We start from the raw sequence: 129534 nt of genomic DNA, 5'->3' as shown, positions 1-129534 counted from the left end.
GAATAAAAAGTATGTATGTATTAGTTTAGTTTATTGGCCATTTGTAGTTTGAAAACCACATTAGAAAACAGGGCCAGATTGTTCTTGGCCCTCAGGCTTCCTGGTGAATTGCCCCACATTATCCTGAGACGCTTAAAATCCTCCACCATTATAACCTCCATATCATAACATAAGAGATGGATGTGGTAAGAATGTTTTTAGTTTTCTTAAATTGACTGTGTGCAGCGCTTTGAGAACAGTCTTGTTTACAAAATGTGCTCTATAAATAAAGATGGATGGAATGTTTCTGGCTCTACTGTCTCCATCTGCGAATGGGAGCGCGTCAGTCCTGGACCATCTACAGCCTGTTTGTGTTCTGTTCGTGGGAGTAAGATCTCTCCTTCACTGTGGTTCTACTTGAAGTTTCTACTTTTTCTAGTTTTTGTGTGATTAGAAAGAGGGTCTAAGGACAGGGGATGCTGGGACATTTATCCATTTGTTTATTTCCCGTGAACGTTGGTTAATCTAATTTACTATAAGAATAATTTTGTTAAGTCCTGCGTGACAACCGCTGCTGTGATATTGGGCTTTACAAAAATAATGGATGGAATGGAATGTCCTGAGGCTGAATTAAAGTGTGATTGCACTTTAGAGAAGATCAGCTAAAAGCAACTTTTTTGAATGATTCACAGTACTGACCATGTGGCCCTTTCTGAAAACAGTTTGGACACTCGTGATATAGATACATTCTCTCTCCCCTCCACTTTACTGCACACCCAATGGCCCCCGCCCCCTTCCTTCACCAACATATGATACACCTTTATTAACACATCTACTGTACATATCTCCCTTCATTACCCCTCTGCCTGTTGTGTTAGGTTTTCGCACAGCACAGCACGCATTTGTCTCACTATTTATCATTTCTAAAGCACCATCATTATTCTGCCGGTAGAACACAAGGTTTACCATGAACAGTTGCTCCATCGTTGGGACTCACAAACCCGTCCCCTTTGATCTTGATTCTTCTCACGATGCCCCCGTCGTCAGTCAGCAACTCGCCCTCAAAGTTCAGCAGCTCCATCTGTCAAAACGTATTACAATTGAGTGCGATCAGTACAAATTGAAATGAGCAACCCAGCTGTTGTACGAATGACCACACAATGATAAATAAAACGCAATATTTTCCAACATTTCCACAGTCAATCAACTCACAAAGTTTACCTAGAACGCCCTCAAGGCATTCTGAAAACAACTCAATCGTTCCGTGCGATTAAACAATTATTACAATTCAATTGGGCAGACGTTTTATGTGCTTTTTACGGCCCACTACAAATGCCATCATTAGAAAGAGAACATCTTGTAACAACACGGGACAAGTATTCAATTTCTCTATTAAGGAATACTGGGATGAATCATAACAGACAAGATTGAGATTATGACTCAGAGCAGTGTAACACGCACCTACAACAACAAAGGAGTTACAAAGAAGAGTACAGAGAAGAAGTGCATTCATCCATCTTCTTCTGCTTATCCCTCACATAGAATAAGTAATATAGTGTATATATAAGTATTATGTTAAAGTGCATATGACTGGGTTTCTTTCTTGTACTCTTTTCAATACAATATAAAGTAATTAATACTTTGTTTGGTGGGATAGAAGGCCCACCTGTAGTAAATATGGGTCATAGTTTTACATCAGTCAAAACTAGTTAAAATTCGTGGGCAAATCTTGATATAATTGTTCTAACTATTATGTTCTCATGAAATGTGTAGTTGAAACTGTTTATGCATTTTAAGATTTCAGAAATTGGAAGCTGGCCAATTTGACTGAAAAGCGTGAACGTTGATATTAGGGCTCCGCATTATTTATACACAGAAGAATATAGACTATAGAATATAAACGGATACGCATACTAATTAAATTTGAACACTGCAAAAATATATATATATACATTCAAATTACTTTCATCTTAATTTCGGGAGTTTTAACTACCAGTAGTTTACCTGTTTCCGAGTGTTACTTACTTTGATAGACAGATTTTTTTGCCAGTGGTATAAGAAAGGTTTCTGCCACCCATTGACATTTTTTGTTCTCAATTCAAGCAAAATCGTACTGTAAAAACCTCAAACTACTCAAATCCAATAAAAATCAGAATTCAAGTCATTTTAACCAAAGCTACATAATTACTTAATCTATATAATATATCACATATATTATGTATATTTTATACATGAAGCACTGGTGGGTTTATATTGTAAACCCACCAGTGCTTCATGTAAAACCAAATGAAAGGAACACAGTATTCAAAGTCAGCAATGCATGGGAATATTGTAGCTACCTCAAAGATGATTGTGGAGTTGGGAGGGATTTTGTCTGGATTTCCAGCACATCCATAACCGTATTCAGGCTTACACAACAACATGGACACCTCTCCTCGCTGCATAGATAAGACTCCTATGTCCCACGCCTTGAGCACTTGGCCTGAGGGAGAAAAACAATAGCAAAGACATTATTAAGTCTCGCTGCTGTACCTTTACAGCATCGGCGAGACTTAAAATGATTCAGGCTTACCGGTAGTAACTTAACTAATACTCTAACCCTAATTCCTAACCATAACCTTAATTAAAGTCTTGGCTTGGTCTACGCTTGAATCATGTTTAATAAACTATATGTTCATTAGGAATTAGGTCTTTGTTCATGTTTTGTTGAGGCAAATTAAGGTGAAGTTATCATAAAGTGGTACAAAATGTTCATTATGAATTATGTCTTTGTTCATGCTTTGTAGTTACCATAAAGTGGTAGCCAACCTTTCACTGGTATGTGCTCACTGCTGACTTCACAAAATAAAGTTACATAGAGTCCTGTAGATAAAGGCTAAAGCTAAACAGGCAAAGGAATGCTGTTGGGAGGAGACGCAATGCTTTTACATGCAAGTAGACTTTATAAATCACACTACGAAGACGCAAAAGCAAGACTATGAATAATCTGCAGAACAGCCACATACCTTTTCCCACGTTGAAGCTAAAAGACTCTTTGCGCTCTCGGCTGCTGTCAAACGTTTCCCCGGAGAGAAACTTCCCTGTATAATGTACAGTTACTTTGTCTCCGATCATAGGCCGGTCACCATTCTGTCCCTGGCGCATCACAACCTGAAAACACAACAACAAAAACACATTACAAACAAATAAATTCATTCACATTTAGGGTGCATTCACAGAAATCTCTGTTTTTGTTCTGGTCTAGTCTTAGTTAAGGTCTTAGGAATGGGTAATATGGCAGTATATGGCAAAAGAACATAAACAATACAGGTACAATTTAACACACAAACGCAAACACAAACACATACACACACATATTCAGACATGCTGCCTAAGTCTAAAGTCTGCTCCAAACCATATTCTTTTACTGCCAGAGAATACAGTGTAGACCTCGCAATTAAAATACAAGAGTATCATCAGATTAGAAATTGTTACATTAGGGAACTGCACACAAGTTATTTGAAATGTCAATGCAAACGTATTTAATAAACAAGCGAAATAAACGAAATCCCTGTGAGTACAATTTTAACTGCACTACTATTCTTTAATAGTATTACTACTCTAGTACTAACCCTAACCCATGTATTACACACACAAAAAACCTTACAACAAAGTTTTCCTTCAAAACAACCAAAATTATACTCAATATATAACTATGTAACTAGTAATTCAAGTTATACTTACTACACAAGTAAAACTATCTTGTAAAAGTATGTTTGCAGATATATTTACCTTGATAACTCCTTGGTCTTTCTTCGGTGTTATATCAACGCCTTTTGAGACAAACGTTGCCGGTACAGCCTGACTGTCCAATGGCAAATCCTGGTCAGTAGTCATCTTCTCCGACCACTTTACGACTGAAAAAAAAAGAGAAGAAAATGCACAAACCGTTTCAAACTTTCAATGTATGGTAAAGCAATATTGTATAATCACATTTGTGGAGGTGGTCAAAAAAGTCACGATCTACTAAACAGAAAAAAAGAAAACGATTTTCATAACAGGTTTATGTAAGATTCTATTCAGGGAGACCTACTAAATCAACAGTTTCTCAGGAACTGTGACCCCACAGCAAAACGAAAAAAACATTTCTGTTTTTTGAAATACCCTAGTTCTAAATCTGATGTAAAACTCCACACCACTAAAAAAGTGGGTCACTTGATTCTATTGTTCCACGCACCACATCAAAACTGAGACTAAACCTGAAAGTTAATCTGGACTAGATTGGGATTAAACAAGGACCAGAACAGGACCAGAACAGGACCAGAACATGACCAGTACATGGCCAGAACATGACCAGTACATGACCAGTACATGGCCAGAACATAACCAGTACATGACCAGTACATGACCAGTACATGACCAGTACATGGCCAGAACATGACCAGTACATGGCCAGAACATGACCAGTACATGACCAGTACATGGCCAGAACATGACCAGTACATGGCCAGAACATGACCAGCACATGACCAGTACATGACCAGCACATGACCAGTACATGACCAGTACATGACCAGAACAGGACCAGTACATGACCAGTACATGGCCAGAACATGACCAGTACATGGCCAGAACATGACCAGTACATGGCCAGAACATGACCAGTAAATGACCAGTAAATGGCCAGAACATGACCAGTACATGGCCAGAACAGGACCAGTACATGACCAGTACATGACCAGTACATGACCAGTACATGACCAGAACAGGACCAGTACATGGCCAGTACATGACCAGTACATGACCAGTACATGACCAGAACAGGACCAGTACATGGCCAGAACAGGACCAGTACATGACCAGTACATAAGATAAGATAAGATATGATAAGATATTCCTTTATTGTCCCACATGGGGAAATTTCATTGGTGCAACGCAGGTAGATACAGAGGTAGATCCAGAAGAACAGATCACTTATAGGAAGTCTGAAAAACACTTTCAGTAGAAGATCTCCTATAAATAAATAAAAACTCCCATAGACAAATAAATAAATAAATACATAAATACCATTGCATGTGATCACGACAGTAATTGCACATGAATATGTGTCACGACAGCACATAGATTGCACATGAATTTCACATGAATTGCACATGAATTCCAACAGCAATTGCACATATGACAGAGTTGCACATCAGTATTAGGTTAGGTCAGTATTGCGAGTGTTCAGTACTAACAGTTTTTGTTATAAAGTCTGACAGCAGCAGGAAGGAAAGACCTACGGAACCTTTCCTTCGCACATCGAGGGTGGATCAGTCTCTCACTGAAGCTGCTCTCCAGAGCGGACAGAGTGTCCTGCAGGGGGTGACACTCATGGTCCAGCATAGATGTGAATCTAGCCAGGACCCTCCTGTCCCCCACCTCCTGCACCGAGTCCAGAGCACAGCCCAGGACGGAGCTGGACTTCTTGATGACTCTGTCCAGCCTCTTCCTCTCCCTCTCTGTGATGCTGCTGCTCCAGCAGGCCACACCGTACAGGAGGGCTGATGCCACCACAGAGTCGTAGAAGGTCTTCAGGAGTGGCCCTGTCACTCCAAAAGACCTGAGTCTCCTCAGGAGGTAGAGCCGACTCTGGCTCTTCCTGTACAGTGCGTCTGTGTTATGAGTCCAGTCCAGTTTGTGGTTCAGATGAACACCCAGGTACTTTTATGAGTCCACTCTCTCAATGTCCCGTCCCTGGATGTTCACTGGTGAGGGGGCAGTGGGGTGGCGTCTGCGGAAATCCACCACCATCTCCTTGGTCTTCCCCGCGTTGATGAGGAGGTGGTTCCGCTGACACCAGTCCACAAAGTCCTGCGCCAGTCCTCTGTATTCCGCGTCATCGTCGTCTGTGATGAGTCCGATGATGGCAGAGTCGTCAGAGAACTTCTGCAGGACACAGCTGTCCGTGTCATGTCTGAAGTCTGCAGTGTAAAGGGTGAAGAGAAAAGGCGCGAGGACAGTGCCCTGGGGCGCCCCCACACTGCAGGTCCGAGTGTCAGACACACAGTTCCGGGCTCTCACAAACTGGGGTCGGTCTGTGAGGTAGTCCAGGATCCACTCTGCCAGGTCATAGTCCACACCAGCCGTCTCCAGCTTGTCCCTCAGGAGCAGCGGCTGGATGGTGTTGAAGGCACTGGAGAGATCGAAGAACAGGATCCTCACAGAGCTGCCAGGCTTTTCCAGGTGAGAGAGAGAGCGGTGCAGCAGGGAGATGACGGCGTCCTCCACTCCGATGCCAGACCGATATGCAAACTGCAGCGGGTCCATGGCTGAGCTCACGGTGGAGCGGAGGTGGTCCAGGACTAGCCGCTCCAGTGTCTTCATCAGGTGGGACGTGAGAGCCACTGGCCTGAAGCTGTTGAGGTCTTTGGGGCGCGGTGTCTTAGGCACAGGTACCAGACAGGAGGTCTTCCAGACCTGTGGTACCACCCTCAGCTTCAGGCTCATGTTGAAGACATGCTCCATAACTCCACACAGTTCATCTGCGCAGGACTTAAGGAGCCTGGGGCTGATGCCATCAGGTCCTGCTGCCTTCCTCACTTTAATCCTCTTCAGCTCACTCCTCACCTGTGCTGCTGTGACAGTCAGTGGTTGGCAGGGGGACCATGTGCTGGGGGGATGGGTGAGTCCAGGCGAAGTGGGGAGCTGATGGTCCGGGGCAGATAAGCGAAGAGGAACAGATGCAGGGCATTGTCCAGCTGTGGAAGAGGGAGCATGCAGCTGTGCAGGGGGAGGGGCGGGTGACCGATCAAACCTCAAGAAGTGAGCATTTAAATCATTCACCCACTGTAGATCCCCCTCTGTCTGGGCAGGGGGGATTTTGAAGCCTGAGATGGTTTTCAGGCTCCTCCACACTCCCTGAATGTTCTTTTGCTGCAGCTGCTCCTCCATCCTCCTCTTGTAGCTGGCCTCAGCCTGCCTGATCTTCCTCCTCAGCTCCTTCTGCACAGTCCTCAGCTCCTCCTTGTTCCCTGACCTGAAGGCTCTCTTCTTCTCCTTCAGCAGAGCCTTCAGTTCACGGTTAATCCATGGCTTGTTGTTTGGAAAACACCGCACCGTCCGGGAGGGAACAATGTTCTCAAAACAGAAGTTGATGTAGTCCGTGATGCACTCTGTGATGGTGTTGATGTCCTCCCCATGTGGGTCATAAAGCTCAGTCCAGACAGTGGTGCTGAAGCAGTCCCTCAGAGCCTCCTCGCTCTCAGCAGACCACATCCTCACCTCACGGGACACCACAGGCTGCCTGCGCACGATGGGTTCATACACAGGCCTCAGATGTACAAGGTTGTGGTCCGAGCTGCCCAGGGGAGGGAGGGGGGAAGAGGAATAAGCCTCCTTGGTGTTGGCAAAAAACAAGTCCAATGTTCTATTCTCTCTGGTGGGGCAGGTAACATACTGGGTGTATGTTGGTAGGACAGAAGAGGGAGAAGCGTGGTTAAAGTCACCAGAGATGAGGAAGAGAGCCTGTGGATGCTGTGTTTGCAGCCTACAAGTGCAGGAGAGCAGTGCTTCACAAGCATTTTCAGCATTGGCAGACGGGGTCACATAGACTGCGATTAAAATCACATGTGAGAACTCCCGGGGCAGATAGTATGGCCTCATGCCAATAGCCAATAGTTCAATATCCTTGTTACATAGCTGCTCCCTCACTGTGCAGTGTTCGGGTTTGGACCAGCTCGTGTTCACATACACCGCCAGACCGCCTCCTCTTTTCTTCCCGGATTCTCTAGTTCTGTCCGCCCGCAGCAGATGAAAATTGTCCAAACCTACAATAGAGTCTGGCATTTCTGCTGTTAACCAGGTCTCTGTGAAAATCAAGATGCTGCTGTCCCTATAAATCCTCTGGGACCGCATGAGGCTCGCTATTTCCGTCATTTTATTTTGAAGGGACCTCACGTTACCCATGACTACGGCGGGAACCGACTTCCTGTTTTCTCCTCTCTTCTCTCGGAGTTTACGTCCAGCCCGTCTGCTTCGTTGCGTTTTCCTTAGGATATCCGCCGGGATAACGTGACGATCTCCGGGTAAGACGACAGTTCTCCGCAGTTTCATGAGTTCCTCCTTTGTGTAAACGCGGTACGGCACCGGGCGGGGGGCGGGGGACTCAGAGCCAAGACACATCGCAACATGACCAGAACAGGACCAGAACAGGACCAGTACATGGCCAAACCAAAATCACATTAGGACAAAAATGAGCAAAATTTAGGACCAAATAAAAAAGGGTTATTTAGGGACATTGATACTCTCTTCTATCTCTCTAAAGTAAAAGACATACATACATGACCAGTACATGACCAGTACATGACCAGAACAGGACCAGAACAGGACCAGAACAGGACCAGAACAGACAGGACCAGAACAGACAGGACCAGAACAGGACCAGAACAGGACCAGAACAGGACCAGAACAGACAGGACCAGAACAGGACCAGAACAGGACCAGAACAGGACCACACTTTGGCGTTAAGGTGCAACATACAACAATGAATTACAATAATAGCAACAAATTATCCAAAATATGGCATGACAGTCTGAAGTTACAGGTAAGATCTGAGGAAAGGTTACCACTCCCAGTAAGAATATGTTTGAATTTTTCAAGGATTTTTTAAATGCATTTGAATAAACGCAAGACAGATCATTAATGATATTCTAGGGATCATTCCGGGCAAAACAAAACAAGCAGGTGGCACACCCCATCAGAAAAGTTACATTTAATAAACTACATGGATGTGCATGTTTACATTGCTGCATCTGTAAATCGTCAATATGTGGATTACGTAACATAGTGTTCAAATGTTCTGAAATAAATAACATTTAGTAATAACGGAAAAAAAACTTGTTAGCCCTTGTATCTTTGAACGACTGCCCCGTCTCTGAAACCATGTTTGTCTCAAAATGAACCATCAACCACTTGAAAAGTTTTTGCATCAAGCTTCCACTTCCGCACTAGATTTAAGAACGAAAACCAGCCGTGTTTTCCTGGACTACAAAACTGTAACAACCGCCAACCGTTGCCTCACTTATCACAGAAGCGGTCGTCGACGGCGCTGCTCTCTTCGCCACATTCTCTGACGTGCACTGGCATACTAGAGCTGCCAGCAAATTTAGTCAGCCCTTTACTGTTGACGTTGTGTGAGGACAATGCAGAAGTGAGTTTGCTATGTTAAGCATGCTGGCAAACACTTTTACAAGATTATTATCACATGCAGCTGAGACGGTAATTCCTGCTGGCAAAGATTCAACCACAGCAGCTGAATTATGCGTGGCTGTGATGTTGAAAGGATTGTTGACACTTACAACTAGTTTGTTACATGATAAATCATATTATGAACAAACCGAAATCGAAATTTTAATGGTTGGAAATACAAAATCGCAAAGACTGCAATTAGAAATGTAGAAATGATAATTGTAACATGACTTCCTAGCTACAAAACTTCGTCTACACTTCTGAAATGTATTCTTGTATTAGTTTTGCTGTTCACGTTTCAGTCTTTACTCACGTTGATGCTCCAGGATGTGTTTAAAATGTCAACTTTAAACAGAATGACACAATTGAAACATAAATCTAATCGCAAATTGTAAAGCTCATCAGAAAAATCGCAATTAGATTAGTCAGTCCTGGCATCAACGCAAATCTCTTTAAATGGCATCAAAACCACATCCAAATTAGGACTAAACCAAGACTAAAACCTGGACTAGATCAGGACTAAACAAGGACCAGACCAGGACCAAAACAATCAAGACAAAGGTTGCGTTCGCACTTGCACAAAATCCACATAAAAACTGGGACTAAACCAGGAGGACTAGAATCAAGTCTACATCAGAAGTAGAAGAACAAGTACAAGTTTGAACACACCCTGAAATTTGCTCAATTTAGGACAAAATAAAATCTTTGCAATCATCTCCTAAAGTAAATTAAAAAGGTTTCAAAATAGCTGATACGCAAGAAATAATGATATACTTATTTATGCAGCTCAAAATCACTACATTCAATAGTATTTTAGGATACTGTTTTCAGACGCAAATAGAAGATTAAAGCCGCGGTAGCGGCGATGATGGCTCTCGCCTCCTGCACGACCGCCTTCCCGCGCGACCGCCTTCCCGCCCGTCCATGTTTTCTGCTGCGTTTTGCGGCATACCAAACGAAGCTCAGTAATTCACCGTTGATGATTGCGTAGTTTGCGATTCAAATATTAGTTTGTTCTGACAAATTGCAAGATTGTGCTGAACGCAGACCTGAGCAGGGAGAAAGAGAGAGCCTCAGTGACCCGTGACTTTTCATTGATGTTCAGGGGGTCAAAAATACCCGAGTTGTGGCAGAAAGAATAAAGTCTAAAGAATAAGGGAGTGTCTGCAGAGCCGCGGCGCGCGGCCGAAACTACCATGTTATTTTTGTGCCGGCCGCGCGCCGCGGCTCCTGAAACTGCGCCGCTATTTGACCACGTTTTAGCGCCGTTTTAGCGCCGTTTTAGACCGCGCCGGGTTAAGGTTAAGGTTAAGGTTAGGGTTAGGGTTAGGGTTAAGGTTAGGGTAAAGGTTAGGGTTAGGGTTAGGGTTAGCTATGAGGCTATAAGGGAAATGCCGCGGTCCTTGAAACTGCGCGGCTATTTGACCGTGCCAGCCAAAGAATAAAGCCTAAAGAATAAAGTCTAAAGAATAAAGCCTAAAGAATAATAATTCTAATGCTAATGCTAAGACTGTGGCACGAGAGGAAATGTCCCATCAAAGTAAAAGAGGAAGAGGAAGTGAAGGCATTCATTGCGCCTCTGCTGGCCAATAGTGAAAATACACAATATTTGTAATGCACTTTTTTCATGGCGTCTCGAGGAGAATATAACCCATGAGTTTCAAACAAATCAGACAATGTTGAGTTTTTCCCACAATGGGTAGGGGGCGCTATAGAGTCATTTTGTTACATGGGTATTATTTATTTCCAATCAGATCATAAAAACGCATTAGTGAGTGAAATATGAGCTCCGTAGATCAATTCCATTAGGCGTGACTTGTCCTTGAAAAAATAGGGAATTAAGCCTTTTTTGAGGGCGTGTTACGGAATGTCAACATTTTTTTGAATATTTATTAAATTTCAATGTCTTTAGATGCAAAAAGTGTTGTTTTGAGCTCGATCGGACGAAAAACTTAGGACAAGTACGAGTTTGAAAAAAAAAAGTCAAGCGTGGCAGTGCGACTTTGATTCGACATGGCTGACTTCCTGTTTATCATAGAGCGATGCTGCCAGGTGTGTTTTACTCCTGAAAGGTCAGAGGTCAAAGGTAGCTCTATCACTGTCCCAAGTCTCATGTGCCTAGGCCAAAGATTAAGAGTTTCATGTTTTTTCTTTTTTTGAACTAGTCGGCACATTTTATTTGAGTTCGAGCCGAGCCGATCGCGTCTATGTCCCATGTGTGACATTCATCAATGTTCAGGGGGTCAAAAATGCCCGAGTTGTGGCAAAATGACCATGCAAGAAGAATAATAAGAACAAGAACAAAGACTTGTTCCATTCCATGGAATGGAACGAGCCAATAATAATAAGAATAAGATCCATGGCAAGAACAAAGACTCAAGCCAAAAATATTCCCTTAGTACTGTGGCCTATTTAGTCTATCGTTCATGTTTGATGTTGATGGGGTAAAGCAGAGTACCAGGGGAAAACTCTACGAAGAAATGACTTGTCTGTCCCGAGAATCATTCCCAAGGCTCTCCGCCGCCGCGTCTTACAATGAGGAACATTAACGTCAATATACGATACACTGCGTAAATAATAACATAACAACATTTAACATTTGCGTTTATTTCTTGTTTTAGCCATAAACCAAGTCTTCGCTACATCACGGCAAAGCAAGGCCTGTCCCGATAATTTTTTTACTAAATTGTTGTATAAGCAACTTTGGGACTTAATATGTATTGAGTCTGTGGATATATCTGCGTTTCGGTTTTTTACAGTACAATAACATTTGAGCTGAAGAGCGTTAGGTGACAATTATAGACACTAAATAAGTGTTTCAATCTGCCATTTATTTATTGCAGTTCATGTTTTTAAACAATATTGTACATTTGGGAAAGGATTTTCTAGGATTCTCCTTCTTCACAGACAGTAGCATAAAGTAGTTTCAATATCGTTTATTGTCAGATTTTCTGTAGCAATATATCGCCTTCAAAATGTGTTTTTGTCACAGGTCTATGTATAGCCTATGTTTTCTTAAGTATTTGATTTATAGTATTTGTTAAGGAGAAAGAAGAGAGTACAGCAGTAACGTGAGTAGTCCCAGGTCTTGCAGCGTACGGATGACGACTGGAGACTTTATTCAAGGACAAAATGTCCAAAAGAAAAAGCACCTTTCTTTTGATTCCCCTCAGACACTCTTTTCAATCAACAAATACAATTCAAGGAGGTCTGAAGTGTTACTCAACACTTCCCTTCCTTTAAATCATCACCCGCACGTCAGAGGTTCCGAGAATAAAAAGCCACGGTGAGGAAATACGTTGATGTCATTTTCATATTGGTAAAATGAATAAACTATGTTCCTATCTTGTTCAGGTTAATAGGTTGAGTGAATACACCTGATACGTCCACAAGTTGTTCCCGCTTCAGTTTGAGTCACTCTGTCTGATCAACTGTTCCCAGTCTAAGCTTAGCAACAAAGACACAAAACAAAATGTCCATGTCTCCTTTGCTGTGGGGGCCACCTCTGCCTCAGTTCATCCTGTAGATTACTCCCTCTTTCAATGCTTTTTTCAGATGTAACGTGTGTCACCGTGTACCTAAACATCACTGGACACAATGTTCCCGCATGTCATGGTTTCCAGCTGGCAAGGACTAATTATATCAATATGGGGACATTTTATATACAGCTAGTCATTCAGGATTCTGTATGCTGTGAATGCTTACTTGAACAAAATACATGTTCTTATAAAAGGCATATAAGGAACTAAGGACAAGAAAATAAGATTGTGCCAACAAACAATTTGCGTCTTTTTCCTCTTTTCTTTCAGATTTTGCCTTCAGGGAGCACATTTTCTTTCTCCTACTGAGCAGTGATTGACAATTTGGCAAATTAATTTGGTTATGTACATAACATAATACAATCCTCTCCTTTCACAGGCTTAGAAGAATAACGCTGACTTTTTGTTCTAGTGGTTTTAATAACTGTATCTTGGATTTGCATTTGCATATAATTCTCTTATTCAGGTTTTGGTTTGGTAAAAAACCATAAGATTAAAGATGAAAAGAAAATTATTTATGGCAAATTAACTCTCACATATACATTTCTATTATAAATCTAGACTTGACTTAATTTAGCAATAATTCATCAACTCAATTAATGCTTTAGAGTCGAACAAAGAGTGGAGCATATAACAACCTTCAGTTAAAAGCGGATTTTAAAAGTTTCTATCCCAAATTGAACTTCAACGTTTTTGTTTGGTTCTGTTTGTGTACACAATGAACACTTGTTCTAAGAAAAAGGTGTAAAACTGTTTGTGCCACAGATAAGCCTACATGCAGCTAAACTGATACCATTTTGAGGAATGCAAGAACACAATGAGCTGAAGACCATGGCTGCTCCGGCACACGGTGTATCAGTACATTCTGTCTCCCAGCCGCAGCTGATTCATGGACATGCACATGTGAGGCAGAACAGCACTCTGACATAACTAGCATTTACAGACTGTGATGTTTCACTGTCTGCAGGGTTGACAAATCTTATGTTGTTTTAGACTTAGGGACTTAAGTGTAACACTAAACTTGGCTCTGGAACATCAGACTTCTCCCAGATTGTTAGTAAGTTATTAAGGTTGACAGTAAAAACAATATTGACAATTGTTTTATCTTTCTTTGTTGCCAGCTCAAGATGAATCTTCCCTGGGACTTTCTGAACCCATATTCAATATCAAAGTGGCATTTCCTCCTCTTTACCATGAGCTTTGTGTACAACTGTCCATATAATTCAAGCCATATAATGATATTGTGCGTGTATATGTTTATCTCAGAAGTCACCACCAGTAAACCGTGGAGCAGCATTAACCCAGTTTTAAAACCTGGTTACGCGTGTATTCTTCATTTCTGAAGCCTGCACATAAGACTGGAGGGACTTACTCACCATGATCATTGTAGTTTAAATGAAAAACTCACACAAACAGAACACACATGTTTGTTATCAAGCTGTATTTAACTCTACAGTGGCTGCTGGCAACAGATGAAACGTAAAATGTCCCTGCACGTGCAGCACATCCTGCTCTATAGCACATCACAAAGAAATCGGCAAAGACAGAAAAAAGCTAAATTAAGACATTCAAGTTGCTTTTTCGATCTTCTAAGTTGAGTCTTTCAGTTTATGTTTACATTTTATTTCTCACAGAAGCGTAACGTTAAAGAGACAATTAACGCAGGTGTACTCTAAATAAAACATGAACAGACTAATTCAACACGCGTGTAAAATAAAATGAAAAACACAACTTACATTTTGCTTTATTCTCAGCACCCAACGGTCCGGTGGACGTCTACGGAACCGGCTTCTTGTGTGCCCGTGACGCGCGCGTGTCCTCACTGAAATCCAGGGTACTAAATGTTCCGCACATGTGCCGCGCTGCTCTTGTAAACCAACCCCCGCTTCCTTTACGCCGTATCCCACCGTAGCCTTGATCCGTGTGTGCGTAAGCAGCAGTGCGCCAGATGGAGCGCGTGTGCGGGGGGAACGCGCCGGTGTACTGACCACATAGAGCTCCCCGTTTATAATGCCACCGCTATAGTAGAGCCGCGGATCCACACGGGAGGGACGCGCGGGGGGAGGAGAGCGGACTTGTGGGAGGGTGTTTAGAATCAAATTAAGGGCAGGTCTTGGAAAACAGCCACTAAAGTAACACAATGTTCCGGCTGTACTGTAGCTGTGCCGCCGCGCGCGCTGATGAGAACACTCTGTACCAACACACACTCAGCCTGACCCTGTAACCCGTTCCGTGCCAGACCGGGCCCGGGAACAGTGTGTACCGCGCGCAGGCTGTCCTTTTCCGACCAGCTGACTACTACACGTATCACCAAGAACACCCGTGTATGTGCGCGCGGTGCTTTTAGTGCGAGGGAGCGCGCGCGGGGGGAAGACACGGGACGCATTCGGACGCATACGGGACGCTCCTTTGTACGCGGACCAGGACGCACCGAGATACGTGCAGTTATGGCGCAATTATAAAGGAGTATGGATAATAAAAGAAAACATAGCCTCAGATCTAACATCGCCTTCGCAGCCTTTACCCGGGACGTTATGTAGTTTCAGGTAGGGATTTCGACATTTGACTTTACTGACTTCATTTGTTACTTAGACAGGAGTTTATGTCATCTGATTTATAAGAAATGTTGCTGTTTATTAATTCTTATAGTTTATGGGCAAAATGCAGTTGAATGTGTCATTTGTGTTCATTTATAATCACTTTCAGATTCTGTAATGTGCAGATTTCAAAACTGCTTATACGGTATTTTCATGGGAAATATCCAAATCTAAATGTTGGGTCTGGTGATACTCAGTAATGTACAGCAATAGTAGCCTGACAATAAATGATTATCTTATCTTATCTTAATATATAATATCAATTTTACCTACACAAAATTAGGCCTGGCCTGTAGGATGTTGTGATGTCACCTGAAACACAGCAACGTTGGCTAAACAAGTAATTCATTATAGTCTGAGTAAAATATGAAGTCAGTTTGATATTACATTTTGTATTGAGTGCATTGAAAACAAGTCTGACCTCATACATTTTCTCATGTTTAAAATAGTTGGACCTAAATCAAGCTTTTTACAAGAAAGTATGTCCAGTTAAAAAAAAAAAATCTTTATCCTGAACTGAAAATGCATGTGTCTGACATAACACACTTCCTAGGGTGGTAATAATCACAGCTGTAATTACTGTCTTCACATTCTACTTTAGATTCTACTTCTAGTTTCTTTTGAACTGGAGACAGAGTGAAATATATTTGTGATGTGTTCAAACACATGTCACTTTGCATGTGAAAAAGAAACACTGATGCCAAGTGTCTGGTATGCAATAAAACATGCTACAATCGACCTGACTATTACTGACTGGATATTGTATGTTATCTTAGCATTGCAAGCATTTTTTGTTGGACTTTTTCTTTACTCAAGTTTTTAATTCTGCAAATGTATTGACATTTTCCAATTTTGCTGGTGCAGAATGTCCTTGTCTCTTATTGCAATAAAGAGTTTTTCAAAGTCCATTTATGTTTTGCTTCTTTAATATATTTGCTTTCTGATCTTAATCTTCTAACATAATCTAACATATAGCTTGTGATCATATCACCTTCACTCTGTATTGATACAAATGTTGAAGCATATTGTTTATATGCTGATTATCCATCAATTCATTACCAAACCTTTTAAGGATGAATACTCTTCATAAGATTGGTCAATTATTGTATTGATAGACTACAATGGTTACAGTTGCCCTGTGCTTTACCACTTCCATGTTCCTTTCAAACCTGTGGACAATGTTTGGCCCCACACTAATGGCAGACAGCCAGCAGCGAGCAAAAGGGAACACAATGATCTAGTTAATAATAAAGGTGACATAGTGCGAGTGAACCTGACTCTGCATGCCTGCGGGGATGCAGTAAAAACAATATTATGTTCAGAAGATTAAGAAAAGCAAGTCTTGCTCATTTGTAACAGGTGCTGTTATGATACAAAAAAAAAAAAAAATGTGTTTTGGTTTTCAAATTAAATTTTTATTTCACTGATCACCTTCGCCATCTCTAAAGTGCAATAATAGTCTTATGTACAATATAAAAGGCTACTTTCAACAGAGAATCATACAATTTATATCCTACTTCTGAAAAAGATCTCGATTGTTCACATCAATACGTGCTGAAAAAATGGGCACATACTTTGACAACTGTATTTGGAATTGTAGCTTTATGTCAGCAAGGACAAAGCCTTTTTCAAGTGTTTCAAGTGTTGAGATTTACGTCCAGACACCGCCCTCCACAGTCTATAGCAACCATAAACAACAAAGTAATTTAAGTACCTTCTGAGAACAGTATGCATTCTGTGACCACACTAGAGACGGGTTTATTTTCACATGCTCGCCTGCGGTGTCCTTGTACAAGAAATTAAAATGATTGTAAGAAGTGTCTCTATACTTAGGTGATATGAAATGAGGACTGTCCTTTTTTAGAGATCAGTCGATGTATACAAGGTATTTGTATTATTCAAATGTATAAACACCGATAGACTTACCATTCCAGTTTGTTACGTATCCAGATAATGTGTGTTGCTGAAAAAAGCAAAAGAAACTATTTGATTTTAATTCAAATGTTTCATGGTATGCAGAGGCCCACTTGTTTTTGTATACGGTCACGATATAAAAAATGCAATGGGAAGCATAATGTGAATATGTGCCTGAATGCAAATTACATGCTGCAAAAAAACAGACTTATAATCATGGGCAATGATGTCATTAGGGATTATCTTTATCTCACCTCACTTAAGATGTTTCAAACTCACTTTTCAGTTTTGTACATTTATTTTATGCATAAAAGTTGAGCAATTTGTATAATACTTACTATAACACATACCCGTCTAGATAGATTACACGCTGAACAAATCCAGGCTTGTGGGGGACAATTGCGTCAAGAGTGTCCTCAGTTCACCTCTCTTGAAAGTGTTTGATATTCAGTTCATGTTCATTTTTGCATACAGGAACCAAACTATTTGTTCAGTCCACATTTGGAACACTTTGGAGCACCAAATATGTGCATTCACATTTTAATGTACAGGATTGTGTTGTTCTTTTAAAGTCAACAAAGTAACATTTAAAGAGACCTTGATTCATAAATGTTTTATGTAGTTGTGCTAAATATTGCGGCAAACAGTTTATATTATTATTATTATTACTAGTCTAAAGAAACTGTATACCATAATTTAAGAGGCATGCTTTATAATATAATATTATTTTTGTATTTATTTGTTGTTTATTTGAATATGGACATATACAAAAATATTGACTAACTGTAGCACTCCTGATGCATCATCATAGTGCTTATAGCCAGAGTTCATTCGCAGCACTTTTCCCTAGAAGGGCTTTTCACACACAAAAAACAGGACACATAGATATGTACAACATGAAAATATACATTAGAAACATTATACATCATTATCCATCCATCCATCCATTTTCTACCGCTTGGTCCCTTTCGGGGTCGCGGGTGACTGGAGCCTATCCCAGTGACTTCGGGCCTTAGGCGGGGACATCATTATGTGAAATCCAATTTATTGTACACAAAATAAAACATATTTTGCATTTTTGAAGACACTAAAATTACTTTGATAAGAAGGAAAATTTCTGTGCTGCCCGGTGGTCAACAATTTACTGCATGTCCTCGCTTCTCTCATCCCCATTTCAAAACTGTCCTCTCCTGTCTAATAAAGCCCCACGGGCAAAAAACAATAGAGAAAAGTAAAATTTCTAGCAGGTCTGTGTAATGTCAAACGTTTTAGCATGTTTAATTTGCCTTTTACAAATTGTGAATAGAATAGAATAGAATCAAAAATAGAACAACTTGAGTGTCTGTCATACACAATGAATCTTGTCTTTAGCTTGCTCATTCATACTTCCCATAATAAATACACACATCATTATCACTTGCTCTGTCGACAACATGCATACTGTTTGGGGGCCGTTGATATTCAATAAACTGTTTTGTGCTGAGCTCAGTCTGGCAAGCTGAGCCCTGGCTGTGTGAATGAGTGTCAGTGTGTAACCAGCAGCACGTGGGTCAGGTTCACTCAGGGATACAGCAGCCTGCGTCGTCATCAGGAAGTCAAACAGAACAGAATGTGCTGTACTAATCTGATTGAAAAACACACTGCCCTCAACTGTGAGTGCGAGAGAGGAAATAGATGCTTCAGATCAGCGGTTAAAATGAGGATCTCCTGACAGCAGACAGAGAAAGAGAGAGAGTGAAACAATATTTAGTGCTTTTATGAGATAGCATGTACCAGTGGTTATGAAACCGGTGAGGAGAGAGGGGGGTTGGGTGTGAAAACATGGCGACCAAAATGAGACAGAGCACCACTCTTTGTTTGTGTCCTAGGTCCAAAGCAGTACATTTCCCAGGGATCCCTTGTAGCCTTGAACTCTAATACATTTTCCTACATACTTTTTTGTTGTTTTTTGTATTCTGATAATGATAGTCAGGAATGTGAAATGTCCATAAAATGAATCACAAAAGTGCAAAAATACATACTTAGTTGAAAGTTTACACTTTTTTCCATTTTTATTTTTAATCAGCTACTTCAAAACAACATTCACAATATTATATAAATTTAAAATATAAGTCATAATTTAAAATGTATCACTTCTTCAGAGCTAGGAGGTACTCGCCAAAGTGTGAGGCAAAGACAAAAAAGGTTAGGAAAATTAAAAAAAAATGGTTGTATGAACTATTAATAACTATGACTTTAGTTACACAAAAGTCAAAGTAACAGTTATTAAAAAACAATACAGTTTAATCATTGGTTATGCATTAAAATGGGCCTTTCATGAGAAATTTGGAAGTGTGATAAAATGCAATGGAAAATACCATTAAAAGGATTAAAATATCATGTATTATCCCTAAAGTAGGATAAACTATTTTCTAAATTAATAGTTAAATCGTTAAAAACAGCAATATTTGTAGAATGAACACCTGAGTATATCTAATGAGCCACAGAGGTTATTTATTCAACCCTCAAATTGTATTGTCTTGATTATCATTATTTGCCACAACATTCTACATATAATACCCCATAATGAAGCTGGTTTGTATTCTTTGCAAATTTATTGAAAAAAAAAGAAAAGCAGCTTTTGCTCCATACTTTGTTGATGCACCTTTGGCACTAATTTCAGCCGCAAGTATTGTTGAGTATAATGTTACAAGCTTGGCACAGCCATTCTTCTTTGCAGAACCTTTCAAGTTCACTGCCAGTTTCAGATCTGTCCAGCGATGTTCAATTGGGTTAAAGTCTGGGCTCTGGCTCGGCCACTCAAGGACATTCACAGAGTTGTCTTGAAGCCACTCCTTTGTTCTCCTGGCTGTTTGCTCAGGGTCGTTGTCTTGTGGGAAGATGAACCTTGGCCTCATTCTGAGGTCCAGAGTGCTTTGGAGCAGGTTTGCATCAAGGATTTCTCTGTACAATGCTGCATTCAGGTTTCCGTTGATCCTGTCTAGTATCCCAGCTCCTGCCATTGAAAACCATCCCCAGAGCATGATGCTGCCCCCAGCATGTTTCACTGTAGTGATGGTACTGGCCAAGTGAAGAGCAGTGCCTGGTTTCCTCCAGGCATCACGGTTGTTATTCAAGCCAAAGAGTTCAATCTTTGTTTCATCAGACCAGAGATTTTTGTTTCTCATGGTCTGTTATTGTTGTTGTGTTACTTTAATGTCAATCATCCTGGTGCAATATTTTCTGTCCATATAACAGCTGTAAATAAGAGTAATATTTTTATTAAGAGTATAAGAGTATTTACTTATAAGCGTTTTTCTTTCTTCTTTTTTTATTATTTACTTCTGTGCCTAATCTGTTTCTGTACCTAATCTGTGTTACTGGAATTCCCCAATTGTGGGCCAAATAAAGCTTATCTTATCTTATCTTTTAATGGCAGTTGGCAGCCAACCGAAAAGGTGCATTTACCGCCACCTACTGTAGTTGTACGTCTTCAAAGTATTTGTTTTATACTATACCGTAAAAAAAAAAAAAAAAAAAAAGAAGGGAAAGAGAGAAAGAGTAAGAGGAAGACAGAGGAAGAAAGCTGTAATTTTGTTGTAATATAATACAATTTGAGCTGTAGAGGGTTGAATTAGTAACTTCTAAGCATTCTACGATTGACTTATAGCAGTTTTTAACTGTGTGTGTGTGTGTGTGTGTGTGTGTGTGTGTGTGTGCGTGTGTGTGTGTGTGTGTGTGTGTGTGTGTGCGTGTGTGTGTGTGTGTGCGTGTGTGTGTGTGTGTGCGTGTGTGTGTGTGTGTGTGTGTGTGTGTGTGCGTGTGTGCGTGCGGGTGTGTGTGTGTGTGTGCAAAAAAAAGAAGAAAAAAAAAAACATGTCAGTAGAGAAAATATTCTGCAACATTTAAACCAGTGCAGTGTTTTTAAGGTGAATGTTCATTATTCAATATTCCCTGACAAATACAAAATACAAATAGAGTTCCATGCATTGTTAGAATTAGAAATGCAAACCCTTTAATCAATACAAGTTTTACAATATTTCACAGATATTAGATTTTGCTGCTGTTACAATTCCAAGATGCCTGCCACAATTGCCAAAGCAACTTTATAATATTATCTGACTGTTGGCGGCGTTAATGTGCTAGTCCTCCTCCCGTACAGTAGGTGGCGCAATAACTGAGAAATGCCTCAAACAGTTCTCAGCCCCCTCACCGTGACGCAAAGTGTGCTAGCTCCCTATGCTAACACCTGAGGGACATCTACGCGCGCTCTGCTGTAAAATCTGCTGTCTACAAAGAAGGTATGCGTTTTAAGACTGAATAAAATGTTTAAAACGTATTGTGCGCCGTGCTTGTATGCGCTCATGGCATTCTTGGTAAATAAGACCTCAGGAAAATTATTTAGAACACGTCTTTAGCTGGCCTCGCTCGAAGCACGGTGTTGTAGCTGATTGTATTTTTCCTCGTTTCCAAATATCTTAACTCAACACAAAGTTACTTAAATTAAAATGTTACGTTTACATCGAACTCGTAGACACTTTTACATGTATATTTTAACATTTTATATAGAATAGAAATCCGTGTTCAGTTAAATGAGAAATGTGTTTATTGTTGATTATTTGGGGGTCGCGTAATGATTTCAGAGGGTCCTCAAATGATATGGGGGGTAAGAAAAAGTGTATGCAATGGCTTTATAACTCAGACTTAACACTAATGCTCTTCCTCTTTGTTGGCCTACCAAATTAATTACCCTGGCTTAATGTCCCGAAAATGTAAATAAAACACAAACGTATTGATATTTTTGATCATTTTGTCGTCTATTTTTTGTGTTTGGGGGTCGTGACTGAAAAAGGTTGAGAACTACTGCATTAGTCAATGAGTTACAACGTTAATTCTGTGTTTTTTTTTTTATTTGACCTTAAACTAACAATTTGAGATTTGGTGACTGTTCATGTTAACCCTGTTCATCTTGTTAACCCTGTTCATCATGTTAACCCTGTTCATCATGTTAACCCTGTTCTGTTTTGCATTGATTTAGGAAACGACTGTTTGCTTCTTAACAAGAATTATTTGAACCTCAAAATGGCAGGTAAGATGAATTTTATTTGTATGATTTTTTTACTGACAAGTTGGTGATTTTATTTTTTGGATTCCAGCTTCCCCTGTTAATATGTAATGAATCATGGTAAAGGCTGTAATGACAAAATATTGTTTGTTTTTTTGTCTGTAGATCCTGCTCTCCACAGAGACTGCCCCCTTGATTGCAAAGTATATGTTGGAAATTTGGGAAACAATGGAAACAAAACCGAACTTGAGAGGTTGTTTGGATACTATGGTCCTCTGAGAAGTGTGTGGGTCGCCAGGAACCCACCCGGCTTTGCTTTTGTAGAGTTTGAAGATCCCAGAGATGCAACTGATGCTGTGAGGGAACTGGATGGGAGGTAATTTGTCTAAAATAGCATTTTACGCATATGTTTAAGGTTTTCTTTAGAGATGAGGGTTGTGTTATCACACCTAACTAACAACATTCAATCTTTGCGTAACTCTTAACAAATTGACTTTTTAAAATGGTAAAATACTGAAGTTGACGTTCACTCAATAGTACTACAGTGAGAAAGACGTACTTGCCAGTAAAAGCCCAGCCTTTCTTTACTTTTAATACTGTTTTGGCAATAGTTTTTCATGCTTCCAACATGGTGGATTTTGACTGTTTGTTTTTTGACATTCATTAATTCCTGAGCTGTATTTTGCCTTTATTGGCCATTAACATGATATTACACATGCAGGACCATGTGTGGCTGCCGTGTGCGTGTAGAGTTGTCCACTGGAGAGAAACGTTCAAGGAGTCGTGCCCCACCTCCATCCTGGGGTAGACGGCCTCGGGATGACGTAAGGAGGCGGAGTCCTCCAGTCAGGCGCCGGTATGTATTTCTGTATATCGCCTTCTTAAAGTCACTGTGATTTATAATGATCTATAAATCTCTTTAAACTTATACCCTACTGACAGTGAGTGACGTGACAGGGGTGACGTGATGTATTGGTAACTTGTCACTCGATTTGTTTTTAAATCTATTATCAAATCCTGGGGGGAAAAAATATTTCAATATTTTTGTAGATGCTTCCTGTAGTTGTACATATTGCTACAGAGTTCAGTTGGCATTATATTAATAAAGTGAACCCCGTTGCAGAGTCACCACGCTTCTCACCATCTGAGTCAATCAACTAGCCCTCTTTCAGCATCATTGACGCTGCGCAGCGAGCCCTCTCAGCTTGGCTGGTGTTGTCACATGTCCAAGGCGCCAGCCGTCAGGTTCCTCCAACTAATGGTTCCTGAGCATGCAGCTCCTCCCCAGCATCCTCCTCTTCTCAACTTTTATTCAGTCGCCAGTGGTCCACTTGACACTGTCAGCCAATCAGCGTCTTTACTTATCTAATCTCCAAACAGCTTCAGTATCAACGGGAACAGCCCTTGGCTTACATCCCTCCCCAAAAACAACACTCAACAAACCACCAAGCAACTTCATTTCAGCATTTGCATCATGTGGCAAATCCTCTCCCTCTCCATCAGTCTGGCTTCTTTCCGTCATTTCTTTCTTGTCCAAACCCCCCAAATAGTAAGTTACTTTTATCCTGCTTTTTGTAGTTTGTCCTTGACATAGCATCCAATGCTGCCTTGTAACTGTATCTCAGCAGTTATTGGCCAGTATTCCAACAAAATTATTATGGTGCTGCAGAAATCTAAAATTACAACCAAAACTGTTTTACAGTTAAAGTTCAATACACATTAGTCATCAGTAATCAAAGAGAAACAAAATGCACAAGAGGCAATAGTCATAATGTATTTTTTTGCAGCTCTAAACCTGACCTTTTTTAATATTATGATTATAGTCCTGAATGTGGCTGTAAAGTTGGTGTTCTGATCCCCATTAAAATGTTGGGGCTCATACAAACTGATAATACTTTATGACCCACCTGTAGCCACAGTTCTACATCTAACCAAATCCCTTTGCCGGCAGATTACAGTTGCTTATAATATTGTAACTTTTTTTTCCCCACCATTTTTCCATCACATCTTAGATCACCGAGAAAGAGGAGCGGCAGTCGCAGCCGTAGTCGGTAAGTTCGATTTAAGTTCGTACACGTCCTCCTTGTCCCTTTAATGTTACAATATGGTTTGTTTTCTACCAGTTCTGGGTCAAGGGAAAAGCGCAGATATCGTTCTCTCTCCAGGGAAAAGCCCCGCAAGCGCTCAAGGTCTCTCTCTAGGTCCAGGAGGTATTGAATGTTTTTACTGTTACTATTGCAAATGACCTTGGTCTTTTTAAGATGTGGGTGAATTTGTATTATCTGCCTGTTCCACATGTAGAGTCAAGTTTTAACTGTTTCATTTGTGTTTCATTTACAGTCGTTCCAGGTCTTTTGAGAGGAAATGAAGACATGACCTATCTGCCGGATTGTGCTATGTTGGTATTTTAATTTTCTTCCCAAATATTTCTTGTTTTAAAATGAAAACACAAAGTCAAATATAACATGATCTTGACTTAAGCTAACAAACAAAACTTAATTGGATATGCAGAAATTGGATGTCAGACACTGCATGTTGTGATCCAGATACAATGTTACATTTTTAAATGTTCAATAAAGCTTTTGTATTGTTTTTTTTTTTTGTTTTTTTTTTTTTGAACTTTTCTTTTAATTTTTTATGTTCACTCCTGTTACAGGTTTTTAGTTTGGATGGAAATGTCTAGATTAAACATTCTGTATATTACTGGTCTGTTTACAGGTTTCTCAGAAAAAGAAAAAAAAATACTTTTATCAACTTTATGTACGTTTTCAAAATGATAAGTGATTGAAGAATCAATGCCCATGTTGCCACTTTGTCAATAAATGGCTTTCAAATGTGATTTGTGCTTCTTTGCTGAAAGCTTAACTGCCACTCGTTCACACAAATGAGTATTTAGTCTGTGAAAATGCATTGCTCTAATTCAGTCTATTTTGCGATCCTTGGAGGTGCTTCACAATTTAGGTGTATGTGTAAATTTATACACGACACATGATAAGCACGTTTTTGTTGCTACAGCTGCCCTGAGACAGCCTGGCAGTGGACAACCAATATATATTGATCTAATTCACTGGCTCTCATTTCCCACCAAGTAATACTTGGTTAAACAATCACCAGGGCTAATCCAATCCTGAAGGATGGGATTAAAATACAAACTGTTAAATGCATTACTAAAAGATGCCTGATGTCTTGATTTAAAAGTCGTGAGTGAGAAACACCGATCTAGTTAATGTTTATCTAATAAAGGTGTGAGGTTTTATAAAATTAACATTCTAGTAGTACATGATCCAACAATAAAGTTTCAACGACTTGCAGTGTCAGTCAAAATTAAGAATGTTTTTATGCTGGTATATCTGAAATATATTTTTTTAAATCACTTTAATTTGAGTATGTATTACTTTGAACTGCGTGTGTGAATTTGAGGAAGTGCGGCCCCTGTTCCACTTGCTGCTGCGTAACTCAAACCGGAAGCTGCGTGTGTTGCAGAACTTCACTTCAGTCTCACGTGTCAGTTTAAAGTGACATTACGAACCAGCGGCAGCAGCAACAGCAGCCGCCGCCTGAGCACAGAGGTAAGCGAACATTGTGTTCTCTGTAAATGCCACTGAAAATGTTCGCTGTAGGAGCAAGTGGGTTGGCCTGCTGTGCAAAAGTACCACTTAAAGTGTTTTTTGGGGGCAACGTATTGTACTTGCACACTTTAAAAACTGCCGTCCTGCCATGTAAATGAGTTTAACAAGTTCATAAAGTCTGGTTCACGCATTAACCTGCAACATTACAGTACTAAAGAGTTTTATGGTCCAGAAGCTGATGAGAAAAGTACATAACATTGGACCCTTAAGCAACTATTCTGCATTAGCTATAGTATAAGTAAAGAAAGGAAGTGGAATTTATATTTAGGCATAGGCCTATAGATGCTACCATAACATAACTTGTACCATAATGTAGACTATGATAATTAATAGTCTACATTATTTGTTTCTATAAAAATATTCAGAAATTACAAAGACAAAAAGAGAAAGTATATATTTTTACTTTTTATTTAAAGTTAATGTAGTTTGCGAGTGAGAATCAATTTACTAACCTTAGACTACTATAAAACAAAACATTGATACATGCATTCAACGTATTGATCTTGTTCTGTTCTACAGAAACAATGCTCTTTCTTTTTTTGAAATTGTCAAGACATAAAATAGTTAACCACCTCAAGCTGCTGTTACATAACTGAATGTAAACTTACTGACAATGCATGGCTAAATGTATTTTGCTCTAGGGGGAAGACTGGAGAAGTTATGTCTGCCTCAAAGAAAAAGCGTGTGGGCTCTCAACGCCGTTCTCTAAATCCAAATTCACAAGAATCTCTAGAAACCAGTGACACTGCAAAAAGTCCACCAGTTCCTCAAGGTAGACAAAGAGCAGATGCAATGGTGGATTTAACTCTTAATAGTGCACAACCTGAAATACCTGTGAGGACGAAGTTGAGCTCGAAACGGGGAAATAAAGAGAGACTGCATTTTAAGGATGTTACTACCGAGTCAAGCCACAAACCATTAGAGGACGTGGAGGACACTACATATTCTCAAACTCCAGACACTTTAGGTATTCAAAATGAAAGCCTTGATGAGTCACTTGAAAGAGATTCTTCTCCAGGGAGTGGTTCGGCTGATTTTGATTTGTCCTTGAATGAGCCTTCAAATGTCAGTACATCAACAATAACTGAAGCCACCTCATCTATGCCTCAAACAAGTGATATCCTGGACACTGACATGGAAACCAGATCAGATATGCTTTTGACTGATGACCCAAATAAAAAATACATACCTACAATTGTCAGTACTCAAGAGGGTGTGTCAGTAGAAAAGAACCTGGCAAAGCAAATGTCAGACATACCTGAAGACACTCTCCCTGCAGGTGTGACTGGGCAAAGCACATGCCCTGACCTATTAACAGAGCAAGAAGATGTCAACATCGCGGGTTCACATGACAGCAACAATAAAGTGAATGCAGGAAGAGACGAGGCAGGGCACATTGAAAAAACAGTTTATCAACAGAGTGATGAGAGTTCACTGCCAACGCCAAAACTAAGAAAACTTGGCTCTAGTCGTAGGAAAAAGGACATAAATATCACAGGATTACAACATCAAGGTCATGAGATGGTTAAGGAAAGTAATGCAATTGATGTATTAGAAAAAACTGATCCTACAATTGTACAAAATACTCCACCAGACGACACCTACAGCAAACTGGAACTGAATCAGATTGATAACAATGACTTATTTGTTGCTCGAAATCTACTAGAGAAAAATATTGAGGAACCACAAGTTGGACAGTTGTTAGCTGATTTTAAAGACCAGGAAGGTGAAGAGACAAAACCCAATGATTGTGAAGAGGGTATTGGCTCGCAAGAACTTTCCGAACTGTCATCTACAGCAAAAATACTAAAGAGTTGCGACAGCGCTGCACCGGAAGTTTTGGAGGAAATGGGTGAGCCAGCTGAAAACATCACAATTGAAGACTTTCTTGCAACAGAAGAAGAGAAAGAAAGAGTTGAAAACAAGTTTAAAGACGAGACCTCAGTTAGCAGCTGTGTGTCGAGTGGAATACCGTCTAGTACAGAATATATAATGACAAAAGATGACATGGTTTCTGATTTTGGTGAACCCGTGTTTGGAGCACAAATCGGAACGCAGTCATCAACAGAAGAGCTCCTCAGTTTGAATCGTGATTTGCTAAATGTTTCCGCTATTCCTAAACCAGAGGATACAAATGAGCCGTATGCAGCACAGATGGAAGATGAGAGTCAAGTAACCTCATCTGTGAGCGTCACTGATGGAGACAAAGATCACAGCGCTGTGGACCCAAAAAACATGGACTTCTTTTCAGCATGTAAAAATGTAGATCCAGTAGAGCAACAGGATTCACTTATTACTTTTGCAGATGAAGTAGGCGCTGTACATGGTAAAAAGGGTGAAAAACAAGAGGAAGATGTAAAACTCGGTGATGAATCTCAAATCCTAAATAAAGATGACACAATTGCGCCTCCAGATACCAGCCTGGAGGATGTTCGTGACGAGTCGGATAAACATATCACACCAGAGGAATTTTTGAACAGAGAAACCATAGCAGCAGTGGTTCAAGAGGCAACTTTGAAAAGTGACACTTATCCAAAAGAAAATGTCAACGCTGACCTTTTTGACACAAATGACGGAAACAAAGAAATAGGCGAGACGATTGAAAGCAGTGGTTCTGAACTGAACTCAAAAGATGAAGCCGTTACTGAACCTATTGGTGAACAACCTGGAGTACACGCAACTGCAACAGAGCTGCACAACAAAGAATATAATGTACCAAATGTTACCACGCGACCAGAGATTGATGTTTCACAGGCGGACGACGTGTATCAAATGGTTTCCTCATCCGTGAATGTGGCACATGAGGGTGTTGATGACAATTCCGCAGGTCTTAGAGTGCAAGTGGAAAGTACAGACCGACTGATTTCTAGTGCAAAAAACAGTGAAGAGAATGAAAGAGATGAGTCAGGAAGTGCTAACAATGTTGTGCTTATAGAGAAACAGCCAGAACAGAAGATAGGTTTTACATTAAGCACTGATCCTGAAGAGATGATCAAACCTGCTGATGAACAGATAACTGATCTGCAAAGTGACAATTCTTCCGAACCTCAAGAGCCCCAAATCCAACAGACAGACAACACAAATGCCTCTCCCGATTCTCCCCGCCCAGAAGTTACTCCCGATGTACAAAACGTGACCACTGCACACTCACAGTTCATAGAGGGAAATAGAAGGAAACTGGGCTCTAGTCGGAGGATCAAGGGGAGGAGGCAAGCTAATGATGAGGCAGAGCCAGAGGAGAAATCTGAGGAAAGTGTAACACCTGTTATAGTCATTCAAGAAACTCAAATTGAACCTGTACATCACGATCAAGGCCAAATAAGTGCCACGGACAATGAAGAGCGTGAAGACAAAGTGGACAAAGACTTATCACAACTAGTGTATGTTGAACCCCGGGACAGAGTTGAAGAAACTCATAATGAAGCTATCTTGTCTTCTGAAGATCTTCTGCAAGGGAATAAAAAAATAAAAGACGAGGTTCCACAAGAACAACCCAGCCCAGCCTCAAAAGATGGACAGAGTGAGGATAATAAGCCAAAAGAATATGTTGAGGAGGAAAAGCTTACAGTGCCAAATGGGGAAATAGTTCAGATACAAGAAAAGGAAGATATTTCTGACCAATATTCTGTCCTAACTGCACACGCTGATAACATGAATGTGCCCCTGGCAGAACCAGAGCAAAGACCAGATAATATTAAATCAAAGCAAGAGGAGATGGATATGACACCAAAGGAAAAGATCGAAATAACACAAGTTGAACCTGTGATTGAGAAACACAGCCCAGAACTGACCATAGACAATGATATAGTTGTTGAACATGGTGTGACTAATGAATATTTAAAACCAACCCAAGTGACAGCATTGTTTGAGGACGAGCAAACTGTAGAGGATAACACATCTAAAAATGGAAACATCGTAACCAATATTAATGACAATGTAATGGAGAGCGTGGTTTCAGAACCGTCTAAAGTAGATTCCTTATTCAGACAGGAGTCACTCACCGCACTACAAAATACTGAACAAAGTGAGGGAATTCATGCATTAAACGAGCCAATAAATGTTCATCAGTTAACTTATATATCAGACAACGAGGCACATGAAGAAATGGATAACTCTTTTTTGCAACAAGCAGAGCAGCCAGTTCAAGGGGAAACTATTGGAGCGCCGTCTACAGCTGCACCATTAGTTGATGTGACGGAGGTTAATGCACCTAATGCTGACCATGACCATGTTCCGAGAAGAAAACTGGGTTCAAGTCGACGAACGAAAGCAAGAAAACCAGAACCCAATGAAAGCGAAGTTACTGGTAAGGTCACAGAGTTCGTGCAGTCAACGCCAACAGAAGATCTACCACAACAAGAGCGAAATAATCCTAACTTTGCATCGGAAGTTGCAGACAAACTAAAAAGTGAAAACGACACAAAACATCAAGATGCCAAAGAGAAGACTGTCAACTCTGAATTCCAAGAAAAGTCACTCACAGAAGAAACCCAAAAAGAAGCCACAGCAGGGCAGGCGGACAGTTTTCCAGTAAAAGATCTAAAAGAGAACGTAGTTGCAGATATTTTCGCGAAACAAGAGCAAGTTGGAATTGCCGCTGTTAGTAGTGTTGAACAGCCAAATGCAGAGAAAGATGAAAAGGAAGAGGTTTTGCAAACAGAAGAAGCTGCACTAATAGAGGGCATGACGACAGGGGCAAATCTTCAACCTGATACCAGTGAGGCGATTCCACCATCAAGTCCAGGCAGAAGGAGGAAAATGGGCTCCACTCGCAAGAATTTAACACCTAAAAAAGAAAGTCCACCAGAGGAATCTGTCACTCTGATGAATGTGGGAAAAGAGGTAGCTTCGAGTATCTCTAATGAAAATAAGGAAAGTGAAACACATGATGGCCTCCTTGCACATGCGGCATCTGTGCATCAACAACCACCAGATGAGGAAACCCCTAATAGCCAACAAGACGATCAGGAAAAGTTAAGATCCGTCCCAGTGTCAGAGGTGTCGTCACATCCTCGTCCTGATGTGATGACTGAGGAAGCAGCTATAGCGAGGAGGAGAAAAATGGGGTCACATAGAAAGCCCCACACAGACCAAAGCATCAAACAGGGACAGGACAGTGATGAGAACCTACTTCATCCAATGGAAGAGCGAAGAGCAGAGTCTCCAAAATTGGGCCAAAAATCACAGGTAAGATTTTATTTATATATTTTTTAACTATACCAATGTTAAAGGTGCGCTATGCTACTTTTCTGGTATAGAGTTCCCCACTTATCTTAGTGGTTTGCTTGGAATGTTCCACAGTATGCCACCGGGCCTGTTGGAAGTTCATGTTTTCAAGTTTTATTTTAGCAATACAAACACCTTGTAATTAAATAAAGTCAAGATAGACATGTTTAAGCTCATAGTTTGGAACATTATTGGCAAACTTTGTGGAGACAATCCGGTGGCGGACCCTTCCACCAGAAATGTTACAGACTGCGGCATTAATTTAAATGTTTCTTACATTTTAGCCATAGTTTTGCATTAATCTCTATTAGAACGTAATATTGTGTCATCTGCAAATTGCAAGCCACCATTTTGTTTCAAGAACTGGTGATGCAACACAAAGAGGAAGATGTGGTTGACATTGCATGTTCTGGCCTACATATTTGCAAACCATTTGTTGATATTATAATCAAACATTACAGGTCTAACTCACCTCGATGTTCCCACCTTTGTTATTGTCTTCACAGGTTAATGAAAGGGACAACAAAGCTTTAACTACAGCCTCTGCTTTCAATATCAAAGGGGACTCCAGGCCTGTGGGGTGAGTCTTAACAAAGTCATCTGTACCACCTGAAAATGTATTTTACATTCACTGTGTTGCTTGTTTGTGTATTTAGAATAAATGAGCCACAAAGCCTTGATCATGTGTTTCATCACAACTGCATATAAATATATTTTTTGTTATAGTCAGAAAATGCCACAACAAATGCCTCAACCTTCTACAACTGTGCGGCGGGCTCAGCAGAGTAATATCAGGCTTGCTGCAGGTAAATGAGATCTCTATCATATTTTTGAGTGTGTTAAAGCTGCTTTTATGCGTTGTTAATAATGTCCTGATAAATCACATCTGACACATCCACAAGTACTGAGTATTCAGTGGTTTATTTTTGTCTATTTGTTAAACTTTTCTAATGTATGAATACTCCAAGAATTGCCCGTTTACAATCTGTCGAATGTTTATCCTCTCTTCTAAACCACCCATGAGTCACATGCTTCATCATAACTGACACCCCCACTGAAATCTGAACATTTAAAAAGTGAAACATTTTACTAGTTAGGCTTAAGCCGCACTTCTAATTTAAATTGTGCTTAATCTATATCTTCTTCAGGTTATGATCCGAGTTCCAGTAAGTATGAGGTCGTCATGATTGGAGACAGCAGTGTGGGCAAGACCTCCTTTATGCAGTGGGCTCAGAGTGGAAGGTTTTCTCTGGACATCCCCGCCTCCATAGGTAAGAAATATTTGTTTATCCAAATACTTACATATTTAGCTCTATTTTACTTATGCCAATTACTTTGCTAATGCATCTAGGAATGGATTCAAACAAGTGGACTGGGGTTGTGGATGGGCGAACTGTTGTGCTGCATTTATGGGATACAGCTGGTCAGGAAAGGTAGGTTCTAGTCATTTGGATAGTAATATAATGATATTTATTATGTTTTTGTAATTGCCCATTAATCAGGTAAATACCGGTAAACTTATGAGTCTTCTTCCCAGTTTGAGACATGACAAGGGTAATAGTGGAGTCCAGTTTTAAGGCTGTGTTTATTGTTCCATGTTTTCAACTGGACAGACAGCTCTCTGTGTTGGTCTGCAGAAAGTATTTGTCAATTGTATTTAGGAACATATGTGTTGTTGATTTACATATGAGTAAATCAACAACAGCCCTGATCACGAGGCCGACAACGTGCTCCGAGGGCCAAGTTGACACCTGCTGCAGAACGGGTTTGACACATTGCTGCAAAGAATTTATGCCATTTGATAGAACACTGCTATTAGATGTATATTCGCACACCTGAATGTATAACAAAAATGAGTACTTTAAAGATGTCGAATAGGGAAGCAATGCAAACCACCCATTGTATTTTTGCCGTGCCCAAACTGCAAACGACTAAAGAGATTTGTGTCAGAATGAGGTATTAAGGCACAAGTACAAATACATGTAATTACAGTGTATTTCGTAAATAGTCTTGTATACATTTGCAGATTTCGCAGCATGACAAAACAGCTCCTCCACCGAGCCCAAGCCTTTCTTTTGATGTATGACATCACCTGTGCGCAGACATTTTCAGCAGTGAGTTACTGGGCAAACTGTATCAAGGTAAGGTGCATAAAACATCTGACACAATCATTTTTTTTATTTGATTTATATTGTTATTCTAATATGCAACTGTTTTTATAGGAAGGAGCTGCAGAGAATGTAGTTGTTTTACTACTTGGGAATAAGAGTGACAGCAAAGAAAGAAAAATTAGAAGAGAGGAGGGAGAAATTATTGCCCAGGTAAAAATTATCCTTTACATTTTTTCTATTGGCTTCCTTACAGTTTATATCTGCAAATCAATAAGAGTCTCACATCACATTTCACATCAACAGGAGAACGGCTTCACCTTCCTTGAGTGCAGTGCTGCTTCAGGTGAAAATGTCAATGAAGCCCTGGAAACAGTTGCCAGGTAACACTTTCCAAACTGGACAAATATCCTTTCGGGGACAACAAAGTGTACCTTAACCGTAATCTTAACTTTCTCCATGTATACCTGCATATTCATTTGTGTTTTCTTGTTAACAGACTGTTGTATCAAAAGAATGCCAGAAGGGAGGAGCCGCCGCTGGAGTTACGTAAACCCGAACCAAGAAACAAGGGATGTTGCTAAATCAATTTAAAGACTAATTAGTGTAAATATAAAAGTAACAAGTAAATGTATGTATGTTTTTAACGTAGAGACGGAATTTTAAAATGTTGTCTATAAAGTAACCGTTATGTTACATCGTACATGAAAAAGGTTTTGTAAATTTTGGTCGGTTGAATGTTGAATGAGATTAAGGGACAGCTTTAATTTGATGTGAAATTGTAGCTTTAATAACCAACAATCTGAAAATGTCGAAGGAATGAGGTAGGGTGGGTGGGTAAATTTCTTTTGCACAGACTAGGCCACTTGTTAAATTTTGTATGCAGTACTGTACATATTCTGCATTTGTGATGACCAATGACATTGATATTCAAATATATTTTGTATATTCTGGAGCACTAGCTGACAATTTGCATTGTGGTTGTCAACACCAACCTAAACTCCATTTTGCCAACAGCTTAATAAAGTATGACTACATGATCAGCCCTCAAGGTTTTTTGTTCTTTGGCCAACTCACGCTCCTCTTTGGCAACTATTACAATAGATTGCGAATAGTGAGGAACAATACTGTTCATACTAATGGGTGGAAGAAAAACCTACGAGTAAGAAAACAAAAATAAAATTTCTGAATAAATATAAGACTAAGCGTAAGCCTTTTATTTTGAGTTATAAAAATAAAAAAAATATTAACATTTGTACCTAATTCAAAGTATCTATTCTATCTGTTGAATTTTGACTGGTGTTTATGTCCCCTTCCTCCAAATGCAATTCTGGGTCTTCGTTTTGTTCTCGAATACTCTTCGTCCTCTTCTTTATGGCGTGGTATTGCTGGATGGCGTTCATAACCTCTTTAGTAGTCCATTGGTTACGAGTGAGTGCGTGGTGCACAGTGAAACTGCCATCTCTGGTCCGACGAATGCTTTTACAAACCGCTGTGCTGCGTAGTTCCAGTCCGATCTCGTGCACCACTTTACGAAGATATTTCTGTGTTTCATTTAGAGCCTGAACCTCTGCAATGAACAGAAATAATGATTCTTTTACAATCTTGATACCGATAATTATTATGAATTATAATATTAATATCAGAAATGGCCTAAAACGTGCCGACAATTCCTGGTCTTGGTTGAGGTTCAAATAATGTGAAAGAACAGCATAATTAAAGGCGGTATGGACGATTTTTCGGCAATTTGAGAACGCAGGCGGAAGTGTGCATGCGCACTCCCCCGTGTGGACTGATACAACACACACGTGCGTTTGTTTAGTAGCGCGATGGATCGCATCGCATCGCTCGTCTCCCATAGATTTCAGTCCACTTCTGAGTCAGCTCGAACTGTCTTTCTCCGTCTTCATTTTGCCCCGTACACTGAGGGAACTATATTATGATAGATCAATGCGCTTAGACACGCGGAAATGTGGGACGAGCCGCACGCGGCTGCAGGTGAGCAGTAGGTGCGTTTTATGATTGCTACATGGCAGGACTAATCGGCAGTCCACGCCACGAGGAAATAAGACTCAGATTTATGCCAAAAAAATCGTCCATTCAACCTTTAACTACAAAATTGCAGAAATATATATTTTTTTGTTGGAAGATTACCCTTTACAAAGCTCTTTTGAAGATTAGTACTATTATACTCCATATTGTAATTTAGCATATCTTCGAAACAACGATTCCAATCTCTTTAATATAAACACCCACCTGTGGCGGATTCATTTAGGTATTTCATTGATTATTTCACATGGCTGGAGATGGTTTCACTAATCAAAACACATTTTTTGTGATGATTTGTCAAAGGCCTGTTCTTAGGTTACTTCCCATTAGACTTGAGCTCTTTCTGCATTCACAAAAGACTCTTGTTCCCAGTCCATTGCTATGGGTGCACCTGTGTGAGTTACTTACCTAAAGTAAAGTTTGGAGGCTCAAAGCGAATGCAGCGCAGGCCTAACAGAATAGGCACTGACTTATCCTCTGGTCCCAGTTGACCTCGAACTGCCATTTCATATGCTTCTTGTGAGCGCATATCTACCCTTGAATACCTGCAAACCAAAACAAAATTACATACATTCTAATGCAGTGCATGCTTTATTTCACTGTAACTACAGCCTCTCTCTTGCATACATCAACAGTGCCTTTTGATTGGCTCCCTGCAGCATTGCTAAGACCTTTTCCAGTTTATCCCGTGTGATGTGATCTGTTAAGACACAATATTTCAGATACTGTGTTTGCGATCAACATAAAACAAATATTGTTAAGAGCCAAGATACCATAAGTGGATCTTTCTATAACTCGGCCTTGGCTTGCAAAGTCATTTGTCGCCGCCCCAAACGCTCCCTCGACTGTATAGTCCTAAAGAAAGAAAAAGAGCAATCAGAGAACAATATTTCTAGTTTTTGAATCAATGATGACTACATTTCTCACCCTTGTGACGCGAGAATTGTAAAGATCATTCAAAGCTTTGTTTGCATGTCCAACACCAAGAACTGTTGTGAACAAAAAAGGTACAAATTATAATAAAATACAGAAGACAAATGTTTCAGTTTTTATAATGTTATACCTAAAACACCAGAGGAAAAAGCATCCAGTCTATGGCCCACTCCAACGCGAATGCGCTGAAAATCAGGTCCAGTAACTGAAACAAAGAGATAAACACATTCTAATTATGGTTGTACAAACAAATACCAACTGATACCAAAACTACTATAGAAACTAGCAAGTATCGATACTGAATAAGAAAAATCCATATCAAAAATATGTTGTGTGTTAGTTTGGTCTTGGTTTGAGCCCGGTTTAATCCTGATGTAGATTTAGTCCTGCTCTAGCCAAGGTTTAGTTACAGGTTTAGTTCCAGTGTTGATGTGGTTAGTGTTGCACCCTTAGAACTGTCTATAATATGATCAGAACTATTCTAAGACCACACTGAAAAAAACATAATATTATTTAGTGTTGGTTTAAAAATGTGTTTATCAAGATCAGTATTGAATGTGAGCTTTTTCCTAGGTATCTAAGTTAAGATTTAATATTGTGACTATTCTAGTTAGTCAATTGAGAATATTTTCCTTTAGACAAACAACAAAAAAGAGAGTAGATATTAAATGCAGGCGTTAACATACAATATCGGGAATTATAAGAGGAGTACGACGACCCATGGGGTACTTGGAACGATTTCAGATTAAAAATAAAGATGACGAATGATAGTATTTGAATAAAAATGGGGTTTTGGACATGAATGCCATTCCAAATTAGAACTTTGAACAGTAATAATTGGCGAAAACTACAAGTTGAGTTAGGGGGTACTCGAAGTGTGAGATAAAGCTTAGGGGCAACTGGACCACTGACCTAGAGGATGTTCGGACAGAATTGGCACACTGGCAGCTGACAGGGTGAGTGCCTTTGGATCGTCTTCTGTGCTGCTTTGGGACAACAGATAGCGCACCTCTCGAGGCACAGGACGGGCTGACGATGAAGCGTTCAAATCTAAAATAAGACACAAAAGGATGAGTGGTGAACAGAGTGCTTCAAAAACACAGGATGTCCTCGTACCACCGACCTTGGAGAAGATTGTTTTCCACCGTGTCCCGGACCAGTTTCCAGTGAACACCTGGGGGTTTATACACGCAGAACAAGCCCTGTAACCTGCGGAAGAGCCGGGCTGCCATGATCGCGTTGTTATAGCATGATGTCAAAAGAGGGGAAATAATTCAACTGTAAAACTACATGGACTCTGCGTCAACAACAGCAAACTGCGTGTGACGGACGCATGCGCATTTGAGGTTGTGTTTGTTCTGCACTATGCATAAACACATCTGTCAACACTGCCATCTACTGGCCTGGCTCTGCTCAATCTGAAGCAGAACAAACACTCACAAACTAGGATCTTGCCTCAGCGATAAGGTGCAACATGAAACAACAATGTATAAAATAAGCCATGCATAAAAATAAGGATTCACTAAATAATATATATATTTTGACTGAATATATACACACACAATTTACAGTTTGATCAGACAGTGCAACATTAGCAGTGCAAATGGATACGTTGTTGACATATTTAGTTATTAAAGTGATATGTGTCAGGTGACAGATTGTCACCTTGGTAACTATAGTATATAAAGAAATGTATGTAATGAATTTGAGGAGACCCCAGGAAGAATAGTAACTGGTTTGCAGGAGCTAATGGGGATCTTAATAAACTAAAACTAAAATAGTAACAGACAATATTTTTCAGCGGCCATGTTTTGACTGTAAACGTATTATTAATATTTTATTTTTATTGTGAATGTTGTGTGTATTGTGTTGTTCGTTTAATGCATTTTAATATATTTTTGGTCTGTAAATCACTTTGAATTGTATTTTTCTCTACAAATACATTTTGATTGATTTTTGTTGGATTCAACTTAAGAACTCAGGCAAACTAACAAGGAGCTGGACTTTTAGTTATTATTGTGTCTTAGATACGTTAATGCTTTTAAATGTATGCTTTATTTTTATGCCCATGAAGGAATAGTTATAATAATTTTCATAATTCAGAGGGGGAAATGTCCTGATATATACAGGTAGAGTCCCCTGCACACAAATATATGTCATTTTAAAGCCTTTAATCAATTTTCAGGACAATTCTGCTGCTCTTACAATTCCAAGATACGCAATTGCTACAGCACAGCGATATTATCCATTCCTCTAGTCCTTACAAAATGCATCTTATGGATCTATGGATATGCATTCAATCATTAAATTGATCTAAATGATTGATTAAAGCATTATATGAAAAAGCAAAGTTCGGCGGAGATGTCCCTACGCTCTTGCCGTAGAGGAGCTGCAATGTTTCGGAAGTAAAATTGCATCGTGATATATATATATATATATTTTACAGGTCAACTTGGGCTTCTGCTTAACTTGGGTGAGTTTGAGGGCATTTTCTAATAAATGCAGGAATCACGACATCTCCTTTGACTGTGGGACATTTAGGCTATTCGTTTACTTGTTTGCATTATAGTCAATGTCAATCGTTTGATGTTTGTTACCAATCGAACCCTTATTTGATCAAACAAACAAACAATTTTGGTAAAGTCTTAAGACTGATATTTGGCTATTCTCGGATTTCAATGATGAAAATCTAATACCGCGTTGAAATAATAATTCACAATTTAGAAGCAGATACCATATCTTGAATGTTGAAGTACAAATGTTGTCCAAGTTTCACTTCTCATTCAAAATATAGGTTTTAAATTGTTTCTTATTTCTCTTCACTCTGAACCCATAAATTGTCTATGCAAAATTAGATTAATTGATCTAGCGCAAATAGGTTGAAGCTAGCCTCCTGTAGTATTTCTCCACTGCATACAAAAATACATTTACACTTGAATTATCGTTAAACGTTTTGATAAGTCACTTTTTTTTTAAAAATCAAACTATCCTGTTCCTGTTACGCTGGCTTCTATTCATGAGTTTTAGCTTCCTGTTAACATATTTTACTTTGAATTGTTAATTGCCATGGCAACACTTAGATTTCCATCTCTCTGGAACCAATGAATAGGTCTTGTTGCAATATTTATGTGATGCACTGTGTGAATGAGTTAATATTGTATTATGCTCCCGGTGTCTTTCCGCAGGAGTGATGCGTGCGGCTGCTCTGAAATGGGTGCTGTGGGACGTCAAGGACACTCTGCTAAAGGTTCGTTTTTCGGTGGGAGAGCAGTACTGCAGAGAGGCAGAGCGAATGGGCCTCAGTCTTAATCCTGTGGCGGTCAACTCTGCATTTCGTCAGGCATACAAAAGTTACTCAAGCAGATATCCAAACTATGGCATCGGTCAAGGTCTGAATGGACACAGCTGGTGGACTGCTGTGGTGAAAGACACTTTTTCTTTATGTGGAGTACAGGATTCAGCCCTTCTCCAGACATTGTCCAACTCTCTCTATCACAACTTCTGCAATGCACAGAACTGGGAGGTAACTCAAATGAAAAATACGGCGTTGTATAATAATTTACAATAACGGTGTTTTGTTGCAGGTATTTAATGACTCCAAAAAGGTTCTGGAGGGTTGTTCTTCTCTTGGGCTGAAACTGGGTGTAGTATCAAACTTTGATAACCGCCTAGAAACCATTTTGAAATCATGTGATCTGTTGTCCCACTTCAGTTTTCTGATCACCTCTGAGCAGGCAGGTGTCGCCAAACCCAGTTTACTCATATTTGAACAAGCTCTGCAGAAGTGTGGCGTCTCTGCTGCTCAAGTGGCTCATGTTGGAGACCACTACATCAATGATTACCTCTCCTCTCGTACTTTAGGCATCCATGGCTTTCTTTTAGACCGGGACAACAAATATGATCGGTCTGAAGTTGTTCCTAAAGGGCACCGCCTCAACTCTTTAGAAGAGCTGCCATCACGACTGCAGCAGCCAATGGACTGAGACAGAAACAGAGACAGTGTTAGCTGTTCAGAAACCCGGTCTACATTTTCAGTGTGACTAAGTTATTTTAAAAAAAAGGGTGCAGACCTGAGCATTTGTGGCCCCAGAGGCATGATGTGGCCCTCGGCATGTTTTAATCTGGCCCCTAGAAAGATTTTAGTTTCTATTTTTAAACTGTCTGTAACATCTGTCTGCTCTTGTATCCTTAATAAAGATGACATGAAATGAATTAAATAATAGATTCAATAGATATATATAAAAAAAAAAAAAAAAAAAAAAAAAAAAATCACACCAATGACCGCGGGCCGGCCCTCCGCTACTTGCCTGGATTCGAATATGGCCCACGAAGGAAAATAATTGCCCACCCTTGATCTAGTGGAAACAGGGACTAACAAAGTAATACAACCAGTCGGTGTCAAGACCACAATTTGTATGTCCACTTGCACATGAGACAGATGATTATGTAAAGTTTTCACATCCTTTGTTTTTGATTAATAAAATATATATTATCAAAATACTAGTTTTTGAATCATTACCTTTTATTTTACCGAATTTAGATTGTCATTAAGAAAACATGCTTAGTAAATTAGAAAATATTTACTTGAAGAAATACATCAAAATAACTTCAGTCTTGAAAGTTATCAGGTAATTTTCTTAAGGATTAGTTTGACCATAGCCAGTTTAAAGTGGTTTGCTTCTTTACAAGTGAACACAGGGCACAGTCGCTTAACCCTAATACCTGCCTAAAGACCGCTCTAAACCATCTGGACCAAAGTGAATCGTTGTCAGACAACAAGAGGAATCAAATCACTCTGTTCACCGCACTGTTCCACTCTTTAAATGATAAACCCTCAGACGTTTGTACATCTGCATTAACCAGAGATAGTTTGCTCTGATAGCCTAGTTTTATTTTTTTACATATATTTTATTATTTGTCAAACGCTTAAGTGTATCTTCACGGAGACATCCACAAGAGCTGCTTAAATCAAAGCTGGTTTAGAAGCTCAGCCAGACGGCTCTAAAGGGCTGTGCAGAAAGCCAATTGTAGACATAATGAGATTGTGAAACAAAATGCTGCTCCTCACATGAAGAGTGAAAGGACTAAATGTACGTCAAACTCCAGGTTATACAATAAAAATTTCTATGCAGCGGATGTGGTTCATTTGAGCGGGGTGATGCTTCTTGTGACATCAAACAGCATTCAAAGCTCAAAGGAGAGACGAACAAGAAGAATGAACACACAGAAAGCACTGAAACATCTCCTTCAGCCATAAAAGCACTCAGGAGACTGTGTGTCTTTGTCACAATATGCCCAAGGACCAGAGTTTGGCCATTCCCCATAATGAAATATTCAACATCGGGGCAAAATAGAGAAGTATTGGGAAAGAGGGAGGTACACATAGACATGCAGTTCAATATTTAATTCAACATTGTAAAATAAATGTGAATATAGACACAAAATAAATCGGAAAAGTAAACAAAACATCTCCAGAGAGACAAACACAAATACAAAGTCATGTAAATGAAGAAAAATGTGAGCGCATAAATACCTCACATTGGAAATCACAATAAGTTTAAATATAATCTGTCAGTCATTTTCATATTCCTTATTATCAAATATTTAAATGCAGTTTAAATATAATTATTGTTAAAAAGTAGGCAATGCTATAGTATTTTAGAAATAAAATTGTGCAAATGTACAACGGTCTATAAAAATGTGCTAACATGCTTAGGTAGGATGTGCTCCACCACGTGACCCTTCAGTGCACAGAGTAAAAACGGTGATAATGGGCAATTATGCACCTCAAGAAGTAAATGTGAGTAAAATTTAAACAGTGCAGTCTTTTAAGACAAATGTACAATAATATAGTCAAAGTCAGTGTAGTTATAGCATGCCAGTGAAAACATTATTATGCATTTTCAAGTACAGCTCAGGAATAAAAATGACCGAATAGATCTTCTTCATCTTCAGTATCAATGTTTTAGCAGTCTATAATTCATTAATGGGAATCCTTGTTTATCTAGGACCTTTTTATGGACTTACAATGTAGTCCAGTCGTCAATTTCTAATTACAAACAGTGCAGTGAGTTCCTTAAAATCAGACAAACATATTTAAACCAGTGGTACATCCCTTCACCTTGTATGAAAAATATAATGTGCTCATCATTGTGAAAAATGTGCTGCCTTAAAAACCTTTATAAGGAATTGGAGGCTTTCAGTTGAAGACAGTGAAACCTGGTTGTCCTTTTACCTGAATAACGCCTGATCTCAGTTCCTTCTCCGCCTAAAGTCATCAGCAGATCCAGATAAGACGACTTTAGCTCAGCCTGAGACCAAACAAAGCTTCTCTATCTTGAGGACGTAAAGCCGCTGATTATTGTATACATTTCCAGAGATTGTGTAGACATGGAAAACTTCTTCTCTGGTGGAATTAGTCAAATTAATCCAACTTTTATAATCCTGCAATGTTTGTCGGCAGGATTTCTTCCTCAGAGCTTGTGAATACCACTTGAAGACTTGAAGTTTCATGGGTCCCACACACTAAGAAAGCCGAACACGAGACGCAGCCAGATCAAGACCCAGCAAAGTATCTTCGCAGTGTCGTCTCAAACCACTGAAATAAATGTATGTTTATTTACAGATTGTCAGATTGTGTTTTACAAAAGCTGTTTATAGCTAAATATACAATGTTGCAGGTTGTTTAGTAATCAAGAATTGTCTGGCCAGCCAAGAACTACGACTATTTTCCAATTTTTTACAAAGATTTGCAAAGGTTCAGGTGAGCGTGATTGACTGGTCAATCTGGGACAACCATCATCCATATCAAAACAAACAGGACCGCAAAAGAAAGAAAGTACAAAGAAAATGAACAGCATTTTTGAAGGTGAGAGAAGTTTGATTTTGTTCTAAATTACAATTAACCAATGAGCTTGATAGTTAACCATGTGTCATTAGAATAGACAGCTTTGTTTAAATTTGGCATGAGACACAGCGGAGGAGGTAATGACCAGACTAAAGTTTTGTAAAGAATAACCTGAGGGAACCTGCAGAGACTCCATTAAACCCTCACCCAAGACAAAACTGACTGACTACAATTATATCATGTAAAAAGTGTATGCACCGCATCAGATCCAGAGCTCATCTTAACGCATGTAAAAATGCATTGCATATGTTTTAAATGTAACTTTTCTGGGGGAGGGTCCGTCACCTGCTTATCTCCATTGAGATAGTATTGCTTTACCTGTAACATTCCATAGTATGTAATTAAATGTATAGAGACAAGCAGATGATGCATTAGGCCAAGTTACAAGTCAGGGGTCTCATTTATACACATGTTATGTTGAAAAGACAACTTTTTATAGAAAGGAGCTCTGATTGAAAAGCTCAGAAAATTGACCATCAGGGTTTTCATAGATGGGTAAGAAGGAGATCTGTGCTCAGAGATGAGAAATGAGCAAGTTTGGGTTTTGTGAGTACATGCAATTTGATGTATTTTGGGGTAAAAAAACACCCATTGATTTTAATTAAATCAAGGCAGTATTGATAGGTTTAATGTCATACTGTGGAACATTTGAAGCAATGCAATCACATCTCCATGGAGATATGCACCCTCCACCAGAAAAATGACAGTGCACCTTGAATGTTTTGCATATCTCTTTTTCTAAAGTATTGCCAAACAGGCAAACCCAAATGTATGGAAGCTATTTAAAATAATAAAATCATATGATAACTTTCCATACCACTGTCTGATGGCCAGTAGGACACTCCACTGCTGTTTTTCTCAGAGGCGTAGTGATGTGCATTTCTCCTCCGACGACAGAGCTGTCTCCACCAGCAGCTGAACAAGAAACAAATGTAATGAACAAAACTCTAAATGCTCTCCACAAAAGATAATTAAGTCCTGTTACTTACTGCAGAAGAGTAACCAGCACTGCAATAAATATGCAGCCGATGACACAAAACACTAACACTGTGGCGATGGTGTTTTGACTCTGATTGGTGGCTACGACCGCCAATAGGTCTGCATGCTCACATCGAATCCCCACAAAACCTTGATGACACCTGTAATGCATTATTTAGTATGAAGATAACTTCACAACTTTCTTACAAATATGGGAGTTTTTTCATTGACAGTAAAACGCTTTATGAATAAAGCTTGATTTGATCTGGGATCTACTACTTGGATGGGAGTCCGCTGGGAAAACAGGTGCTACGGTGAGGAAGCAGTGGATCCTGTGCAAACTGTAGTGTGACTTTAGACAAGACACTAGTATGAATCTGGTGTGGATATGAATGGTTGGTGTTGGGGGGGCTGGTGGTGCAGATTGGCAGCCCCGTGCAATGTGAGGTGTCTTTGAGTGTTCAAAAAAGGGAAATATAAATTGAATGCATTATTATTTTGTTCTTTTCAAAAACTGCTTCCAATATTAATTTCATGAACACAAACAAGACAGGCTTTAATAAGTGCCATTTAACACACAAATCAATTAAAATTGGATTGTCTCGCCCTATTATGTTAATTATACTTAAAATAATACTTATTTATCTAACGCTTTTCCAAACACACTGCAGCACATGTAAAAATATGGTAAAATAATACAAAGCAGACAAAGCAAGCCAGTCAAATATAAACGTTAATGGTCAGAAAAGGCGTCTTTAAATTAGTCAGGGATTAAAAATTAAGTGTCAAAGGACCTTGAAATGACTGGTTTCATTCCCATGACAAATATCACATTTTAGAAACACAAGCGCAGCATTTTTCATAGTAATAATAGACAGGTAGGTGCTTACACACACGCAGGCGTCTCCTCCACAATAAGAAACCGACACGTTCCATGAAAACAGAAGTGTCGATGTGAGTCGGGGCAGTCATCAAAGTGAGACCGCATTACTGCCGCCACCACCATCTCTGTGCACAAGAAGATGCATGCTAGTTTATAAATTTATTTTTTAATGTCCTCATATTATGATTAATTTATTCTTTGCCTAATGCAGCTCTATGCTCAAACACAAACACTTCCTATAGAGCTCAGGAACGAATATCAAAAACTTCATGTTACGTCTATAGAAGCAAAAAAAAGTCTTTGATGTCTAAAACTAAAAACACAATATACTTTTTTGTCTCTAAAAAGAACATATTTTATATTGCTAAATATATTTAACATTGCTTAGCCAAAATAGAATACATAAGACAAAATAAATACAATGATGCTAAGAATAGCCTTAGCATAAAGAGCTCAAAGTGCACAAACTAAATCCTAAAGCTGACACCCACGTAATTCAGCACAGCTCACTCTCTGGCATGGCTTTTTTTTTTTTTTTTTTTATTCCCATATTGAAGACTTATCTATTCAGTCAAAAACCACCCCCGGTACCACTTTGAAATCCAAGTCCTTTAACCTGAATAAGAAGAACCCAAAAATATGCCTCCAGGAGACATATTTTTAAGAAAGAAACTCAAGCTTATTGGTTGGAGAATCTCAGTTTTCACCAGCACAAACATTGTTGATTAAATTAACATTGTCAGACAGCATTTAGTCAAGACACAGTCCTGAATTAGGGTCTCAAAACAGTGGCTATAGTGTTATCCATATTGGCTTATGTCATAGTGGTATTTAGGTAAGAGATGGTCGTCTTGTCACACTCCATTCCAAGAGTAAATGCGCTTTTGGACGGCAGCCTATATGCATTGTCTTCTCCTTTCAGACTCACTCAAAGCTCCCTCTTGTCCCCGGGCATCTGCCTACCAACCAAGCCATCTACCCTTACTATTCGATTTAGAAAAAAGCAGAAATGAAATCCTAAACTGCAAGAGAAATGCAAGAGATGATACTGTGATAGGTAATTGTTACTTTTTTGCCCTTCGATTTACAACAATCAGGTAAAGAGGAGTCATTATTACTTTGCAGCATGCATTGTTGGCAAAGGGGAGGGCAACGCTCAGTGGGGAAGCTATAGTAACAAACAAAAATCTCTCAAATGTGGCTTACTTTTAATTGGTGGGGTGCCCGTTGTGCTAGTAGCAATGGTACTGGTTTGGTTTGTTGGAAAAGAGCCATTTGTTGAAAAATATGGGAAAGCTGTGGAGTTGCTCTCAGAAAAGATGTTGGCAACATTTAGCGTTGAATTGTTCCGCCCAGCTCCAAATGTAAAGAGGGACCCTGTGAGAAGAATCACAGACATTTTACGATGTACATTTGACCTATAAACACAACAATAGCCTGTGATGTAAAGATGTAAACTGTAAACTCACCATTGAGTACCAAAGATATACTAAAAGTACCTATAGAAATATAAAAAAGGGGCATTATTGTATTGTGGTTTTATGGGACAAAGGGAGGTGTCAGGTAACATACAGTTGGATCCTGAGGGGTGTTGCAGCTATAAAGCCTTTAATGTGATGCTTCATTGAGAAAGCTTTATCTAACAATAGTGAAACCAACTCGGGATGGCTAAAAGGATAAGATATAAGTCCTATGAATAAATACAGCGGCTTTTGAGAAACAAAACAACCATGAGATAGAGAAAGATGGTATTTGGAACAGACACAAGGATTTACCCAACAATATTTAGATTAGAACTTGGTTATATAAAGCAACCGAAGATTAATCTGCATACAGTAGGTCTACTGGGAAGACTAGGGGGGAAATTATGAAACCAAGCAAAGGGGACAAACTAAATCCACCCTTCATTTTGCATTTGGCTATAGGATGTTGGTGGATGTTTATAAAGCAATTTACTTTTGGGAACATTTACACTTGAGAGCTGTCAATGAAGCTCCCTCTACTCTAAGTAGTAATTCTTGACAGTCAAATCAACAATTGAAGAGTAAATTCGAAAAATTAGGACAGATAGAAAATATACTATAATAATATTATAGTGTATTATATGGACTATAACTACAGCCTTAATTTAAAAAAAAAGGAATCATATTTTGACAACACAATAAAGTCACTTTTAGATACTTGCCACTTATTAATAAGATAGTGTCCCAGAAAATCTTTGCCATCATCATGATGAGGTGTGTGGCGGGTCTTCAGTCAAGCGCAGCCGTGTCTTTAGAAACCACATTAGTCATTAGTGTCACAGGGGACTCCAGTGGCACAGTCAGTAGAAAATAACACATCTAATCCAATGATCACGCACGGACAGAGGAAATATCCACATCAAAACATTGTTGATATCTTTCCCGCAAGAGTAACAAAAATTGAGCAATAATCCTTGTTTTTTTTCTGGTAAATGTACAGCCGTCCCGGGCGTTTGCCTTGACTAGCGTTCAATTGAGGAAACCCGTGTAATCCTGTCAGAGGCTGGCCAATTACAGGCGGGGAGGGCGGGTGGAGGGCGTGTCTACTCATTATGACCCGGGTATGGCACCAGCGCAGGATGCGGACGAGAAGAGCGCATCTGTGTGGGGACGCACGCTTCACGCACTCCTCTTCACGCACTCCTCTTCACGCACTCCTCTTCACGCACTCCTCTTCACGCACACCTCTTCACGCACTCCGCTTCACGCACGCTTCACGCACTCCTCTTCACGCACTCCTCTTCACACACTCCTCTTCACGCACTCCTCTTCACGCACTCCTCTTCACACACTCCTCTTCACGCACTCCTCTTCACGCACTCCGCTTCACGCACGCTTCACGCACTCCTCTTCACACACTCCTCTTCACGCACTCCTCTTCACGCACTCCTCTTCACGCACTCCTCTTCACGCACTCCTCTTCACGCACTCCTCTTCACGCACTCCTCTTCACACACTCCTCTTCACACACTCCTCTTCACGCACTCCTCTTCACACACTCCGCTTCACGCACGCTTCACGCACTCCTCTTCACGCACTCCTCTTCACGCACTCCTCTTCACACACTCCTCTTCACGCACTCCTCTTCACACACTCCGCTTCACGCACGCTTCACGCACTCCTCTTCACGCACTCCTCTTCACACACTCCTCTTCACGCACTCCTCTTCACGCACTCCTCTTCACGCACTCCTCTTCACACACTCCTCTTCACGCACTCCTCTTCACACACTCCGCTTCACGCACGCTTCACGCACTCCTCTTCACGCACTCCTCTTCACGCACTCCTCTTCACGCACTCCTCTTCACGCACTCCGCTTCACGCACCACGCTTCACGCACTATACATTATAGTTGTGGTCTGCGGGTTTAAACCTGGCATTTCTTGGGAATTACACAAATAAAGATTTTTGCCTCCGTAAATCTCATATTCTCATCTTGACATAAGCCTATAAGGGCTATATGTATTTATTATAGATATCAGTATAGTGACCAATAGTTGAAGTAATAAACACTACGTTTAAAAGACATTACTAGTACTAGTATTTATTTTTACCACTTATTCCGCACACATAGTCATATTGTGTATGTTAGCAGTACAGTATAGTATTGTATAGTAGTATAGTAGCCTGTTGGGGATTGTCTTTTTCAATAGGTAGCGCACTTTACTCTCAAGTGAAAAGGGAATTGATTTGTGAAAGAATGGTGCTAATGAATCCATTAGTGCCTTCTGCATATGATTGTATACTTGGACAAGGCCCACAAAATGTGGTAAAAAGTTGAAAGAACATTCTTTTCCTTATAAATTGCTGAGATAGAATTCAGCTGCTGTAAAGATTCGTGAGCCCAATGTTGTTTTTAATGCCTCACTATCCCAGGGCAGTGACGTCAAAGCGGTACAAATGGTCACTCATTCGTCCACCCTGGTCGTCCAGCCTGGTGTGTGTGGACCATAGCTCTATGGTGTGGACTCTGTGCGCAGGCTCTAATTGGGAGCTGAGAGGTGGTAGGCTGAACTTTAAACTGCAGTGACCTGGGCTCCTACAATTGAGGCTCCACGGAGTTGAGTTTGTACAGTGACCAGTGTCAGCCAACATGCCAAACCCTGAAGAACAAAAGGTAGTTTGCTGCACAGTTTTAATTCATAATAATTGCATTTTTCATTGCTTATATGCAATAGGGTCTATTGTGTGTAGCATTGAAATGTAATATCAAATCGGTGTACAAAGTATGTTCAAGAGTATGTTCATGAAGAAAACCTTTCTTCTAGAACTAAAGTCTCTCAACTAACCAACTAAGGGTATTTCAGTGGTTGTGATGTGACTACAATAATATTGCTACCTACTATGTCAATGATGGAAATCAAATGTCTGCACTAATAATCAATCAATGTAAAGGGATTTCCTTTGAAAGCCTTTGCTCTAAGTGTGTTACCACTTTCCTTGTTAATGTAACTTTAAGGTACAGTAACGGATAGTGTCACTTTACATATCAATTGATGATTATTGGAGGATGTGATTTCATCCACAGGGAAGTCCTTTGACTCTGGTCTTGATGGTGGCCTCAGCTGCTGTTGGAGGGACCCTGCAGTATGGATACAATTTGGCTATTATGAACGCACCCACTACTGTAAGTTTGTATAATTTCCCCAATTAGTCTGAATGCATCCAGATTAAATGAGCATGTGCCCAAGCAATGCAGTGTGGAGGTGTTTGACGTAAAAGTCGAAAGTGTCAGAAGTGTAGAACTGTAGAAGCTTTCTTGGGTGTGTGCTAACTCTGACATACGGGTGATTTAATGTTTAACTGTGCTAAACTCTTTTGTAGTTCATTCAGACCTTCATCAACGACACATTCCAAGAGCGATGGCAAATACAGTTGGAAGATTATCAATTGACTATAGTTTGGACGATCATAGTTTCCATCTACTCTTTGGGTGGTTTAATCGGGGCCCTAATTGCGGGGCCGATGACCATACAATTTGGAAGGTAAAAACAACAATGTTGAAGCATTCAAAATCTTTAGACTGGTCCTTTTTTCCACTGTTAATGTTCAAAACATGGAATATTCATTTACTTTCCTTTACCAAATACTTCTTTATCCATTTTTTTAATGTAGAGGTAATGGTTATAAACTACAATAATCTTTATTTGTTTTAGGAAAAAATGCCTACTATTGAATAACATCTTCCTTATGAGTAGTGCACTCTTTGCTGTGACCAGCAGAGCTGCCAAGTCCTTTGAGATGATCATAATTTCACGGGTGCTTGTTGGAATTAATGCTGGTAGGTTTAAATGTACAGTATTTTTCTTGAATTTAAGTTAATTCGAACTGAGGCCAGAGGGCAGTGTTTTCAAGTAGCAAATCTCTATAGAGTCAGACTAAACTTTTTTTTAATTAACACAGTGTGTGTTTCCAAATATTACAATTGTGTTTTGCAGGAATCAGTATGAATGTCCAGCCAATGTATTTTGGAGAAAGTGCACCAAAGCACCTTAGAGGAGCTGTATCTCTATCTTCAGCTGTGTTCACATCATTTGGAGTTGTTCTGGGGCAGGTCGTCGGACTGAGGTGACTGGTGTTCTTGTGAAACTGAAACAGATTACTTTTTTTCCACAGTTAATATTTGTGTTTATTTATAGGGAGATTTTGGGGAGCGAGATGTGTTGGCAGTATCTCTTGGCCAGTAATGCTATTCCTGGTTTTATTCAGCTTCTTACACTGCCCTGGTTCCCTGAGAGTCCCAGATACCTGCTCATGGACAGGGGGGACAGAGAGGCCTGTTTGAACGGTAGACTGCTTACTGCAACATGAATATAATTTACCTATCTAATCAAGTATAATTGCACATCTTATTGGCAGTGATTTGGTTGTAAGATCAGGGTACTACAATCTTACTGCCTGTTTTAGAATTTTGTGTAAACAAAACAAGGAAAATGATAGGGGCACTATGTAACTCTTCTGCTGTAATTGCATTGCCTGGAATGTTCTTTGGTCTAAATCAGAATCAGAATCAGTTTTATTGCCATTGGCGGCGAACAATTTACAAACCAGGAACTTCCTTCTGTGCCAAGGTGCAACATTAAACAACTTATTATAATTATATTAAGAATAACAGTCAAAAAGTATAAACTGTGCTAAAATAAAGGCAGGCAAAATAAAATGTATGATTCTGATTCTGTACAAATCAGAATGATTCTGTCGTGATTCTGGCAGTGCAAAACAGTGGATGGGGGGTATTTACATTATTATTCATACCACCTTAATGACAGATGTCATTCAAATCATGAAGTGATGAGTTCAACGACAGAAGGAAAAAACTGTTCTTGTGGTGGCAGGTTCTGGTCCTGCCTGAGGGGAGTGGCTCAAATAGTCTGTGTCCAGAGTGAGAAGGGTGTGATCCGACCTGCTCGTCCCAGAGCCCTGGAAACGTACAGGTCCTGCAGAGGTCACCTTCTCAGCAGAGGGACAATGCGCTGTAGTCTGATATACATTGGCTTTACTCACTTTTAAGTGTTTTGTTGCTAAAAAAAATAAAATAAAAGCAACAACTAAAAAGCGTTTGTATTGCACTCATTGTCTCCATGGAGATAAATAAGTTATCTCCGTGCAAGCAAGTTAGCAAGCGACGGATTATTAAATAGTGCACCTTTACACTTATCAGCTTTTGGATTCCAATCCAAAATTTTAGAATTGTTACATAATCAAACTTGAATGCTTGGTTATTATTAAATTGGTTTGAATGATAATAACTCTTCCCAGATTTATGATGTATGTACTTGTTTTCCGAAGGTTAGCTCTGTGTCGTCTGCGTGGCTGTGAGGTCCAGAGCAGTGAGCTGGATGAGATTCTGGAGGAGCAGGCTCAGACCAAAGGCATGAGGCCTCGGAGGCCCTGGGAGCTCTTCACAGACCGAGCCGTCCGCTGGCAGCTTCTCTCTGTCATTGTGTGCAGCAGTGCCATGCAGCTCTGTGGAAATGACTCGGTATGAACTAAAGATTTAAGTGTTTTCAGTAAAAATGTTTTTTCTTTTTTTTTTAAGTACTAAGTAGTAGTACAAGAAATTACTCAATAAAGAGTTTAAAGTTTGTTTACTCTTTGTAGTGTTTACTCATTAAGGGTAAATGTATGACTGGACATAATATCAGATTTAGCATCTTAATTTAATGTGATTGAAAGGATAAAATAACGTATGCTGAAATTTAATATTTTCACAGGATTGACATAAAAATCTGAAGGAAACACAAATGTTCACAGTCATTACAGAAACATTCAATATAAAGCATTTGTCGCTTGTAGATTTACTCTCAGTGGGAAGAGGAACAAAATGTACTCAATGAATACATTTTGACTTACTGTAATATTAATTTTTGCTGACATATAAGGACCCATGAGTTACTAATATGTAAAGTGTGACCTTCTACGTCTGTTTGTAACTGAAGTTGAATGACAGTGTGTCATGGAATGAGACATACACCAATGCTATTCCTTAACACACAGAGAACACAATTCAACTTAGAATATAAAACGACACAGAAATATCAGACTTTTGTGTGGCATGCATGGGAGAAAACGCCGGGCTGGGTCAGCCAGGCTGTTGTAAGCAGCCTGGTGACCCTCCTGCGTCTCACAACGTTTTTTTTTTCTCATGCAGGTTGGTTTTATTAGATATTATGGAATAGGCGGGTCACATTTCTCATTGGTCAGCTTCACATCAAGGCACTTGTCTTTTACGACAGTTGGTATTTTCCGTAGAGATAAAGCCTGGGTAATGTTTACCCAAACCCCCTGGGGTGTTACACCCCTCCCTGGGATAAACATTCTTTGGCCCATCTTTACGACACATTCACAAATGCAGTTTGTCACATGCTGTTTTTCTCTTAGTCTAATGATGCAGATAATATATCACTATTATGCAGATAAAATACATCACAGAAATATAATCATATATTCCCATTTTATCACACAGTGTCATATAGCCTTTTGTTTTGTGCACACACTTATTTCTCTTAAGTTGTGAGGCTAATGAGATATTTGAGATGGCAAGCAATGTAGCCTTAACATTGACACTGCTGGTGACATCAATAAGAATGTTTCCATCCTAAATTAACTAATCCTATAAATAACAAACCTTTATCCAGGGTAGCTTTGTGGATTTCTGAATAGAACACAAACCCAAACGTAATTCAAAGTCTGAGTTTATTTCCAAGCCCTAAATTTTCCCCAAATCTCTCCCTAATGATTTGCCTCACCAATATCTCAAATGATCAAACAAAATACTGCCAGTATAATAAATCTACATAAATTGCTTCGGAACTGTTCAGTCATATAATTTATAACATGGATTTGGATTGGATTCTCTTTAGACGTTTCCGCATAAATAATGTATGATGTTCATGCTTTTTAACTGTTTGGATATTTGTATTAAACTACAGTATGTCATAAATTTGGGGGGATTTGTACAAGGCCACTTTCCCAGTGACAAACAGAACTGGCTCAGGTTTAAATTTTTTTTGAAGTTATAAAAAATAGGCCATCAGGAGCTTAGTAAAACAAAAATGTCTGATTATGTCTTTTTCTGTTACAGATTTACTTTTATGCCTCATATGTGTTCAAAGAGGCCGGGATCTCTGCTGATAAAATGCAGTATATTACAATAGGCACTGGTTCGTGTGAATTTACCGCCTGCATCATGTGTGTGAGTCCAGTCTGACGTTATACAACAGGCTACAACAGTGCATGTGTCTCAAGTCTGTAATGCAAACAAACACATGTTGTAAAGCTCTTGGTTTACATTTAACTATTTAATCAGACAAGTGGTTAGCTGCAAAATCATGCATGCATTTCATTTGAACATGTAAATCAATTAAAACCTTATAGAGCTATTTAATTAATTATCTATTGATATGATTACAATCTTTTTAGAACTTGCTGATTGAGCGCAAAGGACGGAGGTTCTTGCTGACAGGGGGTTTCATATTGATGACCGTGTGGGCTGTGGTCTTCACAATTGCCCTGGCATTAGAGGTATAGTATATGCACTGATAAAATGTAATGTGTCCTATGTAGGGCTAGTGATATGACAAAAATATATAATCATAATAATAGAATAATATTAATCATATTCAAAACAATATTAATTTTATGAACATAAAAATACCGTTCCATTAAAAATTTGATTTCTTATTCTTAAGTCTGAAATCTGCTCCAAACCACATGCTTTTACTGACAGAGGATTGGCTTTGGACCTCTCAATAAATACAAGCAAGCATGATATATATGACTGAATCTGAATACAATTTGATTAACTGCACAACTCTTGTCTACTAAGTCGGTGTAAACTCATACATTCAGGAGTGTTCCAGCTTAACATCTGTTTCTTCAAAAGAGTGTCCAGATGACTTAAATCTTTTTCTAGTCTTTCTGTTGAAACTAACTTTTGCAATACAATACAAATAAATAAATACAATGATCACATGCATTTAGAGAACTAAACGTTTGAATCACCACCAGCACACACTTTTTTCCCATGTAACATTGTGAGAAGAAAGTCAGTCCATCTTACATCGTTCTAACACACTTACCACTGCACATATATTTTGCATAGTGGCAATTCAAACCTATAATTTAAATATTGTATTTATAATGTTGGAGTTATTTTTTTATTTCTTCTTCTTTAACAGCAACATATTTCATGGATGCCATATTTGAGCATGATGTGTATATTCACTTACATCCTGAGTTTTGGGATGGGGCCAGGTAAGACTTCACACTAATAATAAATACATAGAATATTAGAATGATTTTAAAAAGCATTTGTTCCTTTTAGCTGGAGTTACTGGTGTGTTGCCCACAGAGATTTTTAATCAATCAGATCGCCCTGCTGCTTACATGATCGCTGGCTCCATGATGTGGATCAATCTTTTTATTGTTGGGATGATCTTTCCTTTTCTAGTGGTGAGTAATTTATTAACAAATATTATGAAGGAGCAAAAACATAACAGTATAAACTGGCAAAGCAAGAAGGTCCCGGACAATTGTGTGTTCTTTCACAGTGGGTTTCTTTTTGATCCCCCAACAACACAAAACATGCTGCACACTGCAATCCAAGCACTGGAATTTATCAAATGCATTCAGGGAATTTATCAAATGCATTCAAGGAAATAATGCAAATAAACACTCATGCTTCTAGCCTATTTCACACTCAATACTTTTTACTTATTGTTACTAATGTAGATGTCAATTAGGACAATAACATATAACGTATCTTGAAAGTGTTTTCCCATTTCCCATGTCCTAAAATCCTTATATTTTTATCCAGAGTGGGCTGAAGGAGTTCTGCTTTGTGCCTTTTGCTGCCGTCTGCCTGTTATCTTCTGTGTTCGTCGGTATGTTTCTCCCTGAGACCAAAGGGAAGTCTTTGTCTGCCATCACAGCCGAGTTTCACAAGCTCAACTTCAAAGGCCTGGACCCGCTGCACTCTCCTCAGTCTCAGGCCAAGTACCAGCTGAGCGAGGTGTGCCACTCCACAGCTCTGTAGACTGGAAAGATTTGGAGCGGTTCTGCAAAGAAGAGAAGATATCCCATGCTGATTGACTCCTATCCAAAAAGACTGAGTGGTGTAATAAAAGCAATTAGTTGAAGGCTGTGCACACTAAGGCACATTATTTTTGTTTTTATTTTTACTTACTTTTCTTGCGCTATTCTGATTAAATAACATCCTAGTCTCTTATACTCTATGAAAAACCTCTTTGTCCAGTACATGTGATTGAGCCATAGACGATAACAATTATAAGATTATAAGATTAGTCTATAACATTTATTACAATTGGTCAAGAGTTATCTTGCTTTTATTAGAGCCAACTTGAGTCCAAGGTTGAAGAAAAATAGGACTACTTCTATCTTGTATGTTACAAAGTTACTGCTAAAACCAACGTGAGATAGGACACTCCCTGAAGACATAACAGTGTCCAAGTGTCTGGCCTTCGCTGGATTCAAATTAATGTAAGTACAAATACTGGGACCAGCTGGATCCAGCGAGGAGGCGCTGGATCCAGCCCTTTCTAACATCCACGTCAGAGCATGACCATTAACTCAAATACACAACTACACTGGATTGATGTGTAACTTCCACCAGCATCCTTTAAATACTGTTCACTGTCAGCATCAGCTCAAACGGGGAAATGGCTTTAATGAAGGTTTGTGACATTATACTCACAGTTGCCAAACTATTACCATCGTTATTTTATTTTAATTGAATGCTTTTTTGTTTTGTTTTTTAACTTTAAATTAAATAAGATTTTAGACTCTAGTGATGTTTCTACTTGAATTTGTATTGTTATGATGATGGCTTTAGTTTATTATATGTTTATAGGGCTTATTTCTGTGATTGTTGCAAATATATATTGGTCTATAATTTCTTTAAATACACACGTTTTGTTTTTTTTAAATCATAAAAACTTAAATTTTAAGTTATTCATTTTACAAAAGTGCAAAATGTGTAATCATGTTTTGTTGAAAACAACCCACTACGCTAGAGCTGCTGATTGATGTACCGGTTGTTATTTACTTCTCCTCACAAGTCTGCGATGCATAAAAATGTGCAACTGGCAAGGTATTTCAAGAAGGGTTCACAAATCAGCTTGATATCTGCACTGGGAATGATCTAGCGCACATATTGTCAATAGTTAGTCAATGTCGTTTCACAGTTTGTTAATTTTGTCTTTTTTGTGTGTGGTAAAGTTGCATTTTCTTACTGTGTCATTGCAGTATTGGAGGTTGTATTTACTAAGTGTGGTGCTGGGCATTGGAGGGTCCTTTCAATATGGTATCCAGGTCTCTGTCATCGCTTCCCCGGCAGTGGTAAGAGTTTAATTGAGGTGCCACGCTACATATGTGGAAAAAATCTTACATCACACGAGACCATTGTGGATTGGCAAAATGGTAAGGAAGTCAGAATTTAGCTAGTATGGAGCATGTATTGTTTTAACAAAAGTGTCAAAATGAAGGCTACTGTTAAGGAGACGTCAAGGTCAGGGAACCACATCTGGAACACTAATGAAATGTTAAATATTTAACGTTTATGGATAATAGCTGTTCAGTCAAACAAAGCCCTTGAGCCAACTATGGTAGATTCAATATAGTTTTGTAAATCCATTTGCAGATAGAGACTGTAGAGCCAGAAAGACTCAAGACAGTGGGACAGAAGCTCATCTAGTATTGCAGAGGTCATCCAGGCAGATGAAGAGCGTCCAGGTCCACTGGTCGAGTTGCCATACTTCACCAGTTATATTTGCTTCCTGGGTTTTATGTCTGTTCATAACTGGCCGCCATAGGCTATTTCACAGAGGAACGTTTTAAGCCCTATCCTTTGTTTGACAGAGCAGCTACAGTGTGAGACAGGGATACATAACGGTGGAGGATATAAAACGGTTGAGGCTGGGACACCCCCCCCCTCCATGTGCAGCACCTTAAACCACTACACCACCAGCGAGCACAAGAAAAAGGCTTAAAACTCGACTGATTTTGAAACCACAGCAGATTAAAAACAACCCTTTATCAAATGTAATTTTTTACACAGAATAAGAGCCTTTCCTTTAATATATATATATATATATATATATATATATATATATATATATATATATATATATATATATATATATATATATATTTAATTTGAAGTTCTAGTAAACGTCAAACTGAAAAGGTCCACCTCGGTCCTATTTATGTCATTTATTCAGTATCAAATTAGTATCTTGTTGTATCGATTAATATCTGGGTATTGATTTTTTTAACCCTGGTTGATACTTCAGATTGCGGATTATTAATTAAAGGTTGAATGGAAACATTTTTTGGCCCAAATCTGAGTCTTATTTCCTCGTGGCATGGCCTGCCGGTTAGTCCTGCCACGTATCAATCATAAAACGCACCTACCGCTCACCTGCAGCCGCGTGCGGCTCGTTTCCATGAGAGCAGCACGTTTCCGCGTATCTAAGGGCATTGATCTATCATAATATAGTTCCCTCAGTGCACGGGACAAAATTAGGACGGAGAAAGACAGTTCGAGCTGACTCAGAAGAGACGGAAATCTACGGGAGACGAGAGATGCGATGCGATCCGTCGCGCTAATAAACAAACGCACTGTGTGTTGTATCAGTCCGCACGGGGGGAGTGCCTTTAATGTTTCTGCATTAAACAGAAAAGCACTAAATCCTTATAATACTTGGCAGATCATCACTGTCAGATCACAATTCCATCTTAATTACATACATAAATATGTGATGACATAAATGTTGAAAAGTTGACATGTGTGACTGAAGCATATTCAGAGCTTTGTGAACTACACCTGGATGTGGAGGTACGGCAGTCCAGTGGAGGAGTCGTCCAATCAGCTCATTTGGTCCTTTATTGTGGCCGTTTTAAGTCTCGGGGCCTGGGCCGGAGCCATACACAGCGGCAGCCTCCCTGTCAAATATGGACGGTAAGACACAGCAATAGATCAATACAGAAAAGAAGCTACGGGACATTCAGAGTCTTAAATTCCCAAATAATTACAAATGTGGTAGGTATATGGGGGGGATTTTTCTGATCACTCAAGCCTCAAATGCAGGAGGACAGTACAGCATTACTCAAACATGCATGAATCAATCAATTGAAATACAACTCTGAGTAAGATAATGATGAAGAAACACTGTTATAACAAGGTTAAAAGCTCATTAAAGTTGATTTAGCATGAAATGTCTCCTTAAAAACAACCTTACCTTTGTGGATTTATATTGAATTAGGAAAAAAGCTCTCTTGATCAACAATGTTGTGGCAATGGTGGCTGCCGTGCTCATGCTGTTCAGTCGAGCTGCTGGGTCTTTTGAGATGATTCTGCTGGGACGTTTTTTATACGGATACAATGTTGGTACGTAATTTTCTCCATGTGATTTATATTTTTACTTCTGCGCCTATCATCACCTATTCATGCCCAGGTCTGGGACTCAGTGTGCACCTCATGTACCTGGGTGAAAGCTCTCCAAAGGAACTCCGAGGCTTCCTAACGCTCACAAGCTCCATCTTCATCGGTTTTGGAAAAGTCATGGGCCAGATTATTGGGATCAAGTAAGTCCTGCTCATGTCAAGATTTTGCTATACAATGATATTCTGGTAACACAACGCCTAGGTGTTTCCCTTTTTTTTTTTTTTTTTAATTGATCAGTGCACTAAAGGTTTTCAGTTCACAGAGCTGTCCATTATGTCAATTATGAGCGACAGAAACATTTAGTGAGAAATGTATTTATGTCAATATCGTCCACACCTAACTTCAACGCACAACCTTTTTGTTTTGAAGTGATACCCAACATTTAGAACGGCGCTCAATTCAGATGTGGTAAAAAAAAATACAAAAATAAAATACGTCCTACTATTTTCTATAGTCTTTCTACACAATCAAATACATGATTCTCCCCAAAAAATGTTCTCATAGTTGACTTTACGCAGGGAGTTGTTGGGCACGGAGGGCGCGTGGCCATTCCTGCTGGCCGTCAGTGGTCTTCCCGCAATCCTCCAGTTCGCCACGCTGCTGATCTTCCCTGAATCCCCTCGCTACACTTACATCGACAAAGGCGACGTAGAGGGGAGTAAACGGGCCCTGCAGTGGCTGTGGCAGGAGGAGCACCTCAAACTGGAGCTGGACGACATGCAGAAGGAGCGGGAGAGCGCATCGGGTCAGAGAGCCAAGACGGTGAAGGACGTGCTGACGTCCCGCTGCGTCAGGTGGCAGCTGCTCACCCTGGCCATCCCCTGCGCTGGCGTCCAATTCTGCGGCATCAACGCTGTAAATTTGAACTCACTTTACATGAATGAAACCACTAATCAGGCAATATCCTTCCTAAACGTTCTGCTTGTTGTGTTTCTTTAGTTGTACTTCTACGCCTTTGACATCTTTCGGCAGTCAGGGGTCCCGGAGAGCCAAATGCATTACCTGGCCATTGGCATTGGAGCAACAGAACTCATCACCATCTCTCTATGTGTAAGTCACGTGACATGCAGTTAAACGTTTCATTTTAGTTATTTATTTTTGCCTAGAATGCATTTTAAGGGTTTCACGCTTTTAATGCACATAACTTTTTATAAACAGCATATTAAGACCAATAACCCTGAGTTATATGAATGGTTAAAGTCCAATCTAAAGATGCATGAGGCTATGTAACGTATTTGTTTCCATGGAGATGTTATTGCTTTGTTCATTTGTTCAATCGCAGGTGTTTTTGTTGTCTATAAAAATGTACAGAAATACATGCATTCGTCCTGTGAATGGGGGTCACCTGTCCATAGAACTGACCTGTAATTTGTCCTGGTGACTGCTACTATAGAGACATAGATATAGATAAGTTAATGCAATACTACGGAACATTCCAAGCAATGCAATAACATCTCCAAAGCACCTTTCTGTTTAAGATGTTCAAATTAAAAGTGGGTAGTTGTCACATGGATGGTGGCCCTCATTGATTATCTACTTCTACAAACTGCATTTCTCTGTCTAGTCTTTTCTAATAGACCGAGCTGGGAGAAAGAAGCTGATGGGATATGGATACTTCCTGATGGGGGTCACCATGGCTATTCTCACTGCCATGCTTTCCATAAAGGTGCACTTAATATTCACTTTAACTGTTCTGAGAAGAAACATCCTGATTTATTTACATAATGACAAACAATGACATTCACTGGCTCTCAAACCTTTTACACAAGTAAAATATTTGGCTTTCCAAGAGCCATTAGATCCAAACCTTGTCTATAATGAGAACCACGAATGTGACAAGCCTTAAAATATCAAACTTTCTGAGTGTTGGAAGTAAAGTTAAACAAAACATAAACAGGCTAATTTAAAAAAAGCGCTTTACATTTTACTTTTGAGTATTCAGAATTTATACATTTTTAAAATGTTTTATTTCTTTTTTTGTTACATTTGTGACATGAATAATCTTGAAATTTCTAGTTTGAAAAAACATACTTTTTTTTTTTTGACAGGACCTAAATCCTGTAATCCCATACGTCAACATTGGTCTCATATTCTGTGTTATCTGCATTTATGGATTGGGACCTTGTAAGTTTAAAACATTTTCTGATAAATGACAAAAGCCTATTGCTTTTATTTTGATTGCCTCTTTATCACTAACATTTGCAGCTGGTGTTTCTATGGCTCTTCCTGCTGACCTCTTCCTTCAGGCCTGGCGTCCATCCGCGTACGTGATAAGTGGCACCATAAACTGGCTCGGGATGTTCCTCGTGGGGCTGTGTTTTGGATACATAGTGGTAATATAAATTGTTTTTAATGAAATCTTAAATACAATAATTAAAAATGTATTGTTTACATTGTTGCATTTTATGTATTTTGCTTTTAGGATGCACTTGGACAATTCTGCTTCCTGATTTTTGTCGCTTATTGCTTTTTGAGTGCAGCTTTCCTGATTTATTTTGTGCCAGAAACAAAAGGAAAAACAATGGTAGAAATTATGGAGGACTTCAATCGTCTTAACTTTAAAAACAGGGAGATCGATATTGACATTCATGATATTAGAAACTGCACTAAGTTTTAACTCAACAACTTGTAAATATTTGTATATTATCAATTTCATATTAGAAAAATGTCCCAAGTGTACAAATAACCTTTTGAACTTTAGTATTTGAATATATAACTGGTTCTTTGTCTACCAAAAAAATAATATTGTTGCCATGTATGTTGTCAACTTTACATACTCATCCATTAGAGGAATTATTTTATGTGAACCCAGGATGTATTTTTGTAAACTAACCCTACCTTTTGAGATACAAATTGATCCTGCATGTATCTAATTACCAGGTGTTAGACTTAATGTCCAGAAACAAGTTGTTTTTACTTTGTTAAGAATAAATAAAAAAACAAAATAAACTTGACTTAAGACGTTTTTTCAATTGAATTTTATTTTACGCTCATCTCTGTATCAACAAATGAGATGAGTATCAATAACGGTATACAAAAACAAATATTGATAGAAAAGTATGTCCATATTGAAACATGTCCAATGACGTAACAAAACATGTCACTTGCAGGCTTCCAGAGCTGTCTTGTCAAATAGAAGGATAAAATACTGTCAACATCTTTTACATCTTCTGTGTGTTCTTTGATACAAACGTGTCCTGGTCAGTTACTGTACAGTTTTAGAAAAAGAGGATCTTTTTAAATCCACTGCTGTGCACAATCAGTATTTGGAAGGCACTTTGCAACAGACCAAAAGCAGAAAAGCTCACTTAAATAATGTATGAAGTAGTTTACCGTACATCAAAAACAATCCGACAGTAGATTTGACGGCAAAGTTAACTAGACTTGTCCTCAAAAAAATGAAAAATAAAATAAACCCTCGTACGGTACATTTCAGAAAGTAGTGCAGAATGAATAGACAAAATATTATGGTACACATTGATTACATGCATTTGTAGGATGACACTAACAGACATTACTGCCTCCAACCAGTGATTGACAATAAACTAAACCAATCATTTAACATGCACACAAATTTCATTGAGTGCATTGTTTTTTAAATGGCCATAACTTAATTCAGACACACGCGAGAAAACAAAATATGTACAGGAGCACTATGGACACACATTGAACATGGATGGTTCAGTGATAAATTCATATATATATATATTTATTTTAGGATGTGTGTATATAAATTGTATATACACTTGTTACAATCACAATATAATCATAAATAAAAAAGAAAGGATAAAAGAAAAATGCACTGATTCTACAACACACATTTAGAATCTTTTTTTTTTCTTCTTCTTTTTTTTTTTTAAACAAAGCCAACACATGTACTAAAAGGCTTTTACCAGCTTTCACATGTAACCAATGTAAAAAAGATTACTGGCAGGATTTGTCTAACGGTTACCATGACGGACTAGAGAATTTAAAATAAATCTAGTTGTATGATCAGTTAACTATGAAAACAGTTTAGGTTGGGACTCCTATACCATAGCCCTTTACACATCTCACAAATGCAACTTAAGGATGGTTGATTCAGAAGTAGACTCTTCAAGCTCCTTCTGAGCCAGTGTTTGTTTCAAGTCATATAAAAACATTGCACACCACATGATTTGTAGCTAAAGATCACTTGAAAAGATGCAAGAGGTGCACAAGAAATAGAAAGTATTTTTTTTTTAAATTTTGAAAGAACAGAAACACAAACACACATTAAGAATTGAGAAAAGAGCAAATTAAAGTTTGTGCAGATAAGCTACACAACCAAATCTAACATAAATTAATGAAATCATTTGCATGTCAAAAAATGTACATCTTGCCTTGGTCCCCGTTTGTTGCTGACATATCGTTAAAAAGGTAACGTTGCTACAGGCTCATGGCATGTTTCAAAATGGGGAAAAAACCTTTATAATAACTACACCTTAATCTGCATAAACAAAGACTTTTTTTTTTTTTTTTTATAATGAACATATAGTTTATTAAGCTCGATTCAGGCTTAGTAACTACTTGGGTAGTAACTGGGTCCTCCGATCCTCTTGAGATGACCCAGCGGCATTAAGGAATGCACATATGCAGAGGACACATTTTTCTATGGGGAGTACGTTAAAATTAACTTTAATTAATTAAGGTTAAGGTACACTTTATTGTACCTTGCCCTTTCATTAAGGTTAAGGTACAAAACCTCAATTAAGGTTAGGGTTAAGGTTAGGTATTAGGGTTAGAATATTAGTTAAGTGATGACTAAGCCTGAATCTTTCATAATAAAACTATTTCTTCATTATGAACTACCGGTAAGTCTCTGTTCATGCAATACTTGGACAGGAGCGTAGTTATTATAAAGTGTTACATGAATTTTGGCAGGAATTAAGCAGAGTACTGGTAGATTAACAAACTTATCAGTCAAATAAATACAACTGGAATAGACAAATTCAACTGTGCCAATACATTCTTTTCCTAATAGTCTCCTAAATGTTGATTAGATCCAGCACACAAGAGCTGTGCTGTTATCCACTTCTGTGATGTCATATCATCCGTGCTAATTAAATTATGGTTGAATAAGACCACCACACACACAAGGAAACATGCCATGAGTCCGTTCTAAATATAGCTTGGTAATAAAAAGAAAAAAATATTTTCAAGCAAGAACCCAAAATAGAGCACTAAATAAATGGGCACTTTTTACTTAAGCTGTAAAGCCTTTATGTTTTCAAATAATTAACTGAATAAAGCCTTCATTTTGTGTTGATTGAAATAAAATTACATAATATACATTAATTGAGTAAGTTATAAAAGATATATTTTGTGGCAGTCTAAAAATTGTCAAGTGAAAGCAGCTGTGGACACACAGGAATTGTAAGCTAGGTTAGTCTGAAAAACAAAGTGCTTTCTGTGAAGCATTGTTCTATGAATAAGAGGCTTTGATATAAAATGAAAGTGTCACTTGCCTCCAAAGTCTAGTCCGCTCTGACCTGCGTCTGCATCCACGAGAGAGGAGGCAAATGCAGACTGCACAATCTGAAAGCCAAAGGACTCAAGCAGAGACATGTTCTGTTGAGTGGAGAAGGGAGAGGACAAGGCAGGAGCGAGATCACTGAGGCCAGACCCCGTCTGGGCCTGGGCCTTCTGTTTGTGGACTCTGTGCTGGTGCTTGTTGAGGTAGGACTTGGTGCGGAAGGCTTGGCCGCAGATGTTGCAGATAAATTTCTTCTCAGGTTCGGTCTTTACTTTGGGCTCAGGAGAGCTCACGGTCCCTGCAGAGTCTGCACCATTGCAGACGAGAGTGGGCATCTCGATGTCCAGCGCATCTGACTTGTGTGGAGATTTCAGTTCTTCTCCGTTTGAAAGTTCACCAAACGAAGGGTCTGATTCCTCAGACTCTAGATGTGGGCATTTGTCTGCGTTTTCCTGTCCATCTGAGAAACCATAGGGAAGGTGATATAGATAGGGACAAAGAGACAAATAATAAAATAAATTGGGTTACAAATGCTGCTATGTATAAAATACAATAATTGCATAGTAAAATACACTTACTAGTACACAATATTCAAATTACAATACAAATATATATTATAAATAGAAAAACAACATTAGATTTAACTAAGATATATAAATAGCATAAAGAAAGCACATTAAAAAATCCCTTGTCAAAAAGCGCTTATACAGTGCTGTGCTCTTCCAGCACTAAGCTTGGCCCCCGCCCCCCACCTCAGGCTGCACAGTACTGACCTGCGGCAGAACCATGGACTGGGAAGCCAGGCAGCCCAGAGCGACACTCCCAGAAATATGGAGCCCCACCTGGCTTCCCCATGAGCAGCCCAGGCTGCGAGCCCACTGGAGGGCCAGACTGTGGAAGCAGAATGTGTCCAGAAAGGCCATGAAAGCGTCCCTCTGCCTCAGACGAGGTGAGCTGCAGCTGCCGACTGGTGCACAAGTCTAAACGACATCAGCCCAGGAGAACGGACGGGGAGGACAAACAAGAGGCCAGCAAAACCAAACAAACAATTACCTTCTCGAAAGAAGATGGACCTATGACTATGTTGTTCGGGAAAAATTATCTTAAACTATAAATATATGCAATCTGAAATTGCACAGAAGTCAGATCATACCTTCTACTAATGTCACATCTTAGAACAATCATGCACCAAATGCAGGCCAAGCTCAACCTAAGCAGCCATGCTCTGCATGTATATTCACACCACAAAGCAAAGATGACTCCGCATGACAAAACATGGAGCATGAAGACTCTCTGAACAACCTTAAACATTACCCAGCCAGGTTCTAGTTAAGGGGGAAACCTTAACATAATCCAACCATAATATTGTAATTGGGTAATGATTATAGCACAATATGTATGAATGTGATAAAGAGAATTTCAAGAAGTTCAAGCAAAACGTCAAGAAAACGACCAAAAGGAGATGACGCAAAAGATGAATTCACAGCCACCTTTTAAGTGAAGGCTCAGCAGTAGCAAAAGCAGATGTTTTGCAGTGTATTAAACAAAAATGCAAAAGCATGTTTCTCCAAAAAGCAACAGAGCAAAGAAAAGCCAAAAACATTAAGTGTCTGGGATGGGCAGACGGCTGCTTGCCTTCCACTGTGCACGGGCGTCCCATGTGATAAGGGCCGCCGTGGTGCATCTGCTGCTCTGCCCTGGGGTCAGAGAAGGAGGGGGGCAGTGGGGTGCCATGGTGTGTCTTTATATGCACTTTAAGGTATGAGGCAGTAGAGAAACCTGAGACCACAAAAGCAAAACATGGCAACAAACATGGGCAGATATTGACAAACTTCCTGCATAAAAGATCATCTCAATACCCTGCTCCTACTTTGTGTTATTGTTGCATAATGATTTTCTATATCAAACGCTTAACGAACCTAGAATAAAACCTTGATCGCAACAGTGAGGGTGTCAATGCAGAATCTGGCACCAACACCGCGTTTATGGTAACCGAGCAATTACCTTTGTTACAAATGCTGCAGAAGTTATGAGGTCCTTCACTGTGTTTTTTGAGGTGGTCCGTCATGTAGGCAGCTCGAAGAAACTTTCCACAAACTTTGCAGGGGATTTTATCTTCATGGCATACAAGGTGTGAGCGGAGGCGATCTCTTGTAGCAAAAGAGGCATTACAAATCTGAAAAGTGAATTCATATTATTTTACAAATCCAGGTAAATACGATCCAAGTAAAGCAGGACTTTATTACCTGGCACTTGTGAGGTCTCTCTGTTGTGTGAACCTGTTTTATGTGTCCATTTAGGTGATCTGGCCTGAATACAGACAAGAAAAATTAAAACAAATATTCTGCAAAATAACTCTTCATTTAATAAAGGTCTACTGTGTATTTAACATTTACTTCACCAGATAGAGGCTTAGAGGCCAACTATTGAGTCAAATGTAAAGGTACTTCCAAACTACACTGACAGAGGTGACAGGTGTATGAAGGTGCATGACTCACCTTGAGAAGCCTTTACCACAGCTTTGGCACACGTATGGTTTTCCCACAGAGCCATCGTGGGAGCGCACGTGGTAGGACATCCGGTCCTTGCGCTTGAACCGTAGTCCACAAACATGGCAAGCGTACGGTTTCTCCCCAGAGTGTGAGAGTTTGTGCCTGTTCAGGTGATACACGTCCCGAAACACTTTTCCACAAATGTCACAGCCCACGTGCCGCCGGGTGCGCTCGCGCTTACGGCTGTTGTCCAGCGCCAGGGCCCCGTGCACCTGCGCCCCGTTCTCCACTAGATTGAGGCCCCCGGGGGCCGACAGACCTGTGACACCTCCACTGGACGCCCCGTGCTGGGCCTCGTGGTTTTTTAACCGTGAAGCTTCCGTGAAGGCTTTTCCACACGTCCTGCACGGAAACAGTCCAATGTCTTTGTGTTGGTCAAAGTGCGGAGTGTCCGCTCCTGGTTTCTTTGGGCTGCTCTTGGTCCGTTTGGAGCTGGGGGGGCTGTTGTCGTGATGAAGCATGGCTCCTGCGATCTCTATGGACGGAGAGAGCCCGTCCACAGGCTGTAATGTGGGCATGGTGGGCTCCCCCGGGTCCTCCAGTAACACAGCCGCAGAGGCTTCATTGCCATCCATGTCGCCATTCACCAGATGCATGCCCATCCCATTGATCAGATCCTGCGGGGTCACGCAAAGGCTCAGTGCGGGGGGCTCTGTGTGGACCTGAAACAGACTGGCATCGCTGCCCCGTAAAGTGGGCACGAGGATCTGCACATTGGACTGTTTGATCACCTCCTGGCAGATCTCAATGACAGACCGCATCAGCAGAAACTTGGCCGCGGTCATCAACTCAGGGAAGCACTCCAGGCGCACAACTATTCTGGAGGTGTACGCAAAGTCCAGGATGTCTCTGAAGACTTTGGGGCTTATGGTGTGCATCTCCAGCTCTTTGGCGTCGCCCTCAGACTGGCGGCTGAAGACAGACTCAAAGTACTCGCTGCAAGCCGCCAGCACCGCTTTGTGAGCCGGGAAGCTCTCCTCCCCGACGCGGAGCAGCACATCGCAGAACCTGCCTCCATCTTTCCTCTGTGCGTTCAGGTTTTGTAGCATCTCCGTACTGTGCTTGCTCACCTGATAGGTGTACGAAGAGGTCCAAGACGGCTCCGCTACCTTCTCCATGCCGGATTCATCCAATATGTGTGGTTGTTGGCGACAGGGGCTGAAGGAATGACCAAAGTCTGACAAACAACTTCGATTAAACGCTTTCTTGAGGCTAAAAATCCCCAATCCACCTCCCCTCTCGCAGTTTTAGCATCGTTAGCAGTAGCACCAGGGAAAAATGGCAGCCCCCCAGCTTCCTGTCAACTTTAACCCTGCTTTCTTCGGGGGGGGTGGGGGTCGGCTCTTGTGTACAACTATCCCTCCTCTGTGCGTGGCAATTTCTATATATTTAGACACGTTTGTTATCATTGTGTACATATAGAAAAGAAGTGACACATATCTCAAGGGTGTTCAAAATCTGCAAAAAACAAATTTGTAACAGAGCTCTTCCTGTCTGGTGTTTGACAAACCCCTCCCCCCATAGTGCTGCGCCCCCCCCCCTGAAGGGCTGTGTGGAAACGGGGGAGGAACAGGGCCCACACATGACATGACCAGAGGATTAAACAGCCCTGCATGACAGGTGATAATGCAAACTTTGATCTGTTGCTTTAAAGATAATTACAATTAAAGGCTTAACATGTAGAGTCAAACGCCTGCGTATTGAAGTAGGAATATGGTGTCAGTACAACTTTTTAACAGGCATCCCCCCCGCTAATGAACTTGAGGTTGTCATTTATCTTGAACACAAGAAGGGAGGCAATTGATTTTAACAAAGCACCACTTAGTTATTACTCAGTTTATTTATCAGTTCCACGTTGTGCTTTTTTAAAATAGCACAGAACAAACTGACTCCCAACCAGCCTGGAGGAACTTTGTTACTCTTGTCAGTAAACGGCTGAATGGGAGACAATTTACAGAAAACAAAATCAAAAAAAGGCACAACCAGCAGTCACCACTTCTGCCGGAGTCCACGCAAAACTCCAGCTCAATCGCGTCGTCAGAAAAGCCCACCAGCCGTGCCACAGGGGGAGATTATATTTAAGTGACTAGACAATTCAGCACTTCTTACAGGCCTCTCGTAGCAGCTTGGGGGGAAGTACAACTAAGACAAAGGAAAGCTACAATTTGATCGGTCAGATTCAGCTGTACTGCAGTATACTTCCCCACACCACAAAAAAAAAAAAAAAACTATATACAAGGAGAATAATCTTTCCCTTAGTATGTACAATTGGGCTTATACACATTATTTACTTCAAGATTTATCATGTAAAGTCTCATACAAAAGTAAATTATCACTCTGCTGCAAAACAAATCACTGGTCTTCCGTTCTCTGAAAATAAGCCTTTTAAAAAAGCGGTGACATTGAAGACAAAGCATTTGACTGTCCAGGTTTGTGCACTCTTTAAAGTAAAGTTCACATTTTTCCGGAAACGAGGAGATGAAGCTGGGGTGGTTCAGCAGTGTTTGAGTCACGGCCGAAACTCTAACTCATCAACACTTATGACTTTGGCTGGCATGGACGGCAGCGGCTGCTCAAGCACATCTGTGCCAAACCACTTTGCGAGCCCCAAAGGTGGACTGCCTTCATGTCGCTGTGAGCTGCTTGGCCAGTGAGGTCCCTGGTTTTGGAACTGGGGGCCACCAGGATGCACTGAAGACAGATAAAACTTGCATTTAGAATATGAATATGAATATGAATATGAATATGAATATGAATATATATATATATATATATATATATATATATATATATATATATATATATATATATATATATATATATATATATATATATATATATATATATATAGTAAGCTGGTTAAGGCAAGTTTATTTGTAGAGCACAATGTGTACGCAAGGCAATTCAAAGTGCTTCACGAGACAGAAAAAAATTCAAATCACTAAGACAGGACAGAAATCACAAAACAGTTTAAGACTTAAAGAGTGTAAATTAAATCGTTTGTCATATGCACAGAAAAACAACCGTTTTTAGCTTAGATATGAACTTTGCCAGAGTAGAGGCCTGTCTCACATCTTCAGGACGACTGTTCCAGAGTTTAGCTGCAATAAACCTGAAACGCAGATTCCCATGTTTAGTCCCAACTCTAGGCACCAGCAGGAAGCCGGTCCATGTTTAGTCCGGACTCTGGGCACCAGCAGGAGGCCGGTCCATGTTTAGTCCGGACTCTGGGCACCAGCAGGAGGCCGGTCCATGTTTAGTCCGGACTCTGGGCACCAGCAGGAGGCCGGTCCATGTTTAGTCCGGACTCTGAGCACCAGCAGGAGGCCGGTCCATGTTTAGTCCGGACTCTGGGCACCAGCAGGAGGCCGGTCCCTGAGGATCCCAGAGTCTGAGATGGTGCTAAGGCACTAACATGTCAAAGATGTACTTTAATGCTAGGCCATGGAGAGACTTTTACACAAGCAGGTTTAAAACGAGTCTCTACTCACCTTGTCTTTGCTGTTGAAGTTGCTGCATTGCCGCCAGCTGCATTTGAGCATTAGGTCTGGGAGGTAGCAGTGGATGGCCTGCTGCATTAAGAGGATACAGCTGAGGGCCGAGCAGGGCAGGAGGCAACCCTTGAAGTTGTGCTAGATCCATGTGAGACGGAAGTATACCTTCAAAAATACAATAGACTCAAAATGGTGTCACATTTTACCATGTGAAATTTTTAATCCTTCTGTAATCCTGCCGTCTGACAATATAACCCAAAGAAAGACAAACCTGCTTGCATAAGGGCAGGACCAAGTTGCTGAGGTTGGATGCCCTGAGCCAGCATTCGCTGAACAACATTTGGATGGAGCTGGGGAGGGGGCCGGACCATGGGCACATGGGGGATTAAAGGGACCGGGTAGACTGGACGAGGGAAGGATGATGGTGGGCCTGGAGGACCCACATTGGGCAGGTGGTGCCCGCTGGACCGGAGCCGGTCTTGGTCTTTACTCGACTGCGGGGCAAAGCTGGCCTTCCCTGAAAGATGTGTCCCATCGGTAGTTTCTGGATACAAGTTTGACACACCATTATCTAAAAGACAACACATCTCCAATCATTCACTGAATTTGCATTTAATTTAACACCAATGCAGAATATGCTCTGTACCAATTTGGGAGTGCGTATAAGTGGAACAATCCTCTTTACTCTCAGAACGACTTCCTGGTTCTTCTCTGCATTTGTCTTTCGTTGCATACATTTTCCGAATCACAGATGTGGGAGTAAAAGATGGGGACAACTGCAGATTCAAAAATGGTCAGAATTGAGCGTAAATAATTGCTTTAAATAAAAACGCCAAGGCAGGTGGAGCTAGTGGGGCTCACCATGCTTGTAACAGGATTGTTAGGAGAGTTTCTTCCTGCAGGCTGAGGGCCAGGCGAACGGTTCATGCGCCTAGAGTAATATATATTAATAAATATTTTGTACAGGAGTCTTTGGTTTAGAGCATTTTAGCCTTCATTTGTTTGACTGGCACTTACTGGTTTCTGTAAGATTTGTCCTGTGGTAGCTTGTACCCGGACTGGAAGGAGTGGTGAGCATGAAGGGCAAGGTCTTGCTGGAATGCAAGTGCATTCAGGTCTGCCTTGTCCACATGCATTGTTGCCCTCATCTAGAATATTCCATAATAAAAATGTTTTAAAAAAGTGTACTTTCATCATTGTGTGACATATTTTATTATTCAAATATCAGAAGTGCATCAGAGGAAACTGAAATTAACCTGTTGAGCAGATTCTGGGCTGATTGCTCTGGGCATTTCTACAAACTGTTCAGGCAGCATAGGCTGAGAACCAACTGGAAAGCCTTGCAAAAAAAAATAAAATAAATGTCCACAAACGCATATAATCTACAGATAAGCCACCAGTACACACAATGTGATGCATACCTCCTGAAGATTGCATTCGGCTGTTGAAGTAGTCTGGTGAGGCCCTATGTGGAAAGAGGGGAGGAGAAGGATTCTTGTGCAGAAGTCCTTGTAGGAGAGAAGAGGCTGGTCCTTCAGAGGGACCCAGTAGATTGCCAAGTAATGTGGGGGAACTACAAGGACCTCCAAGGAGCTCCTGCATATGACAAAGTGTGCAACATGACAGTCAACTAATCTTTGCCAATTTTGCAGTGACATTTTTAAATACCAACCTGGAAAATGTTTTTCTGCTGTTCCCCTGGCACTTGAGAGTCTGTCAAACTAACCATAGATTGTTCTGGCGTTTTCTGTAATCAATAGCACACATTAAAATTATATAATTATTACACCAAGTTAAATTCAAGACTCCAGTAAGAGAGCCAAGTGTTTCTGAGGCCCTAAGAATACCACATGTGGATGTGCCTTGCATGCAAGCTTAAACACCAGTGTGATACAGTTTCTAGAACTTTTGTTTCAATGTAAATCATCATGCTGCCAACCAAATTCATGCACATTGACTCAGACCAAGTAAAAATCTAAAAAAAAGGTAGCTAAAAGTACTTACATTATTCGAGTTGGTTTTGGGGTGGACCGGAAGAGTTCCACTTGCCTTCATGCTGCTGACCAACTTATTAAAAGCAGACATGTCGGTGTCCCGTGATCGTGGCCGTGAACCCGTGCCACCAGTTAGTGCTTCCTCTAAATGTTCAGCCATAAAAGGGGTCCCATTGCCTTGAGATGGAGTTGGTACTTTTCGTGGCTGTGCTTCAGAGCCAATCTTCATCCCTTTCATTCCTCCCTCAACCTCCTCTAGTGACAGCACCACTCCGGAGTGACCTGGCAAAGGTAACGTACTTGTTAAATGTGAAGTTTACAAAAAGACTACTATACTACTAGAGATTTCAGGTCCCCAACCATAAAAACAAATAGATTTGTAGTCAGGTAAAATGTCACTTACTGCTTTCCTGAAGCCTTGCTTTATTGACCGTGAGTGTTGAAAGAAGAGGTTTCAAGTCAATTTTAGCTTTGTGCAGCATCTCTAGGATGTCAACCTTATCTTTGCAATCTGATGGAATAGGCGTGAAGTATGGTGCAGGTCCATGGTTTGGTTCCAGCCCTGAATTACAACAGTTATGTTAAAAAGCACAAAGGAACTGAACAAGACACAACAAATCCCGGATTGAATCCTGGTTTACCGGCTAATCTTTCCAGTTCCTCGTGAGGAGTGGATCGTAAACTGCTGGAGCGGCTGCCCGAGGGACTCAAGTTACTTGAAAACCACTGACTGAAACGGCTTGCCGACACAGGGCCTTCCCCAAGAACATCTTCAATCATCTGAAAAGGAAACACTTGTTAGTAGCTCAAAGTTTGGAACGGACGCTCAAACTGTCAGAACCGTAGTTTTTATTTATAAACCCCAGTTCCTCAGGCAGGTGTCCACCTTCAAATAACAGGCTGGTGGTAATCATTGAGAATGCTTGGTTTTGTGTGTGTTTGTTTTAAAGATGGCTAGATGAGTTTGGTAGCCTTCAGTAAAATGGACAGATGGGCATATTTTTTGTGTTTATTTCAGTCCACACCAGTGCACCAAGTGACCACACATCCAGAACAGCAAACCCAAGGAATTAACATTTTGTACTAGTCAATCTACATTAGTTTGTGACAAATACAGCAAGCCAAGGCTCACCTACATCCTGACAAGGTTGCAATACTCACAGATGCCAGTCCTGGCATTGTCTCCAAATTGAAGAACTCGTTGAAGTCAAAGTCTCCACCAGACTGCTCTGGCAGAACATCTGTGAGGGGAACCTCCTGGTCAGCTGTAGATTGTAAAACAGCTGGCTCCTCAGCTTGCCCACCATTACATTCAACTGTTAACCTTTCAATTCATACCAGACTTAAATTATGTAAATGTCTTATCACCTTACCTTCTTTGATTGATTCTGTCCTTTTCCTTGTCCTTCTGGACTTACGTTTGTCATCCTCCAAAATTTTATCATCAAACCCAATAAGTTCAATCGTCTCAGATTGACTTGTAGGTCCTGCAGAAAACCATTCTGGCTCCTCCTCTGCATAAGAGTCATTCCTTCTCCTCTCGCTAAACACGCGCTTGTCACCAAAGTCTCTCTGTAAACATACAAGGATAAACCATTGCTTCCCTTACCACACTGCACAAGTCCGAAGTACTACTATTAAAAGTGATGGACAAACCCTGAATCTCTTATCCTTAAAGTCTCTTTCTCGCTCCTTTTCCATACGTGGCTCACGCTCGAACGCTCGAGCTGCGATTATGCGGCCACTGCCGATTATTCTACGAGCCCCTCCAAGACGAAGACTCTCGTTCTCCTTATTCTCCAGGGGGCTGTTTGGCCGTCTCATATGAGACAGCGGGGCAGCATTTCCTTGACATCCACCTCCAAAGCTGCGTCGCTGAGGACTCAGAACCACCTCCAGTTCATCTTCCTTTAATCGTTCTCGAGGATCTAAAGAAATGTGTAGTGTGTAATGTAATGTAATGTAATGTAATGTAATGTAATGTAATGTAATGTAATGTATATATATATATAATTACTGAATGTAAAACTACAAGCAAGGTTGTTAGTAGTCTTTATTCAGATTTACCTGGGATTCTCCGTTTCAAAGGAACTCTATCATCTCCATAATCCTTCTTAGAACCTTCCACTGGAGAACTTCTCTCCGATAAGGGATAGAGCGAAGCATGCCACTTTTCAGGATCCCAGACGCCATCGCTGTATCAACAGACGCCACAATCAAAGTATATCTTGAATTCACGAACAAGAAGAGACATTCCCTGACCTTTAAAATTGTCCATCACATGACAGTATATATTTAGGAAAAAACAGCCAGTCTAAGTAAATAGATCTGTGCCATGGCTTTCAAGAATAACAATTTTCTTTGTCACAAACCAGCACTTTAGGCCAGGGGGTGGACCATATATGCAGACAGTCACTCTATGCTTTGAGTTGTAGCACTAACCGCATTGAAAAACAGTTTTAGATGTAGCTGTATGACCATAAAAACGTACAACAATTTATATTGCAGACAAGAAAAAGTGTAGTTGTAAATTTCACAAAAAGGAGGGGTACTGCAACTCTTATTACACAAAAAAAGTTTGATTTTATATTCAAAAGGTTGAATGGAGGATTTTTTTCCTCGCGGCGTGGACTGCCGATTAGTCCTGCCACGTATCAATCATAAAACGCACCCATCGCTCACCTGCAGCCGCGTGCGGCTCGTCCCACATTTCCGCATGTCTAAGCGCATTGATCTATCATAATATAGTTCCCTCAGTGTACGGGGCAAAATGAAGACGGAGAAAGACTGTTCGAGCTGACTCAGAAGTGGACTGAAATCTACGGGAGACGAGAGATGCGATGCGATCCATCACGCTAATAAACAAACGCACGTGTGTGTTGTATCGGTCCGCACAGGGGAGTGCGCATGCGCACGCGCACGCGCACTTCCGCCTGCATTCTCAAATCGCCGAAAAATCGTCCATTGCGCCTTTAAGGTCTGCAACAAAATGTCACTAAAATAAGAGGCATTTTAATTCGTAGTCAATCAGCCATATCTATACTACAAAGACTATGATACGAGTGCATTTTTTAAATCAACACAAGTCCAAAGAATAAATCTACATTTTGATGAAAATCCTTGCTCGCCAATAAATATGTTCAGAAATAATCAGACGGCATAGTTTTAGGCTGCACATGGTTCAGATTTAAAAATAAAAATTAGGGCCTTTGACGGTCCATTGGTAGACACAGCCAGTTAAAGATATGAATATTCTATCCCAATGGTAAATGGTTGTGGTCTCAGCTCTGCTCCGTCCTAGTCAGCTATCCGTGCGTAACAGGTTTACATGTAATACAAGTGTCGGTGGAATCCCTCATTCGTCCAGGCGTGTTCCATTGTAGAAAAAGCTTCAGTTGTAGTCATCTGGACTCTGTTAGAAAAATTAGACGTTTCGACTCTCATCCAAGAGTCATTGTCAATAAAAGAATTTAGGTCGAATATCGGAGTTCTCGACCTAAATTCTTTTATTGACAATGACTCTTGGATGAGAGTCGAAACGTCTAATTTTTCTAACCGAGTCCAGATGACTACAACTGAAGCTTTTTCTACAATGTAATACAAGTATTAAGAGTCAACAAGCGCATTTGTGTTTAGCTGTGCCTAGTCTGGATGATTGACAAATGTTGAAGGGGCCAATAAGAGCTTAGAAAAGACATCCAGCAACCTTGTGCAGACCAATAGGGTTAAACCAGAAACTCCTTTGGCGATAGATGCCGACTGGCTCTGCGCAGGTCTGGCCTAAACCAACCATGCCTAATCTTAAACTTAAAAATAAATTTTCTTAAGTTCACCGATAACATTTGTAGTGTTCGGTGGAATAGATATTACTGGTATATATATATATATTAGGCCTGTGCTAGATATATTGATATTGTGATATATCACAATAGACTTCTTGGCAATACGTGTATTGATAAAGAGATGCGCATCCTGATACGCTTAAAGGACAAAGTTGCAGAGTTAAGCAGCGGTCACACCACTGCGTCCAGTTTACATTCAAAGTCTATGTGGACGCGCGTCTTGGGCGTCCTGCGTTTTTGCGGCGCGAATACTGCTTTTTGAGCGCCAGACGCAGCGGGTTGGGGGCGTTTGAGCGTCAGGCGCTTTGGACACGCATCCAAAGCGGCCGACGCAGAAAGGTTTAACAAAGCTCAACTTCTCTGCGGCAGACGCAGCGCAGCAGCCAATCAGAGATTACACTCCAGTGACGTGCTACGCACTACCCGGAAGAAGACCCAAAACAAGCCCTGCAACAATGAAAAAAATCCTTGAGCTGCCTTTTAGATAGACTCCCGTCTTTCCGTATTTTGGACGGGGTATTTTAAAATGTTGACGGGCATTTTGTAAAGCCACTTTCTCTACCTGTTCTGCCATTAAACAGCTACACGGGGAAAAACAATAACCTCTCCACTGTGCATGTGCGCTGGATGTGCGTTTGCTGGCGAGTATATTTATTGGACGCCGCGGTCTGAACACAGCTTTACACTTCTGAACCTACAGACTGCTGAAACGAGGCTGAATCTGAGGAGCTAAACATGTGACTTAAACATAGGACAGTTGTATTCTGATATTGACAGTGTGAACATGAAATTTCAATGCATAAAAATAAACTTTTAACACCGGTTTTAAGGGATATCATGAATCGGGACGTATATCGTATAAGGTTTGCTGTATCGGGATTCGTATCGTGGACCCTGTATTGGAATACGTATTGTATCATGAGGAAGTAGGCAATACCCAGCCCCTGTATATATTATATATACACACTTCATTATCGAACCTTTCTTGCCCACTATATTATTAGTTTTAGAATAACGTTAGAACATAAAGAGTCACTAAATCAAAACATGTCTCAAAGTGTGAATTCAGAAAAAAATATTATATGTGTATGTGAGCATTGAACATTTTGTTTGAGTGGTTGTCAGTCACCATAACAAGCCTTGTTTATCATGTTTGGAGGCCAAGAGTTGAAAAATGTCATGACACAGCTAATGTATGGAATAGTGCATGCCTTTAGAATGCACAAGTTCATTCAGCAGCAGAAAAGTATTGATCATTACTGGCAAACAGTGTTTTGTCTCAACAGGATTATCCATTCATATATTATTTAGTAGATAGATTTACCTGTCATATTTGTCACAGAGGCATTCTGGCCTTTCGTTTGAGATGGGCAATTCTTTGATTTCAAGCAATTCCTCCTGCAACAAAAAGGTGGTCGTTTTTAATAACAGCCAGTCAAAGTATACAGTATTTCTGATTAAGTTTATATAATGGTCACCTTGGTGTATCTGAAAGGAGCTGGTGGCTTAACTAGGTCCACAACGATGTCTCCATTTCTCTGCTCCACACAAGTCTCACCGTCCATGGCTGAATTGTAAAACTAGACAGCTTTTGGCCCAACACCAAGTAGTTCTAGGGAAACCGGTAACACATTTATTCATTTCTGAACCAGTGTATTAATAAACATAATTGATATATTGAAAATCAGTGCCAACACAGTTTGCCAGACCCCCCCAATTATCAAGTTAATTGAAAACAGCCCAGGGTCGTTGACAGTTAGGTCCGTTTCGAGAAACCACAATTGAACTAGTTATTTCAGCACATTTAAGAGTAAAAATTAAGGCCATGAATTGAATTTTAAAGTTAAGCAACGAGGGCTGCAGTTGAAGATTTTTAAATCAACATTGGCCAATTTATACGTATGCTAATGTTTCGCCAATAGCATTTATGCTAGGTTAGCAAATATTGCCCGATGTTCACCATCTTTCATTTGCGCCATACACGTTCAAGGGAAGTACAACCATCTAAAATGTAGTTCAAGCACATATTTTAAACTTACCCAGCAGAAACTCTGTGTGGCAAAGTTACAAATGCCAACAAGTAGAGCTCCTGTTAGCCAGCTAGCTAACCTAGCAGCAGAGCTAGCCAGCTAACTGCTGGGAATGGGATAAAGCCCACCCAGCGAGGACCTACTATGAAGCCGGATGAGTTTTAAAAGAAATGTTAGCAAACACACAAGGAATTTGGGCAATTTAACACAAGGACACAAGTCCAAAAGCAAAATAGTTCCCACAGGGGCAGTGTAATCTTTGACAAGAGCCTGGTCTTTCTCTATTTTCTAAGTCGTAGCAGAATTTTTCCTCTGATCACCGCTTTAACAAGGTCCTGAGAAAGCTTATGCCGTGCCCGGCGCGCCTGAGTAGAATTTTTATAATCTGCGTGCCCATTTCACGTTACCTTTTTAAGTAGCATAGAACATTTTTTACATTTATGATGTGTATTGATAAACCTATAAACATGTCAAACAGCTATAACATGTGTGCTTTGTCATATAAAATATAAGTCCTCACTGATCAGTAATGTCGAGGAGTTGTCCTTATTTGTTTTTGGGTACTAGCTAAATTGTAATTGACTGTTAACGTTAATTCATTACATGGAAATCAAATTATCATACTTATCTCTGCCCAGGCAATCTGAAAGGACCCGTTTTTTGTGTGTTTTTTTGGACGTGGATGACAAATAACGTTTTGTAGATGTCTAAATCGTTATTACACTACTCAGTTTACTCTTGTTTGCGTGATTTTATTTTAATAAGTCTAACGTTTGTTGTCCAGTGTATGTGGTTGCCATTGACAACTCAGTGCGCTCAAACTATCACGTGATGAGGAAACACAAACGCGCGGTGTTCAGTTCTGGTCCTGGTCAATCGCGTACAAAATTTGAGAGTACCACGTTCTGATATTTTTCTCTTATAGCGATCACTTGTATTCGCGTTGTGATACGATTAATCAGAAGATTAATAATGCCCAACAATAACTCCGAGAAACCTGCACCGCTGAGACACCGAACAGGTGCTGCCAAGTCTGCGTCAAAACAACAACACAGCACTCAAACCAGAAAAATCCTTTACAGAGTGGGCTACAACTGGAACAAAGGTGGAAGACTAAAAGAGCTACGAATAAGGTGACACATTTTAACATTTTGCACCCTAAATTTCAATTTAGTATTAAACGTGAACTTGTATTTACTTACAGGCATTTGGCAAGGAAGTTTCTGAAAATATGGATACAGAACACATTTGGACAAGTTCTTCCTCACAAAGCAAAGTAAATGCTATAAGTCTATGTTATCGTAGACATTGAGTCTTGAAAGTATTGTACATATTTCATTAATATTTGGACGTTCCAGGTCCCACTATAAAGGAGTTATTTTGAAGCGAGTCTTTGAAGCGTGGAAAGATGAGTGGTGGACATCAAGGAGGGAGTGGAGTTTGACACTGCGTGCACAGTGTCACTACAAGTCAGACATTTATATTTGTCTAATGTCTAATTGTAGCCATCCAATTCTGTCAATCATACACACAACAACGTGCTAATACTAAACCAAACACTAGGAAAACTCTATTTCGATCTTAAGGAAAAGGCTTGATACTCGATTCCACAGACAAGAAAACCTACAGAAGGAGCAAATAAGCATAAAATTCTATTCAATTAAATTTATTTTGTAACGCCCAAAATCACAACAACAGTTGCCTCCGAGGGCGACAGTGAAAAACGGATCAAACAATGTCCATAGGGACGAGGGGTGATGTTCCAGGGTCCCCTGTCCTAAGACCCTCCTTCTTGGCCAGGAAAAGCTACAAAAACCTCCTTGGGAAAAAGTAGAAACCTGGAGGAGTTCCACAGTAAAGGAAAGATCCGACTCCCTCAGACGGACAAACAGATTTAAATTTACATTAAAAATAGTTAGTTAGTAAATTCTGGTTCCATCCTAGTTTAATTCTGGGATAGTCCTGATTCAGACCCCATCATTACTAGTCTAGTCCTAGTGCAATTCTGATGAATTTTAATTTGCAACAAATGTTGATAAAGCTTTATTTTTCACAAAAATCTAATATAGCTGTTATTGAAACAGATGTAGTGTTGGAGATATTTAGTTTGACCCCTAATTTTGTCATAAGTCTACACGCAAGATAGACAGTGGAGCTGGACCTACTCAGGAGGAGAACCAGTTCATCAGGAGGAGAACCAATTCTTCCAGGCAGACGAAGAACCGTTCATATGTAGTAGAGACCGCTTTTCCAGGGAGTCGAGGAGCATCTGGATCCACAGGTCATCCTGTCCCACTCTACCAGGATTGGCGGGGAGTGGAAAAAGAAGAAGAAAAGGCAAAGAACAGATTACAAGTAAAATTAAATATTAAATATTGATTGATAGAATAAGTAGTCAGAAGCAGAGGATAGTGCTCAAGCTGCCATACTTCCCCCAGCATAGTTGCTCCTAGGGCAGGGTAGCTGAAACTGTAGGTTTATATTTCTGTTCCTGACCATAAGCGATTTCAAAGAGGAATGTTTTAAGCCTGGTCTTAAATGAAGAGACTGTGTCGGCCTCTTTAACATCAACAGGGAGCTTATTCCAAAAAAAATATCAATTATTATTATCAATTATCTATAGCTAATATTTTACTTTAGTTAATGATAATATTTATAATATATACAGACAAAAGGTTAATACAGTATTAAGTTTGTGTTAAGTTCTATTGTATTTTTGCTTCCCCACCACCCCAGGTATTTCCTATATAACCAAACGTTCCACAGATGGAGAGATTTTGTGATTTTGCAAAGAGAGAAGAACATTCGAATCCAACACGCTCAATCATTTGGTAAACATATTCTTCTGCATTACTTAGATTTAATTTCTCCATCTAAAAACTTTAGATTTACGTTTTAATTGTGTGCTTACCCAGCTGACAGACAACGTTTGCTTCGTGCATGGGAAAGCTGGGAAGATTATACAGAAGTTAAGAGAATAAAGAAGCAACAGCTTGCCATGGCTCTTCAACTCAACAAACATTCAACGATAAAGTATGAACTAGTTGTTAGTTGTTTGGAACAAAAACTAATCTAAAGTGTACCATGTAACTTTTCATGGAAATGTTATAGCTTTGCCTAGAATGTCAGATCTATGGAGAGGCAAGTCCACTCACAGTAAGAATGCATGTTTTTCAAGGTATTTTCATAAAAACACATGCAATTTTAGGGAATGCAAGATAGATAGAGGCAAAGCATCTCAATTAAGACGAGTAGGTAACGTGCCCTCCATCAGAAAAGTTATATCGTGTACCATAAATCTGTGAATAAGCTATCATTAATCAATTATTCCTTAGATAGTAGGCATATTAAATATAATAATGATGTCACTATATTTTTTTTAACCATAAAACATCTGAAGCCTTTATTAAACATTAAATGCATGTTTTTTTTTAATCAATGTAGATTGACTTGGAGTAAATGGAAGAATAAGATGCTGCATATTCAACACCTGCATGTGATGGAAGATGAAGCTCTCAAGCAGCAAAGATTGGCAACACAGCACAAGGTAAATAAGTTAATTTGTCAGTGTATTTTTAACACAGTTGTCATAATCCAACTGGAACTTTGTCTTTTAAGATTTTACTACGTTGGAGAGACATGCACACAGTTTCATGTCATGACAGACTGAATGAGCTAAAGGCTGCACTTCACAACAACACCCGGCTTAAGAGAAAAGCATTTAATCAGTGGGTTATTTATGTCTCCGGCCGTCACACTAAACACACAACAAAAGGTAATTCTGAATTGCTAGATTGTTTTCTAATGTTGTTATAGATTATGTGGTTATTTCATTATGATTTTTATTTTTTATTTTGTAGTTGTCGGTCAGAACACCAACCATCTCAGGCTTGTGAAGGTGTACTGGACTAAATGGTGTCAAGTGCTGTATGAGAAATGGAGTGAAGAGGTGCGTTTGGAGGCTGCCGGGCATTTGGCTGTACGGATCTGTCAGCGCAGAGTGGTCAACCGTTGGAAAGCTTGTATCCTTTACCACATGCCTCATAATGACCTGCAGGATCACAAGAATATTCCACATTATGCCATTAAGTATCTATCAAAACTGCAATTTTTTTAATTGTTAAAAATACCCTGAAGTCATGCATTTTGACTGAAAGCGAGCTAATCCTCTCCACTGATAAAACCTGGATTTGACCTGGATTTACTACCTGCTTGTCTCCATGGAAATACAGAAGTTCAATGCCATACTTTGGTACCAGGCCAAAAATGTTACATAGTGCACGTTTAACAAACGTCAATAATACATCTTTAGGATATCTACATTTCTGTGAATTTCTCTGATTCTACCAGATTCTTTAGCTTAAAACTAGATGTGAAACTATGTCACAAAAAAGCTGAAAACATCCAGAAAGCACAAGAGCATTTTCATCATAAATTACAGGTAAGAATTCAAGAGGGAAAATATTCAATCCAGTGTAAATTGTTCTACAAAATGTTTCTGTCACTGTGTCTCCAGAGAGCTGCTTTTGGTGGTTTGTCTCGCAATGTTAAGTTGAATAAATCAAAGCGACTTAACAACAATGTGGCTGTCCAACATTGCCATCGAATCGTGAGTGAACAGTAAGTGTAAACCAATCAAGATAAATCACTGTAATACAATACTGTTCTTTTTGTTTACAAGACTTTGGGGAGATTTTGGAGACTATGGCAGGAACGTCTTGAAGAAGCAGAAGATAGGAGTTTTCAGCACCTCACTGAGAAGGCTCAAATCTTTTATAGGTTATATATCTTACACAACCCTCTTTAATGCTCGATATTCATATCTTTTAAATTATTATTTCTGATTACAATTTATACAATTGTATTGTTAACAGCATCTCCTTGTCAAGATCCTGTTTCCTCGTCTGGAGACAGAAGTTGGCTGAGTTAAGACATATGCAGGTATTGAGTTATTGTTAATTAGACCTTTTACAATGTTCTGAATCATCACTGTTTTTAATTAATTCAAGTATTTATTTTATGCAGACTTTGACAAAGCAAGCAGATATGTTGTTTGCCGACCACATCGTTCCACATTGTTTTCAGTCATGGTTTATCTTAACTCACCAGGAAACGATTCAAAAACAAAGAAAAGTCAAAGCTGAGCAGTACAACAGGTAGCAACTGATATTTTAAATCAATTATGTTCTTTATATATGTTTGACTAAATTTCTACTTGCAGACAGCGCCAGTACTCCTGGGTTTTTTACACCTGGTGGGGATTGTCGGAAAAACACAAAGAGCAGAAGATGGCAGAACAAATGGTTTGTTGAACTATTATTAGATGCTGTGTGTCCTCACAAAATCTGAGATATATAACCCTATTCAGGCAATATTTCACGTGGAACAAGTACAAATGCAAAAAGCTTGGAATCTCTGGAAGAAACAAACGGAAATGAGGATAAAGGTGCAAAAGAAGCTGGACAGTTCAAAACATCTGTACCAGCAAAGACTTCTGCAAAAAGCAATGACACAGTGGAAGGACAACATCACAGAGCTAAGATATAAGTGAGGGAACATTTAATTATGAAACATGACACATTTTGTAATGTTAAAACAATCTCTGTATTTCAGGAGAAACCGAGAGATTCAAGCTTACCATCAAGGTGATCTTTGCATCCTGAGATGGACTGTGGAAAAATGGAAAAAGGTATCACGTATACATGTGTTTGTAGAGTATAAAAACAATGGAATCCACACAGATCTAGCTGTTGTTGATGTTTTTTTTAGTTTGTCCAGATGCAAAAAGCCAAGAAACAAAAAGCAGAGGAAATGCAGGAGTATCATGGAAAACAACTCCTCAAACACTCATTTACAGCGTGGAAGGTAAATCACTGTTAATTCCATAAAAATAGATTAAATTGACGGCTATCATAACACAATTATACACTAATAAATTTAAATAATGTTTTTTCATCTGTTAGAACCATAACCTCCAGATGCACAATATACATGCTCAAGCAGATGAACTTTACAAGCAGCAAACACTCAAGTCCATGAGGTATTAACCAACTACTTATTTTTAATCCATTGGTCTTTTCTTTAGCTTGAATATTGAGCTGAGCATGTCCACGTTTATTTCTTTTTGGCGTCATATTTTTTCAGGAGAGTTGTGGGAATGTGGCACGAGAATGCAGCAAACTCTTTTGAGTTTAGAATAAAAAAGCAAATGGCTCAAAATCACAACCGGCACGTTCTTCAACTCAAGGTTTCAGCCCTTAATTCTTCTCCATTTACCATGTAATTTTTATTTTTAGATTACACGGTTTCCTTCATATCCTAATGCAGGTGTTTAGTGCTTGGAGAGAAGCGACAGTAGATGCAGTGACTAAGCATCACCAACAGATGGCGGTACTTAACAGTGCACAGGAAGCCATGAATAAAGGTAATAGTAAATTCTACAATAAAACTTTATAACATGTAAGGTATGTTTAGTGAAGGGATGAAGAATACCTTTTGTTGTTCAGGACAATTACAGCACTTTTTCAGAAAGTGGCATGTGAAAACAAAAAATGATCAAACAGAACGACTCCACTTGCAAAGAGCCGAGTGGCACCACGACACCACTGTCCTCACCAAGGCCTTTAGAGCTTGGGAAAATCACCACAACCATTATCAGAAATATAAGGTAGCACTTGTACTTTTGTGTTTTTGCAGATTTATTTTTCATTTTTATTATTCATTTTGTATTGATGTGTTTTTTCTAGGTGATGAAACGCCAAGCCAGTTTTTTGCTGAGACTGAAGACATGGCAGGCTTTTTTTGATCTATGGAAAATTAAGGTGAATGTAACTTCAACACTTGAAAATCTGGAATATTTATTTTGGCCATATTCAACCATGTTTAACATGTTACATGTATTTGCAAATATTGTCAGAGGCTTCCAATTTACTCTTAAGCAGTGTTTTCAAAACCCAACTCTATTTTAGTTCAAGCTATAGGGCTGTGGTCGACTAAATAAATATTGGGTCAATTAAAGGCATGCCAACTAAAAAGGGGGCGTGGTATAAGCTCTCAACTATTAAGTATCTCTATTTGACCAAAACGACACCCACAAGACTAATAAAAACACAACTATTTATTTAGAAAAGTACTAGAGAACAGCGTATCTATATGGCCCAAAACATGCACAATACGTAGAAATCTTCCAGTGAAGGTAGTCTTGACCAAACATAGTACAAAGATCAAGCAATGGGTTCCTGGGTGTCTCTATGGAGACATTAAAGGCTAATCCAAACAAATCTAATCAAAAGAAAAAAGAAAAAAATAAGCTGATTAAATTCAAAATTCACTCCTAAATTTTCTCCTTTTTGCTGTTGTCCCATACAAATCCTTTTCATCTAAATTTACTATATCAGTTGACGAATACAAAGTTTGGTTGACTTAGACACTGATTAATCGATTAAACGACTAAAGACATACAGCTCTACCCTCCTTGAGCAAATCCACGCCACACTTTTTCAAAACAGACCGATCTATTTTTGCAAAGGAACTCTTCACTTACACCCCCAGTTTATTTAGTAATTAATTCATTGTTTGATTTTCACTGTTTATTGTATTGTTGAGTATTTTACTGTTGATCGACACAAAGTAAGACCTTAGAAATAAGACAAATATTTCACTTTGGTCTACCTCCTGCTACAGCTGCAGCACAGACGGAGCGAGGTGAGGCAGACTGAGCACGCTCTCTGGCACTGGTCCCTCTCCCTTCAAGCCAAGGTAACAAAACCACATTGTTCAGCCTCAGAAAAATATTTGACTGGAAAGTTTGTTGTAAAATGATGCCCAGGGTAAATGTCTGAAGTTCTTAACAACAAAGATATGACGTGATCTTTTTTTTTTTTTTTTTTTTAACTAATGCATGCAAATGTTTATCATTGAGGGCTCCACGTTATCAGGGGTAGAGCGCGTGCCCTTAATCTTCCAAGCAGAATGAACAAATTTTTTTACATTACTGATTTGTCATTGATTTTTGCACAATATCTTAATAACCACATATGGACTTTGTTAATTGTGTAATATGAATAATATGCAGGTGTTGAATGCATGGAGGCGATATGTGACTGAGCAGCACAGGGAGCGAGAGGAAGTGGCCCACGCCGCTCAGTTGTACCGAGACGGGCTGCTCAGAGAGGGCGTGTCCTGTATCCTGACATACGCAGCCCAAATGAATGACCTGACGACGAGCCTGACTCAACACGCACAAGAACAAGTAAGTGGTATATATTTTTCAAATCAAATGTTTAGGATGTTTGATTGAAACCGCACATGTGACTGACGTAAGGGTGGGGGTAAATCTATAAATACTCACCATGCATAATTAAGTTTAAATACTAATGATTGTAGACATTCAAGTAAAATAAAGGTGAAATTAAGTAAAAGGTAATACTGATAATAACATGCATAGACAGTGTTTAGTTTCTTGTGGTTTTATTTGAGGATTCTGATTTCATAATATTTATTTCAGCACACAAGACGTCTACAGAGAGTGGTTCGTCGCTGTGCTCTGAAATGGAAACGTAAAGCTCTGGGTAAAAAAGAAAAAAAAACAGATGTCAAAGGTGAACAGGTGAAGAAGAGCGTTTCATTCTTTCTGCCCGAAGTCAAAGGTGACTCACAGGAGGAAGGGGATCAAGCACTCATGAAGATGTGAGTTTGTGGTATATTTACAGCACTGTTTAAAAAAAAAAAAAAAGTATACTTATACATACATTTTGTTTCCTACAGGCTGCTCGCTCGTCTGCCTCGTCGTCAGCCGCGTTGCTCTGAGGAACTTCTTAACTCCCCGCCACGAATCACGCGGCCGGAAAGGTGCGGGGAATCATTTGTACTTCATGTTTACAAACTATGTTCTAAATGAATCAGAAAAAAGCTAGCATTGGCCATTTCAGTTCAATGTCTTTCTAGTAACTTTCGGTAGAGGAATTGTACGAGGTTTAAAAGGATAATTTTATCTGTTATTTGAGATGGTTGTAGGGAATGTATCTTAAAGGCGTAATGGACGATTTTATTGGCCCAAATCTGAGTCTTATTTCCTCGTGGCGTGGAAAGCCGATTAGTCCTGCCACGTATCAATCATAGAACGCACCTACTGCTCACCTGCAGCCGCGTGCGGCTCGTCCCCATGAGCAGCACGTTTCCGCGTGTCTATAAGCGCATGGTTCTATCATAATATAGTTCCCTCAGTGTACGGGACAAAATTAGGACGGAGAAAGACAGTTCGAGCTGTCTCTGAAGAGAAGGACATCTACGGAGACGAGGATGCGATGCGATCCGTCGGGCTAATAAACAAGCGCACGTGTGTTGTATCAGTCCGCACGGGGGACTGCGCATGCGCACTTCCACCTGAGTTCTCAAATTGCTCAAATAACTATAATGTTAAATATTGCCAAGTTGTTTTTTCTCTAGTGCTGAACTGGACACGTCTGTTGCCAGCTTCGCAGTAGCTCCACAATCACAAAAGTTCAGTTGTTCTGGTGCTGCTCCTGTGACCTCCACTCGTCGGAGTCCTAATAATGAAGCTGGACTTACCTTTGTTTCCAGTGAAGAGCCAACACAAAACCTCCTTCTGCCTCCTTCAGCCTTCATGGCAACAGTATGCTTGACCCTTTGACTTGGCTTGTAGACAACATTAACATTGAAATACAGTGTTTGATTGATAAATCCTTTTACGTTAAGATCCCTCCTGAAGATCCTCGAGTTGAACAATCAAGTCAACCTTTGCTTCCTTTTACAAGCAGAAATTCTAGAGGTAATATCAATGTAGTAAACACATTTTTATACACACGCCTACATAAGCTTAAAGAGCGTCCGTCACCTCCAGATCTCCATTTAGATGTTACCGCTTTGACTGAAATGTTCCATAGTATTGCTTTTCACTTCTCTATCTTGCATTTATTCAGTTAAAGGTGCTTTCCCCCCATGCTAATAAACACACATGCCTTCTTAGTGTTTGGGGCAGGTTTGCCTTTTCACAGATCTGACCTATCTCCATGGGGACAACCAGAAAAGTTTCATAGTGCACTTTTAAAGTTCTAGCCTGTGTAGTTTAAATTGGAAAACAGCTTCAACTCTACGTTAATAACACTCATCATTAGTATATTTTTTTCTTAGGCAGACACACTAATCTTACTTATTGTTTTGAGTACATCTGAATACGTAGTTATCTTGCAGTCGTGGATACGGTGGTAGATCTAACAAATGAACTGCTAGGAATCAAACAAGACATGACCAGTTACCAACAGGACAAAAAGCAGCTGCGGTAAGACTTTTCTTGAATTAAAGTTTGGTCAAAATGTGAAAATATAGTGTAGCATAACAAATACGATTTGTTGTTTTCTGTTCAGGGCATGGAGCAAGTTAAGAGATGTGCTTCAGACGTGGCTCCAGACCAGCGGACAGGACGACCACGCTGAGAAAGATTCTGTTTCTCAAGAATTGGAAGAGGTATGGGCAAAATTCAAAACAAGCACCGAAAGTAAGATGAGTTAATTCATGTGTATTTTCTATGCTGTTTCCTATACTCTGCCCACAAGTAGCGAGGAAAAGTAACTTATAACTTATTTCTTATTTTATAAAAGACGGCTATATTTTATGCAGTATTGAAATATCACTCACATCTGTATGTCTAGAGCTACTTCAGTCTTAGTTGTTTTAATCACTTTATCTAAACCTATTTTCACAGTTGAAGAACAATATTGACCAGCTCACCACAAAACTATCAAAGCAGAAGCCCACAATTCTGCAACACATTGAAAGGATTCAGCATCTGCAAGTCACACTTCAGGCCGCCTACACCATCAACCCAAAATGAAAACTACAAGATGGCGAGACTTTTGTTTTAGCCATTTACGGCTTTTGGCTTATTTAACTGAAGGCGTATCCCTCAATTCAGGAGACATTCAGTTATGTAACCCTTAAATTGACAAAAACTGCAAATGTGGGCAGTCCTTGTGGCAGCTGTTTTGAAATACTTTCCATATGTGTGCGAAAGTTACTTGGCCTTACGCAAGAGTTGAACAAGTATTTTTGTAGCTCCAAACTGTGTGAAGTCTCTCCTGGTCAGCTCCTAGTCTCTGCTCTGCCGCAGCAATGCAAGGACGCTACTCTCTTTTGCTTTTGACCATATTTCTTTCACATTCCTGTGGTAAGTGTTATTGCTATTGTTATTTTAATGAGCTGTTTTTTTATTTTACAATTGTTTGTATTGTAGTATTAGAAATAAAAAACGTATAATGGATTAGTTTGGATTTTATCGTTATTTTAATAATTGCAACGCAATCATTTTATACAGCTTTCTTCCACATACCCAAAGTTGTTTTGCAATTTCATTAATTTACTCCCCATAATGGATGGTGGAAAGCTACTTTTGAAGCTGCCCGAGGGAAGACTGACAGAACCATGGCCAATCTACAGTTTGAACACGCACTCACTGTGGTGGGAAAATGACTTCATTTCAGTACAGATACAAGAGCAAAGATAAAAAAGTAAAAGTACAACATAAGTATCTTACTTCAGTAAAAGTGTTGAAGTACCTTTTAAAAAATGTAGAGTAAAAAGTTCCCAGATTTGAGAACTGTTAAAAGCATTAAATGTAGTGATCTGGATAAAGAATGTATTTATTTATGGTCAACAAAAGCAATTCAGATCAATTGCCCTAATTCAGATTGAATTTTTCTGGTGAATTCTATATTTTTGTTTACTCCAAATAGAGGTTTGAGCCAGAATGTCACCATGAACATGCTACAAATAACTCTTCAAACCATATAAAATGTACTTTCTACTTTTCAGTCCTTTTAAAAAATGTAGTAAATTAGAAAGTACAGGTACACTGCTCTCAAACGTAGTGAAGTAAAGTAAAAAGTATCCACTGCAAAATGTACTTCAGTTAAGTATAGATAACTACAAAAAATTTAACTAAAGAACATTACTTGTAGTAATGTAATTCCACCACTGCTCACTCGCACTACATTTATATCCAAATAACAATCAGGGTTTCAGGGAATATCTTGCTTTAAGCCTATAGTTTTGTTGCGTCTCCTCCTGATTGTTGACGTCTGTAATGTTAAAATTAAAGAATTGACCTTTCTTTGTTTCAGCCAAGAAGATGCGTTGGTGCACAGTGTCTGAGCCGGAGCAGAGGAAGTGCGCTGAGCTGGCCAAAGCCCTTGTTGCCGTGTTGCCTCCAGCAGAAGTGGCAGCTTTTGCTCGACTCTCCTGTATCCTCGCCTCCAGCACAACTGATTGCATCGAGAGGATCCGGGTGAGGGGGAATACAGTATGACGTGTGCATGTATGAGCAAGCCCACAACTGTTTTCTATTCATTGAAAACGGAAGATAATAAGATTTTCTATTCAATTTTAAAATGCAGAAGAAATAATACAATACATTTAATTATTTTAGTCACAAAAGTTTTCATGTATCACTGCCAGAATCATAAATAATTTATGGTTTAAACATATTCAAACTAATTTGAATACTTTTTTGCTGATAACACTGGCTATGTTAACACAATTCATATCTGATTTCAGGCCTGAGATTATTTACATTAAATGCAAACCACAACATTTTATGTGAAAATTAGAGGGATCATGATCAGAAAGAAATCAGATGATTTTGCTGTTTACATCATGTTAATAAGCATTTAACTCCAAAAATCTGACAATAATCAGATTTTGAGTCTGTATGTAACCACAGCCATGTGTTTGTACATGTGCCGGTGTTGACAAGGAAAGTTATGCAAAAAGGTTGTAGAGACAAACAATCCACTAATCAACTTAACTAATACACACCAAAGATCACATCTAATTGTTGGGTTATCTGATTACTCTACTTTTGTTTTACCATGTAAATGTGCCCTATTTTTTATTTTATTGCAGGCTAACCGTGCAGACATAGTGACACTAGATGCAGGTGAAGTTTACTCCGCTGTGAAACAGTTTGGCCTCGTCGCTGTTGCCAAGGAAATCTACAACGACGGTAAGCTGTCTTGCTTTAGCTCCTCCCATCACGATGAGAACAGGTTTATAGTACTTGGTCCCATTGTCCCTCAGGAGGGTGCATCCTGTCTGTGGCGGTGGTAAGGAACAGCAGCCTGGACATCCGCTCGCTGGCGGGGGTCCGGAGCTGTCACAGTGGGGCTCGGTGGACCGCGGGCTGGAGTCTGCCTCTGGGCTTCCTCTTGTCCCGCAACTACCTGAGCTGGTCCAAGGAACAGCCACTCAGCCAAGGTTTACATTTAAAGTGGATTTAAGCAAACATTATTTGTGCTGATGTCGCTGCTCATGGCCTTCTTTAATATACACACTTTTTCTGAACCCAAATTAGTTCAGAATTACATTTTTAAATATATATAATTCTGTTTCAGTTCAGTTTATTTAGTTTCAGTTATATCCCATTTCATCACACGCAAGTATATACAGTATGGTTTGTGTGACGAGAGGCAAAAAACCTATTATATTCATCAATTTATACATTTATAAATCATACAATTTTCCTTTTTAAGCATTTAAAGAATAAGCAAGACCTTTCTAATGTAGACATTAAATGAGTTCAAAGTTGGTTATTTGTATATATACCATTCACACTAAAATCATAAGCTTAACAATTATAGCTGGAATTAAAGTATTATACTGTATTTTCAAAGAAAATAAAATCATAATATTACAAGTAATACATTCATAATAATAAATGGTGTGAATTAATTTAATATTAAGTGTATTTTTATTTCTTTTTAGATGTCAGTGCATTTTTCAACTCCAGCTGTGTTCCTGGAGCGGCCGCCACGGCGCCGACTCTCTGTTCTCTGTGCCAGGGCCAAAAGTCCTACATTCGACATAAGAATTATCACTGCGAAACATCCCACAGTGAACCTTTCTACAACAGCCAGGGCGCCCTCAGGTCGGCCTAAAGCCATAAACTGCCTCTCGATTCACATTGCAGACAGTGGTTTATGTTTAATTTGTGCAGATGTCTCAGGAGTGGAGCAGGAGATGTGGCATTCGTTGACCATTTAGCCTTGCAAATTATTGAAGGTAATTCGACATGGGGTGCTCATCAATATATCGTATAAGACCAGAAATATTCTGTCCAATGTGTCTTGTTGGCATTGATTATGTGATTTTGTAGAATGTGGAAAGATATTTTCCATCTACATTTGTGCTTTTGCATTCAAAGTATTCATATTGGTACTAGATGTGGGCAGTTGAAATTAATTTGAATAATATCGGGAATGTTGTTTTGAAGATATGCAACATTTTCATCTTGAGTATATCAAAATACTCCAAAAAGTGCTAATTAAAAATTCAAATAGGAAAAGTTATGTCAACTTTCAAATAAGGGTATATGGTGATATTTCTACTCTTTTGTGATTCATTTACAGACATTTCACATTTGTTTGATAATTAAACCTCAATGAATATGTTTAAAGACATGTTTTAACACATTTCTGTTGAAGTGACATAATATTGTCTCACTATTGTAATTGAGATGCTCTAAAAAGATGTTGAGACATATCGCCCCCCCTAATCGTTTCTCATGTTCATTTGTATCTTTCTTAGAGAGAGAATGGGGCGAGTTCAGACTGTTGTGCACAGATGGGACCCAGGCTCCTCTGAGTCTGTACAGGTCTTGTTACCTGGGCCGAGGTCCGGGAGCGGCACTGGTGACGCGATTCAACCTGCGCAAGATCGCGCGCAAATTTGTACACATAATTCAAGTAAAGATTTAGTTATGCTATTTTTGTTTATACTTGTGGCATTCTGGTGGTACTATAAATGTTTTAAACTAATTTAAATTAAATAAAAATAAAGAAAATAAAACCAACAACGCCACCGGGCTTACACCCGGAAAACTAACTAAAAGGACACACAGATTCGTTCTTGATTATACAGAGGCAGATTCCAGTTTCACATGTAATTTATTTAACAGGCTATTAATTTAATAAATACTTTAACACAGGCTTAGGTAACAACACAGTTCGTATCAGTTCTTTATGCGTGGATGTATAGTCTTTTAAGAGTCCAGTGGATCTGGACAACACAGGGCACAGACATCCATATCAACAGAGGGCAGGGCAAGGCAACGGCTCCAGCGCACACCGCCGCTCCAGAGAGTTTAGGTTACATCACGTTAGCTGCCCGGGACCACGCGCTGTGGGGCCATGACAGCGAGACCACAACAATCCCGAGTCAGCAGAGATCACATCGGAGCGTTAACAAAGCGGCGCCAGGTGACAGGCCACGGCACTGGAGAGCGGAGGTACGTGGAGCAACACCCAGACCCAGGAAGTGCGTAGGTCAGAGGATGAATGACAAAACGGAACAACATTTTATTGGCCAACGGCCCTAATGATTAGCCAATAGGAAGTGGCATGGTCTGCCCGCAGGCCATACTGCCACATACTGTTATGTTGATAAATTGAGCTGAAGGACAGGTCGGAAATCTGTATAAATAAAGTATAAATACAAGTGAAATGCATTTTTTCACAATAGCCTCACAAAGTGGCAATATTTTTTTCACCAAAAAGTCGTGATTATTGTCAAATAAATCACCCAAATAGGCTTGAGTTCAAATCAAGGAACTTAATGATGTTATGATTGGATGGCTGGGGTCGATAAAACTAATAGAGTTTTATATTCTAAACAATAGTAATATTATTTTTTATTGATTAGTTATGCAATAAATCTTTTTTTCAGAAGCAGTTTGGACCAAAGGGAAAAGAAAGGCTCCGTTTCCAACTTTTTAACTCCTCTGCGTTTGGGGAGAATGATCTTCTGTTTAAAGACGTCACAGATAAACTTGCTGTTCTGACAGAGGACGAGGACATCAGTCAGGTGCTGGGACTGGACTATGTGGCTCTCCTCAAAGGACTAGGACATGAAGGTGCTTACTCTCATTGGTATGTGGATGTGAACATGGACATAGAGAGCGGTTTAGTGGTGAATATGAGGCCTAATAAATGCAGTATGTGTGTGTAGGGAGCTCTCTAGATGACAGTGTGATCCGATGGTGCTGTATCAGTCAAGCAGAACAGAAGAAATGTGAGCAATGGGCTCTAAGCATCAAGTCAGACCCTCTCGTGTGTATCCGGGCGGCTTCTATGGGAGACTGTGTGGAAAAGATGAAGGTAAAATCTCTAGATCTAGAACTCTAAACTAGATGTCTGTGGTAAATTATACCTCATAACTTTGTTGGATGTTACAGAGAGATGAGGTGGACGCGGCCTCACTGGACGCCACGCACACATTTATTGCAGGAAAATGTGGTCTTGTCCCTGTTGTCACAGAGTATTATGGTAGGGTATTATCTCATAAAATGGATTAACAGTCAAATCTGATTTTAAAAAGTACGACACAATTTAATGATATGTAATGCTGTCAACATTGTTTCCAGGTGTACAATGCTTGTCTGCAACGGAAGGATCAACACATCTGGAGACCGATGGTGAAATTAAATGAAATATAATTATGAAAAAGGAGGTAAACGGCAGTATTTAAGTAGTTATTTTCCTTTACAGTCCTGCCGTCAGTTGTGGGTGTAGCAGTAGCAAAGAGAGTGAGCAGGAGTATCTTCATTGGGAACCTGGGCAGCCGCCGCTCCTGTCACAGTTACATGTACAGCCCTGCAGGCTGGCTTCTGCCTTATAGACACTCCCTGAGTCTGGAGCACAACAACTCCTCCCCGTGCAATCCTGACCAAGGTTTGAGTTCACTCTTAAAAGTGTCACAGTCAGTGTTGTGAATGAGGAAGAATACTAGTATTTTGTAATGGGAACAAGCAGTAGAACATTTATTATGAATATAGTTTAAAAAGAACACAACATAGAATTAAAATAACTTTCTTTGTTACACTGTTTGTTCTGCATTATGTCTCACAAAGTACAGATGGGCACACTCTCACCACAAAAGCAGTGTATTCGTTTTTTGAATCTTAACTTGCAAAATCAAATACATACAATGTATTCCTTTGATATGAATAAATTAACTCTATTCTGAATTAGTGAAAGAGTAACTGTATTGTAATACAATAACTTAAATTACATCTAGGATAAATTACTAAAATATAAAAACTTTGAGTTTAATTCTACATTCCATTCAGTCCAGACACTTTTTATGTTATACTTTAGCCTCATCCAATACATTTACTGGCACCTCTAAGCACATTTCAGTAGGAGTTCCAAATTACAAGATTTCCCACCCTTAACCTCAGTTAATTGAGTGCATTTTAAAGCCTATTGTACTGTAATCTGAACGCCTGTGGCTCTGTTTCTGTAGTGTACAATCAGGTGTTTTGGAAAGGATGCCTCCCTGGCTCTGAGGGAAACCTGTGTAAAGTCTGTATGGGAGGCACAGAAGATGCTCCTTCCAAACGCTGCGCTGACAACCACAATGAGCGCTATTATGGAAACATGGGCGCTTTAAGGTCAGTGCTGTGTTTTTACTTTGTTAATGGGGTGACAGAAGTTCAGTTGGCAGTGTTCTAATCCCACCTTCCCCCCAGTGTCTACATTCACTGGTATAAGAATGTGTGAATGGTTGAGTTGTAAAGGTGGGAAATATACTGAAAATTGATCATATTACAATCGTTGTTTAGAAAATATGCAAGTATATTGTCTATAATACGAATAAGATAATAATAACTATTATTAAAAGGCTGGAAAAGAAGCAGTGTAAATATAAAAGTATAAAAAACGTGCTATATAATCTTTAAAATAATGATTAGAATGTGATATTTCTACACTTTTTGGGTTAATTTTACAGTCTTGCCCTTTAAGTAGCAATACTTCTGTGATAAAATTACATTTACAAGCACATTTTAGCACATTTCTGATACTTAGAAATAACATTGTTTGAATATTATCATCAACATCGTCTAAAAAAAAAGAAAAAAAAAAAGCACTGTATAAATGTAATATGTCTTTAAGTGAAGGACGTGCTCTCTTGGTGTATCGCGTTCTCTAGGTGCCTGGTTGGTGATCCCACTGGAAAAAGCTATGGCGAAGTAGCCTTTCTTGAGCAGCACAATCTCCAAGCCAATATTCTCAGTAATGGACTCAAACATTTCCTAATTTAACTTAATAGCCACAGATAACTCTCATCCTACATTTGGTCTGTAGGTTTGAGCTCCAGCGGCTGGGCTCGGGGATGGACTTCTGCAGACTTTGAGCTGTTGTGTGCTGAAGGTCACCGCGCTCCTCTGTCAGAATGGGAAACCTGTAACCTGGGCATCATCCCTCCGAACACAGTAATGACCAGACCAGTGCTCACTGCTCGAGTTTACGACTTTCTCATGAAGTCCCAGGTAGAGCAATGCCATTAATTTGTATTTCAATTAAATGGCTGTCAGTAAAAACATGACCAGATTTTGGACTGATCTTTGTGTTTTAAATAGTACCTCCTAAAAAGTCTTCCTTGTTCATTAAATTATGGAAATTAACACTGAAAGTCCTAAATAAAATGGAATTGGAAATAGTGATTGATCAATACCAATATGTATTATGATTAATTTATTTATTTTTGTCATTTTGCCCTGCTCTAGTCCCAGATCTGTCAGAACATTCACCTGTCATTTATTTCATTATTGTATCGACAATCAGATCAAATGAGCAAAGACTGAACATATGCTCTGTCTCATTGCTTTCTTTTTTTTAGGAAGCTCTTGCTGCTAATCCCCACTCTGCGTTTAAGTTGTTTGAGTCGCATCAATATGCAGAGAGTGATTTGTTGTTTAAAGACGTCACTAAGTGTTTTGTCCACACAAGCCACAAAGACTATCGCTCAATTCTTGGGGAGGAGTTTTACCAACATGCAGAAACTGTCTTCAACTGCACACATTCAGGTCAGTAACTAAACAGCGCTACATTAATGGAAACAAAAAATAGGAGTCATTATTTCTATATAATCTCATGACAGATCTTTTGGAATTATGTGGCAAGGACATATGCAGCATCTTTTGAAGAAAAAACTGAAGAGAATTTGTTGAAAAACTGCCCTTGGTCATTCGGAAAGCAGCAAATTGTGAATAATGAATAAAGTCATCCAAAACAACACGAGTTTGTGTTTTATTTATGTATTATTGTAGTGTCTCTCCTCATATTTAGTGTCTCAAAGAGTTTTTTGGAACATTTTATAAATATTTCAATCCGAGGAAAATATTTTAAAACATAAAAACCTTTAATTCAGACTGACCTTTGACCTTTTCTGCATTTAAACAATGTTGTCTACCATCTGATTAAACTACCAAGCCTGTGCAGGTAAAATACAAAAAGAAAGCTTTTACACAGTTATTTCTGGGTAGAATCGGGGTTTGGTTGTACTTCAAACCCACAAACAAAAAAATACTCTAAATGTTTATATTTTAGTATTTTAGCCTCTAATTCCATATAGCTCCCAACAGCAGCTTTACTCCTCAGATGGGATATGAAATCTGATTTTCCTCTGCAGAGCTTGTTTCCACTTATACTGAGAGTAAATCAGACACCAGATGCCTAATTTGCCTAGTTTGAATTAGGCAACATTTCAGTTGGCGTTTTAGGGGAAATCAGCCGGAATGATAAGGGGTTAAATTCGAAATGACTTCAAGTCCCAGTGTGCACTTCGGCCTCGTGTAACACTAAATATCGGATACCGGCGTGTTTCCGGTAGCGCTACCTAATGAACGTTCCTAGGTTAACAACCTTGTTATACAACTCTGCTTCGGCAAACACTTTTTTTGTGTCTTACTAAGCCAAATGTGCCGCTTATGACTTGTAGCAGAGAGAATATCTGAAGGTAAGTTTCCTGCGCATGTTATTAACGAATGTATCCTGTTCTACTTTTATCATTTTAGCTTAAACAGAAGATCAAGTATCAATTTGTCTGTGTCAGGTTTGCATGTGTTGTACAAATCGAATCTTTGCTTTGCTGTAGTGTTTTTTTATTCTAAATAATGGTTTATGATATAATAGTGCATTCACTAGTTATGCTAAGTCCTTTTTCTCGTTTGTCTCCCTCTTCCGGTTGATATCGACAGGATGTAGGCATGGATCTATTATGTGTGTAGGTGGTTATAAATATGAATGCACATATCTAAATTTTACTCAAACATCCATGGATGATTTGAAATTCACAATTTTCACAGGTATTAACCATTAAATAAAACACAATAAATAATATATATTTTGAATGGAAAGAGTCATATAGTGTTGCATATAACAGGAAGCTGGCCATGAATACAATGTATCAAAAATAAATCAAAATGTGACTGGGGCATAATTACTGAGTGGGCATAATTGATTGATTGCCCTATAGAGCAATACTAGACAATAATCACCTTTTGGTATATTGAAGTGTTTTGTAACAAATGTGTTTTTCAGGAGTGTGTAAATAATAACAATATTTGTTTTTCTACAGATGAGATTGCTGTTGCGAACCCTGCCCCTGTGCACACCATCTGGAAACAGGACATTCTCAGGTGTGTTGAACTTTGTTCCGCCCTGCAGTACCACAAATGTCCAGTATGTGGAGGAGCTGCAGGAGTTTGTGTCCCGGGCCAGCCGCCTGTTTATCTTGACTGGAGCAGGACTGTCCACAGAGTCTGGGATCCCCGACTACCGCTCTGAGAAGGTGGGACTGTACGCACGCACCAGTAGACGTCCCATGGAGCATATGGAATTCATACGCAGTGCCAAGTCCCGTCAAAGATACTGGGCCAGAAACTTTGTTGGGTGGCCTCAGTTCTCCTCACATCAGCCCAATGCTGCACACAGGGCGCTGCAGCAGTGGGAGCAAAGGGGCAAGCTGCACTGGCTGGTCACGCAAAATGTGGACGCTCTTCACTCAAAAGCTGGACAAAAAAGTCTCACTGAGCTGCATGGGTGTTCTCACAGGTATATTATGGAATTTTAAAAAAAGAGGGTTTGTGGTAGTGCTTGACCATATCATTTAGTTCATGACATATCATCATTTGCATTTGGGGCAGTATGGAAGTTGTAATATTGTGAAATAATTCTGCGTACACTGCAGTGGACTTTCCTCAGTTGTGAGACAGACAAAGATTGCAGCTAATAGCAAACGCCATCACCTAGCATTAACACTACCACAACAATAATTACATTAAAAAGCTGTGAGGAGTGGAAGCAGATCTTATAACTATGACTTAAATATCCTTAAACAAGTCAAAACAAATATAGATGCCACAGTTACGTATTTTGTCTGGCGTAATTTACATTGTGAATTATATCATTGCAACTCTTCTCTTATATATCATGGACTAATTTTAGACCAAATTGCACTGCCCTAGTTGTTGGTGAACGCTCTAACCACTTAACCATTCCCACTGATATAGTGCACAAATATATGCTTCTTTCATGGATATCAAAATATTTATTGTGATAAGTATTGAAAGTATTCACTTACAGTCTGCCTGTCTTTTTAGAGTGATATGTCTTGGCTGCGGTGACATTTCTGCCCGGGAATATCTTCAAAGGCGGTTTGAAACTCTTAACCCAGACTGGACAGCACATGCCGGAGCTGTGGCACCAGACGGAGATGTGTTTTTGGAGGATGAACAGGTTCTGCATTTCAGAGTGCCTTCCTGCGAACACTGCGGTGGTGTACTCAAGCCGGAGGTCACGTTTTTTGGTGACACCGTGAGCAAAACCACAGTCCAGTTTGTCCATGAAAGACTTGCTGAGTCAGATGCTGTCCTTGTTGTTGGCTCTTCTTTACAGGTATGTTTGTATAAAATCCATTAAAAAAAGTCACCACCTTGATGATTATTATTGTTTATCAGGCATTGTATTTCTAACAAATGTTGTTTCTACAATAACTGATGGGTTCTTTTGTTTTAGGTTTACTCGGGTTACAGATTTTTATTAGCGGCAAATGACAGAAAAATCCCTGTTGCCATTATCAACATTGGATCGACAAGAGCGGACCACTTGGCCCAGATCAAAGTCAGTGGTCGCTGTGGAGAATTGTTGTCTCTCATTAAACCACTATGATCCCAGTCTAGTTGGACTACCTCATATTTATTTATCTACCGGCTAGAAACTGTATTTCTTATTCCAGTCTGTTACACAGAAAAGTCAGAAATGTTAGGTGTTAGGGTTTACTTAAAATGTTGCTTTTAAAATATGTTTACCATGGGGGTTTAATCAGGCAAACAATTGAACTCTGGGTACTTGAACAGGCCTTATAGCACTACCAAGTAAATATTTTGGGCCTAAATTATTATTTTTGTCTTATGCTACTCTCCAGACCCTGCTGCATCTTTATGGTCTAAAATTATTACGATCCATCAGAAAAAGTTTTACAGATTAAAAGTGTTTTTTCTATTTTCCTGAAAACCTTGAAAAATTAGGCCATTTTGCTTTGAGGCTAATTATGTGAAAAGGGGTTTTGGCTGAGCTATTTACAAGTACTTACTGTAAAGGAGGCCTAATACAAATGCCATGTTTATTAGAATCACTTAGAAATAAATCTGATAAATCTGATAATCTGAATTTAATCTGATAAAATCAAGTCTCCTTGAACACGTTTTTTAAATGTGAAGAAAGCAATATTTTAAAGCTGTCATGCCCCGACTCGAACCGTTTTGTTTGCTTTTAAGGAAGCATCCTAGGCTTATTGGCCTGAGAAGCTAAAGTTCACTGTGAAAATCACTATCTGTTCTGATTATTATACTTCTGTGCCTAATCTGTGTTGCTACTCTGGAATTTCTCCATTGTGGGACAAATAAAGGTTATCTTAGCTTATAAAATAGTTGACTGACATACTTAAGGGTTACCTACTGTATGTCAAAGTCAAAATTGAAGGGAATCAAGAAATTATTTTTTGTTTATTTGTTTACTAAATAATTGATAATGGTTAATAATTTATGTGCACCAATCTAATGCTCGTAAATGCCAATATTGCCATATTGTTTCATAAAAGTAGCTCTCAGGACAAAAAAAAAGACCCAAGTTGTACATGTAGGCTTATCATGTATTGCAGTGAACACAGGTGACAGTAGTTTTACCAATGGATCGGGTTTATTTGATCAAATGACATGCATTATACAACCTACTCAAAGACATACTGATGGCAATGTTACTGTTGTTTGACAAATGGTGAGATCTGTAAGGACATGTTGTTTTTCAAACCGCTCTTTAAGACGACTATTCCAATGTTTTAGGATGGACTGAGACTTTTTAAACAAATCCACTGGGATACTGAAGGAGTACAGACAAGATGTGTGACTAGTGGCATCAGTTTTCCACGTTGCTGAAGCAGAAGTAACCATTAAAGGGGTCATAGATAGACAATTCTCAAAGCTCTTGTTCTGATCAAACCAGTAAGTGACAGGATAACCCAATAACACACCAAAACTTGTACACAGATTCCATTCTTCACACTGTTCACCAACATACAGAGGTTCAGGATTATGTCGTTCACATCCTTGTATTAGGAGCTGTAGTTTTTGCATCATGTCCATGAACTCTCCTCTAGATTGGTCAAATAAAACAGGTGATTTTAGCAAATGAGACACATCAACTACCCCCACACTGCCACAATTTAATATTTCATGAATGTGTAATAACACAAACTCTTTGTTGACTATCAGGGTGTTGTCATTTAAATCTAAAGTGAACAGTGATTCGGAAACAATCTGCGAGGACTGCAGGGAGCTCAGGTAATGCTGCACCTGCTCTGAACTGGCACAGTTTGCATCATAGAGGAGAGCCGGTTTTAATCCTAAATCCACAGCCAACACCTGACTAAAAAGGTCTAAACTTCTCAAAAGGGATAGCGATTTCTTTCTAGCTGATAAACAGTTTTGGGTTGCAGCCACAATTACATCCCGTGTGGCCATCATTGCATCATTAAAATGTACTACATTGATCACAAAAGATTCACAATTACCATAAAAGTTTTGAAACAAAAACACTGAATAAAAAAAAAAAAAAGGTTTAACAAGAGAAAAAACTATTATTGTTGTTGTTGTTGTCGTCCAACCAGATGGATGAGCATCCTCTTTCGTCACTCTTGAACTGTACAATGAAAAATAACATGGTATTGAATCAATCAATGGAATCAGTGTTACTTAATTATTTAGAATCACTGTCTCTTGCTATTTATTGTAGCTTTACCTTTTTGTGACATTATGGATGTTATGTCACAGGCTGAGGAGACATCAAATCAAAATCTGAGAGATTTCTAGCCACCCAAACTCCAGCAACAAATAAACCGAGATTCACCAAGAGATTCCTGAAGATTCACAAGAAAATTGTATAAATCAATGACTCTTGAAATACCAGTTTATGCAAATCACCAATACAATAGTAATAACGGGGCAAAATAAAGTGAAACAACTGAATCATACGAACAGAATTAATAGTGTTAAAACTTTCACCATGTATATCATTATAAATTAAGATCCTCAATTTGGATACATAAGTTTGAGGATATTGAGGGTTGTCAATGCAAGGGCAAATATTCCAGCACAGCATGCCACCAGTTAGCAAGATGTTAGCACCATGTTTTTCCTTTTTAAGTATGACCATTTTACCTTCTAAAGTCGTTTCTGTCCGTAGCAAACCGACAAGCTGAGGTGACCCACTGAACCACACCAGAAGGCCCAGACGAGCCCTTTTTAACGCTGGGCGCACTCATGTTTTTGCCGGTATGTGCGAGCAAACTGGTTAAAGCTACCTCAAGTCAATCCGAGAGGGGAAGAATTTAAAGGTTGCACAACTTCTTCTTCTTTGGTGTTTTGTGGCGATTTGGTATCCAAGTGTTGGTATCCGCCAGACTTTATTTTTTAGATTTTATTCCAGAGCTGACTAGATAGAGAGATAGAGCCAACGTGCTGCCATTGCAAGGGGAATCACAGAGTGGGATCGGCTGTTTGTCCAAGAAGAAAACGAATTGATAATCTCAGGACGGAAAATAAAATCTCATATTCTGAAGCTGTGAAGAGGGTCAAGAGAAAACGTGTGAGGAGACGTTGAATGGGGAAAGAATCAAGGAGGGCTTTATCAATCTATCTCTTACTATGATTCTTAATTGCTCAGTTGACCTGAATAATAAGAAGTCGGGCAGAATTGACATGGTCCTTGTTGCTGCCAAAAGATTCCTAAAGGTGGATAATATTTTTACTGGGAAAGATCTAGACAACACGTTTAAGGAGGACTTTTGCGACCGGAACTGATATAATGAAAAAAAATACTTTGTTTTGTTTTGCTTTTCTTTTTCACTCATTGTTAGTATAAGCACCAAGCACTAGCATATTGGCTACAGCAGGTGGCGGTAAGTCTGCCAACCTCCATAAACTTCCAAAAGAAGAAGAACAAGAAGACGGTGGTCGCCGAAGCTCAGAATTAAGTTTTGCTTTTCAAAATGTCTGCTACGCGATATCGTCGGTTCCTTAAACTATGTGAAGAATGGCCCAGAGATGAGAGCAAAAAAGCACGGGATTTGGGGACGTTCTTAAGACAGAGGGTGGCTGCGACTTTTCGAGAAGGAGAGAGCACACAGGTATTGAACTTAAAATGGAAACGCGTTGCAAAACAAACCAGGCTAAGCTAAGGCTAACCCTCACAGTTTGCCCTTGCTTGCGCTTCACTGCTATTTGTTTTCTGTGTTTATTGATATAATACTTCAGTTCTCAACCGCAAATTGAGAATGACTCTTAGATGAGAGTCGAAATATTGGAAATGTTACATGTTTGTTGTAATTGACTGCCTGATATACAATTATTACTTCAAATTTAACAATAATATTAAGACCAATATTCACATTCTAGAACACCGCTGTTCTGTGTATTTCTTCATTTGTTCCCCTATTTTTGTCAGCTACAGTTTGATCTGAATAGAACTCATGTGTCTTATGCAGGTATTTCCTAAGAGTTTATTTTTGTTTTAGATTTCAGACCCAGAAAAGTGTGACCAAATGTATGAAAGTCTGGCTCGGATGAACACTAATGTATACAGACAAAAAGTGAGTTGTACAATAATTGTAGTATGGCCATTTATGGTAAGTGGAATACTTAAATACATTTAATTTAATATGTTTTCTTTTTGACCAGTTTCCCCGAGTAAAAGACACAAGTTTTACAGGTGTAACAGTGGAAGAATGTAGAGTTCTCCTTTCTGGTATGTACAGTTGGACACAATAGTATAATATATAGGCATATTGTATTTATTGTATTAACTTTTATTTTTTAAATTTACAGGAAGCATGCAACAGATGGATGAAGAAAAGAAGGGTTTGTGGAAGACGTTAATGCAGAGATTTTCTTCTAAACCACCAGAAGACAGTCAAGAAAAAACTCAAGAAAAATAATTGTTTTTAGAAAGTGTTAAATTACATGGATGAAAATAAAGATGCTTTATGGAATTTAATATGTTTACTTGGATATGTAAAATTTTAGAAATCATACAGAACATACAACAATAACAATATTTCTACAATATGTAAACTTTACAAATGCAGACCAATATTTTATTGATTACAACATTGTGTACAAATTAAACAATTTCTCGATGGCAAAATTTAATAGAAAAAGAATCCCTTATTATTCTTCCTTCTCTCCCTCCTCAGGATTGTCCCTCCAGATGCTGTAGTTGAGGGAGGTGGCGAGGCACAGCCAGGCCAGATAAGGAGCCAAGAGCAGAGTGGCAGTTTTGTTTATGGGATTCCATGACCACATTGTGGCCCCCACAGTGCCAGTGAGCAGCACAATCTCGATAAGAGCCTAACATAGAATATGTCGTTACAGTATTAACAAAACAGAAGCACAGTATGTTTAAAAGATTAGTAAAATGTACCCATTTAAGCTTGTGAGCGCCAAAAAAGATTGGAGTCCAGGCCCAGTTCAGTGCCAGTTGCAGACCATACAATCCTAGTGGAACCCGTGCATCTTCAGTAAATCCACCAAGTTCTTTCCAAATTAGGTATGAGCCATAGCTGCAGCATTTACCAAAATGACAACAAATTATGTTAATTAATATGACACTAAAACGTATGAGCTAAAACGTACACGGATCTTGTGGCCTTACCCCATGCCAGTGTACAAACAGGTCCATACTACTGGAAAAGCTGCGTCTGGTGGCCTCCATGAGGGTTTTTTCAATGTTGGGTACCAGGTTTTCACCTCTTTACGTGTAGTAAAGCCTAAGTAGAGTCCTCCCAGGTGTGGGAGGGCAGTCATTCCAATCATAGGTAACCACCCAGCCATGGCCTGATAATAAGACATGCAAAATACAATTAGTTAGTCTAATTACAATTTGTACTCTTCTTGCCATTAATAATCAACTCGTTATCTAAACATTCAAAAATTACAAACTAGATAGTTACAAAAATTGGTCACGGAAAGTAAACTCAAAACACGATTGACACCTGCACTGCTGTGTAAAAGCCTAAACGCGATGACGTAGGCTGTCATTACACCTGTCAGCCAGGTTAGCCGACATAAACAATACCAAATATCTTCGGAGTTCTTTCCAACAAAACGGGTATTTGAGGGTTTAATACAATGGAAGTGCGTGGGTCATTTAAGGTAGCCTCATACATAGTAGCCTGTACTTACGCTTGGCTCCACGTAGCTTTTGACACTCGATTGTTGGTTTGGTTCAGTTGTGCATAAAAAGTGCACTAATACCGCACTCACACAACGATATGTGCAGATATTACAGTTTGGCACGGGTAAATCTCTTATCATAAACCTCAGGAAACATTTGACCGACAACTCCCAAAACTGCTGCTGCCAAACCAACCAGAACGCGTCACGTCATCAGAATAACGCACTGTGATTGGTCGACAGCACATTGTATCACGTTTTTGTAACAACTATTGTAATTCAAGTTATTTAACTGTACGACGTGGTTCTTAAGATAAAAACTTAGAGATACGTTAAAGTGACTTGCTGTCCAGTCATAATGATTTGACTATACGCGAATATTTTCTTGTTTCAACAGCTGTGCACGTGACTGTACGTCATTCAACTCAAAGATCCTTTATTCGGAGGGGAGTTCAACCATCAATTCCTTTATTTTGGCACACACGACGAGGAGTCCCGTCAGTTTTGATTGTTTACTTTATTATAAAGAAACATATTTGTCAGGCTGACTATTTGATGACAATCCTAAAATGAACTTCTCGTGCGGTGTTTCCCCCCCAAGTATCTTTGTCCAGACCACCTAAAATGAGCTTGAAGAAAAAAGAGAAGACTTAATTCATTTACTTTAAATTACATTGTAAGTGGGCATTTATTTGAAGCAAACACGTATTTTTGATTGAACATTGAAAATTGATACAAATAGAGGTATTCAAGCACAAAACTGCATATTGTTGTGCCAAGTTGTTAATAGACTGCTTTGATTTGGCCAAAAATAAAAAGAAAAAAGAACATTCCTAACTGAATGACAGTATCTGTCCATCCACCCCTCTATTGTATTTGGAAAGTTTGGATCATGGTCACAAAACGCCTAGTCCAGATGTATCACAGTTGTTCTACCATGTTATAGCAGTGTTCCAGCCCTGTTATTGTGAGTGTGTGGCCGCTCCTCCCTCTGGACCCCGTGGACAGCCCCTCACGGCCCCTCCATGGTCCTCCAGCCTGTACCTTCTTGTCGCTCCCCTTGGCTCGTTGTCTCTGTGAACTTTCACCCCAGCTGCATAGGAAATGTCATACAGGCAGAGGCCCGTGCTGCAGCAGGAGGCGTAATAGCAGGAAAAATAACATCATTTTACTGCTCCCGCTGCATCTTTTTCCTTCTGTCTGTCGTTCAAGTGCCACATCCAGCATCAGCTGCAGCTGCCGCCGACTCTCTCTGTATCAATGCTCCGCTCGCATCAGGGCCAATAAACGCCGTGTCTGACATGTGAGTAGCAAACCATAGCTGTCGTTATCCACTTGTTCGTTCACTGTTATGTTCCTACGCTATTGTATCCACCGTGCCGAGCAGCAGCCTTTCAGAGGCGGTGTGTTGGGGCTTTACAGCCCCTCTGATGCCTCTGAACTGTGGAAGTGAGCACGAGGATGGGGCACATCGCCGCTGCAGCAGCAGCTCGGCTGATTGAGCAAAAGGCAGATATTTCTGCTGTGAAAAGCTAAACTGACGAAAGGCGTTGTGCTGTGTATCTGTGAAATAGCAGCGTTTAAATGTTAGCTAGCGCTTGAGCTGGAATGGAGCTGCATCAGGCCCAGGATGAGCGCTTATTGTAGCGGCTTCATCAGTTTACAAGCGACACCAAATACATCCAGACCCACAAGAGCCAAGACCTGTCTGTGCAACCATCAGAGACAATCAGAGACCACATTACACATGTGCAACAGCCTGTTATCCACGGAATCTAGGCCTGCTGTCGACACTGATGTGATGTTTGAGAGAACTTAAGGCAGATGTTTTATCTGTCTATACTACTACTACTACTACTACTACTACTACTACTACTACTACTACTACTACTACTACTACTTCTACTACTACTAACAACAACAATAATATGATTAATATTATTATTATTGTTGTTCTTGTTAATAGTAGTAGTAGTAGTGTTATTCAATTCTTCTTATGCACATCTTTTTTATAAAGTGTATCCTTTCAAGGACTGTTAATGTTGATCATACAGTTTGCTTGGTGTGTGTATATCTGAGAGCAAATTTGAGTATCATCATCACATTTAAATATTCTGTATCTGAGACATTTGCCTTTTTTCTGTGAAGGGGGAAGACTGTTTGGTCTTCCTCAAAGATGTCAGTCACTGAGATGTGCCGCGTGACCACAATGCCCAGTCGAAGACCCGGGGTTTGAACCAAAAACCTTCTCACTGATGGCCTAGTCTGAGTAAGGTTTTATGTGTGTATGTGTTTAGAAATGTTTTCACAATTTGAAGCTTGATAAATGATTATTCAATTTGTAGTACTGTATTTGTAATAATGTAATTATGAAACAACGTTGGTAAAATATGAAGTATTTGGTTATGGTTTAATAATCACTACTATTAACCATATTTTCATCATGAACCGGACATAGGCCACTTTCTTGGTTTATGAATTAGACTGAACGCATCTTCTTCATGTTTAGGTTTCAGCTGGCCTGCTGTAGCTATGGGGAGCTGCTGGAGCTGTCTGTACAGAGACCCCATCCGAGACAACCATCTCACCAAATTTAAGGCAGGGCAAATTGAGTTTAGATGTCTTCAGACTGTTTGTTCCTCCGATTTTATTTTAACTCATTCAGATCTGTTTTTAGGTCACCAATGTGGATGATGAGGGGAATGAGTTGGGTTCTGGGATCATGGAGCTCACTCAGACAGAACTCATCCTTCACACTCGCAAACGGGACGCGATCCGGTGGCCGTACCTATGTCTGCGCCGCTACGGCTACGACTCCAACCTGTTCTCCTTTGAGAGTGGGCGGCGCTGCCAGACCGGACAGGGTAGGCTGAAGACCAGCTTTCATTCATTCTTTGTATAATTAGCGAGGAATTGTTACAAGTATGACATCATTGCATTCTGGGAAATTATGGTATTCTGGATGTTCTGAACGATGACAACATTTGGATTAAAAGGTTCAATTAACTAGACTGCATTTTGGGAATCACCCAAAAATGTAATAATAAAACAAGCGCTTTAACACAATTTGAATGTGATGTTCTAAAACTAAACATGTTTCATTTGTGAAGTTTGCTGGAGTTATCTTTTAAGCATTAAGTAGAATAATATGGTAGCAATGATATTCCACAGTGTACCATATATTTGGAATGTTTTATTGACTATACTATGATATTGCCATTAAAGAAAAAACATTTATAGAACAAAGTGAATTATAGAATGATCTTGCTCTTTTATAGAGTCTAGTTCAGTTTAAGGCCACATGATAAAAATAAAGTACAAACTTGACAGAATGTTATATAAAGTGAAGAGTGTTTTTAATAATTATTTTAGTATCGACATCTGTATCAAGTATGTATCTATCAAGTATTAAAATGGTGACAAAATGACAACAGTAATCTAGTTATGATTGTAGCAATTATGCAAATGAAAATAATCTCATTGATAGAAAGCAAAATGTCTTAATCTCAAAATATTCTCAAATTGACTATTTTTTTAAAACCTTTCTATATCAGTGTAGCCAACTTGAATTATTTTAATGACACTTAAATCCAGTTGCATTTCTATAATACTATGAGCTTCCCATTCCCATAAAATTATATTTTTACTATGATAATTCCAATGCATGAATGAAATATGGATATAGTTACATCACTGATAATAACTTCTATTTGTTTTCTTTGGTTAGGGATATTTGCTTTCAAGTGTTCTCGCGCCGAAGAGATCTTCAACCTGCTGCAGGAGCTGATGCAGTGTAACAGCATCAATGTGGTGGAGGAGTCGATGATGATGGGCCGCGGCGGTCACACTCCAGAGATGGAAATGTCTCGCACCCCACAGACACCCAACAGTGAGTCAAGCACTCACAAGCACAATGCTGTACAACTTTGCTTTTGGGATTATCTGTAGATCTGGGTTTCAGCAAAACAGCAGCCATTCTGTGAATTATTTTAAGACTCAGGTTAAGTGAGAGTTACAGAGGTGGCAAAACACCTGCTAAAGCTTGCGGATTAATTCGTACATTATTCCTTATAAACCATGTCTAATGCTGGTTATTGTACATTTAGAGATAAGATAAGATAAGATAAGATATTCCTTTATTGTCCCACATGGGGAAATTTCATTGGTGCAACGCAGGTAGATACAGAGGTAGATACAGAAGAACAGATCACTTATAGGAAGTCTGAAAACACTTTCAGTAGAAGATCTCCTATAAATAAATAAAAACTCCCATAGACAAATAAATACATAAATACCATTGCATGTGATCCGACGGTAATTGCACATGAATATGTGTCAGGACAGCACATAGATTGCACATGAATTTCACAGTAATTGCACATGAATTTCACAGTAATTGCACATGAATTCCAACAGCAATTGCACATACGACAGAATTGCACATCAGTATTAGGTTCAGGTCAGTATTGCGACGGGATAACGTGACGATCTCCGGGTAAGACGACAGTTCTCCGCAGTTTCATGAGTTCCTCCTTTGTATAAACGCGGTACGGCGCCGGGCGGCGGGCGGGGCCGGAGCCGGGGGACTCAGAGCCAAAACACATCGCAACGACACGAAGAGAACACTCAATCCAGCCGAACAAAGTCAAAACAAGTTAATTTAAAGCGATTCCAGTGCGTGTCCCGACCGTTCGTGAAGTTCCTCTTTCATATAAACGTGTATATAAACGTGTACCGACGACACGCCGTACTTCAGCGGCGGCCGGAGGGCGCGGGGGGCTGGTGGGCTCGCTCGGAGCTAGCTCACGTCACAACAACACAACGAATGCAACGAAAAACGCTCAAATCCAGCCGAAAAAAGTCAAAAACAGTTGAATTAAAAAACTATTCCAGCGCGTGTCCCTATCGTACAGTAAAATAGAAAAAATATACTAACTATATTTACAAAATATAGGAGATAAAGCACAATAAGTGTGAGAAAGAAGATGAGGAAGTTTTTTTTACAAATATATAGAATATAGAAAACCAAGTCAGACCATTTTTGTTGCTAAAATTAAAAAAAATTAAATAAATTAAGAAATGTAAGAGAAAATCATTGTCACAGTGTAAATGTGTTTTCAGCGCCAGGATTTCCGGGTCAGGCTTTTCCAAATGGTTACCCAGGTTACCCTCTCAGAGGCGACTCACAGCCTTCAATCACAGAGGAGCACGGTCACAGCCTGATGGGTTTGGAGGACCAGGTCAGCTGTTTTTCTGTGTATTAATAATCAAGTTGGCTCAGTTTTTCATATTTTGATATGTTTTTTTCCCCCTTGCAGACTCACACCTATGTAAATACTGTTACTATGGAGGGGGATCTCTCTATGCGTCACTGTGTGCACTCCCTACCTGAAGTTCGTCCCAGCACGTTCTCTGAAACAGCTCGGGGAGGCCAGAGCTCTGCTCAGTCCAACCTGCGCTGCTGCTCCATAGAGGAGCATAAAGAACCTCAGGTATTCATACAGCCATCTTCACAGGAGGTGAAGTTCCGGCTGGGCCCTACTCCGGCACAGCGCCATCTAATGGACAGGGAGAGAGAAAGAGAAAGGCTCAACCCTCACAGTCTGCAGCCAGTAGAGGGCGCCACAGGGTCAGAGACAGAAGGAGACGAGCCCTCTATGCACTTGTGCAATTCTCATTCTTATCATCATTTCCATCACCATCCACTCCGCCATCCGACCCATGAGCTCTCGGACAGCAGCGAGCTGACCTACGAAAACATCAACGGGCTGCGCCGGAAGCAGCGCCTCAGCCCCAGCAGTGTATCCCAGTCTGTAGGCTCCAGCAGCAGCAGCAGCACCACTGGGGACAGTCACTCGCACTCCTTGCTGCACTCCCACGGGCCGGCCTCGCTGCCCCTTCAGGGCTACCCCTGTGACCGGGGCATGAGCCACCGCAGGACAGCTCTGCTCAACTATGAGAACCTGCCCTCTCTGCCCCCTGTGTGGGAGTACAGCGCCCTGCAGCGGGACGAAGAGCAAGAAGAGGAGGATGACGAGCAGGATGAGGATGAATATGATGAAGAGGAGGAAGACTTTGATGAGTATGAATTCTCTGAAGGGCCTGGGACGCCTAACGGGTACCACCAAGACAGCAGGGGCATCCATAGAGATGCTCTGCAGAATTATGTGAACACTGAGCAGGTGCAGCCGCCACGGCTTCGACACCCCTGCCCGCCTCCGCTTCGCTCCTGTCAGCCCGACAGAGGTGGCAGAATATTTAACTTTGATTTCCGTAGAAGGTCGAGATCCGGAGCAGGGGGCTGCGAGCACGGCCACATGCCCACGCGGCAGCTGAACTATATTCAGGTGGACCTGGAGGGAGAGCCCTGCCCCTCAGCACTCGCCGGGGTGGCCCAGCCTCAGCACCAGCGCCTACCATCCAAAAAGTGTGGATCGCAGCAGGCACCACGAAGAAGTGAGTGTTATGCTGTCATTGACCTGAAGAAAACTGCAGCCATGTCCAACCTGCAGAAAGCGCTGCCCCGGGACGATGGCACTTCCAGAAAGACTCGTCACAACAGCACAGATCTGCCTCTGTAGACAGTGTACAGACTCAGTGGAGAGTGAAGACAGCTGAAGACTTATCCTTATTTAGCACACTGGACCCTTCACTGTCATCATCATCGTACCGGCGGGCTGACAATATTCTGCAGGTACTTTCTGAAAAACTCCATTTGGGCATGGTTAAGGAATATGGGAAATTTGCCATTAGAATTATTTACAAATGTGGTGTGGAGTACGTCTACATCTTCACTCGCAATATCATCCTCACTCCTCTGTTTGCAGCATTGATAACATTTATACATTTGATAACATTGATAACATTGATACATTTTTCTTTTTGTTCACCAGCAACCAGTAGTTTAACACATGAGCCTCAGTCAAAAAAATAATAATATTGTTGGCGAATTGCCCCTCTGAGATACTGGCCAATAATCATACCTCATCAAAAGCACCTAAATCTATACTGTTGGCCAGCAAATAGGAGGCTCTTCTGTTACTGCTTACTGCATCTTGCACACTGACCTATAGAACTATATTTTATCACACAGTTGAATTGTCTAGACAAGATTGTATCTAGTATTTAAGTGCAGACATTTAAAGAGATTTAACTAAAACTACAGGACAGGTAGCACACATGGATGAAACATCCACTCACAGCAAACAGAATCGTAGCATACTATAACTTTTCAGATTCTATGTACTATGTACTACTAAGATCCCCATGGTTTACACTTGTCACACTTGCACTTTTGACCACTGAAAAACTCACCTCTCATTCCACTTTTGCCACAGGTAAGACTATGTTTTACCAGAAGCAGGGGCCAAATCTTAGAGCATTATATTGAATAGGTAAGGTAATTGAAAACACTTCAAGATGGTGTAATTAAGCTATTTTCTCATTATACCAGTTCTAAAATATTGTGAGGCCTTCAAGTTATTTATTTTCTTATTTATTTATTTAATAAGTTATTTATTCATTCATAATTGTTTGTAATCTTTTTCCATTTGATGACCAGCATTTCTGTAAATCCAGTCGATAATATGAAGACCAAAGTTCCACCTCAAATTATCACTGGAAATTGTACATTTACGTGCTTAATCTTTTGGAAAAAAAGAAAAGACTGTGTTTATATTTTAAGTGCCAAAATTGAATTGCAAACTGTAATGAGAAAAATCTATTGTGCCAGTAGGATTTATAAGAAAAAAAACAGGATAAAAGGCATGACCAACCGAGCAAAGGATACACATCTTTTTAATGCACATTCTATTCCATTCCACATTTACTTGGACAACTGTTTGGAAGCGAGTGTTTTGAAAAACTTGGTGGTGGTTTCATTGCTGCTAGGTGTAAATACAGACCCGTATACTCCAGCTACATGTCAAAAATGAAATCTTAAGTGTTTAAAAGCTATGCGATGTCAGACCTTTCACCGCGCTCTTAGCTGTTAGCTAATAGAAGTAGCATAGTTGTGTTCCTCTGAGCAGTACAAACGAGTGAGACGTTTGGATAGTATTTTGTCAGCTTTTTCAGCGCTGTTTTTGGATATACAGGTAGGTTCTGTGTAATTGTTGGGACTGGGACACACGGTACTTAACTATCACAATGGGCAAATATGTACTGTGAAATGTGTTATACAAAGTGTTGACTGTAAATGTGGCTAAAATCTGTGGTATTCTTTTGGAAAACTGAACTGTAAACAAGCTCCTATTTCACATACTTTCCTGACAGCTATACCACCCTATAAAGGTAAAGGTTTCAAGTATCACGTAAACCACTACCTTTCTAAATCTTTGTTTCTATGGAACACTCTCGGATGACAGAGGATTATATGAAGTTTATGACAAAAGTATTAACCAGATAGTTTCAGACAGATGTTTACTGTATTATAAGTACACATTTGAAAACTTTAGTGTAAAACCCTCCGTATTTGACTTTGACTGATGTATCGAAACCAAAATCTTGTTAGAATCTTTAATTTTTGTCCCACTTTTACACAAAACCTATGAAAATCATAACTCAGCCACTGTATTTGCAAGGATCTTTTGCCATGTCATAAAATATCTAAAGGGATGTTTACATTGTTTTTGCAATAAAAATAATTTAATTTTGTTCACAGAAGTCACGCAGATGTGTTAAATAATTGTATCCTAGTCTTTTGAGCTGTTGGTTTCTGTATTCAATCTCTAAGTCTTATGTTAAAGGTACCGTGTTTACTTTTGTTACCTTAAAGTAGCATTTTAGCTCTTACAAATTGAGAGTGGCTGCTTTTATGTGATTTTGCTCAGCGTCATCACCAGTGCCATTTTGTACTTACCTTTCATTACAGTGACCATTCTTTCTTACATACATCAGAGTAATGTTCAGTGTAATATTTTTAAATACAGAAATGTGTTAAGTGTTTTAACAAGATCTACTAAGGTACCATATATTATATTTAAAACGGGGATTATTTTCTTCATCTCATGTAAAAGTGTAAAACGCGGATCAGACATAACCTTATGACCAGGTTAGTGGGTGGGGATGTATATTTTGCAGATTTTAATTATGTTGGGGCAGCTGAGACAGAGCAGCGCTGAACCAATACAAAAGATGTGCGCCTAAAACTGTTTATGTCATGCGTTCATGTGAAATTCTTAAGAGCCTATATACACTGGATCTTTACTATACTTTAAGCCTCACAGACATTTAGCCATAGCCCCAATCTGAGATTCTAAGGTAATTTTTAAATTGATATAATGGTGTAATAGATGTCAAGGTAAAGTTACTGGCCCCATCACAGTAAACATTCTGAAAACTGCTATTAGCTGAATAAGATGATAGTTTTGATGAAAGTCCATCTTATCTGTTACACACATTACCGGTATGTTGTGTATTATGCAGGTAATGGTCATAATATTATGCCTAATTGGGTTGAGTTCAGCCTAAGTTCAGCTCTTTTATCGTAGCTTTGTTTAGCAAATGAAGTAGTCGCATTGTAAATCTGCAGCGACTTCAAGTGACAGGTCCAGAAAATTCCTGCGTATCAGGTTCTGGATTTACAGTATTTTCGCTGTAAAGGTTGTGCAATGAAAAAAAGGCTTGATATGTTTCGCACAAATGCTTATCAATACCTTTTTAGTTTCATTTTTCAGTGTGCCTTTCATATAGAAGTTGGGACATCCTTATTCAAGAGAAGTGTTTTGTTAAGCTCCTGCTGTCACACATACACTCATAGACTCATATACTTGAAGTGGAAAAAGTGCCAACTCCTGATTGTTCATGATGTCTGAATAAATTATAACAAATCTAAAGGTTATTATAACAATGATAATAATAATAATATGTCAATAATTTGTTTGGCAAAGTTATGTGTAGTTTTGATTTGTAGCAGTGTGAAACCTGAGCATTTCTCTGATCGAGAATGTGCAAATAATAAAATCTCTATCTGGATTTTACCTTTTATGTTTTTATTTTATTCATATTTAAACAATTACATGGTTCACCACCATCCTCATCACACCATCAATCATATTTAATTGTAAAGGTTCCTGTTAATAATGAAAAACTATCTATTCTTGTGTAATTTTATTGTTTTTGTCTTGTACAAGGAGGTTGTCACTCAAGGAAGTGCCAAACATGTACACGGGTTTGAGCTGTACATTTTTGTGGCAGATTTGTGTATTGACATAATACAGGATGCATTAGCATAACTTTGTGATTTAATATTTTAACAATGAATGAAAGGCTTTGTGAATTTACTACTTAAAAAAAAAAATGAATGAAAGACATGAGTGCCAAATCTGCTCGAGCATGACATTGAGGACTCACTCTGTAGCTTGAACGCACTGGCCAATGTTGGGGAAACCGCGCTACTTTTTAAACTACTTTTTTCCCCCAAAGACAAATCTTCTTTATGTTTTATCTCTAATTTAAACTTTGAATATTTGTTGTATGTTTCTGTGTTATCACTTGCAGCGCAGTGGTAGTGTTTCATACTGCCATTATATAAAAGATGAACAGTCAAAAGAAGCATTATTTTGAGGTTCTTCTTCAAGCCATTTGACGCGGAGTAGAACGTTTTCTGTGCTCCTCCTTCATGTTGAAATCAGAAATGAGCCTGACATTCAGTGACTTTTAACAGAGGTTTTATCAAATATAGAGTGTGGATTTGTCCCAAATGTAAAAGTAAATGTAAGTCAAATAATATTAAAATTAATCAAAGAAACATTTTATTGTGTATTATTAGTCTTTTCTGTCAAAGACCACTTTAGTACATAAGACAGGAGTTCCTGTAGCAGTAATAGTAAAAACAGAGATATTTACACTGTTACCACGGAAACATTTGAATCACTGTTTTTTACTATTATGTTAGTGAATTTGAATTGCAACACACCCACCAACTAGGGCTTTGAACAAAGGGTTGTATAACAAACAGGTCCAGTGAGTGTCGGATACGTGCGGAGACACATCTGTTATGTGTGTTGGATGCATGCACATAACACACTGATCCACATCGGATGGAGCCCTGCCTCTGCGTGGGCTGGCCCAGAGTGGCAGAGGTGAGATTGTATTAGCCCCAAGTAGCCGCAGTTCCGCCTCTCTGCAGATCAACTTTGTAAACCATTTGGACTCCTGAATATTAATAAATATATAAAGGGATATAAGTTAAGTCATTATTTAAGAGCAATCACCACAGGAACTGAAAGAACTGGGAAGAGGTAGACATGGAGTCCTCGTATGACCTCAAGAGGTCATACGAGGACTCCTCTGGCGAACAAAGGCCTTCGACAATTGCTTGTTTTGCATTTATCATTTTTTGCATTCCAGTGGTTCACTTTGTATTCAGCTGTAAACAAAAAGGGTGTATCTCAGTTTCCTCAGACTGCAAAGATACAATGACAAAAGTACATAACAAAATCGCTACAGCTAAAGGCAAAAGAAAAGCCCACGGAATTGACAGTGGACCTTACATACCGTAGGTAGTAAAAGTTTAAAAATAAAAAAATTAGCAGAAGTGAAATCTCTTTTTTTTATATTATTCATACCTCAATCATGCATTTAATTTGCATTTTCAGGTTAAGACTTTATTCTGGTTTCATGCCAGTTGTCCTCTTGTTTTAGACCTTATATTCATCTTTGGTCCAGTCTCAGAGGTATTTTATTGGAAAGCCACATATAGTTAACCTGGCCAGCCAGATGCACTGTACAACTCATTTCAGAGTGCTACACATATCAGTCTGACGGGAGCCAGGTTAACACATTATATGAGAAGGTGTAATTCTTTTCTAAATTAAATGTTATGGGATTCATGCTTGCATCACGTTTTGGTGTAGACCTTTTGGAAATAACAATTTGAATGGAAAACGTATCTCTTACATCAAAGTCAGTGTTCACTAGTATAAACTATTGAAGTAGTGATTCTTCAAGGTTCTTCAAACTGAGTGATAAGCTTCTTCGAACTCTCAAAAAAAAAAAAAACATCTAAAAGGAGATGGATATTAGGAGCTATGATACATAATTCATTACTACCGGTAAGTAAATAATTCATTTAGTGCAACAGATTATGCCAAAGGTCTCTAAGCCCACAGTAAAGGTCACTTTAGTGCTCAGTTTCAGGTCCAGCACAGATGTACCGCAGGCTAAAATATGAGAACGTGGATGTAATACTGCTTATTCTTTTTAGATTTTCTTCATTAGTTTTGCCACTGTACCATGAAATTGCTTATTTTATCATGCTTAAAGGTAAACTATGTAACATTTTTGGGGGAGGGACTGCCATCTGTTGTCTACTTCAGTTGTTCTCAAACTTTTTGACCCCCAAAATAATTACTGGTACAGTTGCCATTTGCAACCCCAAAGTGACAAAACAGCCTTGTGTCTAATGTTTTATTTTATTTGGACAAATGACTTTAGAAGGCCAACACATAATAATCTACATTTACCACTAAGATTATTGTATCCATTTGTATTTTTATTTCTCAGTACTGTATTTAAACTTTATTTAGCCAGGAGAGTCCCATTGAAAACCTTTTCCCGGGACACTTGGCCAAGAGGCAGCAACTTTTAACACAGTTACAACATACAAATGAACAACATAAAACTAACAACAATTGCACATTATTGAGGAAGTCTCTATTGCTTTCAGCCTGGTTTTGAAGACATCTGACAATTTCCGGTCTTTCTGCTACACATTCCAAGGAAAAGGAGTGTTCAAAGGCTTTCTTCCTCAGCTCTGTGTGGTCAAAAGGAACGTCATATCATCTGGGGACCCCCTGAAATCGGTTGATTTCGGGTTGAAAACCACTGGTCTACTTGCAGATGGTAGTGCTTTGCCGGAAAAGTTACATAGTGTACCTTTAACAATCTAAACATGGGAATAAAAAGTGTTAATAATATGATATTGCTTCATCATTATGCCCTACTTTGAATAGAACAGAAACACTGCTCAATTATCAGGGCAAAACAAAGCCTACAGTGGCTAGTAGATAACTGTAAGCATAAGCATACGATTAGACTTGCATTTTCTGGGTATTGGCATAATCAGACGTGACCTCTGTCAACAACCTCTATTGCATATCCCGATACTCCAATCTTTATATTCATTACGTCCTGATACAAGTTTACTAAAATTATGTTTTGATAATATAGAATAACAAAATGCCTTATTCAGTGGGTTAATATGTGAATAACTGGATAAATTGTATACGTAACTTGTTTCAAAGTATCACAATATAACTTCCTATATTCATACATGTATTGCCATTAAGTCCATCATAATATGTTACCGTATCATTCATTTACAGCCCTAATTGATACAATGGCATTTTAATACTGCGGACGGTATACCAGCTATTGTCCCATCCCAATATCTTTCATACTTGTGGCAAAGCGGGTCAAGTGTCTTGCCCAAGGACACGACCGCAGTATACACTGGTGGGAGATCAAATTGCTGGCCTATGGGTCATTTGGAAAAGGCTCGACCAAACAGACTCAAAGTCCAGCTCTTTTCGCCCCAAGGACATTTACCCCCAAGGACATTTAGGACATTTCACTCCAAGGACATTTAGGATTCATGACACATGAAACAGCGGCACCCATTGTTAAATAATAACTTTAATATTGCCATAAACACTGTGACTTTGATTTTCCACAGAGATTAAACATGATTATATTTAAATACATGTATAAATAGAAATAAGGAAGGCAGTAAAGTCATTACACAAGTCTAGCAATGTGAGGGAAAAACATTGTGACCAATACACAGCCATTCCAGTCATTTCACATGATTCATGGGCTGAGGAGAGCAATTCCCAGTTGGCTGTTGTTTACAGTAGCAGACAGAGCAGAGACGCTCAGCTGATTTGGTTTAGTTGTTAGCAACATGCGCTAATCTGAATGACTGGAGCCGCTCCTGTGTGAGTGGAAAAGTACAGCATGGGAAGTGGTGGCCGGTGGAAATCTCCCCGGTTCACCATGAAAGCCACACCAGTCGGAGAAGAGGCAACACGACGAGCATATGTGGCCGATAGTTATGAGGTTGTAAACAGAAGGAAAACGGTTTGTGTTGAAGTCTGCTGAAGGGAATACTAAGCAGTTTGCTGTTGCTGTTGGCAACTCTTGAGGGAGGGAGCGTCAGGATGGATGGGTAAGTTTTGCATGTGTTTTTTTTCTATCTTTGATTTAGACTCAGCCTTTTATCATCAATGTTTCAATTCCCTTAGACGTTTTTTTTTTCTTCTTATTGAGATCATCTTTGTTCAAAATGTACTTTTATTTACTATTTAAAAAGTTCAAGTGCATGAAGAGTGACCAGTCTTGTAAATGTAATTGTACTAGTCAGGTAAAAGGTATTGTTGCCCGGGAATAAAAGCAAAACCATGAGTTTTCTTGTTTGGTAAAGCACTTATAATTGTTTCCAAGTTTGTGCTCTGCAACTAGCCTTGCCTTTCACAACATTCTCTCACATTTGATGACAATGTCCAGGAGAGGAAGCAGCCTCGGGAGAGCCAGTCAGGATAAGGGTCTGGTGAAGAAAACCCAAGAGCTGCTGGACCGTGGGCAGTGGGAGAACAAGATTGAATATCTCTTGGCCGTGGCAGGAACGTTAGTGGGGCTTGGAAACTTATGGAGGTTTCCCTATTTGTGCTACAAGAATGGAGGAGGTAAGGCCAACTAGAGCAGCATGTAAAAAGCAATTGTCTAAACATATATGTTGAGTATTCCCAAAGACAAGAAACAGTTTGCACCCTAAGAGCTGCATGTGTTGCTTCCAGGCAAAAGGAGTGCTTTGGTTAATCCAGATTTGTTCAGGAAAGGTCACAAAGGATATTGAATTAACCAAATTACTATTGAGATCAGGGAAATTTGAAAAAGAATGTGCACCGATATGTTTTTAAAATGTATGAGGGATAAAGTTGTATTAGTTGGGCTGTTCACAAGCTTTGGACTGGAATTAAACATTAGCTGTTGCATTTTTTTCCTTTTGTTTTGTTTTAAATAAAAATGAAATCTTTATTCCATTGTCCTAGGTTATTTTTGTTTTTGCTGAAATGTGGCATATGCCTGCTGAGTGTTATTGAAGTCTTGTGTGTCATCTGTACAGTGTTTTGACTCATGGTGTCTGGTGGTTCAACCAGTTCATCTTATCTCTTACACCTAGATATCATTATTAAAGTCCATGTGGGTTTCTGGAGACTGTTATGTACACTGCTGTACAATGCTTTTTGTTTAAACCAGTTCAGTCATTTAGTGTGTGTGTGTGTGTGTGTGTGTGTGGATATAGATATATAGCAGTTCTGTTTTTAACCAAGTTCAAATTTGGTCTGATACTGGTGCTCCAGATGCAGCAACCACTATATTTAATTCAATAAATTTTATAATGTCATATTTACATTATACTTTATGTATGTTCTTTGAGGTGCGTTTTTGGTGCCCTATGTCCTATTCCTGCTGTTTTGTGGGATCCCCCAGTTTCTCCTGGAGACGGCTATGGGACAGTACACATCACAGGGGTGCATCACCTGCTGGAGACACTTCTGCCCTCTGTTTGAAGGTAGGCTATAGAACCTTTAACAGTTTGAAAACAAAATAATTCAAAGTTCTGAAATGGAGGCAAGGCTAGTGAAATTGAACATAATGAAACTCTAATAGATAAATTAGTATTTACCTAAAAAAATAAAAATATGAAAAATTATGAAACACCTGAATTTTAGCTTTTACTGGACAAATGTGCACACAGACAAGTTTACCTCACAATAGTTTTTCAATTAATCTACAGATATATAACATTGTAACACAAATTATCCGTTTTCGGGAAGCTCCAATTTTGAGGCTTGAAAATAGTTTTGTTATAAAGGCGTATTATCATTAGTATTTTTGATCTGATGTGCAGTTAAATATTTAAAGCTTGCTTACCAAACCATAGGCTGACCTTGGTGCCATTTGTGGTATTCATAAAACTTTCACTAAGGGAGCAGAAGTGAAAAGAGTTTGAAGAACTGCTTGATTCCGAAAATCATCAACAAACACATCTTTTAGACTAAACTAATTTAATTCAGGGGCTGTTTATTACACTCATTATTCTGGACAACACATGAATCATATGAAGATGTGCACATTTCCGGTGCTCAGTCGCAATAGTGGGTCCCCCTGTTTAAAGTAATTAAATAATAATGCCTGTGCCAGACCCAAGCGTGTGTACCTGCACTTGTTTCTGCAGTAAAAGTGTGTGTCCTTTTGCTGCTGATCCATCCATATCGCTAGAGAGTAAGAGTTTGAAGCACAATCAAAACAATATCTGCAAAATACTGCATGAATAGTATTACGTGTAGGCAACTAAAACACAATTCTGTTGTTTTAAAAGTTAATTTGAGTGGGACAGTTGTTACAATCACTTTTATTTCGTATTTGTCATAAAATTACGTGATTGCCCTTCCCTCTCTGTCCTACCAGTTAAACATGAATCACTTTTCATGGCATTTTTATGGCGTTTTGGAGGTGTGGAGAGGGCTTGACATGGACGTGGGTTTCGAGCTGCTGGTGGAATCTATAAAGCACAAATTGCGTGGTGGACAGCGCACGGAGTGCTTTATAAAATCTGGAGTTTGCGTGGCGTCTCTAATAGGTCTCCCCTGACCCGTAACGTGGCCTGGAGGTGTCACCTGCTTCTCTTCATAACAGAAGTGGAGAATGGGGTCAAGGGAATAAATTATAAAGAATAAAGTAGATGGTGGTAAATGCACCTTTGCAGTTGGCTGCGAGCCAACATCGAAAGCAACAACAACAACAACAACAACAACAACAGATACCACTTCAGAGAAGTGACATATATAGTGCAGCTTTCAACGCATTAAACACACAAAAACAAACCAAAACACACATTAACTCAAGGTTTAATTGTTCCTCTTTGACACATATAGGGTCATGTGAACCTTATAAAAATGTCCAGCCACAGTTTTGTTTATCACCTTAAATAGATACTTTATCTGGAAAATTGGAAAAATAGTTCAAGGTCAATAAATTCACATCAGACATGTCAAACGTAGCATCTGAAGGTACCACACAGATTCAAAGAGATCTCGCTCTCATAATTAATACCTGTCATAACAACACAAACCACCAGGCCAAGTGAATGACCCCAAGGATCAGAACTCATGACCAACTCAATGGGCCCTTTCAAGGGAGAACAAGTCTCACTGTGAAAGAACTTCTGTAAATAACACCTCTAGTGTTGTTAGTTGGTACTTCAATTTCTGCTTTTACCATTCAAAATGTCCAAGAAAAAATGAGAAAAATTGATGAGAAGAGGTCAACCACACGGTCAAGCCAACTTACACATTTTTGCTGTCAGTTCTTGCTTCACTCCTGTTTGTCTGACAGTCCAAAGAAAGTAATGGTTATTTTTCTCTGTGTACACAAAATGTAAGCTTCGGAACTGTCAAATAAATACTGTCTCAATGATTATTGCATGTTATTTCTTGTCATCAAAGTCACAACATTGTGTTGCAGGTATTGGCTATGCGACTCAAGTGGTGATAGCCTACGCTGCAATATCATACATTGTGATCCAGGCTTGGGCATTCTTCTACCTCTTCCACTCCTTCAGCTCTGAGGTTCCCTGGGCCAATTGCAGAAACATTTGGAACACTGGTAAGTACCAAAGTTACATATTATGCTTAAACAGGAGATAATGTTGTTTCAGATGAACACACCTACAGTAAGTCTAAAAAAATATGCCTTTGTCTGAAGTAGAACGATTTAAATACAGGTAAATTCCATTTAAATGACACAGACTTGGCACAAATTACGACCTGCTATTCAAATGCATATTAGGGGATTCACAGTTAAAAATATGACTAACATTTATGTCTTGACCTATAATAAAATGTACTGCTTTAAACACACCTTTTTATTTTCATGTATTAATATTCAATATTGATTTCAACAGAAAACTGTGTAGAGTTTGACAAGACTAATTTGTCTTCAAACTGGACAGCTTCACCAAATGCAACAACACCAGCGACTGAGTTTTGGGAGTGAGTATCCTATAAAACCAATATGCTATTGCCACTTGGTTTACTTTATATACTTAATACTTTCCATATCATTGATATTGAACCCAGTCCAATACAGACAGTCTCCAGCTTTTTTTTTGTTGATCATTGTTAACAGCTAAATAGTCTCATATGTATATCACAAGATTTACAGTGTACAATTTCAATCCTACCAGAAGTGCCAGCATCTTTCAAAATGTCATCACCACTCCTAGGTTGTAACTATTACTATGGTTTTCACATTATCAAGAAAATAATGTATGTGTCACTATTTGAATTGCTTCAAATTCACATGAGACTGGCAAATGCAGTATGAGTGAATCGAACCGCTGCTGTGATTCCAGGCGTTACAAAAATAAATTGAATTGAAATTTTAATCTTGCAAATTAGTCAGTAAGTATTGCATAATTGACTGAAATCTACACATAATTGATGTGAGCTACTCATTGATGTTTGGTTTGAAAAAATAGTGTTAATTGTTAACACTATTTTTTCAAATCAAACATCAATGAGTAGCTCAGTTTATGTATTTACAAGTTTTGCCATTTTGTAATGCTTTCATTTATTTAGTCAATATAAGACACTATCAGAAAAAGCTTTATTACAGTATGTTTAAAATGGCACAACATCCTCATCTTGCCACTTGGGGAGCAAATCTTGAGCTCATTTTGGCACAACCTTATATCCATCCATTAACTCTCGACACTATTTACAGTAGACACAGTTGCAATTGTATCACTCTCTATCTAGGCCTATTGACCAAAGACACAGGGACACAACAGAACACACAATATGAAGACATTTTATAGTCAGACTCGTAAGCCCAACGTGAAGACAACGTGAAAACATGTCTGAACCAGGTTTTGATCCAGTAAGACTGATATCTGAGACTTAAAAGTAAAATATTGAAAATAAGCTTTTTTTTGTTGTGGTTTGTTTGTACATTTGTGTAATAGTGTAAGTATGCTTGCAGCCTAAACCTCACTCTCTATACTGCTCTTATATGCCTTTAACTCCCTCACAGCATCTAAAAGTGATGACACTTTCTCTGGGCCGTGTCTTGGTCAGATACGTTTCTAAATCTGATGATAGTGTTTATATTTTGTGTCCTTTTTACAAGAGTGTTATTCCCAAGGTTATTTCCTGCTAACATTCTGAACTGTTTTGTGACTTTGATAGTGTGCAAAAGGTTTTCCAGATTTATGAAAATATGTGTGCCAAACTGATTGAAAAAACAAACAAACTGTTAAATCTTTATTCAGTTTTAAGTGCAGTAGCTTCCCAATTTTTTTTCCCAGTGACCACTATTTCGGGAAATGTAGAGGTATTTTTAGAAAACTCACAGTGAAGCTTTGGGTTCTGAATGGTGGGGAACACTGGTATAGGGCATATTCCCCCCCTCCCATTGTGCAAACCTGTGGAAATGATATATGTAAATGCATGTACCATTAAAAAAAATCAATCAAGTTCTATCTTTTTATTGTTGCTGTTTCAGGCGGCGAGTGCTGGGTATATCTGATGGCATTGAGCACATTGGGAGCCTGCGATGGGAGCTCGCCCTGTGTCTTTTACTGGCCTGGATCATTTGTTACTTCTGTGTGTGGAAAGGAGTCAGATCCACAGGAAAGGTAAAACTACTATTTTAGAGAGTAAAAGTGTGTACGATGAGATTGTTTATTGTATTAAGTATTTCATGGATTTGACACTGCATGTAAGACAGTTGGTCTATTCATCCATACTCAACCATGGAACTCAGCCCCATTCATTGTCCCACCCACTTTTGAAAATGAGTGATTATGTCACAGCACCTGCACTATGACATTTGACCTTCACTCTGCTGCTCTGTTTCTCTTTCTCTCTGATCTATTACCCCATAAGTCTCTTTCCTCTGTGCTCCCTGCTGGTGGGCGCCAGAGCAGAAAGAACATTGCATTTTTTGTCTGTGAGGAGGAAGCAGAGACCTCCGCCAAACAGAGCTAAACAGAGCCAAACAGAGCAAACGTTTCAACTTGTTACTGTTAAATACAGCAGATTAAGTCTAATTGGTAATCGATTGTGGCGACGCACAGACATTTCAGATTGTTTCATTTATGTTTTGCTGTCGGTAAAATAACTAAATCAGGCCGCTAGGATTAGTATCAGACATTTGTGTTTTCTTAGTTATTAGAATAAAGAAGAATTAGAGAAGGGGGAAACAGCAGAAGAACAGGGGAAGACAGATTGTGATGAATGAAATTGATTTATATTGTTCTATATGTTTAACATTCACCTGCAATTGACTGAAGCTTAAGCAAACGGTTCTGAGTTTAAAGGTGCACTATGTAACTTTTCTGATGGAGGTTCTTAACATTATGGCATATAATATCTCAGATCTGTGGAAAGGTGACCCTGCTCACAGTAAGATTGCAGATTTTTCATGATAACTCTAAGCCTGTAATTGAATAAATTCAAGAGAGATACCTTTAATGCCATAGCAGAACATCCCAGACAATAACATCTACATAGTGACAAGCAGGTGACTGACCCCCACCAGAAAAGTTGTATAGTGCACCTTAAATAGGAACAGGATTTTTCCTTTCCTATTTTGGTCAAAAGGCTCCATAGAAGTCTGCACAGCTGTGCAATATTTAAATTGCAATAAAGCTTGTTTTGTAAAATAGTCCTTAACATTAGGTGCTCAAGTTAAATAGTTTTATAGACCTGAGGTTTATGGCAAGACTAAATGCCATGATTTTACTCGCACTTAATCAAGCTATAGTATAGGAAACCTGCACGCAAGTTATCCAAAAAGCAGAAAACATGACTTGTTTTTTTCTTTTGTAAAAATTCGGTCCACCCTACTTTTGAAATAGTAATGCCAATACACTAAACAAAGTCTATTAGTATTTATTTTTTAAACATAAACTAGAAAATACCTGTGTAAATTAGCATTCAAGCTATAACCAGCCACCGCATTGTTAATGTTAAGTTGATCTCATGTGGGATAGTTCAGCATTTAAGTGAGCTCTGGAACTGAAACACTCTCCTCACGTCTTGTATGCGTTGTTATCTAAGCTCACATTATAATACGCTATAGAAAAATACTTTTTAACAACTATTGTTGTCCATATACTGAACATCTGTACATTCCCATTATCACCTATTGTATGTAGCAGCATTGGCAGCTTTATAGTTTTTCATCTATTTAGACTGTATTTTACTTCATTAATTTCATTTAAATTATATGTATTTTTAATTATACAAATAGTTTATTATATAAATATAAAATTATATGATAAAAGAAATGAGGAACTCTAATGAACGCCATATCCCTTCCTGTAATGGCAGGTGGTTTACTTCACTGCCACTTTCCCATATGTGATGCTGTTGGTTCTCTTGGTTCGTGGACTCACTTTACCTGGAGCTATGAATGGCATAGCGTTCTACTTGTATCCTGATCCCAAACGACTGGCAGACCCTCAAGTAAGTCAAAGAAACTAAGATGAAAATACATTCAATATTAATTGAGTCTTTTTTTTAAATGCATTTTCTAATATTCATCAAAACATATGAAAATAACAAAATAAAAGAAATATAAAAATATGTCTTACTAATATAAATACTGTTTTAGGTGTGGATGGATGCAGGTGCACAAGTTCTCTTTTCCTTTGGGATTTGTCAGGGAACACTGACATCCCTGGGCAGCTACAACCAATATAACAATAATGCCTACAAGTAAGTGTGTTATTGATGTTACAATCTTTTGAAAACAAAATAATAACAGTTTTATTTTTGCCAGGGACACATTCGTTCTATGTTTGATTAATGCAGGGTCAAGTTTCGTAGCAGGATTTGCTATCTTTTCAGTTTTGGGTTTTATGTCTTATGAACAAGGCCAGCCCATATCGCAAGTGGCTGCATCAGGTAAAACATCACTGCTTAATATTATTGCCTTTCGTTAGAGCTGCAAAACCGGCCCATAACATTTCACCAAACTAATTTTTTCTTCTTCTTCTTCTTTTTAATCAGCCATCGGTGATATAAATGTTTGTTTGAAATTTAGGCTAATTATTATTATGATTATTATTATTTTCTAAACAGCTGATTGAGGCTCTCTTACTCGTGAATATTCCATATTTTTTATTACATGATGCAAAGTTGAGTAAAGTTAAAGTTGTGTGCATTGTGTGACTTTTCTTGTTGCGGGAACACCTCCAGATTGCATGGAGATGTTAACTTTGCCTGGAATGTTCCACAGCCACCACTGCCCCAGGGTTATTGAAGAATGGGTCAAATGCAGAGGACAAATTTCCCTACAGGGACAATAAAATGTACCCTACCTTAACATCCATCCATGGTCTTCTGTTTATCCGGGGCCGAATCTTGCTGGCAGAAGTCTAAGCAAGGACAGACTTCTCTCCCCCAGACACTTCCTTTAGTTCCCCCGGGTGGATCCCTAGGCGTTTCCTGGCCAGCCGAGCGACATAGTCCCTCTAGCGTGTCCTGGGTCTTTCCCGTGCCTCTTCCCCAGGGAGGCGCCCAGGAGGCATCTGGAACAGATGCCCGAGCCACCATAGCTCTCTCCTCTAGATGTGGAGGAGCAACGGCTCCACTCCGAGCTCCTCCTGTGTGACCCTATCTCTAAGGGAGCGCCCAGCCACCCGACGGAGGAAACTCATTTCGGCCGCTTGTATCCGCGATCTTGTCCTTTCGTTCATTACCCAAAGCTCATGACCATAGGTGAGGGTAGGAACGTAGGTCGATCGAGAGCTTTGTCTGTCAAATCAGCTCCTTCTTCACCACAACAGTCCGATCACTGCAGACGCTGCACTGATTGGCCTGTCAATCTCACGTTCCATCCTCCCCTCACTCGTGAACAAGACTCTGAGATACTTGAACTCCTCCACTTGGGGTAAGGACACCCCACCCACCTGGAGAGGGCAACCCAACTTTATTCTGGTTGAGAACCATGGCCGCGGATTTGGAGGTGCTGATTCTCATCCCAGCCGCTTCACACTCGGCTGCAAACCGTCCCAGTGCATGTTGCAGGTCCAAGTTTGATGGAGCCATCAGGACAACATTATCTGCAAACAGCAGAGATGGAATCCTGTGGTCCCCAAACCGGACACCCTCCGACCCAAAGCAAAGCAAACACAGCTCCTGCTCCGGTCATACAGGGACCGGACAGCCCTGAGCAAAGGGCCCCGGACCCCATACTCCCAGAGCACCCCCCAAAGGACACCCCGAGGGACACCGTCAAAAGCCTTTCCAGATCCACAAAGCACTTGTGGATTGTTTGGGCAAACTCCCACGAACCCTCGAGACCCGATAGAGAGTATAGAGCTGGTCCAGTGTTCCACAACCAAGACGAAAACCACTCTGCTCCTCCTGAATCCGAGGTTCGACTATCGCTCAGATTCTCCTCTCCAGTATCCTGGAAATAGACCTTACCAGTGAGGCTGAGAAGTGTGAGCCCTCTGAAGTTAACTTAACATTCTTTAGGCACAGCA

The 129534-nt window shown here is 39.5% G+C and overlaps 18 protein-coding genes across 25 annotated transcripts in view; 10 read left to right on the top strand and 8 right to left on the bottom strand.

Moving 5' to 3' along the window:
• Window positions 1–3875, bottom strand: part of fkbp5 (FKBP prolyl isomerase 5) — a 25650-nt gene extending 21775 nt beyond the window's left edge. Inside the window, exons 1-4 of the mRNA XM_072452416.1 lie at window positions 3751–3875; window positions 2985–3129; window positions 2319–2461; window positions 946–1060 (exon numbers count right to left, since the gene is read on the bottom strand). Coding sequence (XP_072308517.1) covers window positions 946–1060; window positions 2319–2461; window positions 2985–3129; window positions 3751–3855 — 508 coding nt within the window. The 5' untranslated portion in view covers window positions 3856–3875. The remainder of the gene's footprint in view (window positions 1–945; window positions 1061–2318; window positions 2462–2984; window positions 3130–3750) is intronic.
• A 17537-nt stretch (window positions 3876–21412) lies between these two features.
• On the top strand, window positions 21413–25119 carry srsf3a (serine and arginine rich splicing factor 3a). Its single transcript, XM_072452412.1, has 7 exons — window positions 21413–21516; window positions 22254–22304; window positions 22446–22656; window positions 23002–23136; window positions 24293–24331; window positions 24404–24490; window positions 24621–25119. Exons 2-7 carry the CDS (start codon window positions 22298–22300, stop codon window positions 24646–24648), a joined length of 507 nt encoding a protein of 168 aa, XP_072308513.1. The 5' UTR covers window positions 21413–21516; window positions 22254–22297; the 3' UTR covers window positions 24649–25119.
• A 1375-nt stretch (window positions 25120–26494) lies between these two features.
• Window positions 26495–34233, top strand: rab44 (RAB44, member RAS oncogene family). Its single transcript, XM_072452410.1, has 9 exons — window positions 26495–31096; window positions 31642–31715; window positions 31862–31941; window positions 32284–32406; window positions 32487–32568; window positions 33162–33276; window positions 33358–33456; window positions 33550–33626; window positions 33743–34233. Exons 1-9 carry the CDS (start codon window positions 26570–26572, stop codon window positions 33825–33827), a joined length of 5262 nt encoding a protein of 1753 aa, XP_072308511.1. The 5' UTR covers window positions 26495–26569; the 3' UTR covers window positions 33828–34233.
• A 238-nt stretch (window positions 34234–34471) lies between these two features.
• trub2 (TruB pseudouridine (psi) synthase family member 2) lies at window positions 34472–37562 on the bottom strand. The gene is made up of 8 exons (XM_072452411.1): window positions 37349–37562; window positions 37138–37275; window positions 36356–36430; window positions 36220–36281; window positions 36066–36147; window positions 35920–35992; window positions 35701–35837; window positions 34472–34813 (listed from the first exon to the last, which is right to left on the bottom strand). Exons 1-8 carry the CDS (start codon window positions 37455–37457, stop codon window positions 34503–34505), a joined length of 987 nt encoding a protein of 328 aa, XP_072308512.1. The 5' UTR covers window positions 37458–37562; the 3' UTR covers window positions 34472–34502.
• Window positions 37563–38655: 1093 nt separating this feature from the next.
• hdhd3 (haloacid dehalogenase-like hydrolase domain containing 3) lies at window positions 38656–40438 on the top strand. Its single transcript, XM_072452904.1, has 3 exons — window positions 38656–38698; window positions 39411–39748; window positions 39810–40438. Exons 2-3 carry the CDS (start codon window positions 39416–39418, stop codon window positions 40206–40208), a joined length of 732 nt encoding a protein of 243 aa, XP_072309005.1. The 5' UTR covers window positions 38656–38698; window positions 39411–39415; the 3' UTR covers window positions 40209–40438.
• A 3429-nt stretch (window positions 40439–43867) lies between these two features.
• tgfa (transforming growth factor, alpha) lies at window positions 43868–47479 on the bottom strand. The gene is made up of 6 exons (XM_072452317.1): window positions 47179–47479; window positions 46463–46492; window positions 46200–46370; window positions 45001–45118; window positions 44122–44271; window positions 43868–44047 (listed from the first exon to the last, which is right to left on the bottom strand). The coding sequence occupies exons 1-6, from the start codon at window positions 47222–47224 to the stop codon at window positions 43915–43917; spliced, it is 648 nt and encodes a 215-aa protein (XP_072308418.1). The 5' UTR covers window positions 47225–47479; the 3' UTR covers window positions 43868–43914.
• A 1518-nt stretch (window positions 47480–48997) lies between these two features.
• Window positions 48998–61648, top strand: slc2a11a (solute carrier family 2 member 11a). Its single transcript, XM_072452316.1, has 22 exons — window positions 48998–49133; window positions 49545–49643; window positions 49841–50001; window positions 50173–50297; window positions 50455–50584; window positions 50656–50804; window positions 51811–51998; window positions 53601–53711; window positions 53939–54040; window positions 54697–54772; window positions 54843–54970; window positions 55335–55550; window positions 56783–56875; window positions 58336–58496; window positions 58801–58925; window positions 58993–59122; window positions 59501–59837; window positions 59922–60032; window positions 60547–60648; window positions 61031–61106; window positions 61188–61315; window positions 61405–61648. Exons 1-22 carry the CDS (start codon window positions 49110–49112, stop codon window positions 61597–61599), a joined length of 2967 nt encoding a protein of 988 aa, XP_072308417.1. The 5' UTR covers window positions 48998–49109; the 3' UTR covers window positions 61600–61648.
• A 2347-nt stretch (window positions 61649–63995) lies between these two features.
• On the bottom strand, window positions 63996–68348 carry patz1 (POZ/BTB and AT hook containing zinc finger 1). Of its 3 annotated transcripts, XM_072452406.1 has the most exons (6): window positions 66975–68348; window positions 66723–66786; window positions 66481–66652; window positions 66112–66255; window positions 65250–65456; window positions 63996–64936 (listed from the first exon to the last, which is right to left on the bottom strand). In XM_072452406.1, exons 1-6 carry the CDS (start codon window positions 68144–68146, stop codon window positions 64461–64463), a joined length of 2235 nt encoding a protein of 744 aa, XP_072308507.1. In that variant the 5' UTR covers window positions 68147–68348; the 3' UTR covers window positions 63996–64460. The 3 variants fall into 3 exon arrangements, with proteins under 3 accessions (XP_072308507.1, XP_072308505.1, XP_072308506.1); XM_072452404.1 differs by lacking the exon at window positions 66112–66255 and having other exon boundaries at window positions 63997–64936; XM_072452405.1 differs by lacking the exons at window positions 65250–65456; window positions 66112–66255 and having other exon boundaries at window positions 63999–64936; window positions 66975–68347.
• Window positions 68349–68849: 501 nt separating this feature from the next.
• eif4enif1 (eukaryotic translation initiation factor 4E nuclear import factor 1) lies at window positions 68850–78740 on the bottom strand. 3 transcript variants are annotated; one of them, XM_072452407.1, is made up of 19 exons: window positions 78398–78740; window positions 77837–77970; window positions 77683–77756; window positions 74584–74711; window positions 74173–74444; window positions 73890–74088; window positions 73678–73832; window positions 73158–73296; window positions 72920–73078; window positions 72527–72798; window positions 72195–72269; window positions 71944–72118; window positions 71779–71861; window positions 71540–71670; window positions 71384–71453; window positions 71169–71298; window positions 70794–71093; window positions 70520–70687; window positions 68850–69719 (listed from the first exon to the last, which is right to left on the bottom strand). In XM_072452407.1, the coding sequence occupies exons 2-19, from the start codon at window positions 77921–77923 to the stop codon at window positions 69538–69540; spliced, it is 2799 nt and encodes a 932-aa protein (XP_072308508.1). In that variant the 5' UTR covers window positions 77924–77970; window positions 78398–78740; the 3' UTR covers window positions 68850–69537. The 3 variants fall into 3 exon arrangements, with proteins under 3 accessions (XP_072308508.1, XP_072308509.1, XP_072308510.1); XM_072452408.1 differs by having other exon boundaries at window positions 73678–73811; XM_072452409.1 differs by having other exon boundaries at window positions 73678–73781.
• A 478-nt stretch (window positions 78741–79218) lies between these two features.
• Window positions 79219–89341, top strand: sfi1 (SFI1 centrin binding protein). The gene is made up of 31 exons (XM_072452401.1): window positions 79219–79521; window positions 79593–79664; window positions 79747–79857; window positions 81125–81219; window positions 81304–81421; window positions 81833–81935; window positions 82007–82163; window positions 82249–82410; window positions 82759–82829; window positions 82905–82997; window positions 83070–83167; window positions 83263–83329; window positions 83414–83544; window positions 83610–83691; window positions 83757–83935; window positions 84002–84077; window positions 84158–84253; window positions 84352–84428; window positions 84533–84635; window positions 84716–84812; window positions 84895–85055; window positions 85135–85209; window positions 86072–86146; window positions 86463–86639; window positions 86895–87076; window positions 87155–87238; window positions 87836–88022; window positions 88106–88178; window positions 88601–88688; window positions 88774–88873; window positions 89112–89341. Exons 1-31 carry the CDS (start codon window positions 79361–79363, stop codon window positions 89238–89240), a joined length of 3480 nt encoding a protein of 1159 aa, XP_072308502.1. The 5' UTR covers window positions 79219–79360; the 3' UTR covers window positions 89241–89341.
• A 93-nt stretch (window positions 89342–89434) lies between these two features.
• On the top strand, window positions 89435–97471 carry sxph (saxiphilin). 2 transcript variants are annotated; one of them, XM_072452403.1, is made up of 17 exons: window positions 89435–89573; window positions 90526–90689; window positions 91307–91406; window positions 91481–91657; window positions 92165–92327; window positions 92397–92461; window positions 92987–93144; window positions 94124–94310; window positions 94406–94554; window positions 94632–94722; window positions 94821–94871; window positions 94945–95127; window positions 95702–95849; window positions 96389–96471; window positions 96544–96728; window positions 97079–97265; window positions 97340–97471. In XM_072452403.1, exons 1-17 carry the CDS (start codon window positions 89519–89521, stop codon window positions 97381–97383), a joined length of 2190 nt encoding a protein of 729 aa, XP_072308504.1. In that variant the 5' UTR covers window positions 89435–89518; the 3' UTR covers window positions 97384–97471. The 2 variants fall into 2 exon arrangements, with proteins under 2 accessions (XP_072308504.1, XP_072308503.1); XM_072452402.1 differs by having other exon boundaries at window positions 89435–89579.
• Window positions 97472–98060: 589 nt separating this feature from the next.
• sirt4 (sirtuin 4) lies at window positions 98061–100587 on the top strand. Its single transcript, XM_072452900.1, has 4 exons — window positions 98061–98197; window positions 98819–99294; window positions 99843–100137; window positions 100258–100587. The coding sequence occupies exons 2-4, from the start codon at window positions 98819–98821 to the stop codon at window positions 100408–100410; spliced, it is 924 nt and encodes a 307-aa protein (XP_072309001.1). The 5' UTR covers window positions 98061–98197; the 3' UTR covers window positions 100411–100587.
• An 850-nt stretch (window positions 100588–101437) lies between these two features.
• On the bottom strand, window positions 101438–102324 carry cunh1orf74 (chromosome unknown C1orf74 homolog). The gene has a single exon (XM_072452399.1). The coding sequence runs from the start codon at window positions 102261–102263 to the stop codon at window positions 101475–101477; it is 789 nt and encodes a 262-aa protein (XP_072308500.1). The 5' UTR covers window positions 102264–102324; the 3' UTR covers window positions 101438–101474.
• A 33-nt stretch (window positions 102325–102357) lies between these two features.
• tomm6 (translocase of outer mitochondrial membrane 6 homolog (yeast)) lies at window positions 102358–103137 on the bottom strand. The gene is made up of 3 exons (XM_072452400.1): window positions 102957–103137; window positions 102538–102655; window positions 102358–102438 (listed from the first exon to the last, which is right to left on the bottom strand). Exons 1-2 carry the CDS (start codon window positions 103058–103060, stop codon window positions 102559–102561), a joined length of 201 nt encoding a protein of 66 aa, XP_072308501.1. The 5' UTR covers window positions 103061–103137; the 3' UTR covers window positions 102358–102438; window positions 102538–102558.
• Window positions 103138–103732: 595 nt separating this feature from the next.
• Window positions 103733–104785, top strand: uqcc2 (ubiquinol-cytochrome c reductase complex assembly factor 2). The gene is made up of 4 exons (XM_072452398.1): window positions 103733–103924; window positions 104312–104386; window positions 104475–104541; window positions 104622–104785. The coding sequence occupies exons 1-4, from the start codon at window positions 103787–103789 to the stop codon at window positions 104729–104731; spliced, it is 390 nt and encodes a 129-aa protein (XP_072308499.1). The 5' UTR covers window positions 103733–103786; the 3' UTR covers window positions 104732–104785.
• Window positions 104786–104940: 155 nt separating this feature from the next.
• tspo (translocator protein) lies at window positions 104941–106151 on the bottom strand. Of its 2 annotated transcripts, none has more exons than XM_072452396.1 (4): window positions 105978–106151; window positions 105448–105629; window positions 105217–105355; window positions 104941–105143 (listed from the first exon to the last, which is right to left on the bottom strand). In XM_072452396.1, exons 1-4 carry the CDS (start codon window positions 106107–106109, stop codon window positions 104964–104966), a joined length of 633 nt encoding a protein of 210 aa, XP_072308497.1. In that variant the 5' UTR covers window positions 106110–106151; the 3' UTR covers window positions 104941–104963. The 2 variants fall into 2 exon arrangements, with proteins under 2 accessions (XP_072308497.1, XP_072308498.1); XM_072452397.1 differs by having other exon boundaries at window positions 106114–106151.
• An 830-nt stretch (window positions 106152–106981) lies between these two features.
• On the top strand, window positions 106982–116723 carry frs3 (fibroblast growth factor receptor substrate 3). Its single transcript, XM_072452395.1, has 7 exons — window positions 106982–107271; window positions 108117–108237; window positions 108478–108566; window positions 108646–108832; window positions 109696–109857; window positions 111090–111208; window positions 111287–116723. Exons 3-7 carry the CDS (start codon window positions 108501–108503, stop codon window positions 112547–112549), a joined length of 1797 nt encoding a protein of 598 aa, XP_072308496.1. The 5' UTR covers window positions 106982–107271; window positions 108117–108237; window positions 108478–108500; the 3' UTR covers window positions 112550–116723.
• A 3175-nt stretch (window positions 116724–119898) lies between these two features.
• The window catches only part of LOC140365824 (sodium- and chloride-dependent GABA transporter 2-like), a 21736-nt gene continuing 12100 nt past the window's right edge, over window positions 119899–129534 (top strand). Inside the window, exons 1-9 of one of the 2 annotated variants that reach the window (XM_072452392.1) lie at window positions 119899–120138; window positions 120477–120655; window positions 121411–121545; window positions 123501–123641; window positions 123940–124027; window positions 125541–125673; window positions 127373–127507; window positions 127656–127759; window positions 127824–127948. In XM_072452392.1, the coding sequence (XP_072308493.1) occupies window positions 120131–120138; window positions 120477–120655; window positions 121411–121545; window positions 123501–123641; window positions 123940–124027; window positions 125541–125673; window positions 127373–127507; window positions 127656–127759; window positions 127824–127948 (1048 nt within the window). In that variant the 5' untranslated portion in view covers window positions 119899–120130. Of the gene's footprint in view, window positions 120139–120476; window positions 120656–121410; window positions 121546–123500; window positions 123642–123939; window positions 124028–125540; window positions 125674–127372; window positions 127508–127655; window positions 127760–127823; window positions 127949–129534 lie in introns of those variants that run through there. The other variant, XM_072452393.1, reaches the window with a different exon arrangement.

Source organism: Eucyclogobius newberryi, unplaced genomic scaffold (genome assembly GCF_026437365.1).
Source record: "Eucyclogobius newberryi isolate DKJ021-1_F unplaced genomic scaffold, fEucNew1.0.hap1 SCAF_19, whole genome shotgun sequence".
Classification (NCBI taxonomy): domain Eukaryota; kingdom Metazoa; phylum Chordata; class Actinopteri; order Gobiiformes; family Gobiidae; genus Eucyclogobius; species Eucyclogobius newberryi.
Note: the sequence above shows the minus strand (reverse complement) of the source record. Positions and strands in the feature narration are given on the sequence as shown.

Bases quoted from the DNA above. Each gene is read 5' to 3' on its own strand.
- uqcc2 (XM_072452398.1), top strand. From the start codon at position 103,787: ATGTCTGCTACGCGATATCGTCGGTTCCTTAAACTATGTGAAGAATGG. The intron at 104,387-104,474 runs GTGAGTTGTACA...CTTTTTGACCAG, and splicing joins CTAATGTATACAGACAAAAA to TTTCCCCGAGTAAAAGACAC. The intron at 104,542-104,621 runs GTATGTACAGTT...TTAAATTTACAG, and splicing joins ATGTAGAGTTCTCCTTTCTG to GAAGCATGCAACAGATGGAT.
- tgfa (XM_072452317.1), bottom strand. From the start codon at position 47,224: ATGATGATGGCAAAGATTTTCTGGGACACTATCTTATTAATAAGTG. The intron at 45,119-46,199 runs GTAAGCCACATT...TCTTGTGCACAG, and splicing joins GGGCACCCCACCAATTAAAA to AGATGGTGGTGGCGGCAGTA. The intron at 44,272-45,000 runs GTAAGCACCTAC...AATGCATTACAG, and splicing joins GAGGAGACGCCTGCGTGTGT to GTGTCATCAAGGTTTTGTGG.
- rab44 (XM_072452410.1), top strand. From the start codon at position 26,570: ATGTCTGCCTCAAAGAAAAAGCGTGTGGGCTCTCAACGCCGTTCTCTA. The intron at 31,097-31,641 runs GTAAGATTTTAT...TTGTCTTCACAG, and splicing joins AATTGGGCCAAAAATCACAG to GTTAATGAAAGGGACAACAA. The intron at 33,627-33,742 runs GTAACACTTTCC...TCTTGTTAACAG, and splicing joins GCCCTGGAAACAGTTGCCAG to ACTGTTGTATCAAAAGAATG.
- patz1 (XM_072452406.1), bottom strand. From the start codon at position 68,146: ATGGAGAAGGTAGCGGAGCCGTCTTGGACCTCTTCGTACACCTATCAG. The intron at 66,787-66,974 runs GTGAGTCATGCA...GTCTGTATTCAG, and splicing joins TGTGGTAAAGGCTTCTCAAG to GCCAGATCACCTAAATGGAC. The intron at 66,653-66,722 runs GTAATAAAGTCC...TTCACTTTTCAG, and splicing joins AGAGACCTCACAAGTGCCAG to ATTTGTAATGCCTCTTTTGC.
- cunh1orf74 (XM_072452399.1), bottom strand. From the start codon at position 102,263: ATGATGGCCACACGGGATGTAATTGTGGCTGCAACCCAAAACTGTTTA.
- sirt4 (XM_072452900.1), top strand. From the start codon at position 98,819: ATGAGATTGCTGTTGCGAACCCTGCCCCTGTGCACACCATCTGGAAAC. The intron at 99,295-99,842 runs GTATATTATGGA...CTGTCTTTTTAG, and splicing joins CTGCATGGGTGTTCTCACAG to AGTGATATGTCTTGGCTGCG. The intron at 100,138-100,257 runs GTATGTTTGTAT...CTTTTGTTTTAG, and splicing joins TTGTTGGCTCTTCTTTACAG to GTTTACTCGGGTTACAGATT.
- trub2 (XM_072452411.1), bottom strand. From the start codon at position 37,457: ATGGCAGCCCGGCTCTTCCGCAGGTTACAGGGCTTGTTCTGCGTGTAT. The intron at 37,276-37,348 runs GTCGGTGGTACG...GTCTTATTTTAG, and splicing joins GGAAAACAATCTTCTCCAAG to ATTTGAACGCTTCATCGTCA. The intron at 34,814-35,700 runs GTAAGTAACTCA...TGTTCATTGCAG, and splicing joins GCCTCCAAACTTTACTTTAG to AGGTTCAGGCTCTAAATGAA.
- slc2a11a (XM_072452316.1), top strand. From the start codon at position 49,110: ATGCCAAACCCTGAAGAACAAAAG. The intron at 54,773-54,842 runs GTAAGACTTCAC...TGTTCCTTTTAG, and splicing joins GAGTTTTGGGATGGGGCCAG to CTGGAGTTACTGGTGTGTTG. The intron at 61,107-61,187 runs GTAAGTTTAAAA...TAACATTTGCAG, and splicing joins CATTTATGGATTGGGACCTT to CTGGTGTTTCTATGGCTCTT.
- hdhd3 (XM_072452904.1), top strand. From the start codon at position 39,416: ATGCGTGCGGCTGCTCTGAAATGGGTGCTGTGGGACGTCAAGGACACT. The intron at 39,749-39,809 runs GTAACTCAAATG...GTTTTGTTGCAG, and splicing joins GCAATGCACAGAACTGGGAG to GTATTTAATGACTCCAAAAA.
- tomm6 (XM_072452400.1), bottom strand. From the start codon at position 103,060: ATGAGTGCGCCCAGCGTTAAAAAGGGCTCGTCTGGGCCTTCTGGTGTG. The intron at 102,656-102,956 runs GTAAAATGGTCA...GTGAATCTTCAG, and splicing joins GACAGAAACGACTTTAGAAG to GAATCTCTTGGTGAATCTCG.
- eif4enif1 (XM_072452407.1), bottom strand. From the start codon at position 77,923: ATGGACGGTGAGACTTGTGTGGAGCAGAGAAATGGAGACATCGTTGTG. The intron at 74,712-77,682 runs GTAAATCTATCT...CTGTTGATACAG, and splicing joins CTCTGTGACAAATATGACAG to CGATGGCGTCTGGGATCCTG. The intron at 71,299-71,383 runs GTGAGCCCCACT...TTGAATCTGCAG, and splicing joins ACAATCCTGTTACAAGCATG to TTGTCCCCATCTTTTACTCC.
- srsf3a (XM_072452412.1), top strand. The intron at 23,137-24,292 runs GTATGTATTTCT...ATCACATCTTAG, and splicing joins AGTCCTCCAGTCAGGCGCCG to ATCACCGAGAAAGAGGAGCG. The intron at 24,332-24,403 runs GTAAGTTCGATT...GTTTTCTACCAG, and splicing joins GGCAGTCGCAGCCGTAGTCG to TTCTGGGTCAAGGGAAAAGC.
- frs3 (XM_072452395.1), top strand. From the start codon at position 108,501: ATGGGGAGCTGCTGGAGCTGTCTGTACAGAGACCCCATCCGAGACAAC. The intron at 109,858-111,089 runs GTGAGTCAAGCA...ATGTGTTTTCAG, and splicing joins CACCCCACAGACACCCAACA to CGCCAGGATTTCCGGGTCAG. The intron at 111,209-111,286 runs GTCAGCTGTTTT...TCCCCCTTGCAG, and splicing joins TGATGGGTTTGGAGGACCAG to ACTCACACCTATGTAAATAC.
- sfi1 (XM_072452401.1), top strand. From the start codon at position 79,361: ATGCCCAACAATAACTCCGAGAAACCTGCACCGCTGAGACACCGAACA. The intron at 79,665-79,746 runs GTAAATGCTATA...TGGACGTTCCAG, and splicing joins GTTCTTCCTCACAAAGCAAA to GTCCCACTATAAAGGAGTTA. The intron at 84,813-84,894 runs GTAATAGTAAAT...TTTGTTGTTCAG, and splicing joins ACAGGAAGCCATGAATAAAG to GACAATTACAGCACTTTTTC.
- sxph (XM_072452402.1), top strand. From the start codon at position 89,519: ATGCAAGGACGCTACTCTCTTTTGCTTTTGACCATATTTCTTTCACAT. The intron at 93,145-94,123 runs GTAAAGATTTAG...TCTTTTTTTCAG, and splicing joins AATTTGTACACATAATTCAA to AAGCAGTTTGGACCAAAGGG. The intron at 95,850-96,388 runs GTCAGTGCTGTG...CGCGTTCTCTAG, and splicing joins GGAAACATGGGCGCTTTAAG to GTGCCTGGTTGGTGATCCCA.
- tspo (XM_072452396.1), bottom strand. From the start codon at position 106,109: ATGATAAGAGATTTACCCGTGCCAAACTGTAATATCTGCACATATCGT. The intron at 105,630-105,977 runs GTAAGTACAGGC...TCTTATTATCAG, and splicing joins AAAGCTACGTGGAGCCAAGC to GCCATGGCTGGGTGGTTACC. The intron at 105,144-105,216 runs GTACATTTTACT...ATTCTATGTTAG, and splicing joins GCGCTCACAAGCTTAAATGG to GCTCTTATCGAGATTGTGCT.